Raw genomic sequence first — 144,179 nt, forward strand, 5'->3', positions numbered from 1 at the left:
CCCATGTACCACAACCAAGAGTAGCCCTCACTCGCCGCAACTAGAGAAAGCCCACACGCAGCAACAAAGACCCGACGCAGCCAAAAAAATAAATAAATAATTGCTGTCCTAACAGGTGTGAAGTGATATCTCGTGGTTTTGATTAGCATTTCCTGCTGATTAGTAACGTTGAGGACTTTTTCAAGTACTTGCTGGTCATTTGTATGTCTTTTTTAGAAAAACATCTATTTAGGTCTTCTGCCAATATTTCAATTGGTTTATTTGGTTTTTTGCTATTAAGATGTACGTGCTCCTTTATATTTTGGAAATTACCCCCTTATCACATGTCCATTCTACCCAAAGTGATCTACAGATTTGATGTAATCCCTATCAAAATTCCAATGACGTTTTTCACAGAAATAGGAAAAATAATCCTAAAATTCATATGGAACCACAAAAGACTCTGAATAGCCAAAGCAATCTTGAGCAAGAAGAATAAAGCTGGTGACATCACACTTCCTGACTTCAAACAACATTACAAAGCTTTAGTAGTCAAATAGTGTGGTACTGGCATAAAAATAGACACATAGAACTGTAACAGAACAGAGAGCCCAGAAATAAACCCACACACATGTACACAGTCAATGAACTTTCAGCAAGGTGCCAATAATACACTATGGGGAAAGGATAGTACCTTCAATAAATGGTGTTGGAAAAACTGGATATCCACATGCAAAAGAATTGGATTCTTACCTCACACCATACACAAAAATCAATTCAAAATGGATTAAAGACTTCAATGTAAGACCTGAAATGGTAAAACTCCTAGAAGAAAACATTGGGTAAGAGCTCCTTGACATTGGTCTTGGCAATGATGTTTTTGGATTTGACACCAAAATCACTGGCAAGAAAAGCAAAAATAAACAAGTGGGACTACATCAAACTGAAAAGCTTTTGCACAGCAAAGGAAAGAATCAACAAAATGAAAAGGCAACCTCAAGAATGGGAGAAAAGGTTCACAGACTAGAAGTATTCTTTTTAAATGAAAAATAACCTTGAAAGGGGGGAGATGACAATGACAGATCTGATGAGCTTGAATATGCTTTCAAATGAGATAGATTAAAAACTAAATAAAACATGTATTTTGAGGCTTAACATAACTGTTTAGCCAGTAAAATTAATTAGACAACAACCAATCCTCTCCCCTACCTCTGGTTTTATAGAATATAGCAAAAATAAGGTTTGGAGTAACAATTTAATTCAACTTCATTTACAAACATTTACTGAGCATTTTCTAAGTGAAGAGCAATAGAAAGCGGTAAACCCTAAAGGAGTTTCCATTTCCTAAGAGGATACAGACACTAACTGAAAAACTATGGCTATAATACGGTTTGAGAGGTTATGCTAACACAGCAAGAGTAAAGTGTAATAGGATCTCAGAATTGGAGCTCAATGAATTCTCCCTGAAAGGGTTAGGAAATTCTGCACAGATGAGGTGATATTTGAGCTGGGCTTTGGAGTAGAATGAGTAGGATTTGTTCTATCAGCTGGAGAAGCAGTAAAAGGATTTTCTAGATAGAGGAGACATACAACATGAACAAAGACAGAGAGTTCCTACATGCCAGAAGCTGGTATGTTTATTTGGAGAAAGTGGAGAAGTTTAATATGGCTGGCACAAACTAAATATAAGGTAGGAGCATGGGGGTGAGAGTAAAAATAGTTTGGTCTGTGAAAATAAAGACTAACTGAATGAGAACAGGCAAAGCTATTCAGAGCTTGCTATAGCAAGGGAGTCAGTCACCATCACTTGTGTTTGGCAGAGACGCAAAGGCAGGCAGAGGAGTGGGAAAGATTTATAGTGGAAAAAAGAGAAGGCTTTAGGTATGCTCTGATATCTGGGCTTTGGTCGATAACTGCCAGCTTCTCTAATTTTTGCCCTGGATTCCAACTAGGGACTAACTGGAGAAAGACAATTATGTTCCCCTAACCAATCACATAGGATGTTCCGTTTCTAGTGAGCTGGCCACCAGCTTCTCCATACCAGCAACCTCTGATCATGACATACCTGGAGGCTTCCCTTTTCCACTATAAAGGATTCCCTCTCCTCTGCCTACCTTAAGTCTTTATTAAAATACAAGTGATCGTGGCTGACTCCCTTGCTATAGCAAGCTCTGAATAAATAGCCTTTGCTTGTTCTCATTTGGGTGGTCTTTGTTTATTTCCACACAGTCAAGTCTAAGCTACCATCTGGACCACCTCAAGTTTCCTCTTCAACTCTTGCCTTCTCCAATAATATAAGTTGATATCAACTATCTAAATCTTCCAAAACATACAAAATATTATAGTGTTTATGATGAAAAGCTTTGCATTGTGTTTGTAGCTGGCACTGTTGGTGCCCTTATCCATGCTCCTGACTCTATAGTGTATGCTTGGCTGATTTCCAATGGTCCGAGGGTTTTATCTGGTGGCCTGTATTTGAATATTCCCCCAGCAGTCCATGACCAATTACTGAAGGTAATTGGTGTATAAATATCTCAGCTCCCTCACCGCTCTGGTGGGATGACTGGGAGGCATGCTTTCTACACCAACTCCCAGAGTTCCCCAGCAGGATTAAGCTACAGTTGCTCACAGTGGTAGCTAACTTGATAACTCACCTTTCTTTAACTGCCTTCCTTTCCATCTTTGTCTCACTTCTCTATTCCTCTAACCAGTGTTTCCTAAGATCACATTCCAAATAAACTACTTGCTTTCAAATCCTTTCTTTAGGGTCTGTTTCAGTGGGAACCCAAGTAAATATAGTGTTAGAATTAGAAATAACCCAAATCACCTTTATTCTAATAACTAACAACTGCAGAAAGAAGAGAGCACCCCCCAAATGGGTTTTCACGGCTATATATGTCTTAGAAAAATAAAGAAAAGAGAAGGGGGGTGGGAATTGGTAATGCCATTAATAATTTACAGTATAACAGGCATCTGGTTTATTAACAGACAATTTTCTAATAAGAAATAAGTTTTATTACTCTATGCCCTGGGAGGGTGGGAGGGAGGGAGATGCAAGAGGGAAGAGATATGGGAACATATGTATATGTATAACTGATTCACTTTGTTATAAAGCAGAAACTAACACACTACTGTAAAGCAATTATACTCCAATAAAGATGTAAAACGAAAAATTATTGAGGATTCCAATGAACTTTTATTTACATAGTTTATATTTATCAATATTTACTATATTACAAATTAAAACTAAACTTGGAGATTAATCTATTTTAAATAGCAATAATAATCATGAAAAATACATTGAAAAAATAATAAACTCCCCCCAAAAAACCAATTTTCTCTGAGAATAGAGGCATTGTTTTACATTTTTGCAAATCTCTTTGATGTTTAGCCAACCAGAAGACAGCTGGATTCTCATATCTGCTATAGATTTAATCTGTTATGATACCAGATGCCATGTAGCCTCTGGAACACTTCATTCCACATTCATAAGAGAAAGACAGTGAAAAAAGCAAATAATGGCATAGAAAATAGTTTTGACTTTATGGAACCCCTGGAAGGATTGGGGGATCCCTAGGGTCTCTGAGCTACACTGGAAGAACTGCTGCATTAAAGGATACACAGATCAGGGTAGCAGGGAGCACACATTCTATTGAACATAGTTACACTGTAGGAGATAGAAGTTGAGGTACCCAATCTCTCCAGTCTTGGCCTTTGGCATCTTTCTAACCTGGGGAGCCACATCATTACATCCTTATATGAAAGTAACACTCTCTTGCTAACTGACAAGTCTCCAACACCTGTTGCTCATATTCTTCCTATTGCTATTTATTGCTGCTGCACATCACTCTGTGCCCAAGGATAAGGACTTTCCAGTTTCTGAAGCACAGAGGCTTGGGGGGAGGGGAAATGTGCCAGCCACTGGCAGGAATCTGACTTAGGCCCAGCTTTCAGAGCATGACTAATCTTCACATGACTTGACCACATTTCTTTGGTTGGATCACGCAGGGAGAGTCAAGCTTCTTTCTCAGCTCAGAGCAAGATTTGGGCACAGCATATACGCAGAGCACAGTCATATTAGATCCAGTGAGAGTTCCTCTTTGCAAGCACTTCACCTATTGTTCTCTTTTTTTGTAAACTTTTTATTTTTTAATTGAAATATAGTTGACTTACAATGTTGTGTTAATTTCTACTGTACAGCAAAGTGATTCAGTTATACATATATATATATATGTACACACTCTTTTTTAAAAAAATTAATTTATTTCTTTATTTTTGGCTGCGCTGGGTCTTCGTTGCTGTGCGCGGGCTTTCTCTAGTTGCAGCGAGCGGGGGATGACCGCTCCAATTTCCAGGTGAACTTAGGGTGTGTGACAAATTGTCCTCTCTTGAGGACAAGTTATCATTTATCTTGAGAACATGTATGTGATGGGTTGCATCTACCTGGCTATATAAAAGTGTGAGATTTCTTTCTGTCTTTACAATCTCTTAGGACACTGCCTGTGATACACATCACATTTTAGTTTAATGTTCACTCAATTGAAAAAAAAAAAAGAACTGTTTTCTTTTTCTACTACCTTCATGGAGAAGTTTACTGGGCTGGGGGAAGATTTTGTTTCTAATTATACTTCCCCAACGAGTGTTTGTTATATTATTCTTTGTACTTTTGGTTTTGGTTTTTTTTTTCAAATCAGGAAGATAAAAGATATATGAATGGACAGCTATTCAAAAATGTTGTCTAGGTACTTCCCTGGTGGCACCGTGGATAAGACTCTGTGCTCCCAATGCAGGGGGCCCAGGTTCGATCCCTGGTCAGGGAACTAGATCCCACATTCATGCCACAACTAAGAGTTTGCATGCCACAACTAAGAAGCCCGCAAGTCGCAACTGACCTGGTGCAACCAAATAAATAAATAAATATAGTTAAAAAATTTTGTCTACTTTCCTATACTGCTCTTTCCCTAAAGCAAACTTTATTTTGTTTAGCAACTAAGCCATTTTTCCCCATGCTGCTACTTTACGAAAGTTTTTGCATTTAAATGTCTGAAAAACTGTACTGAGACTTTAGTATTAAACACATATTTTAAGATTAAGAGCCTTTAGAAGAAGAGTTTTTTCCCCTCTCAAACATGTTTTCTAGTATCTGTCAACTGAAAAAAAAATGCACACCCTAAAAGTTGAGAATTATGTTTTAATTGGGGTATTACTGAGGACTTAAGACTTAGATAGCTCTGAGAGACCATTCCAAAGAGGTAAGAGAGGAACCAGGATACATAGGAAATTTTGCAAAAAAAATCCTAGGTAGTCAAACATCAAAAGATAACTGCTAGGACAATTAAACTTCAAAGCTTTTGCACAGCAAAGGAAACCATAAACAAGACAAAAAGACAATCCTCAGAATGTGAGAAAACATTTGCAAATGAAACAACAGACAAAGGATTAATCTCCAAAATAGATAAACAGTTCATGGAGCTCAATATCAAAAAAACAAACAATGCAATTAAAAAATGTGTGGAAGACCTAAATAGACATTTCACCAAAGACATACAGATGGCCAAGAGGCACATGAAAAGATGCTCAACATCACTAATTATTAGAGAAATGCAAATCAAAACTACAATGAGGTATCACTTCACGCTCATCCGAATAGCCATTATCAAAAAAATCTAGAAACAATAAATGCTGGAAAAGGTGTGGTGAAAAGGGAACCCTCCTGTACTGTTGGTGGGGATGTAAATTGATACAACCACTATGGAAAACAGTATGGAGGTTCCTTAAAAAACTAAAAATAGAACTACCATATGACCCAGCAATCCCACTATTGGGCATATACCCTGAGAAAACCGTAATTCAAAAAGAGACGTGTACCACAATGTTCACTGCAGTACTATTTACAATAGCCAGGACATGGAACCAACCTAAATGTCCATCGACAAATGAATGGTTAAAGAAGATGTGGCGCATATATACAAATGGAATATTACTCAGCCATAAAAAGAAACGAAATTGAGTTATTTGTTGTGAGGTGGATGGACCTAGAGTCTGTCATACAGAGTGAAGTAAGTCAGAGAAAAACAAATACCATATGCTAATGTATATATATAGAATCTAAATAAATAAATGGTACTGATGAACCTAGTTGGAGGGCAGGAATAAAGATGTAGACATAGAGAATGGACTTGAGGACACGGGGTGGGAGGGGGAAGCTGGAGCAAAGTGAGAGTAGCATCAACATATATACACTACCAAATGTAAAATAGTTGGCTGGTGGGAAGCAGCAGCATAGCACAGGGAGATCGGCTTGGGGCTTTGTGATGACCTAGAAGGGTGGGATAGGGAGGGTGGGAGGGAGGCTCAAGAGGGAGGGGATATGGGGACATGTGTATGCTTATGGCTGATTCGCTTTGTTGTGCAACAGAAACTAACACAGTATTGTGAAGCAATTATACTCCAATAAAGATCTATTAAAAAAAATTAGGAGATTGAGCTTACACACTACTATGTGTAGCAGAGATAGACAACAAGGTCCTACTGTATAGAACAGGGAACTATATCCAATATCTTGTAATAACCTATAATGGAAAAAAATCTGAAAAAGAATATATATATAAATGAATCACTTTGCTGTACACCTGAAACTAACACAACATTGTAAATCAACTATAATTCAATTAAAAAAAAGATAACTGCTAATTAAAGAAAAACCAGGTATCTCAAGTTAAATAATTTAGCACTTTTCTGTGTATGGGAAGATGCAAGAGCCTGGGCTTAATGAAATTATTCCTTTGATATGCACCTTATCTAGGGCCAGTATCCTGCTTTTCTCCATCCTGAATCCCCTAAGGGTGCACCGTAAGGGGGCATCTGCAATGGCCACAATATCCTTTGTTTACTGATATAGCAAGTGACATTCTTTGTCCACATATCCATTGCAATTTCTTCTTTGATCTAAGGTTTATTTGTTTTATTTACTTATTTTTTATTGAACTATATAGTTGACTTACAATATGATGTTACTTTTAGTTGTACAACATAGTAATTCAATATTTTTTATAAATTACTCTCCATACAAAGTTATTATAAAATATAGTCTATGTTCTCTGTGCTGTACATTATATCCTTGTAATTTATGTACTTTACAACTACTACTTTGTATCTCTTGATCCCCTTCACCTATTTTGCCCCTCCCCCACCCCTCTCCCCTCTGATAACCACTAGTTTGTTTTCTGTATCTGTGAGTCTGTTTCTGGAAGAGGAGTTTTAAATCTAAAACAGTACAATGGAACTCATAGAGAATTTCTTTTTTTTTTTTAATTTATTTATTTTATTTATTTTTGGCTGCGTTGGGTCTTTGTTGCTGTGGGCTGGCATTCTCTAATTGTGGTGAGTGGGGGCTATTCTTAGTTGTGGTGCACGGGCTTCTCATTGCAGTGGCTTCTCTTGTTGCGGAGCATGGGCTCTAGGCGTGTAGGCTTCAGTAATTGTTGCACGTGGGCTCAGTAGTTGTGGCACACGGGTTTAGTTGCTCCAGAGCATGTGGGATCTTCCAGACCAGGGCTCGAACCCGCGTCCCCTGCACTGGCAGGCAGATTCTTAACCCCTGCGCCACCAGGGAAGTCCTGAGGATTTCTTATTTTCCTGTAAAATATGTTTTAAAAATATAACATGATTTTTTTCTAGCTTTATCAAGATATAATTGACATAAAAATTGTATACATTTAAATTGTACAAAGTCATGTTTTGACGTATCTATATATTATGAAATTACTACAACAATCAAACTAATTAACATATCCATCACCTCAGATTGCCACTATGTGTGTGTGTGTGTTGAAAGTGGTGTGATTTAAATTTTAAAAACCAATGCCTGTCTCTGCCGCCAAATTGTAACTTCTCTAAGATCAGCGTCATCGTCTTATTTATTGCTGTACCTCCTACTCCTAACACAGTGATGGGTACATAGAAGATGTCCAATAATTTTTTAGTTGAATAAGTGAGAAGTTAAATATGTAAACATAACAAAACCAGAACATCAGCTATGCCTTGAAAGATAAAATTAGCTAGATGATGCTACAATCCACACTTGTAGTTCTTTTTGAGTATAGGCGCTTTATGTCTCCGCAGCTTGTGTTTAGGTATGTGTATGTGGGATTCATCCTTTATCTCTGTCCCTTCTGTTTGATTCTTCATTTCTCATTCTTTCTTGATCTGTCAGTGCCCTTTTTCAATGCTTCTTTTCTTCCACTCTTACTGCTTTCTCTTTGGAGTATATTTTTCTTTGACTTACTTGTTGGGTAGAATTATATACTCCTTATTCCTAACTTAAAAACACGTGAGTTAGGGCTTCCCTGGTGGTGCAGTGGTTGAGAGTCCACCTGCCGATGCAGGGGACACGAGTTCATGCCCCAGTCCGGGAAGATCCCACATGCCGTGGAGCGGCTGGGCCAGTGAGCCATGGCCGCTGAGCCTGCGCGTCCGGAGCCTGTGCTCCACAACGGGAGAGTCCACAGCAGTGAGAGGCCCGCGTACTGCAAAAAAAAAACCCAAAACAAAACAAAAAACAAGTGAGTTAAATAGTATAATAAATTAAATTGTGTAATAATTTGTATAACTATTTGTATCAATGGTCATTGATAAAAGGACCTTTGTCCTCCTTGTTTAAAGTTAGTCTAACTCTTTAAGTGAAAAAGTAGTGAAAACTTCTGGTTTCTGGTTCCACATGTAAGGATGTTATTAGTGCCACTCTGTCCTAACAATTAAAAGTCTGCATGGACTGAAAAATCAACAACTTTTCTTGGATCTGTAAGAGACAAGGACACAGGGCAAACTGCTGCCCCCAAGACTGGAGAGACAGACTGGCAAGTACATGGAATCCAGGCCTTCCAGAGCAGAGATTCAAAAGTGAAAGCCACCATGGGAAACAGTGCTGGGATAGGAAATCAATTGACAAATTGTTGGAGGCTCATTATGGGTAAACATGAGTGTTAAAAACTCCAAGAGGAAGCTTCCCTGGTGGCGCAGTGGTTGAGAGTCCGCCTGCCGATGCAAGGAACGCAGGTTCGTGACCCGGTCCGGGAAGATCCCACATGCCGCGGAGCAGCTGGGCCCGTGAGCCATGGCCGCTGGGCCTGCGCGTCCGGAGCCTGTGCTCCGCAACGGGAGAGGCCACAACAGTCAGAGGCCCCACGTACCGCAAAAAAAAAAAACAAAAAAACCCCCAAAACTCCAGGGGGACTCAGTTATAGAAGGAACACTACATTTTTGTGAATTATACCTGCAGGAGCTCAAACAGGTTCTCACAGTAAATATCAGCGAAAATATCAGTGCTTCTGGCCGGGTGAGGAGAAAGGAACTATTTTGAAATATACCACAGCACTCTGTTCTTAACAAGGCCTGCCCTCAGGGGAAACTAGTTAACCAGAACCTAATTTGCTGGGGTATTATCAGAGCCTCATTGAATTGGGAGAAGGAAAATACCCAACTCCCACCCACTCTAGCCATGCTGTCCCACCTAAGTAGGGAGAAAAAGCTGGGAAACACGTTTGAGGTTCACAGTTAAGAGGCATAGGCTCACTAAGATTGAGACCTAATCATAGGACTGTGGAAGGCTTCTCATCCCCCTCACAATTTATCATCACATTACTAAAGTCCTATTTATAGTAGTTCTTTTTACCTGGTACATCCTGTCTGGCTATCAAGAAAAAAATTTCAAGGCATGGTAAAAGGCAAAAAACACAACTTGAAGAGGTAGAGCAAGCATCAGAACCAAACATGGCAAGGATGTTGGAATTATTAGACCAGGAATTTAAAACATCTATAATTAATATGCTAAGAATTACATCTGACTTCTCAGAAAACATGCAAGCAAGAAGATAGTGGAATGAAATACTTTGAGAGAAAAAAACCACCAACCTAGAATTCTGTACCCTGTGAAATTATCCTTCAAAAATGAAAAAGAAATGAAGACTTTCTCAGACAAACAAAAATTGAGGGAATCTGTTGCCAGTACACCTGCCATGCAAGAAATATTAAAAGAAGTTCTTTAGAGAGAAGGAAAATTGTATAGGTCAGAAACTCAGATGTACATTAGGAAAGGAACAACATTGAAGAAAGAATAAATGAAAGTAAAATAAAAACTTTTATTTTTCTTATTCTTAATTGATCTAGCAGATAACAGTTGGCTCAAAATAATAGCAGCAATGTATTTGATTATGTGTGCTTATGTATATATCTTATATATGTATATATATATGCTATGTATGCTTTTTATAAGTGAAATGAATGACAGCGATGATACAAGGGATAGGAGGGAGGAATTAGGATTATTTTATTGTAATAAAGTATGCACACTACCCAGGAAGACGTATACGGTTATTTGAAAGTGGACTTGGATTACTTGTAAATGTTTATTGCTAACTCTAGGGCAACCACTCAAAATGGTAAAGAAAAAAAAATTCTTTTTATACATATACGTGTGTGAGTGTATGTGTGCGTGCAAGAGGAAGGAGGGAAAATGGAATCATAAAAAGCTCAATTAAAGTGACAAAAAGCAGAGAAAGAGTGAAAGACAGAAATAAAGGAACAAAGAACAAGGGCAAAACATAGAAAACAGTAACAAATATGATAGATATTAATCTACTATGTTAATAATCACTTTTGAGGGACTTCCCAGGCGGTCCAGTGATTAAGACTCTGTGCTTCCACTGCGGGGGGCATGGGTTCAGTCCCTGGTTGGGGAACTAAGATCCTACGTGCTGTGCAGCACAGCCAAAAAATTTTTTTAAAAAATCACTTTGAATGCCAACGGTATAAATGTACCAGTTAAAAGACAGAGATTGTCAGAGTGGATCAAAAAATAAAACCCAGGGACTTCCCTGGTGGCACAGTGGTTAAGAATCCACCTGCCAATGCAGGGGACACAGGTTCGAGCCCTGGTCTGGGAAGATCCCACATTCCGCGGAGCAACAAAGCCCATGCGCCACAACTACTGAGCCTGCACCACAACTACTGAAGCCTGCACACCTAGAGCCAGTGCTCTGCAACAAGAGAAGCCACCACAATGAGAAGCCTGCACACCACAACCAAGAGTAGCCCCTGCTCGCCACAACTAGCGAAAGCCCGTGCGAGCAACAAAGACCCAATGCAGCCAAAAAAAAAAAAAAAAAAAAAATCAACGAATATAATCCATTGCATATACAGGCTGAAGAAGAAAAGTCACATAATCATGTCAATGGATGCAGAAAACGCATTTGACAAAATCCAACACCCACTCATGATAAAAACTGTCAATAAACTATGAACAGAGGGTAACTTCCTTAACCTGATTAAACAATATCTGCAGAAAACCTACAGCTAACATCATACTTCTCATGGGAAACTAGAAGCTTGCCCACCAAGATCAGGAACAAGGCAAAGATGTCCTCTCTCACCACTCCTTGTCAACACTGTACTGGAAGTCCTCACTAATGCATTAAGACAAGTAAAGGAAATAAAAGATATAGTTTGGTAAAGAAGAAATAAAAACAGTCTTTGTTTGCACATGACATGCACATGACATCTATATAGAAAATCTGAAAGAATCAACCAAAAATCTCCTGGAACTAATGAACAATTATAGCAAAGTTGCAGGACAAAGATTAATACAGGCACACCTCATTTTTTATTTTTAATTTATTTATTATTTTTGGCTGTGTTGGGTCTTTGCTGCTGTGCACGAGCTTTCTCTAGTTGCAGTGAGGGGGGAGCTACTCTTCGTTGCAGTGTGCGGGCTTCTCATTGCGGTGGCTTCTCTTGTTGTGGAGTACGGGCTGTAGAGCACACGGGCTTCAGTAGATGCGGCACGTGGGCTCGGTAGTTGTGGCTCACGGGCTTAGATGCTCCGCAGCATGTGGGATCTTCCTGGACCAGGGCTTGAACCCGTGTCCCCTGCATTGGCAGGCGGATTCTTAACCACTGCGCCACCAGGGAAGCCCACACCTCATTTTATTGTACTTTGTTTTATCGTGCTTTGCAGATATTGTGGGTTTTTTTGTTTTGTTTTGTTTTTTTGCAACTTGAAGGTTGTGGCAACCATGTGTTAAGCAAAGTCTATTGATATCATTTTTAAAAAATTTTTTATTTTATTTATTTATTTTTGGTTGTATTGAGTCTTCGCTGCTGCACGTGGGCTTCTCATTGCAGTGGCCTCTCCTGCCGCGGAGCAAGGGCCCCAGGTGCACAGGCTTTGGCAACTGTGGCCCACAGGCTCCAGAGCACAGGCCCAGCAGCTGGGACACACGGGCCTAGCTGCTCTGCGGCATGTGGGATTCCCCCATACCAGGGCCTGAACCCGTGTCCCTCGCATTGGCAGGCGGACTCCCAACCACTGCGCCACCAGGGAAGCCCAATACCATTTTTTAAACACTATTTGCTTACTTCATGTCTCTGTGTCATATTTTGGTAATTCTCGCAATATTTCAAACCCCACTACCAGCAAAAATATTATGACTTGCTGAAGGCTGAGATAATGGTTAGCATTTTTTAGCAATAAAGTATTTTAAAATTAAAATACGTATTTTTTAAAACATAATGCTATTGCATACTTAATAGACAATAGTATAGTGTAAACATAACTTTTATGCACTAGGAAACCAAAAAATTCATGACTCGCTTTATTGTGATATTTGCTTTATTGCATTTTATCAGAGGTATGCCTGTATACAAAAGTCAATCACGTTCCTATATACCAGAAATGAAAAATGGAATTTGAAATTAAAAACACAATACCATTAACTTTAGCACCCCTAAAATTAAATACTTAGGTATAAATTAACAAAATATTTACAAGATTTATGTGAGGAAACTACAAAACTCTGATGACAAAATTAAAGAACTAAATAAATGAAGAAATATTCCATGTTCAAGAATAGGAAGACTCATTATTGTCAAGATGTCAGTTCTTTCCAACTTGATCTAGAGATTCAAAGTGATCCCAATCAAAATCACAGCAAGCTATTTTGTGAATATTAATAAACTAACTCTAAAAATTATATGGACAGGCAAAAGACCCGGAATAGTTAATGCAATATTGAAAAAGAACAAGGTTGGAAGACTGACACTAGTTGAATTCAAGATTTACTATAGAGTCACAATAATCAAAATAGTGTGATATTAATGAAAGAACAGACAAATAGATCAATGGGACAGAATAGAGACCAGAAGTAGATCCACATAAATATAGTCATCTTTGAGAAAAGAGCAAAGTCAATATAATGGAGCAAGGATACTTTCTTCAACAAACGATGCTGGAACAACTGGACATCCACCTGCAAAAAAAATGAATCTAGATATAGACCTTATATCCTTCATCAAAATTAACTCAAAATGGATCATAGACCTAAATGTAAAACACAAAACTATAAAACTCCTAAAAGATAACAGGAGAAAACCTAGGTTACCTTAGTTGTGGTGATACCTTTTTGGATACAACACCAAAGCCATGATCCATTAAAGAAATAATTGATAAGCAGGACTGCATTTAAACTAAAAACTTCTGCTTTATAAAAGACAACATGAAAAGAATGAGAAGACAAGCCACAAACTGGGAGAGAAGGTTTGCAAAGGACACATCTGATAAAGTGATGTTATCCAAAATATATAAAGAACTCTTAAAACTCCACAATAAGAAAACAAACAACCTGATTTATCAAAATGGGTCAAAGGCCTCAACAGACACTTCACCAAAGAAGATATAGATAGGCAAATAAGCATATGAAGAGATCCTCCACATCATAGGTCATCAGGGAAATGCAAATTAAAACAACAACGAGATCCCACTATACACCTATTAGAGGGACCAAATCCAAAATACTGACAACACCGAATGCTGGAAAGGCTTTGGAGCAACAGGAACTCTCATGTATTACTGGTAGGAATGCAACAAGGCACAGCCACTTTGGAAGGCAGTTTGGACGTTTCTTACAAAACTAAACATACTCTTACTATATGATCCAGCAATCATGTTCCTTGGTATTTAGCCAAAGGAGTTGAAAACTTATGTCCACATGAAAATCTGCACACAGATGTTTATGGCAGCTTTATTCATGTGAAAACTTAGAAGCAACAAACATGTCCTTCAGTAGGTGAATAGATAAATAATGGTACATCCAGGGACTTCCCTGGTGGCACAGTGGTTAAGAATCCACCTGCCAATGCAGGGGACATGGGTTTGATCCCTGGTGTGGGAAGATCCCACATGCTGCAGATCAACTAAGCCCGTGCGCCACAACTACTGAGCCTGTGCTCTGAAGCCCACAAGCCACAGCTACTGAGCTTGCATGCTGCAACTACTGAAGGCCGTGTGCCTAGAGCCCATGCTCTGCAACAAGAGAAGCCACCACAATGAGAAGTCCATGCACCATAACGAGGAGTAGTCCCCGCTTGCTGCAACTAGAGAAAGCCCGCGGACATCAATGAAGGCCCAACGCAGCAGCCCCCCACCAGAAAAAATGGTACATCCAGACAATGGGATATTATTCAATGCTTTAAAGAAAAAAAAAGAAAAAAGAGCGACTAAGCCATAAAAAGACATGCGGGAATCTTAAAAGTATATCATTAAGTGAAAGAAGCCAACCTGAAAAGCCTAATCCCTACTGTATGATTCCAACTATGACATTCTGGAAAAGGCAATGAAAATTCTATGTATGATACTGTAACGATGGATATGTGTCGTTATACGTTTGTCCAAATCCATAGAATGTACGACACCAAGAGTGAACCCTAAGGTAAACTGTGGACTTTGGGTTATTATATCACTGCAGGTTCATCAGTTGTAACAAATGTACCACTCTGGTGGGGATGTTGGCAATGGGAGAGCCTATGCATGTGTGGGCAGAGGGTATATGGGAACTCTCTGTACCTTCCTATCAATTTTTTTTTTTTTAATGCGGTACGCGGGCCTCTCACTGTTGTGGCCTCTCCCATTGCGGAGCACAGGCTCCGGAGGCGCAGGCTCAGCGGCCATGGCTCACAGGCCCAGCCGCTCTGCGGCATGTGGGATCTTCCCGGACCGGGGCACAAACCCGTGTCCCCTGCATCGGCAGGCGGACTCTCAACCACTGCACCACCAGGGAAGCCCACTTTCCTATCAGTTTTGATGCGAACTTAAATCTACTAAAAAATAAAGTCTTGGAGTGACATCAGCATCATAGTGGCATGACACCCTCCTTTTTCTCTCCCCTTCAATCTACAATCAGTAAAACATTCATAACTCAACAAAGGTTCCTCTGACCAACACACCAGGACACTGGAGAGTTCCACACATCTGCACATCAAAAGGTGGGTGGACTGGAACACATAGTGAAGGCAGAACCAGGGGAAGAGAGGAGGCAGTGCCTGTGATCCTAGCCCCCCAACCACAGTGACTGACCCTGCAGACTCAGAGAACCTGGTAGCAGCAGGGAAGGGGGAGCACAAGACACCAGCCCCCGGCCATGACAGCACCTGTCACCACAGGAAACTGAGCAGCAGCAGCAGGGCCTGGGTCCCTGTCCCTCCAGATGCAAAGGCGCCTGCAACTCTGGCCCCCTTGCCTGAAACAGCAGTGCCTGTAAACCTGACAACCCCCATGTGGCAGAGATGCCTATGACCCAGCTCCCCCCACTTCTCCTTCCCCACATTGGCAGAGCCTGTGACCCAGGTGACCCTACATGTGGCAGAGGCACCCAGTATCCCAGTGCCACATGTGGTGACGCTAGCAACAGCAGCAACACTGACAGCAGTAAGGCACCAGTGATGCTTGGGGCACAAGTAGTGAAGACAAGGTGCCTGTGATACCTCTAGCAGAGGCAGTGGAGGGTGGAAAATGCTGATTCTCAAATATAGCCAGAAGCAGCTCAGGTTAAGAAAACCCAAAACTTATGCTATAGCACTACTTACTGAAAAACAAAAGAAAGGCCTCTAATTATTAACCTATGTATTGTTAGTATTATGTAAAAAAAGCTTTACCTAAAGAAGAAAGGTATTCACTACTTCAAATGTGCCAGCAGAGAAGCAAGTCATCAAGCACCATGAAAAACCACAGTAACACAGCATCACACAAAAAAGAGACAATTTGCCAGAAACAAACTTAAATTCATAGAATATTGGGATCTAACTGATAGAGAATTCAATATAGCTATCATGAAGAAACTTGATGAGCTACAGAAAATTCAAAAAGGCAGTTCAATGAGCTTAGGAATAAAATTAATGAACAGAAAGAATACTTTATAAAAAAGGTTGAAATTCTACAAAGAGCTGAACAGAAATGCTAGAGCTGGGATGAAGAATGCATTAGAAAGCACTGGAAATATAGCAGACCATATGGCAGAGAGAATTAGTGAGCTTGAAGACAGAAATTGAGAAATGATACAGGTAGAAGAGGAGAGAGAACTAAGGTCTAAAAAATAATGAAGGGGACTTCCCTGGTGGCGCAGTGGTTAAGAATCAGCCTGCCAATTCAGGGTACATGGGTTTGAGCCCTGGTCCGGGAAGATTCCACATGCCATGTAGCAACTAAGCCCATACGCCACAACTATGGAATCTGCACGCTAGAGCCCGCAAGCCACAACTACTTACCCCTCGTGCCACAACTACTGAAGCCTGTGCGCCTGGAGCTGGTGCTCCACGACAAGAGAAACCACTGCAACGAGAAGCCCACACAACACAACAAAGAGTAGCCCCTGCTCGCTGCAACTACAGAAAGCCCGCGTGCAGCAACGAAGACCCAATGCAGCCAAAAATAAATAAATAAAACAAATAAATTTATTAAAAAAATAATGAAGAAATGTTATGAGAAATATCCAACTCTATTAGGAAAGGCAACATAAGGATAATGGGTATTCCAGAAGGAGAAGGTTGCAGAGTTTATTTAAAGAAATAATTGCTGAGAACTTCCCAAACCTGGGGAAGGAACCAGATATATAAGTCCACTAAGCTAAGAGAACACCTAATTACCCCAATGCAAAAAGACCTCCTCAAAGAAACATTCTAGTAAAACTATCAAAAGTCAACGATAAAGAAAGAATTTTAAAGGAAACCAAGGAAAAAAAGATGGTAACCTACAAAAAAACCCAAAAAGCAAACAAACAAAACATTAGGCTGTCAGCAGATTTCTCAGCAGAAACTCTACATGCCACGAGTAGAATAACACACTCAAAGCACTGAAAGATAGGGACTTCCCTGGTGGTCCAGTGGTTGGGACTCTGTGCTCCCAATGCAGGGGGCCTGGATTCGATCCCTGGTTAGGGAACTAGATCCTGCTAACCTCAACTAAGAGCCTGCATGCCACAACTAAAGATCCCATGTGCCACAACCAAGACCTGGTGAAGCTAAATAAATACATAAATAAATAAACATTTTTTTTAAAAAAATTGAAAGATAAAAACTGTCAGCAAAGAATACTCTATCCAGGGCTTCCCTGGTGGTGCAGTGGTTAAGAATACACCTGCCAATGCAAGGGACATGGGTTCAAGCCCTGGTCCGGGAAGATCCCACATGCTGTGCAGCAACTAAACCTGTGCGCCACAACTACTGAGCCTGTGTGCCTAGAGTCCATGCTCTGCAACAAGAGAAGCCACCGCAATGAGAAGCCCACACACCGCACAAAGAGTAGTCCCTGCTCGCTGCAACTAGAGAAAGCCCACACGCAGCAACGAAGACCCAATACAGACAAAATAAATAAATAAAATAAATTTATTAAAAAAAAAAGAATACTCTATCCAGCAGTTATCCTTCAGATAAGGAGAAATAAAGCCTTTCTCAGACAAACAAAAGCTGAGGGAGTTCATCAACACTAGTTGTGCCTTACAAGAAATGTTGAAAAGAGCTCTTTCACCTGAAAGAAAAAGGCAAAAGTACACAAAACTTTGAGTTGATAAAGAGAGAGTCAGAATCAGAAAATTGTAACTCCATATCAGTATAGGTTGTTAAATAATTATAGCATAAAGTTTAAAGGGGAAAAAAAGCAGTAAAAATAACTATAGCTACTTCAATTTGTTAACAAACTCACAACATAAAACAGGATAATTTGAGACAACAATAACATAAAAGGGGAAGAGAAAAAGGACAGAACTCATATAGACAAATGAAGATAACATGTTATCAACAGAAAAAGGACTATTTTATCTATGAGACATTTGATACAAACCTCATGGTAACTACAAAACTTAAGTCTAGGGCAGAGACACAAAACATATAAAAAGAGGAAGCTGAGAAAAACATCCTAGAAAACCATGAAAATAAAATGGCAGACAGAAATACACACAAAAAAAGAAACAACAGAGATACAGAGCAACCAGAAAATAAAAGATAAAATGGCAGTACTAAGTTCTCATTTATCAATAATCACCCTAAATGTAAATTGACTGAATTCATGAATCAAAAGACACAAAGTGGCTGATGAATTAAAAAAACAAGACCCAATTATACGCTGCCTCCAGAAGACTCATCTCGGCTCTAAAGACATAAATAGGCTCAAAAGTGAAGGGATAAAAGATGATACTCCAAGCAAATAGCAGCCAAATAAAGCAGATGTAGCCGTACTCATATCAGACAAAATAGACTTCAAGCCAAAAAAGGCAACAAGAGACAAAGATGGATGTTATATAATGATAAAAGGGACAACTCATCAAGAAGACATAACGATTATTCATATATATGCACCTAACATAGGAGCACAAAAAGATATAAAGCAATTATTAACAGATCTAAAGGAAGAAACTGACAGCAACACAATAATAGAGGAGGACTTTGATACTCCAGTTACATCAATGGATAGATCATTCAGACAGAAAGTCAACAAGGAAACAGTGGCCTTAGATAAAACATTAGATTAGGGCTTCCCTGGTGGCGCAGTGGTTGAGAGTCTGCCTGCCGATGCAGGGGACGCGGGTTCGTGCCCCGGTCCGGGAGGATCCCACGTGCCGTGGAGCGGCTGGGCCCGTGAGCCATGACTGCTGAGCCTGCGTGTCCGGAGCCTGTGCTCCGCAACGGGAGAAGCCACAACAGTGAGAGGCCCGCGCACTGCAAAAAAGCCAAACAAACAAAAAACGTTAGATTAGATGGACTTAATAGAATTATAGAGAACATTCCAACCAAAAGCATCAGAATACAAGTTCTTCTCAAGTGCATATGGAAAATTCTCAAGGATAGACCATAAGTTGGAAAACAAAACAAGTCTCAATAAATTTAAGAAGATTGAAATCATATCAAGCATCTTTTCCTACCACAGTGGTTTGAAACTAGAAATCAACTACAAGAATAAAGCTGGAAAAATCACAAATGTGGAGACTAAACAACATGTTACTGAAAAACTATTGAGTCAACATAGAACCCAAAGGAGAAATAAAAAATATCTGAAGACAAATGAAAATGAAAACATGACATACCAAAATCTAAGGAATGCAGCAAAAGTGGTACTACAAGGAGAGTTTATAGCAATACAGGCCTACCTCAAGAAATAAGAAAAAATTCAAATAAACACTCTAACCTTACACCTAAAAGAACTAGAAAAAGAAGAGCAAACAAAGCCCAAAGTTAGTAGAGGGAAGGAAATACAAAAAGCAGAGCAGAAATAAATAAAATAGAAACTAAAAAGACAATAAAAAAAATCAATGAAACTAAGAGCTGGTTCTTTGAAAAGATAAATAAGATTGACAAACTTTTAGCTAGACTCACTAACAAAAAAAAAGAGAGAGAAGGTTCCAATAAATAAAGTCAGAAATAAAAGAGGAGAAATTGCAACTGATATCACAGAAATAAAAAAGAATTACAAGAGAATACCATGAACACCTATATGACAACAAACTGGACAACCTAGAAAAATGGATAAATTCTTAGAATCATACAACCTTCCAAGACTGAATCATGAAGAAATAGAAAATCTGAACAGGCCAATCACTAGTAAAGAGATTGAAACAGTAATCAAAAATCTTCCAAAAAACAAAGTCCAGGACCAGACAGCTTCACAGGTGAATTCTCCCCCAAATTCAAAAAGGATATAAACCTATCCTTCTCAAACTCTTCCAAAAAATTGAAGAAGAGGGAACAGTTCGAAACTCATTTTACAAGGCCAACATTACCCTGATACCAAAAGCAAGCAAGGACAATAAGAAAATTACAGGCCAATATCCCTGATAAATATAGATTCAAAAATCCTCAACAAATTATTAGCAAACTGAGTATAACAATACACCAGAAGGTTTATATACTATGATCAAGTGGTATTTATTCCAGGGATGCAAGAATGGTTCAATATTGGCAAATCAATCAATGTGATACACCACATTAACAAAATGAAGGATAAAAATTATATTATTATCTCAATAGATGCAGAAAAAGCATTTGACAAATTAAACCTGTTTTTCAAAGATTTCAATCTGATTCATGCACTATAAAGCCACTCACCCTCACAATGGCCTGTAAACCCAACTTCAGTAGGAGTTAAAGAATCTAGGATTTAGAGTCAGGGAGTAGTGATTTCATCCTGCCCTTCCAATTAGCTGATAGGTTGTGCCTGTTAGGCACTGAGATACAGAATTCAAAGATGTAGTTTCTGCCTTGAAAGCACCTGGGCAAAGAAAGATTACAGAAAAACACTTTTCATCCAACAAGCATTCATTGAGCACCTACTGTGTGCCAAGCACTATTCTTCACAGCATGGAATCATGGTCAAAAGTACAGACTCTGGAATCAGCCTCCCTGAGTTCAAATCCCAGCTCTGCCATTTACTAGCTGTATGACCTCGGACAATGTATTCTACCTCTTGGTGCTTCACTCTCCTAATCTATAAAAGGGCGATAACAGGAATTCCCTGGCAGTCCTGTGGTTAGGACTCTGCGCTTTCACTGTCGAGGGCACAGGTTCCATCCCTGGACAGGGAACTAAGAACCTGCCAGCTGAGTGGTGCAGTCGAATATAAAAAAATTTTTTAATACAATAAAAATAATAAACGGGCGATAATAATAGTACTTAACTCAGAGCATTATTATTACAACAAAATGAGTGCCCAATTGTAAAGCACTTAAGGCAATGCCTTGCACATTGGAAATTATATATAAGTTTTTGTTAAATAAATAAAAATAGGCACTGGGAAGCAAAGCTGTAGCTATAATTTGTCTTAAAATTTGTCAGGACCTTGGCATGGAAAAAAAATAAGTTATTTTATTTTATCTTTTTTTTTTTTTTTTTGCGGTACGCGGGCCTCTCACTGTTGCGGCCTCTCCCGTTGCGGAGCACAGGCTCTGGACGTGCAGGCTCAGCAGCCATGGCTCACGGGCCCAGCCGCTCCGCGGCATGTGGGATCCTCCCAGACCGGGGCACGAACCCACGTCCCCTGCATCGGCAGGCGGACTCTCAACCACTGAGCCACCAGGGAAGTCCTATCATTATTTTTTTAATAAACAACTCTTTTTAAAATTAATTTATTTTGGCTATGCTGGGTCTTAGTTGCAGGATCTTTAGTTGCGGCATGAGGACTTCTTAGGTGTGGCATGCAGACTCTTGGTTGTGGCATGCAAACTCATAGTTGCAGCATGCATGGGGGATCTAGTTCCCCGACCAGGGATTGAACCCAGGCCCCCTGCATTGGGAGCGTGGTGTCTTACCCACTGGACCACCAGGGAAGTCCCACGTTACTTTATTTAACACTTTCCTATATTGAGAGGATGATTATGAAGAAAAACAGTAGTTTAAAAGTCAGTTTTATAAATTCATTCATCTGCTCCACAAATATCCATGGAGTCCTGCTCTGAGACAGGCACTGTTCTGTACAGTAAACAAAGTGCCTCAAAGAACTTAGAGCCCAGTGGGAAAGACAACATGGAACAAACATGCAAATAGCCATAAACTTACAACTGAAATTTGTGCCAGGAGGGACAAGGCAGAGTCCAAAGAAAATTATAAAAGAAAGACTTAACCTAGATTAGGAAGCCTGGGGATGAGTCCTAGCAAGTGCTATTTAAGCTGAAATCTAAAAGATGAGGCTTAGAGGAGAAAAAAGGAATGTAGAAGGGAAAGGGGGAAATGTTCCAGGAAAGGGCACTGCAAATGTGAAGGCCTTGAATGTTAGAGGAATTTGGGGGTGCTCAAAGAAAGGAGGGAAGCTTGGGCGTTGGGAAACAGTGAGAGAAGAGTACGCTGAGACATGAAAACTGACACTTAGGCAGGAGCCACAGGATGCAGCGCCTTTTACCTGTACTAAGGATGTTTGGAGCAATAGAAAGGCATTAGAAATGATGCACAGGGTGCTGACATGATCATATTTGCACGCCAAAACATTGCTCTGAAGATATGAAGAATCAAAGTGTAACAAACCTACCATATTCTATTTTCTATAAATTTTCACATTAAGTTAAAGTAACTAGGAATATTGTAGATGTAACAACAGAGGTAAAAGTAATTGTTCAGCTTCTCCATTCAAAGATGCAAGTCCTAATCTTTTTTAAAATTAATTAATTAATTTATTTATTTATTTTTAGCTGCATTGGGTCTTCGTTGCTGCACACGGGCTTTCTCTTTAATTGCAGCAAGAGGGGATACTCTTCCTTGTGGTGTGCGGGCTTCTCATTGCAGTGGCTTCTCTTTGCTGCAGAGCATGGGCTCTAGGCACATGGGCTTCAGCAGTTATGGCACACAGGCTCAGTAGTTGTGGAGCACGGGTTTAGCTGTTCTGTGGCATGTGGGATCTTCCCAGACCAGGGCTCGAACCCATGTCCCCTGCACTGGCAATCGGATTCCTCACCACTGTGCCACGAGGGAAATCCCGCAAGTCCTAATCTTTTTTTTTTTTTGCTGTACGCGGGCCTCTCACTGTTGTGGCCTCTCCCGTTGCGGAGCACAGGCTCCGGACACGCAGGCTCAGTGGCCCTGGCTCACGGGCCTAGCCACTCCGCTGCATGTGGGATTTTCCCGTACCGGGGCACGAACCCGTGTCCCCTGCATCGGCAGGCGGACTCTCAACCACTGCGCCACCAGGGAAGCCCCGCAAGTCCTAATCTTGATTAAATATATTTACTTGTTATATTGAGAGCATACTAATAATTATAGGGCAAGTTAAGAATTTGACGTTCAGAATGTTAACAAATTTGTATTATTTTGGTTGGCTCAAAATGCCAAGCAAGTGTTATCATTTTATTTTTTTGTATAAATTTATTTATTTTATTTATTTCATTTTTGGCTGTGTTGGATCTTGGTTGCTGCAGGTGGGCTTTTCTCTGGTTGTGGAGAGTGGGGCTACTCTTCGCTGTGGTGTGCAGGCTTCTCATTGTGGTGGCTTCTCTTGTTGGGATCAGGGGCTCTAGGTGCACGGGCTTCAGTAGTTGTGGCACAGGGCTCAGCAGTTGTGGCTCATGGGTTCTAGAGTGCAGGCTCAGTAGTTGTGGCGCATGGGCTTAGTTGCTCCGCGGCATGTGGGATCCTCCTGGACCAGGGCTTGAATCCGTGTCTCCTGCGTTGGCAGGAGGATTCTTAACCACTGTGTCTCCAGGGAAGCCCCTCGTTTTATTTTTTTATTTCTTTTTTTTTTTTGGCCGCAACACTTGCGGGATCTTAGTTACCCAACCAGGGATTGAACCCTGGACCTCAGCAGTGAAAGTGTGGAGTTCTAACCACTGGGCTTCCAGGGAATTCCCCAAGTGTTGTCATTTTAATCTGATTTAGATAAGTGAGCAGTAGGAAGAAATGAAAGTAGGATATAAAAGTAGGAATGATTATAGATTCTATATTTGACAGAGAATTTTATTTACCTAAAAATTGTGAAAAAAATGGCAAGTCATTTTACTTTCAAAATTTTCTCAACTTCCAATAAGATCACCAAAGAAATCTACTCAGTCAAGCTGAGTTTAATAATTTTACTGCAGCAGAGGAGAGGCCACCTTGACTTAACTGTGACTCAGGAGCGAGGGTGCAGATTAGGGTAGGACTACTGAGGATCAAGAGTTTGAAGGCTTAGAGTTGTGGTTTAAAGATGGTCCTTCAAGGCAGAGACTTGTTTGGAACTGGGCCAAGTTTATGACAGCAAAGTGAAGATTTCTGAGTAGTTTTTGATAAACAAACTGGTGTCAGAGAAGCAAGCTCTCTGTCCAGGTGAGCAAGCTGTTATTTTAATAGGATAGCCATTTCTGTGGATGATCTGCCCAGACACACTGCTTGCTCGACATATCCTAAGGTAAGCAGTGAAGTTATCAATTCTTTGCAGTCCTATCTTCCTAGATAAGAATTTCATGGAACAAAGAATTAAGGCAAGTAGTCTCTATTTTCACTTTCCTTTCAAAAATTCTCCTTTTAAAATCCAGGGACTTCCCTGGCGGTCCAGTGGTTAAGACTCTGTGCTTCCAATGCAGGGGGCGCAGGTTCAATCCCTGGGCAGGGAGCTAAGATCCCACATGCTGCGTGGCACAGCCAATAAATAAATAAATAAATAAAATCCACGAATACAAGAGATCAACGAGATGTGGTTCAGAAAAATAACTGCAGCAAGTATAATAAAGGATTAATATCTTAATATATAAAGAACAATATTAATATTAAATATGTATGCTGCTACATGTTGTTCACATAATCTTTAAATGTATGCTGCTACATGTTGTTCACATAATCTTTAAATGTGAAGACTCAAATAGGTTAAAATTAAAAGCATGAAAAAAGTTATACCATGCAAATACTAGTGATAAGAAAGCTGGATTGGCTGTGTATATCAGACAGGCAGACTTCACAACAAGGAATATTAGTAGAGAGACAGATATATTTCATATGATAAAAGGATTCAAGAAGACATTAACAGTCCTAAATATATATGTACTTAATAATAGAGTTTCAGGACTTCCCTGGTTGCGCAGTGGTTTAGAATCCGCCTGCCAATGCAGGGGACACAGGTTTGAGCCCTGGTCTGGGAAGATCCCACATGCCGCGGAACAGCTAAGCCCGTGCATCGCAACTATTGAGCCTGCGCTCTAGAGCCCGTGACCCACAACTACTGAGCCCACGTGCCACGACTACTGAAGCCCGCATGCCTAGAGCCCGTGCTCCGCAATGAGAAGCCTGCAACGAAGAGTAGCCCCTGCTTGCTGCAACTAGAGAAAGCCCACACGCAGCAAGGAAGACCCAACGTAGCCAATAAATAAATAAATAAATAAAATTAAAAAAAAATAATAGAGCTTCAAAACAGACTGTTATATGGGAACAAAAGTGACAAAACTGAGAGAATATGGCTATTTCTCAATTATTGTTGGCTATTGTTTTCAATTATTTTTTCACCCCCTCCCAGTAACTAATAGAAAAATAGATAGGGAATTCCCTGGTGGTGCAGTGGTTAGGACTCTACGCTCTCACTGCCAAGGGCCTGGGTTCAATCCCTGGTCGGGGAACTTAGATCTCACAAGCCCTGTAGCAGCCAAAAAAGAAAGAAAAATAGATAGAAAGCAAGCAAACAGAACAAGATATAGAAAACAAAGAAAGAATGACAATGAGTCCTTCCTTGTCCTCAATCCCTAGAGCTCATCAATCACAATGTCTTCGTGATACAACCTCCTCTACACTTCTTAAATCTGTTCCCTCATCCCCATTTCCACGAGTTGGACATGAACTGACCTCTCTCCCCCATTAGTTAGCAGCAACCTAATTTCCCGTTGGTAATCAGGATCAACTTCCCAGCCATTTGTGTGGCCCCTGTTTCTCTGCTTGTTGTTTAAGTAGCATGAGAAACCCAAAATTGTTGGAGGGAGTGTCTGCTCCTAAATGAACAGAACTATGTCAGTGCTCACTAGTGGAACATTCTTTTCACTGGACACTGGGACCTCCAAACCCTCTGAGCCCAATGATTATAGAATGGAAAGAAAACTTTCCTTAAGTGGATTATTATTTTTGAAAGCAGAAGGCCATACAATGGAATATTATTCAGCCATAAAAAGGAATGAAGTATTGGTACATGCTATAACATGGATGAACCTTGAAAGCATCATGCTAAATGAAAGGAACCAGATGCAAAATGCCACATATTGCATTTCATTCATTCATACGAAATAACCAGAATAGGCAAATAAATCCATGGAGGCAGGAAGTAGATTAGTGGTTACCTAGGGCTCAGGGGAGGGGAATGGAGAGGACTGCTAAGGGTATGGGGTTGCTTTTGGAGGTGATGAGCATGTTCTGGAATTAGATAGTGGTTATGGTTGCACAACTTTGTGAAAACACTGAATCGCCAAATTGTACACATTATATGTGTATGTGAATTATACCTCAATTTTTAAAAAGCAAGGGGGAGAAGTGAATAGGACCTTTCTGAACCTCCTCCACTTGGTTCCTGGGCTCATGTATTTAGCTGTGCAGGAGATGTCACCATATATTTCTAATGGTTTAAGTCACATATTCATCGTGTACAACAGCACCCCAATCCTGTAAGGTAATTTTCTTTTAGCTGATGTAGTCACTGAGCCATTCTACCACTTTGTCAAGCCAGACGCTTCTGGGTTTCTGGGGCTTGTGATAATGCTAGTGAATTCTGTGAGTATAATTCCATTTCATTATGTCCTTCCCTGTAAACAAATTCCTCGGTCTGAGGTGATGTGTGTAGAATATGAATGAATGGAATATGAACTGCAATGAATGTTTAGTGCCAGTAGAAGCATTTTAGGCAGGAAAGGCAAATCCATATCTGGAGCATGTTTCTATTCCCGAGAGGACAAGTAGCTGCTCCTTCCATGATGGAAAGTGTCCAATGTATCAATTTGCCTCCAAATGGCTCACTGGTTCCCTGGGGGACGGTGTGTTCAATCAGGGGCTCAGCATGGCCTTGACTCTTAACACGTGAGGACCTGGCAGAGGCAGAAGCCAGATAAGCCTCAGTGAAGAAAAGTCCATGCACAGCCTCCTTTCCTGTTGCCATGTCACTTTATAAATGGGCCTGTTAAGCAAGTACCAGGCAGCTGGGGAAATAGGTTGCCTGTTACCATGGGACAGAATGTACTGTCCATCTGATTATTGAGAGGCTATTCTGCACCAGATGCCCTCTGATGAGCATTGATATGGGTTACAGATTTGTCATACATGCCCATTCTGAGAGGTCCCCCACTTAACTTTCCCCCAGACTTCACCAATTTTCCAACCTTGTTCTTCCTAAGGTTCCATTCAGCAGGTCAACCCATTAGCCACTGTCCATGAATCAACACTGCTTCATACATAGGATACTTACGCATCCATTTCCAAAATCAATAACCAGATACACTGGCTCTTCAGCCACTCTGCCACTTGCTTAATAGGTTTATCAAACCAGATATGGCATTTTCTACATATGTTCTGGTAGTTAACGTTGGTTTTGGTCTGTCTGGACTAGTTTATAGTTGCTACAGAGGTAAATGAAGCAGTACTTTGTGTCTGCTTCACATTTAATTACAACCAAGAATTTGCTCTTGTAAAGGCTGTGAAGTGTTAGAGTATAAGGAACTAAAAACGATTTAGAGGATTGATTCTCCCCTGCTCCTAGTGGCAGGCTATAATGACTTTGGCTTCATCACTGTCATTTCGTATCATCTCTGAGTAGGGCTATAAAATACTTCTGGTTGGAGTCAGCATATTGTACAAACCAATTGGTAAACCAGGACCCTACTTTCTTTCCTTCTGTTCACTCCTCATAAGGCCATATGTGTGGACTGAGGGAAAGCCAGTGCAGAAGGAGCAGGTATGAGAGAATGCTGGGCTGCTTGCCTATATGTTTTAATTATGCCTTCAAGACCTGCGTGGACTAGTCATGTACATACTATTTGCACTTAACTGTGAAATGCTGCTGCACCAGTCCAATCATGGAGCTTTGTGAATCAGATAACTCTGTACTCCTGGGCAGCTCAGGTTGCATAGTCAATTCGTGTCCTCAGAACAGGGCCCAGTAGCAACCTAGGAGCTTCTTCTCTAATGGAGAACACGTGTTAGCAAAGGAGGACATGGTGCTAGGGGGGCTGTGCTAGGATTCTCCTAAAAGATGTTTGTGAGAGGCTACAGACAGCACTGAAACTCCCTGTATCATTGGGCTTGCAGGGCCACTAGGCCTGAGGGGCAGGGCAGCTTGCACCACAGCCTGGGCCTGCTGGGGAACTTTCTCTTGCCTGGGGCCTCACAGAGATCTGGAGTCCTGTGAGTTATGATATAAACTGCTTAGGACAGCACATCCAGAGACCTATCAAATATCATGCCTCTTTGTGGTGGTGTCCAAGCTCATACTGCTTGCTGCACGACAGGCCAATAAATTGAGAGATGAAGTGTTGGGGCAAGGAATAGCAACTTTATTTAGAAAGCCAGCAGACCGAGAAGATGGTGAACTACAGTCCCAAAGAAACATCTTACCCGAGTTAGAATTCAGACTTCTTTTATATTAAAAGGGGAGGGAGTATGGCTGGTTGTTGCAGACTTCTTGGTGCAGACCAGACCCCGGAAGGTACATGATAATCCTTTGTTCTTGCAGCTATCCACATAGGTCTGGTCACCATGTTCCTGTAAACCTCCAACAAGACAAATGTTATTCTTTTCTGCAACTTTCTATCTCCATATAAATGAAAAGTATTATACCTTTAAAGGTCAAGCCTGGGAGGCAGAGTCTTGAAAATGGGCTATCATGTACATTTCAGGTTATAGGCAACATTCTTTTAGACAAAGGTGCAGAGCCAGCATGACTAAGCACAGGCAACAGAGCACAAAAGTTAGAGGTAAAGGAATAGATCCAGTATGGAGTCAGGTTTGTTCTTCTCTGTAACTTGTGCAATTTGCACCAGACTACTACCAGGCCCTCAAAACGTAACTAATGTCGCTGGCCCTTGAATTTTTTAAAAGGTTTATTTCACATCCTCTGGTGTGCATGTGCTTTATTAAGTCTTAGAGAATGCTTATTATTTTCTACTTGTCAGGTCCAATTAACATATCATCAAGAAAATGGACCAGTGTTCTCTAGGATGTCAATATGACAAATTTCACTCTATAACAGAAAGCAAAACACTTGAAAGCAGATGTCTAAGCTACAACCAAGTATACACATTGTTACTGGTCGATGTCATAGAAGTTGAAAGAATTAAGATCAGGAGGCTAGAGGGCAGCCAGGTGCTCAGTTAGCCCACAAGGGAACCTAGATAAGGCCTCAGACAGGCTATACTAGGTCTTATGCCTGTCTGGCAAAAGCCTGTGGGGATCCTAATGACTGAGAGATACACTTGGAATTTTCCACCCATCCTATAACACTATACTATCCAGTAAGGAACATATGGCCAAATAGCCACATGAACTATTTAAGTTTAAATTAATTAAAATTAAAGAGTTAAAAATTCAGTTCCTCAATAGATATATGTGGCTAGCACCTACACTGTCAGTCAGATACAGAACTACTGAACAGTACTGCTATAAAGTCAGAGTTGGAGTAGCCAGTGATATCTCCCTAATTAGCTAACCGACAAGGTTCCTATAGGCCTATCAAAACAACCCATGCACCTATGGTCAATTAATCTATGACAAAGGAGGCAAGAATGTACAATGGAGAAAAGACAGTCTCTTCAATAAGTAGTGCTGGGAAAACTGGACAACTTCATGTAAAAGAATAAAATTAGAACATTCTCTAATACCACTCACAAAAATAAACTCAAAATGGATCAAAGGCCTGGATATAAGGCCGGACATAGAACACTCTTTGACATAAATCGCAGCAATAGCTTCTTTGATCCACCTCCTAGAGTAATAAAAACAAAAATAAACAAATGAGACCTAATTAAACTTAAAAGCCTCTGCACAGCAAAGGAAACCATAAACAAAATGAAAAGACAACCCACAGAATGGGAGAAAATATTTTCAAATGAAGCGACCAACAAGGGATTAATCTCCAAAATATACAGACAGCTCATGCAGCTTTTTGTCAAAAAAAAAAAAAAAGCAAAAACCAGGCAGAAGATCTAAATAGACATTTCTCCAAAGAAGACATACTGATGGCCAAAAAGCACATGAAAAGATGTTCAATATCACTAATTATCAGAGAAATGCAAATCAAAACTACAGTGAGGTATCACCTCACACCAGTCAGAATGGCCATCATCAAAAAGTCTACAAACAATAAATGCTGGAGAGGGTGTGAAGAAAAGGGAACATTCCTACACTGCTGGTGGGAACGTAAACTGGTACAACCACTATGGAGAACAGTAAGGCGAGTCCTTGAAAAATTAAAAATAGAAATACCATATGACTCAGCAATCCCACTCCTGGGCATACATCCAGAGAAAACCATAATTCAAGAAGATACACACACCCCTGGGACTTCCCTGGTGGTCCAGTGAACAAGACTCCATGCTCCCAGGGCAGGGGCACAGGTTTGATCTGTGGTTGGGGAACTAGATTCCACATGCACGCCGCAACTAAAAAAAGATCCCATGTGCCACAACTAAAGATCCTGCATGCCACAACTAAGACCCAGTTCAGCCAAAATAAATAAATAAATAAATAAACATTACACAAAAAGATAAATGCACCCCAATGTTCACTGCAGCATTATTTACAATAGCCAAGAAATAGAAGCAACCTAAATGTCCAGTGACAGAGGAACAGAAAAAGAAAATGTGGTACATATACACAATAGAATATTACTCAGCCATAAAAAAGAACTCTTCCAAAAAACTGCAGAGGAAGGAACACTCCCAAACTCATTCTATGAGGCCACCATCACCCTGGTACCAAAACCAAATAAAGATACTACAAAAATAGAAAATTACAGACCAATATCACTGATGAACATAGATGCAAAAATCCTCAACAAAATACTACCAAACAGAATCCAGCAACACATTAAAAGGATCATACACCATGATCAAGTAGGATTTATCCCAAGGATACAAGGATTCTTCAATATATGCAAATCAATCAATGTGATACACCATATTAACAAACTGAAGAATAAAAACCATATGAACATCTAAACAGAAGCAGAAAAAGCTTTTGACAAAATTCAACACCTATTTACGATAAAAACTCTCCAGAAAGTGGGCATAGAGGGAATATACCTCAGCATAATAAAGGCCATATATGACAAACCCACAACAAACATTATTCTCAATGGTGAAAACTGAAAGCATTTCCTCTAAGATCAGGAACAAAACAAGGATGTCCACTCTTGCCACCATTATTCAACATAGTTTTCAAGGTCTTAGCCACAGCAATCAGAGAAGAAAAAGAAATAAAAGGAATCCAAATAGGAAAAGAAGTAAAACTGTCACTGTTTGCAGATGACATGATACTATACATAGAAAATCCTAAAGATGCCACCAGAAAACTACTAGAACTAATCAATGAATTTGGTAAGGTTGCAGGATACAAAATTAATGCACAGAAATCTCTTGCATTCCTATACACTAACAGCAAAAGATCAGAAAGAGAAATTAAGGAAACAATCCCATTCACCACTGCAACAAAAAGAATACAATACCTTGGAATAAATCTACCTAAGGAGGTAAAAGACCTGTACTCAGAAAACTATAAGACACTGATGAAAGGTATCAAAGATGACACCAACAGATGGAAAGATATATCATGTTGCTGGATTGGAAGAATCAATGATGTGAAAATGACTATACTACACAAGGCAATCTACAGATTCAATGCAATCCCTATCAAATTACCAATGGCATTTTTCACTGAACTAGAACAAAAAATCTTAAAATTTGTATAAAGACACAAAAGACCCTGAATAGCCAAAGCAATCTTGAGAAAAAAAACAAAACAAAACTGGAGCTGGAGGAATCAGACTCCTTGACTTCAAACTATACTACAAAGCTACGGTAATCAAGATAATATGGTACTGGCACAAAAACAGAAATATAGATCAATGGAACAGGATAGAAAGCCCAGAGATAAACCTATGCACCTATGGTCAACTAATCTATGACAAAGGAGTCAAGAATATACAGTGGAGTAAAGAGAGTCTCATCAATAAGTGGTGCTGAGAAAACTGGACAGCTACACAAAAGAGTGAAATCAGAACACTTCCTAACACCATACACAAAACTCCAAATGGATTAAAGACCTAACTGTAAGACCGGACACTATAAAACTCTTAGAGGAAAACAGGAAGAACACTCTTTGACATAAATCACAGCAAGATATTTATTGACCCACCTCCTAAAGTAAATAAAATAAAAACAAAAATAAACAAATGGGACCTAATGAAACTTAAAAGCTTTTGCACAGCAAAGGAAAGCATAAACAAGACAAAAAGACAACCCTCAGAAAGGGAGAAAATATTTGCAAAAGAATCAACAGACAAAGGATTAATCTCCAGAATATACAAACAGCACATGCAGCTCAATATCAAAAAAACAAACAATCCAATCCAAAAATGGGCAGAAGACCTAGACATTTCGCCAAAGAAGACATACAGATGGCCAAGAGGCACATGAAAAGATGCTCAACCACTAATTATTAGAGAAATGCAAATCAAACCCACAATGAGGTATCACCCCACACCAGTTAGAATAACATCTACAAACAATAAACGCTTGACAGGGTGTGGAGAAAAGGGAACACTCTTGCACTGTTGGTGGGAATGTAAATTCCCCCAAGCCACTATGGAAAACAGTATGGAGGTTCCTTAAAAAACTAAAAATAGAATTACCATATGACCCAGCAATCCCACTACTGGGCATATAGCCAGAGAAAACCATAATTCGAAAGACACATGCACCCCAATGTTCACTGCAGCACTATTTACAATAGCTAGGTCATAGAACCAATCTAAATGACCACTGACAGATGAATGGATAAAGAAGATGTGGTACATATACACAAAGGAATATTACTCAGCTATAAAAAGGAACAAAACTGGGTCATTTACAGAGACGTGGGTGGACCTAGAGACTGTCGTACAGAGTGAAGTAAGTCAAAAGAAAAACAAATATCATATATTAACGCATATATACGGAATCTAGAAAAATGGTACAGATGAGCTGGTTTGCAAGGCAGAAATAGAGACAAAGATGTAGAGAACAAACGTATGGACACCAAGGGGGAAAGGGGTGGGGTGGGATGAATTGGGAGATTGGGATTGACATATATACACTAATATGTATAAAATAGATGACTAATGAGAACCTGCTGTATAGCACAGGGAACTCCACTTCGTTGTACAGTAGAAATGAACACAACATTGTAAAACAACTATACCCTAATTAAAAAAAAAAAATGAAATAATGCCACTTGCAGCCACATGGCTGGAACTAGAGATTATCACACTGAATGAAGTAAGTCAGACAAAGAATGACAAATATCATATGATATCACTCATACGTGGAATCTAATTTTAAAAAAATGATAACAATGAACTTATTTATAAAACTAACACACTCAGATTTTGAAAACAAACTTATGGTTACTAAAGGGGAAACGTTGGGGGGGAGGGGATAAAGTAGGAGTTTGGGATTAACATATATACACTACTATATATAAAATGGGTAATCAAAAAGGACCTACTGTATAGCACAGGGAACTCTACTCAACATTCTGAAATAACCTGTATGGGAAAAGAAACTGAAAAAGAATGGATATATGTATATGTATAACTGAATCTCTTTGCTGTACACCTGAAACTAACACAACGTTGTAAATCAACTATACTCCAATAAAATTATTTTTTGAGAAAGTTAAAGTAAAAAAAGGTGTATCGGGCTTCCCTGGTGGCGCAGTGGTTGAGAATCTGCCTGCTAATGCAGGGACACGGGTTTGAGCCCTGGTCTGGGAGGATCCCACATGCTGCGGAGCAACTAGGCCCACCCATGAGCCACAAGTACTGAGCCTGCGCGTCTGGAGCCTGTGCTCCGCAACAAGAGAGGCCGCGATAGTGAGAGGCCCACACACCGTAATGAAGAGTGGCCCCCGCTTGCCACGACTAGAGAAAGCCCTCGCACAGAAACGAAGACCCAACACAGCAAAAATTAATTAATTAATTAATAAACTCCTACCCCCAACATCTAAAAAAACATTAGGTGAATCATTATTCAGACATGCTGATTTCTTAAAAAAAAAAAAAAAAAGGTGTATCAAAGCAGATAGGCAATCCCTACACAGTTTCTGCTGGTAACTTAGTCTTGGTTTTGGCTGTCCAGATTATGCCTGTTTGTAGCTGCTACACAGGTGAATGAACCAGTCCTCTCTCTCTCTGCTTCATATTTAATTACACTCAAGAATTTATTTTGCTCATAAAAGTTCTGTGGGGTTTTGCACTATTAGTAACTCAAAGGCTATTTAAAAGAGTTATTCTCTTTCTAGTGGTAGGATATAATGAGGTTGGTTGCAATAAGAATTCAGTTTTTACTAGTCACATGCCATACAAGTACCTCTGAATATTTATTTTTGAATAACCTCACTTTTAAACATGTTCTGACGCTTAAACATTTTCTGATTCAACAAGCGCTTCACATAAGTGCTACATGATGGATTCTTATATTTGTGGCTGTATTTCATGTCCTTGTTAATGTGCTAGTTTTTAATTAACATATCAGTTCTTTCATCTGTCTGTAGAGGAAGCAGAGAGGAGAGTGAAGAGCTCTGGAGTCAAGTCAGAGCTGGGCTTGAATCCTGGTTCTATTACTCACTTAACACAAGTTATCTAACCTTTTTAAGCCCAAATGTTCACTCCTCAATAGTCATTTACTTAGTCATAAAATAAATAATTATTAAGAAAATAGGGATTTCCCTGGTGAAGCAGTGGTTAAGAATCTGCCTGCCAATGCAGGGGACACAGGTTCAAGCCCTTGTCCAGGAAGATCCCACATGCCACAGAGCAAGTAAGCCTGTGTGTTACAACTACTGAGCCTGTGCTCTAGAATCCGCGAGCCACAAGTACTGAACCTGCGTGCCACAACTACTGAAGCCTGCGCACCTAGAGCCCGTGCTCTGCAACAAGAGAAGCCACCTCAACGAGAAGGCCGTGTACTGCAACAAAGAGTAGCTTCTGCTTGCTGCAACTAGAGAAAGCCCGTGTGCAGCAACGAAGACCCAAGGCATCCAAAAATAAAAATAAATTAAAAAAGAAAATAAGCTAGGAATTGGGTACACAATGATGAAGAAAACAAGTGTTTTCCTGTTTCACACTGGGGATAATGATATCTGCATCTCTAGGTGGTGTGTGTATTAAATAAGATAGTATGAGCGATAGATCGGCAGAGCACTTGACAAATCCTCAAAAAGTGAGGACCTCCTATGTACCTACAGACACTTGAGCAACTTTTATGTGCTGGCCTGTGCTGTCCAATTAGTGGCCGCAATTGGCTATTAAGAATCTGAAATGCGGCTTCTTTGGTGGTGCAGTGGTTAAGAATCCGCCTGCCAATGCAGGGGACATGGGTTCTAGTCCTGGCCCAGGAAGACCCTACATGCCGCGGAGCAACTAAGTCTGTGTGCCACAACTACTGAGCCTGTACTCTAGAGCTCGCGTGCCACAACTACTGAAGCCAGCATGCCTAGAGCCTGTGCTCCGCAACAAGAGAAGCCACTGCAATGAGAAGCCCATGCACCACAACGAAGAGTAGCCCCTGCTCTCCACAACCAGAGAAAGCCCATGCACAGCAACAAAGACCCAACACAGCCAAAAAAAAAAAAAAGAACCTGAAATGCTAATCTAAAATAGGATGCACTGTACATGTAAAATACACACCAGAATTCAAAATCTCAGTACCAAGAAAAAAAAAAGATGTAAAATATCTCATTAATAATTTTTATATCAATACATGATGACAATATCTTTTTTTTTTTGGCTACGCCATGCAGCATGTGGGATCTTCGTTACCTGACCAGGGATCAAACCCATGCCCTCTGCATTGGAAGTATGGAGTCTTAACCACTGGACCACCAGGGAAGTCCCCTGACAATACATTTTAAATATATTGACTTAGACAAAATATATTATTAAAATTAATTTCACGTTTCTTTTTAATGTGACAACTAGAAAAAAATTTAAAATTTTTAAAATTTATTTATTTATTATTATTATTTTTTTTTTTTTGCAGTATGCGGGCCTCTCACTGTTGTGGCCTCTCCCGTTGCGGAGCACAGGCTCCAGACGCGCAGGCTCAGCAGCCATGGCTCACTGGCCCAGCCGCTCTGCGGCATGTGGGATCTTCCCGGACCGGGGCATGAACCCGTGTCCCCTGCATCAGCAGGCGGACTCTCAACCACTGCACCACCAGGGAAGCCCTATTTTTATTTTTGGCTGCGTTGGGTCTTCGTTGCTGTGTGCAGGCTTTCTCTAGTTGTGGAGAGCAGGGGCTACTCTTCATTGCGGTGTGTGGGCTTCTCATTGCAGTGGCTTGTCTTGTTGCGGAGCACGGGCTCTCAGGGAAGGGGCTCCAGTCGTTGTGGCATGCAGGCTCAGCAGTGGTGGCTCGTGGGCTCTAGAGTGCAGGCTGAGTAGTTGTGGCGCATGGGCTTTGTTGCTCCATGGCATGTGGGATATTCCCGGACCATGGATTGAACCCATGTCCCCAGCACTGACAGGCAGATTCTTAACCACTGCACCACCAGGGAAGTCCCAACAACTAGAAAATTTAACATTACATATGTGGCTCACATTTCATTTCTACTGAACAGCACTGTGCTAGACAATAGGCACTATAAGACAAATATAACTAATTCAGGGTCCCTGCACTCAAGGAGCTCCTAATTTCTCCAGGAATTGAGAGTAATTGTAATATAATACAATGAGCACTCCTACAGCAGTAGAAAACTCAGCAAGCTGGTACTGTACAAAGAAAGAAGCAATGGGAGAGAATGGCATGGAAAGCAGTGCAGAAAGAGGTCTAACCCTAAAAGAAAACTGACTTTAGGGAATGGCATTTAATGAGGTTCTTTGCAGCCCCATGGATGATTTGACTGATGCTAGCAGAGTTTCCAAAGCCTCTTCAATACCAGTGGAATTTAGACACAGTGGCTATATGTGAAGTGCACACAGTGTGGTAATAGTACTGCCCAACTGCAGCAATTCCATGCGACTGGATCATTGAAAGGGTTCCTGTGACTTCGCAGGATATACTTAAGTAATTTTAAAATAAAAGTATGTAGTACAGCATAAGAAAAAAAGCATAGACAGCCATAGAGAAATCTGAGGCTTCTGGACACAGCTCCCAGGGCCCTTTCTTAGTCTTTGGACTATGAACCACCAAGACAGGAGTGAGATACTGCAATATCAGGGATGCCGAGGCACAAGTCTACCCAGGGGTCTTTTATACTCTGCACCAGGTAGCTAAAACCCGTCTAGGCAACTGGTTAACCAGGTGTATCACTGTCTATCCTTATCTTGGCCAAGGAGCCTGACTTCCAGGCTTCCCTAGAATAAGCATAGAGCTACTCGAATCAAACAGAAAGTTCATATGTCCATTCAGGCCTTCCATTCCCATATGAAGAAGGAACAATTTAGGATTTAATTTAGGAAAAGACTGTTAGGCAGCTTCCAGGATGGTCCCTAGTGATCCCTACCCCTTCATATTTATACCCTTGGATTACCCCCTCACCTTGAGTGTAGGCTGGACCTTCGTGACTCACTGCTAACAAACAGAATATAGCACAAATGATAGGATGTCACTTCTGAGATCGTCACAAAAAGATTGTGACTTTCATCCTGCCTCTTTCTCACACTCATGTTCTATCACTTTGAGGAAAGTCAGCTGCCTTATGAAGAGACCTGCACCGCAAAGAATTGAAAGAGGCTCCAGGCCAATGCCTGTAAGGAACTGAAGCCCTCAGTCTAACAGTTTGAGAAGCCTGAATCCTGCCAAGAATCACGAGTGAACTTGGAATTGGATCCTTCCAAGTCAAGCCTTCAGATGAGAACACGATCCCAGCCAACACCTTGACTGCAGCCTTATGACAGACCTGGAAGAGGAGCACCCAGTCAAGCCACATCAGACTTCTGACCCACAGGAACTGTGACATAGTAAGTGCTTGTTGTTTCAAGCCCTAAACTATGACAATAACGGATACAGGGATCTAACAATGAGCTTCATTCTGCAACAGGAGAAGCACATGATGATAGTATATTCCAAATATACGAAGTTGGTAGGTGGTACTAAGTCAGAAATGAAGAAAAGGGAGGCAGTAAGCAAAGTTAAGGTCACACTGACACAGGAAGAAGTTACGACAGAAAAAGCACAAGGCCACTAGAAATTTTAAGTGCAAAGCCAAATACAAGTAGAAGCTGAAGGGCAGTCTGTGTGAGTCCTGTGCTGGGATTACTTAGAACTCATATGCTGGAAAATTATTCCAGTACTTCTATTCATGGAGAAAGGGCAGGTGTTGATATGCATCATGTAATGGAAATGCTCCTTGGTAACTGTGCTGTAATTGTTGATTTTAGTATTTGGGGTCAAATTATAAGTTGTTTGATGATTATATTAATTCTTAGGTAAACTTAAAAGCTGTTTGACCTTAAGTTAATTTTCTGTAGCTCAATGTTCTCATATGTATAAAACAAGGACAATGTAACTTCCTGGTTTACTGTGAATATTAACTTATCATTAATGAGAGGAAATGAGTAAGGGTTAATTAATAAAGGGTGTACTTGAATCTGAAGAGAAAAATTAACTATCCACACATTTTGTTTCCTACAAGATCCTTTGAAGCATCTAAAAGGAACTGAACTGAGTTAAGATAATTCTCACCAAGCCTAACTTGATATTTTGCTCAGGCCACGCAACCATGAGTAAGTATAGGATTTACATTTGCTATTTTGATGTCCTAAAAATAGAGTTTGGACCCCAAGAAATTATAGTATTACAAGGTAGGAGCCACATTTTGGATATGTAGTTCAAAGCAAGCAGAGCATGCAAATTCCCAGTGACCAATGGAATGTAACATACCTAAAATGCAGCTGTGATGGCAGCAGTTCACTGATCACTGGGTCCCCACAATTTCAACAGCCTGGAATCTCAAGCAAACCATCAACTTGGAGTTGATCAACAGAGAGATCAGAGAATAAAAGACAGCAGGAAAGCAACTAAAAGGACTTAGAAGAAAAGGAAAGGCTAAATTTCCTTTCCTTCCCTTCTAACTCTTTCCATTAAGGTCAATAGTCCAGGTTTCTGGCTATTTTTTTAAAAAATTCTATTATCTCATAGACAAATCTATTCTACTTAGGCAAAGCAAAAGTTAGGATAAATTATAAAAATCTCATATTAAACCACAGACATTCCTTCCATTAAAATTTATCCTGAAATACCATCTATGAAAATAATGCTGCTGGGAAGATGGTGCCCTGGGTACAAGTTCATGACTCCATTCCTTTCTAGAATCTATACTGGGTGACTCAACCACAAAGAGGTTAGGGTTAACTCATTTAAGATTGTTGCCTTCCATCATGGCCTGCAAGAAAAGGAGATGGCCATTGCAAAAGCTCCATTGAAACTGGCCACATGCTTAACACAATCAATCCTCAGTCCCAAGACACCTGTTCCCACAGGCAAGGCAGACCTCTCCACCCACTCAGTGGCACCTACACCATGGCACAATCCAGAAACAAGATTCCTCCCTCTTCTTCTCCCTTATCCAATCCACCATCAAGTCCTATTGGCTCTCCCTCCAGAACAATGTCACCATTCAGATGGATATTTTCACTCTATATTTCTCCTCTAAAATTAGTCTTATTATCACTTTCTTTCTGTGGTCAGTTCTTTACATGGATGTCTACTGATTTGTTTGATCTTTCACTCTTGCATCTCACTTTCTATTTTTTATTCCCTTCTTCCTGAAGGACCTCTTCTTTGATCCTTTCTTTCATTGAGGGTTTATTTGTCTTTTTCATATTATGCATAAAGGAATATTCTACACACAATTGCCCAGAGCCTCAAACACTTGAAAGACCGAATTTCTTTTTACTAATTTTAAGTCAAAGCAGTCTTCTTTCATTCGCTGCTGAAATTAACCACTGAAATTAGATGTTATAAAATCTTCATTGGTACCTGTAAGGTGCAAGCCTCAACAAGTAAACACCATGCCTAAAGTGAAAACATTAACTATTAAAAAATTAAACAATAATGATAGCAGCCAATTCAACATTGTTAAATATACATGTGCAACTCTAAATGACTTATCTGATTTAAGTATTTGAAATTTAATGTTGACTTTTTGGTAATAAGGCAAGACTGAACATATCCACCTAATTGTGCTTGTGCCTCAGTGGTTAAGGTGCTTGAATCACCACTTTAACACTGAGATTTTTTTTTACAATCTTAAAAACTGAGGAAACTCAGAATATACTTATCAAAATTTATTCCATGAGAAATTGAAACACATTTTTAAAGCATTTTTCATTTAAAATTAAACCCATTATGGGACTTCCCTGGCGGTCCAGTGGTTAAGACTCAATGCTTTTAGTGCAGGGGGAGGGGGTTCCATCCCTGGTCAGAGAATTAAGATCCCACATGCCATGTGGTGTGGCCAAAAAAAAAAATTTTTTTAATGAAAAATAATTATCAAAACATTTGATAAAAGTCTACCATTGGTTCTACATTTTTGCAAATTTCTAATATCTAAGTTTATGGTGGACCCCTGAATTCTTTTTGTTACATCTTTATTGGAGTATAATTGCTTTACAATGCTGTGTTAGTTTATGCTGTACAACAATGTGAATCAGCTATATGTATACATATATCCCCATATCCCCTCCCTCTTGAGCCTACCCTCCCTATCCTACCCCTCTAGGTCATCACAAAGCACTGAGCTGAATTCTTACTTGTGCCTTCTGTTGTTGAGCTATGTTGTCTTGAAGTATGTCAAAAAAAAAATCCGATCTCACATACAGATATACTTTTTATGTGAACAAAGAGTGTGTTCATAGCCTTTTCAGATAATCATGCATTATTCTTCTTTGATACCGTGCCAAAAGTTGACAAGCAATTGTTTCCTGAAGATTTAGTTGCAATGTAGAAGCTGTCACCACAAAGAAATTTTCAGTTTTATTAAAATCCATTGGTCTACGTGGCATTTTGAAAGGATCTCTTATCTCTTCACACTGGTCATCAGAAATATTGGTTCACTAAGGTATACAGATCTTCCAAATATTGACACTTCTTACCACACAACATCAAAAATAATTGTGTTCATTAATATTCTCATTGAGTTGACTAGAGATCCAGGTAATGGGATGCTATCAAGCTCAGTGTCTTGGATACAAAATTTCCAAAATCCTAATTTCTCTTCAAAAGCTCAAATTATCATTGACAACAAGTATTTTTATTCCCCTTGAAATATCAGGATGACATAGTTCAAGACAAACGTGTCCATGATTCCTTCAAGTAAATATGATGTTCCATGGGACTACTTCTCAATGACCATCACACAACCATTGCTTCTGTATCTCTCTTGGTTCAAATCATTTGGGAATGCATACATTTCTTTATGTGTACCTGCTAGTTCATCACTTAGGATATTTAAAAGATGTATATTCAGGGGTTGAGATTTAACAACATAAACAACTTTCACCACTTTGTCAAAGACATTCTTAAGGGAGACTTTTTTTTTAATTGAAAGATTCCAGCACTAAAGAACACAATGACCATTTTTCTAAAATGGTGGAGTAGAAGGATGTGTCCTTACCCCTTCTTACAAGAATCACAACTAACTGCTGAACAACCATCAATAAAAAAACGCTGGAACCTACCAAAAAAAGATACCCTACATCCAATGACAACAGAGAGGCCACAACGAGAGGGCAGGTGGGGTGCAATCACAATAAAATCAAATCCCATACGCACCAGGTGGGCGACCCACAAACTGGAAAACAATTATACCACAGAAGATCTCCCACTAGAGTGAAAGTTTTGAGCCCCAAGTCAGGCTTCCCAGCCTCAGGGTCCTGCAACAGGAGGAGGGGTACCCAGATAATCTGGCTTTGAAGGCCACTGGGATTTGACTGCAGGACTTCCACAGGACTAGGGGAAACAGAAACTCCACTCTTAAAGGGCACACACAAAGTCTTGCACACATAGGATCCAGGGGAGAAAAAGCAGTGCCAGACTTACCTGCTAGTATTGGAAGGTCTCCTGCAGAGGTGGGGGGTGGCTGTGGCTCACTGAGGGGACAAAGACATTGGCAGCACCAGTTCTGGGAAGTACTAACTGTGTGAGCCCTCCCAGAGGCCACCATTAGTCCCACCAGCCTGTAGGCTCCAATGCTGGGTTGCTCAGACCTAATAACCAAATGGGAGGGAACACAGCCCCACCCATCAGCAGACAAGCAGATTAAAGTTCTACTGAGCACTGCCCAGTCCAGAGGGACAAGACCCAGCTCTATCCAACACCAGTCCCTCCCATCAGGAATCTTGCACAAGTCTCTTAGATAGCCTCATTCACCAGAGGGCAGACAGCAGAAGCAAGAACTTCAGTCCTACAGCCTGTGGAACAAAAACCACAATCACAGAAAGTTTGACAAAATGAAATGGTAGAGGTTTACATCCCAAATGAAGGAACGAGATAAAATCCCAGAACTAAGTGAACAGGAGATAGGCAATCTTCTGGAAAAAGAATTCAGAATAATGAGAGTGAAGATGATCCAGGACCACGGAAAAGAATGGAGGCAAAGATCGAGAAGATGCAAGAAATGTTTAACAAAGACCTAGAAGAACTAAAGAACAAACAAACAGAGAGGAACAATACAATAACTGAAATGAAAAATATACTAGAAGGAATCAAAAGCAGAATAACTGAGACAGAAGAATGGATAAGTGACCTGGAAGACAGAATGCGGGAAATCACTGCCATGGAACAGAATAAAGAAGAAAAGAAATGAAAACAGTCTAAGAGCACTATGGGACAACATTAAATGCACCAACAGGGACTTCCCTGGTGGTCCAGTGGGTAAGACTCTGCGCTCACAATGCAGGGCCCCTGGGTTTGATCCATGGTCAGGGAACTAGATCCCGCATGCATGCCATGCAACTAAGATTTTACATGCCACAACTAAGAAGTCTGCATGCGATAAATATGAAGTCTACATGCCACAACTAAAGATCCCACGTGCTGCAACTAAGACCTGGTGCAACCAAAATAAATGAATAAATATTTTTTAAAAAATGCACCAACATTCTCATTATAGGAGTCCCAGAAGGAGAAGAGAAAAAGAACATGAGAAAATATCTGAAGAGATAATAGCTGAAAATTCCCCTAACATGGGAAAGGAAACAGTCACCCAAGTCCAGAAAGTGCAGAGTCCCAGGCAGGATAAACCCAAGGAGGAACACGCTGAGACACATACTAATCAAATTTACAAAAACTAAAGAAAATGAAAAAGTATTAAAAGCAACAGAAAAATGACAAATAACATACAAGGGAACTCCCATAAGGTTATCAGCTGATTTCTCAGCACAGACTCTGCAGGCCAGAAAGAAGGGATTGGCACAATATATTTTAAGTGATGAAAGGGAAGAACCTACAACCAAGAATACTCTACCCAGCAAGGCTCTCATTCAGATATGATGGAGAAATAAAAAACATTACAGACAAGCAAAAGCTAAAGAGAATTCAGCACCACAAGAGCAGCTTTGCAACAAATGCTAAAGGAACTCCTCTAGGTGAGAAAGAGAGACCAGCAACTTAAAACAACCTGAACATATAGACTGCTATATCAAAACCACATGGGAATAGCAAACCCAAGAACTACAATGCACACATACACACACACACAAGCAACCCAAAGACAACACTAAAGATGGTCATCAAACCACAGAAGAGAACAAAAGATGAAGGGAAGAAAAAAGACCTACAAAAACAAACCCAAAACAATTAAGAAAATGACAATAGGAACATACATATCAATAATTACCTTAAATGTAAACAGATTAAATGCGCCAACCAAAAGACAGACTGGCTGAATGGATACAAAAACAATACCCGTATATATATGCTGTCTACAAGAGGCCCACTTCAGACTTACTGACACATACAAACTGAAAGAGAGGGGATGAGAAGGTATTCCATGCAAATGGAAATCGAAAGAAAGTGGGAGTAGCAATACTCATATCAGACAAAATAGATGTTAAAATAAAGACTGTTATAAGAGACAAACAAGGACACTACAAAATGATAAAGGGATAATCCAAGAAGATGATACGATTGTAAATATGTATGTACCCAATAGGAGCACTTCAATACATAAGGCAAATACTAACAGCCATAAAGGGAGAAATCGACAGTAACACAATAATATTAGTGGACTTTAACATCCCACTTACACCAATGGACAGACAATCCAGACAGAAAATCAATAAGGAAACACAGGCCTGAAATGACACATTAGATCAGATGGACTTAATTGATATTTATAGAGCATTCCATCCAAAAGCAGCAGAATACACATTCTTCTCAAGTGCACATGGAACATTCTCCAGGATTGACCACATGCTGGGGCACAAAGCAAGCCTTGGTAAATTTAAGAAAATTAAAATCATATCAAGCATCTTTTCTGACCACAACGCTATGAGATTAGAAATAAACTACAGGAAAAAAACGATAAAAAACACAAACACGTGGAGGCTAAACAATAGGCTACTAAACAACCCATGGATTACTGAAAAAAATCAAAAGGAAAATCAAAAAATACCTACAGACAAATAAAAATGAAAGTACAATGATCCAAAATCTATTGGATGCAGCAAAAGCAGTTCTAAGAGGAAAGTTTATAGCAGTACAACCTTACCTCAGGAAACAAGAAAAATCTCAAATAAACAACCTAACCTTACATCTAAAGCAACAAGAGAAAGAAAAACAAACAAAATCTAGTTACTAGAAGGAAAGAAATCAAAGATCAGAGAAATAAATGAAATAGAGACAAAGAAAACAACAGCAAATTTCAATGAAACTAAAAAGCTGGTTCTGGGACAAGACTCCATGCTCACAATGCAGGGGGCCCGGGTCCGATCCCTGGTCAGGGAACTAGATCCCACATGCCGCAACTAAGAGTTCGCATGCCACAACTAATGAGCCTGCACGCAGCAACAAAAATCCTGCACACGCCAAGATCCTGCATGCCACAAGTATGACCCGATGCAGTCAAATAAATTTTTTTAACTAACTAAATAAAAGCTGGTTCTTTGAAAAGATAAACAAATTGATAAACCTTTAGCCAGACTCAAGAAAAAAAAGGGAGAGGACTCAAATCAAGAAAAAGGAAAAATTACAACTGACACCATAGAAATACAAAGAATCATAAGAGACTAATACAAGCAACTGTATGCCAATAAAATGGACAACCTGGAAGAAATGGCCAAATTCTTTGAAAGGTACAATCTCCCAAGACTGAACCAGGAAGAAATAGAAAATATGAACAGACCAATAACAAGCACAGAAATTGAGACTGTGATTAAAAAGCACCCAATAAACAAGTCAAGGACCTGATGGCTTCACAGGTGAATTCTATCAAACATTTAGAGAAGAGCTAACACCTATCCTTCCGAAACTGTTCCAAAAAATTGCAGAGGAAGGAACACTCCCAAACTCATTCTATGAGGTCACCATCACCCTGATACCAAAACCAGAAAAAGATAACACAAAAAAAGAAAATTACAGGCCAATTATCACTGATGAACATAGATGCAAAAATCCTCAACAAAATACCAGCAATCCAAATCCAACAGTACATTAAAAATATCATATACCATGATTAAGTGGGATTTATCGCAGGGATGCAAGGATTTTTCAATATCCACAAATCAGTGTGATACACCACATCAACAAATTGAAGAATAAAATCCATACGATCATCTTGATAGATGCAGAAAAAGCTTTTGACAAAATTCAACACCCATTTATGATAAAAACTCTCCAGAAAGTGAGGGAAGCTACCTCAACATAATAAAGTCCATATAAGACAAACCTACAGCTAACACCATACTCAACAGTAAAAAGCTGAAAGCATTTCCTCTAAGATCAGGAACAAGACAAGGATGTCCACTCTTGCCACTTTTATTCAACATAGTTTTGGAAGGCCTAGTGACGGCAATCAGAGAAGAAAAAGAAATAAAAGGAATTCAAATTGTAAAACAAGTAAAACTGTCACTGTTTCCACGTGACATGACACCATACATAGAGAATCCTAAAGATACTACCAGAAAACTACTGGGCTCATCAATGAATTTGGTAAAGTTGCCGGTTTCAAAAGTAATACACAGAAATCTGTTGCATTTCTATACACTAACAACACCCCATTTACCACTGCATCAAACAGAATAAAATACTGATACCTAGGAATAACCCTACCTAAGGAGACAAAAGACTTGTACTCTGAAAACTATAAGACACTGATGAAAGGAATCAAAGATGACACAGATGGAAAGATATATCATGTTGGATTGGAAGAATCAATAATGTGAAAATGACTATACTACACAAGTCAATCTACAGATTCAAGGCAATCCCTATCAAATTACCAATGGCATTTTTCACCAAACTAGAACAAAAAATCTTTTTTTAAAAATAAATTTATTAATTTTATTTATTTATTTTTGGCTGAGTTGGGTCTTCCTTGCTGCGCGTGGGCTTTCTCTAGTTGCAGTGAGCGGGGGCTACTCTTCTTTGCAGTGGGCGGGCTTCTCTTGTTGCGGAGTATGGGCTCTAGGCACGCGAGCTTCAGTAGTTGTGGCTCACGGGCTTAGTTGCTCCACGGCATCTTCTCGGACCAGGGATCAAACCTATGTCTCCTGCATTGGCAGGCAGATTCTCAAGCACTGCACCACCAGGGAAGCCCAGAACAAATTAAAATTTGTATGGAGACACAAAAGACCCCAAATAGCCAAAGCGATCTTGAAATAGAAAAATGGAGCTGGAGGAATCAGGTTCCCTGACTTCACGCTATACTACAAAGCTATAGTCATCAAAACAGTATGGTACTGGCACAAAAACAGAAATATAGATTAATGGGTCCATTGATAGAAAGAGATTAGAAAGTCCAGAAATAAGCCCAGGCACCTATGGTCAATCTATGACAAAGGAAGCAAGATTATGCAATGGTGGAAAGGCAGCCTCTTCAACAAATGGTGCTGGGAAAACAGGGCAACTACATGTAAAAAAATGAAATTAGAACATTCTTTAACACGATACACAAAAATAAACTCAAAATGGATCAAAGACCTAAATGTAAGACCAGACACTATAAAACTCTTAGAGGAAAACATACTCAGAACAATCTGACATAAATCACAGCAATATCTTCTTTGATCCACCTCCTAGAGTAATGAAAATAAAAATAAACAAATGGAACCTAATTAAACTTAAAAGCTTCTGCAGAGCAAAGCAAACCATAAACAGAACGAAAAGACAACCTGCAGAATGGACAAAAATATTTGCAAATGAAGTGACCAACAAGGGAATAGTCTCCAAAATTTACAAGCAGCTCATGCGGCTTAATATCATCAAAACAAACAACCCAATCAAAAAATGGGCAGAAGACCTAAATAGACATTTCTCCAAAGAAGACATACAGATGGCCAAGAGGCACATGAAAAGATGTTTAACATTGCTAATTATTAGAGAAATGCAAATCAAAACTACAATGAGACATCACCTCACACCAGTCAAAATGGCTATCATCAAAAAATCTACAAACAATAAATGCTGGAGAGGGTGTGGAGAGAAGGGAACCCTCTTGCACCGTTGGTGGGAATGTGAATTGGTGAAGCCATTATGGAGAACAGTATGGAGGTTCCTTAAAAATCTAAAAATAGAGCTACCATATGATCCTGCAGTCCCACTCCAGGGCATGTATCTGGAGAAACACATGGTCAGAATGGGTACGTGCACGCCAATGTTCATTGCAGCATTGTTTACAATAGCCAAGATATGGAAGCAACCTGAATGTCCATCAACAGAGGAATGGATAAAGGAAAATGTGGTACACATATACAATGGAATATTACTCAGTAATTAAAAACAATGAAATAATGTCATTTGCAGCAACATGGATGGACCTAGAGATTGTTATGCTGAGTGAAATTAAGTCAGACTGAGTGAAGTAAGAGAAATATCGTATGTTACTGCTTATATGTGGAATTTAAAAAGAACTGATACAAATGAACTTATTTAAAAAACAGAAACAGACTAACAGACTTAGGGAATGAACTTATGGTTGCCAGGGGGGAAGGGATAGTTAGGGAGTTTGGGATTGGCATGTACACACTGCTATATTTTAAATGGATAACCAAACACAACATTGTAAAGCCACTATACACCCCAATAAAAATATGGATAACCAAGGACCTACTGTATAGCACAGGGAACTCTGCTCAATGTTATTTAAAAACCTAAATGGGAAAAAAATTTGAAGAAGTATAGATACATGTATAACTGAATCAGTTCGTTGTACAACTGAAACTATCACAACACTGTTAATCAACTATACTCCAATGTAAAATAAAGTTAAAAAAAAAAAAAGAACACAATGACCAATATAATGACCACTAATATTCATAGTTTGGAACCATTGCATTGACTCGACCGGTGCTATGGTGCCAGTTCTACCAACCATTGCTTTTCTAACTGATCCTTCTACTGACATTGCTCAGGATGAGCACAATGGCTTTTCCTATGGAAGCATGCTATTTAATATTTTGAGAAGCCCAGTCTTCTCAAGTCTTCAGAATGTATTTTTAAAACTTGTGATAAAATATACATAAGAGTTTACTATAGTTTTAACATGTGTGAACTATGTAGCATTAAGATTTTATGAAAACAACACATATTTTGCCTTCCTTGCAATTTCCTGAACCTAGTAAATTTTTGCTCTTCTAATGAATGAACCTGAAAATATTTACTTGTGACAGCTTAATTAACATTTCTCCTTTTAAAAACACCTTTCTAAAATGTGCTCTGTTGTGAGGGCAGGAAATCAAAAACAAATCAAACTGTTTCGGATATACTTTTTAAAAAATAAATGTTTATTTCAAGTATGAAAAGTAATGTTTAGATGTTATCCAAAAATTATGTTCAGTTTAACAAGTATAAAACAAGACTCCGACAAAAAGTTTACAATTCAGTATAAAATACTTAAGAATATACTTTGACATTCACAGTGAGGTTTCTGAAAAATAAATTTTGCTAATAAGTTTTAGAAACAAAAATACAGTCCCAGAGGAAATAAGTCCTTAAGTAATGCACAGGTCTCCCTTAGGATGGATAGTTAGCATTTCAAAACAAGATTTGTATAATTCATTTTAAAATAATGGTAAACTTGGTTCAATAATGTCAGAATTCATGGTTTCCCTGACAAATACCATCTATTTCTTATGCCTGCTACCCACAAATAAGGTTCTCAAGCCAATTTAATTAAGTAACTTCAATGATATACATAACCTAAAATGGTAACCAAACTCTGAGAAATTTTATCACGGCAATCTGAGTATTTCCAGAAAAATAATTTGAACAGAAAGTGACAGAAATTTTCTTGTGGCAATTAGAGAACCATCAGAAGAATTAAAGTCTGAAAATTATTCTAAAGGACTGCTACCAAGACTTCTGCTTCTCTTCTCCATGTACATCTTTTTGTAGGTTTGAAACATTGCTTTTGAATCTTTTACTGGGTTTTGTAGTGTCTCAAATCCATCTGCACTGAAACTTCTCTTGGAGAGTCTTGAATTAGCCAAAACATTATCATCTAAGGAAACAAAAATTTTATTTACTTTATTACTCTTAATGTTAGTGACTAGTATACAATCAATATAAATTGAAACGGAAAACATGCGTTGTTCTCTGGGATAAAAAATTAGGGAAAGAGCTAAGTGTGACAAACTATGGCTCTTTACCTACAGAATTATAAAGTAAATACACAGGACATCTTGCCTCTCCTTTGGGGGCTGTTTTCTAACATCACCCCCATCTTTACTGCCCAGGGCTATTCTGCTCTACCTGTACGCTTGCCCAATAAAAACTCATTATTTGCATACTATTATGAACGTGACTTTCTTAACAGCCATTTAAACTAGCAATATAAAAAGCACAAACGCAAGCCAGTTACAAAGAGTAAATGGAAGGTACAGCTTGCATATTCTGGCCTTGTTATGCACTAGGTGTTCTAAGAAATATCTGTATTTTTCTGTTTCTTTAGACTATTTCAGTGCTGTTATTAGCCTCACTATCCCTTTTTTTTGATGGGCCCAGCCAGCTTTCCCTTTTTCTGTGTATTTCTAGATGTGCCTCTATATCTCAGAAGCTGTTCCAATTCTGAATTCCCGTACTTCACATTCCTGCTGTAGCCACTCCTTTCTGAGTAAGTTTTCTTGTACCTTTTTCTGCCTGGGTGGGTCAAGCACTCTGTCCTCTTCTTTATTTTTTTTGCTAACAGAGGCCGGCTACTCTTAATTCTTTATCTGTTTCAAATTCCTCTCCGTGCACATCAGCTTTCTGTTATGCATGCTGATACCTGAGGTGCAGCTCTAAGCTGCTTTCCGCTGGATTCTGTCACCTCCTCTTCTTCTACCTCACCCTGACAGCTTCACGACTTGCTCCATCTACACTCCAACCTTTGCCACCAAATTTAGGTGTTGCTTATCTAAAGTGTGTTTTTTATAGCTCTCTGGGAGTTCCAGTTCTTCAGCCTCTTCCTCTTGCTATGTTCTGTCTTTCATGATTTCCCTGAGTCTCATAAGACTTTTTTTTTTTAATTATAATTTTATTTTTATTTATTTTTGGCTGCGTTGGGTCTTTGTCTGCACGCAGGCTCTCTCCAGTTGCAGTGAGCGGGCTCTAGGCACGTGGGCTTCAGTAGTTATGGCTCACAGGCTGTAGAGTGCAGGCTCAGCAGTTGTGGCACACGGGCTTAGTTGCTCCACATCATGTGGGGTCTTCCCGGATGGGGGCACGAACCCATGTCCCCTGCGTTGGCAGGCAGATTCTGAACCTCTGCGCTACCAGGGAAGCCCTTGTAAGACTCTTGACAGAGCTCTGGACTTGTTTCTTAGCTTTTCTCTCACCCTGCTGCATCTCTCATTGCACCTGGGCCCTGCTTTGTGTCATTTTCATAGTGATCCTGAGTACTGATGTCCCACCTTCAGTGTTTATTGCTCATCCTGTCCGCAGGTTATCTTCACGTCTGTCGTTTAGCTCATGCTGCTCCCTGAGCCTCTGGTCAACCTGTGCATATATCCGTCTTCTGAGTATTTTCAGATTCAGATTCCAGTTATGCCTCCCAACTCTCTCTGAAGCAAAACTTATGGCCCTCCCTTTTTCCAAGGAACTTTCTTGCTGCAATCTCCACACCCATTTCCATCTTTCTCATATTTCACTTCCTGTGTTCCAACTTTAGGGGTGTGTTTTCTACTCTCTCACTAATTAATTTTCCCCTCTTTCCGTTGTCTTCCTGTTCTAATTAAGAGTGCACATTTCTTCTTCCTTTGATTCTTTCATTCAGGTTTCTTTTTCCCTTCATGTATCTTCAATGTATAAGACTCCATTTCTACATGCCTGCTTACATATATTCTTTATAAGCTCTTCTCAACCTTTGTCACACTTCTTCTCTTGCTTCTCTTTATTGCTGCTCATGGCAAAATTCTGCTTCTCCCGATTTTCAAAAGACTCTTATGAACTCTTCGTATTTAATTAACCCAAACTAAATTTCCTGAACCCTAGGTTCCAGTTCTCAATGCAAAACACAAAATACATTCATTCCACTAATTAAAAATCAGATACTAAAAACTCTGGTTTTCTTGTTGGCCCTCAGCCCAAAACCCTTCCCAGTAAACAAACAAACAAACAAAACCCCAAAAAACCCAAAACCAAACCGAAACAAAAAACTATGAGCATCAGTCTTTCGTCATCAAAATAACTCAAATTCCACACTTAATAAACTTTGAAGACAGGGATGTGGTTCAAGTCCCTATTGAGTTACTGGCTATGTAACTTTAGCCAAATGATCTAACCTCTCATTGATAAATGGGAACATCTTTGTCTCCCTGGTTTTGAGAATTTAATTAACTAACTTGCAAATAATCTAATCTAGGGGTTGGTTAACAGGGTATGCCTGTGGGCCAAGCCCGGCCTCTAGCAAGTTTTGGTAAAGTTTAATTGGAACATAGCCTATGCTCATTCATTATTCTACAGCCATTTCTCACTGCAATGTTAGAGTATTTAGGAGAGACATTATGATTTGCAAAACCTATCTACACAGAAGAAGCATGCCAACCCCTGTCTTAAGTCACTGTGATGAGAATTCTCTTGTTAAAAGGAAATAGATCACTACTTCTCTGTCCACAGCATGACAGAAAAAACAGGAGAATGTCTTCCTACCACTCATACAGACACTGAACTATCTTCTAAAAGAATATGGATAAAAACCAAACTTCACAATAGTTTCCATAACTGTAATCCAGCTTATATATGATAGAGTGCCAGGTAAGTAAAATAAAAACTTAAATAGACAGTTTTACCTATTTCTTGGTTGGCTTCCGGCATCCTTTTCTCCTCAGTCAAACATTTTAACCAGTCTTCTTTTGTACTTTTTATTCCTGAAACTATTTAAATATTCATTTTCAGATCTCTAGATATTGCTATTCATCTCTTTTAGTACTATAATGAAGGAAACCATGTAAGCCTAAATTAGATTTTAGAAGGCATCAGATATATTCACACATAACTAAAAAGGGCATGGAAAATGCTTTCTCCCCTATGACGTGCCTGAATCTCACAATTTAAAAGTTTACCTTCATTACGTAATTATGTTTCTCCCACTTGGGCTGAACACCAACACATCTCAAGATACTTAAGGGCACATGAGACAGAATGTACCTCACACTGCTGCTGCACCCACTTCCAACCAGGCCCTCAGATTCTAAGGATCTAGTTTTAAGAACCAAGTGTAATCACCAGGACTTTACAAAATGAATTTTATACTCTATATACTCATATATCCCTACCAACTTCCAAGAAAAAGTACCTTATTTACATTGTAATTTTATGCACCCAAACAGATACTGTCTGAACACAGTACAGGAGAAACTACGATTTCCATTCAAATCCTTTAGTTTTCCAATCTGGGTTTCTCAACACACCGTTTTACATATACTATCCACAACCCATAAATGTTTCCTTCTACCACAAATAATGAGTCCTCTATTTTCTCCTTCCATCTTGCACTACATTGAGAATTCTATCCTTTGGCTAACCAACAGTCATGATTTCCATTCGGGTTTGTTAACTCAACAATGGACAACACTGCTTCCAAGATCCTCCCATTGCATACTTCATGAGTAGACTAGAAGGTACCACTTTAGTGATAACACAATCACCAACTGCTTCAAAGATGACTATAAGGCAAACCACTTCCGTATGTACAAAAAGATTTCATTAACATTACATATCTCCTAACATTTAGACCAAAATTTCAAATTCACAGGGCTTTGAAACTGCAAGTCCCAAAAGAGAATGAACAAAGGCAAGACCTGAAATAATGTACACTTGATGCTTTTCTGACTTAGCACAAAGAGTGCTAAGTCACTTCTTGGCACAAAAGGAAATCTTTGTATTTGGCAAACCTTACAATTTTATATACCTCTTACCTTTAATGTGAATGTAATATAATTTAAAATAAGTGGGACACAAACTTAAAACAAATATTGCCCAATGAACCATCAACTTACTGAGAAAACTAAATACTAAGTAAAGGCAAAATGCATTTAAGTCTCTCCTAGCTACAGGGAAGTCAGGAGAGATGCTCTGTCACTTGCTGAACTACAGTATTACAATGTTGCAGACACCATCAAAAAAATCATACTGGACCTTGCACAGGAGCTTGCTCCTTCCTAGGAGTAGATGGCAGATCATTCTGGTCTTTGACAGGGTTTGTATTCTTAAATAGTCCATCTGGACATAATTTAAACTCCAGCATGCTTAGTTTCTCTGTGGCATCTTTCACAGGTAAAAGGGTCTTAGGTTTATTTTCTGGTCTCTTTTCTTTATTAAGCTTCCTGGGTGAACTGTCTAATTTCGTGAGACAAATGCGCTCACGTTCAGTGCATTTAAATGCAACTCTATTCAAATACAGTTTCCTTTGATCCTTTGCTTGGGAAGCCATTTGGCTGAATTCAACGTCATTATTTACATTACTTAAATTTTTGTCTAATTTGGTTTTATCAATCCACATTTTATCAGGTTGCTTTCCACCAACTGTTCCTTTAATATTCCTTGAAATGTATGTTTTAGACTCCTTGGAATGATGGGCTTTGAGGTTTTTACCATGGCTTGTACCAGTATTTAATGATTCCTTAGAGGTCTGTACACTGCCACTGTGTCTCTCATTTGATCTCCCACAACTTCCCACTCGCGTAGAAAGTTTATTTGACCTCATATACTGAGAATCACATGGTACATTTTTCAGGTAGTTTTTCTTTAATGCTTCTTTATGCTTCTGCCTTGATAAATACTCCTTTGGTGATACAACTCTATTAATTTTAGAGCTATCCATAGAGCCTGAGGACTTAACATTTGACACTGTCTTTTCTTTAATCCTGGCTCTTTCACCTGTGGTTGAGAAAAGGTTACAGAATTTAAATGCACCACCTCCCACATTCTTATTCTGCTCTTGTTTATCATATTTCTTCTTCTTTATCTCTGAATCAAGTATGCTCCCTTCATCTAACTTCTTTTCCAAAACTTTTTGTTTAGAGCCACCTGCTTTCAATTTTCTCTTTTCCGGTGATACTGACTGTACCAAAGAACCATTCTTCACATGCAAATCTTTATTTTTACTTGTCAAAAAACCCATCTTTGGTTTTAGTGGTCGTAAGTTTTGTGCCATGAGCTTCCTCTGCAGGCTCTCTTGAGAAAATTTTGCAGTTTTGTTAGTGGAGTGAAAAGTTACCTCATGAAATTGCAGTTTTCTTTTTCTTTTGTGACTCTGCAAAGAATCTGGCTTTTTATCACCTTTAGATAAAAAGTGACCAGATAATTCTTGTTCTGTCCTTAATGAGCTGTTATGTTCTGATTTGGATTTATCTTTTATATTCCTGTCTTGCTCTGTTTCAGGAAAATATTTTTTCTCAATTGGACAAGTCAGAGGAATCTTCAGCTGATTATTTGGAGGACTGTTAAATGCAATAGGAACATCTCTGTCAGAGGTTCTCTCTTCTTGTTTATAACCGTTAGTCTCCAAAGGAGAACGTGGATCTTTCCCTTTTTCTTCCTTTGAAGTTGAGTTCTTAGTGGAATTACACTGGCATTGAGGTACTCCTTCATAAACCATAGAGAGCCACCCCAATGCACAGCAACGGACATCATCTTTTTCTGAATCCAGTATTACAGAATCACAGGTTTCTTCAACTGCATGTGCTTGTGGGTCACACTGGTTCCCTTCTTTTGTGACAGGCTTTTCTTTCTGAGGCTCTGTCAGTTTGTCTACCTCGTTGGGTTGATCATCCTGTTCAGGAAATAATTCTTTCATTTGCTCTGAATTTAATATTGTAATTTGTATCTGGTCTGTTGAGTCTTTGCAGTCACAACCAGTTTTATTACAAGTTTGAGCTTTTGAGATTTGGTGTGCCATTTGTTGGACCACAAAACCTTCATGCACGTTCACAGGTTCAATACCATAAGGAAACTCTTTTAAAAGTTCTGACAGCTGATCATGTAGGTATAAGATCGATGTCTTATCTTCGAGATTCTCATTTGTTGTAGGATCCTGGGCTGCTTCCTGAGGGTAACTATCCCGCTGAATAGCAGCTGGTGAACACATATCATTAGCCATGCTTTCATTTTTAGTGATATGCTCCAAACTGCTTTCCTCTGGAATTCCACTCTTTGCTCCAATGTACTTCAAAGTCGATGGTTCTGGGGGTTGCAGTGACTCTGACTGATCAGTTATTTTATGTGAAACATCTGTGCACTGTACAAAATTATCTTTTTGAAAGTCAATGTCTTTATTCCCAGTGATATTGTCAAATTGTTCATTTTGTCTACTATTCATTACTTGGTGATTGGGTAGAGCTTTCTGTGGCTCAACCTTTTGCAAAGAGGGCAAGCTGAATATCTCTGCTATTTGGGAATTATAAGAGGTATCACCTTCAACAAGAGAACAAATACTGCCAATCTGTAATACATCTCTGCCCACAATATCACTGTCCTTTGATAGATATGAGGTTTGCTGATCACTCACAGGATACTGGATATCTGGTTCTAATTTGTTATGCTTTCCTTGATTGGTATTAGGGGTGACTTCTGAATTAGTATTAGTTGACTCACTTTGCTTATCCTTCTGAATTAGTGGGAAAATCTTGGTGCTTGTGGTACTTGTCACTGGTTCATTAACGTTCAAAGCAGCAGTATTTTCTGAGGATTTGTTTTGTAAGCTACAAACACTGCCTTCTTTAATAACTGGATACATTGTTTCAGGTAAAGCTTCAGGTGTTATACCTTTGACAGACAACGTTTTGACATCTGAAAGAATTAAGGGTGATACTACAGCAATCCCCTTTGTAGTAGTTGCTCCTGAAGACTCATAATTCTGTGCTACCGTTGATAAAACTGTGTCTTGTGAGCTGTTTACAATTTTATTCTGAGAATTTACCACAGCTGAAAATGGACTCTTCTCACAGATGTCCGCAGGCTTTGAAATTCCAACTGCTGCTGTGGGTTTTTTTGACTCATTACACTGTTTTTCTTCCGTAGGTTCTGAAGGTTGCTTTTTCCACAAAGACAGACATGTTGCTAGCAAGTCCATGGAAAAGTGAGAGTCACTTTTAGAAGACATTCCATTGAAGGATTCATGCTCAAAGCAAGAAGAGTTGTTTGATATCTTGGCATTTATATTACAAGTAGTTGGAGTACCTGGAGTTTCCATGGTTTTCAAATTCACTTGGTTACCAGTGTTCTGGATATTTGGATTCATTTCAAAACTATGCAGTTTAGAATCATGAATACGTTCATTAGTATCTTTTAATAATTTCTTCTGAGTTTTATTTCCAGATGCAAGTAAACTGAGAATCAGCCTATTTTTATTTGGATACTTTGAAACATATTCCTCAAAGGATGTAGACTGAGGAAGAGAAGTTGCTTCAGAATTTGTTGGCACATTTTGTGCAACGTTGACTAAATTTCCTGATGAAAACTGGGTGTTATTTAATATTGCCTGGGTAATCTCAACAGTTGACGTCTTTAAAGAACTCACAACTTGCGAACAGCCAGAATTTAGTAAAACAGAACTGACTTGGTTAAAATTTCTGTCCTGAAGGTTGGAATTCAATGTATTGTGTGTTCTATTTGTTTCTTCTGCAGATTCCATTACTGTTGGTGGTTTATCCTCCACAGTATCTGGAGGGCCTAGGGTTACCTGTGGTCCAGACTGGATTTTGGCAGTTTGTTTCAGAGACAACCCACAATTTTGAGCTGATTCACTGTAAGAGGTATTAGTTGTTTTAATACAACCTGCTGCCATCAAAAGATTTTTATTAATTTTAATTTTCCTTGCAAGGTCCGAAAACTTCTTTTTTATTTCTACTAATGTTTTAATATCCCTCACTAACTTTTCTTTTGTGGCACTTGTGTCCAGTACTTGATTTGAAGTTAGATTTTGAGAATCCACTCTTTTCTCTTGATTATTTTGAGTAAGAGCCTGAACACCATCCACGTAAGATCTAACAGGTTCATTAAAAGGCTGATTGATATTTACTCTCAAGTTACAGGAATTTCCCATTGTGCTGAAATTTTCATTAAGGTTTTGCCACTGCTGCTGAAAGCCTCTACAAAAGTCTTTCCTCATTTCAGGTAAGTGCATTTCTTGACTCAGAGGAACTTCCACAGAAGTGTGTTTAACAACATGCTGAGTACTTTGCAGAGGCTGGCTTGCATACCTACAGTCATAAGGAGGAGGAGGTCTTCTGTCAGTTTGAGTAACCGCATATTGATACGACGGTACAGATGCAATCTGCTTTGACTGTAAAGTCAGGGCAGGATTTGGAGATTGACTATTTTTAACTTGTGATGATACAGATGACATAGGGGTTTGTTTCTGAAGAGTAGGCTCCTGCAAAAAGCTTCGTGATGAATAACTATATTGCTTTGGAAGTGGCCTGTAATCTGGGTAAGTCAATCCACTGGATGCACACTGCTGTGCCCAGTCAACCTGTTGCTCTGATACAGGTAGGTTAAGTCTCGGGTTTCCTTGGTAAGTTATAGGAACTCTTCCGGAATTAGAAGGGATCATTTGTAGTTGCATGGAATAGGTATCTGATGTTAGAAATTGATTCTGTAGTGCACGTACATTGGGCGTATTCATTCCTAAACCAGTCTGATGAGATATAGTTGCCCCTGTATGAGAAAGCATAGAATTCCTCATTGGTGAGTTCAACCATACATCCTGTGTAACTCCTGAAGACACTTGCAAATCGTGATTTGGTTGTTTGGGTCCTTTAACATTTGCATATGTTATTCTTTCTACTGAAGTTTGTGAGGTCACAATGGTCCCACTATGCATATCAGAAATAGGGATTTGTTGAGGAGTTTTATAATTTCTGATGTTGAGCAGCGGCTGTGAAACTGGATTTAAATTACTGAGAAATAGGCACGGTTCTTGGTTACTTCCAGGATGGTTTAAAGAACTTTGAGATGCTGTGGTAAGTGTGTTTACTAAAGCTTGCTCCAAAAAAGATGCCTGTTTTTTAGGATACTGTGGTGGTAAAGTGACACTCTCTGATTTTGCATTCCAGTTCATTGTTGATTTGATGCAGTAGCAGTGTATTAAAAGCCAGCTGTTTTGAATGTCAGGAATCTGTAGGAAATAAAGATCTTTTATTAAAAATCTGTTTTGCCAGGTCAGAATTTCTAAGATAATTTTCTTAGTTTACCTTATCACCAATGCTGACTATGTCTAGCAAAATTCCTGAAACCTCAGACTAGAGAAAGCTTCATCTTTGATTCGGATAAGAGGAACAGCAAAGGAAGATGTAACAATAAATATGGCAAATGTCAATAAAATTTTCTGGTGTGTTCAAAAGAAATTCATTCCACCCAATATAGTTAGTATTTTGTTTGTTACACTTAAGAGACAATTACTTTCTGCATTTACTTATTTTAACTAGCTCTTTATTCTAAGTAACCCATGATCACTGTAAAAAATAAATTTTTTAAAAAATCAAGCATATACTAAGAAGCCCTTACTACTGTCCATCTCCAAAATCTAACTCCCTAGGGGTACCTACTGTTACCTTTCTTTCAGAAAATTTCTATATATAAAAAAACACCAATACATAGATAAAACCTCATCTTTTAAGACAAATGGAGTCCTACCAAACATGCTGTCTACACAGTTAGCCTCATTTTCATTACTATACCTAGGATATCTTATCATTTCAACTACACATAATCTATCTCACTGTCTGCATAACATTCCACTTTCTGTGTATATCACCATTTAACCATTTCTCTATTGACGGACATTTGGTTTTCTTAAGTTTTTGCACTTATAAACTATCCTATACTAAGAATTCTTGTATTTATGCTTTTATATTTGTGCTGTTTCTGGAAATTCCTACAAGTGAAATCAATATGTCAAAAGACACTAAAATTATTTTCATAAGCAGTGACAAACTGCCTTCCAAAAAGACTGAAATAATTTATACTCTCACCAACAGTACAGGGACATATCTAAAAACGGACAAATCTGCAACAATAAATGATAGGGCAAACAAATCTGACTTCAACGTATTAATAGTATACCAAACAACTGCAGAATACACATTCTTTCCAATGCACATGGAATTTTTACCGGTACTGACCATATGGCTAGGCCATAAGCAAATCTCATTTTTGAAGGATTACAGTAATTCAGATTAATTCACAGTGGAATTAATCTAGAAATTGTAGAAAAAGGACCTAGGAAACTGCCAAATAATTAAGAAATAAAGAATGCAGTGAGCTCTGGTGTCTTTTCCTGTAATTATCCAATAGGATACCAGACCTATTGAATCAGACCCCACCCTTATGACCTCATTTACCTTAATTACCTCTCTAAAGGCCCCATCTCTAAAAATAGTCACACTGGAGGTCAGAGCTTCAACATATGCATTTGGTGGGGGGGGGGGGGGATGACAAGACACACAGTTCATTCAGTCCATAATGGGCTCCCAACCCCATGTTAACATATGACTTGAGGATAATTTATAACATTAAATAGACTTATTTAAAAGAAGACTGGGAAACAATCTCTGTATTTATCATACAAAGTTAAAAATAAGTTAATCCAAGGAAAAGACAGAGTGAAATAAAATGAGAACAGAGATTCAGTAAGTCACAAGTTGGTAACAAATAAAACTCAATAAGCCTCTGACAACACTGATCATCATAAAAAAAAACCCACTGTATTGGGAAAAGAGTCTATCACTGATCTTACAGACATTAAAACGGTAATGTATATACCTTGAGTATTTCCAAACATTTAAAATTTAGGTGGAATGGAGAAATTCCTTGAAAAAACATACCCTAACATCTATAATTAAATATCTTCACAAAGAAAACAGCAGGGCCGTGTGGCTGTACTGGAGTGTTCTACCATTTACGGAAGAGATAATCTAATATAACCTCTTTAAAAGGATAAAAGAGGGAACACTTCATAGCTTATTTACTGAGCCTATCATACCAAAGGTGAAAAGAAAGACAATTAAGAAGTCAATCTCACAGAAACAAACACAAAAGTCCTGAACAAAATGTTAGCAAACCAAATGGGGTGATACATGAAAAGGATAACATCATGATCAAACTGAGTTTATTTCAGGAATACAAGTTTGTCATTGAAAATTAATCAAAGTAATTACATTATAATTATTTTAAAAATCATATGATCATTTCAACAGATCCAAGAACTTTTGATAAAATTCAATTAAAATTCATTAAAAGAACAATTGTATAAAACCAAGAATAGAAAGAAGTTTCCTTAATTTTGATAAATGGTAATTTCAAAAATTCAGACCAACAACAGTAATATTATTAATAATAATAGATAACTTAAATAAAGATGCCACTATCACCCACTTCTATTCATTGTTTTACTGGAGATCCTAGAAAGTATAAGAATTGTGAAGGAAAATATAAAGCTGACTATTGAGAGACGTTATGTAGAAAATCCAAAACAATCTGTAGATCTTTTAGATCTATTACATGATGGATCATAGTGTACTCAAACTAGATTGAAGAAGGCACATGTTACCATGTGTTTGATTTGTTGATGTGACTCTTGTGAATTATATATGTATGTTTATTTATGTATTTGCTCATAAATACAGTAGAAGCGAGCCTTTTGAGGCCTGGTGTCAAGCATGAAATAAAGCCGTGGCTAGAAACTGACTCCATGACTTCAGAGGTTTCATTTTTTGTCATTGCTGTACCTGAGCCAAGATTGATCTGTGCATGCTGGTAGGAAGAGGCAGAAATTTGGGGGATCTCCTGCCAAGGTGACCTAAGGTGACACAGGTGGCATTAGAAACCTCCCCCTCCCAAACTGAACATCTGATCTTGGAGATAATGTGCTCCTGGGACTATAAAATTAGGTGAGCTGGGACTGTTTGCATTTGAGACAAGTGTTGCTGTATCCTCATCTATTGTCGAGGATCCATTCACCAAGGCATTGGCCACCAGAGGCTTTGCCTGAATGGACGGTCTTCACCTCATCACTTGTGACCCAGCAGTAATCCAGACCTGCTTGAGTGCCTTGCTGAGGAGACTAGTGTCTTGGACCAACTGGACTTTTCTATTACGGATGCATGCATGGACTTGGTTCGTTACAAGCACTTCGTGCTCAAAGTGGTTTTAACTTTCATTCTGCATTTTTAGATACTTTTTTGCTTTCTATTTCTCTGCTTGCTTCTTCTCACTTATGTGAAAGTCAAAGTCATTGGTGAACTCTACGTTTGTCCTGACCTGTCATTTGATTAAGGTAGTAAAGAAACCGCCCTCTCTTTGAGAGTTTAATTTGTCGGGGAGCCAGATCACCCTTGTCCAGCATGACAGAATGCACATTTTGGTTTAAAAACAGGTCCCAAGGAGAAAGATCTGTATATTCCTCACATGCTTTCTCCCAGGAAAGCTCCTTAATAAGACAACTGATCAGGGTGAAGTATAATACAAAGTAAAAAGCAGTACTACCAAGTAGCAGTATTACAAAAGAGTTAATGATAAATTCCCAATAATTTGCCCTATTTCTTATGTGAGCTTGGGGGTGGGAGGCTGCTACAGACTGAATTCTGTTCCCTCAAAATTTATATGTTTAAGTCCAGTTCACTACATTTGGAGATAGGACCTTGAGTGAGGCAATTAAGGTTAAATGAGGTCATAAGGGTGGGGCCTTAATCCAACAGGATTAGTGTCCTTATAAGAGAGACAACCAGGTGTATACACACACAGGAAAGACCATCTGAGGAGACACAGAGAAGGTAGCTGTGTGCAAGCCAATAAGAGAGACCTCAGGAGAAACCAAACACATTGATCTCAGACTTCCAGACTCTAGACCTGCAGAAATTTATTGTTTAAGCCACCCAAGCTGTGGTTATTTTGTTAGGGCAGCCCTGCAGACTAACACAGAGATTATGGGTAGGAAGAGAAATGCTCCTTACAAGTAATTTGGGGTTGTTGGGTTTTTACCCCCTCTCTCTCCTTTGCTGGCATAGAAAAAAACTGAATCCTGGAAAACCAACCTTGAACTACCTAAATTAAAAGGAGAGAATTAAGGGATCTCTGTGGCAGTCCAGTGGTTAAGACCCCACACTTCCACTGCAGGGGCCGCTGGTTTCATCTCTGGTCGGGGAACTAAGATCCCACATGCCACTTGCTGCAGCCAAAAAAAAAAAACAGAACAAAACAGAAAAGACCTTTTTCCTGACTGCAGCCTCTACTTTTAGATACAATGTATTCTTAGACCTTTTGAAGATATATTTTAATGGAGATAACCAGAGACAGGATTTCCATGGTCTATCATTTAATTTTTTCTTGGAAAAATTAACTCTTTTGCCCCCAAATTTGCACCCTGCCCTCTTATCTCCCCTCACCTGTGACAGCCATGGCATTTACCTAACAAATTCCAGCTACGGCTGAACTTAAGAACCTCTCTGCACAGGAGTAGCCAAAGTTTTCTGGGGAAAAAACACACAAGCCAACAAAACGAGTTTACACATTGCACATATCCACAGTGCATGACAATTCTACTTCATTTTGTTGAAATTTTATTTATATTAAAGTAATTTAATTTTTCCATTCTTCTCACCTCCCACCACCCCAACCCATACACATGCTCCCCCTACTCAGCTGCTTATATTTCAGAGGGAAAAAAACTGCACTACCTATCATCCTCCCGTCACCAAATCTATAACACAGAGCCTTGTAAATGCAGTCTGTACTTATAGTATCAAATCTCTACATTTAAAATCCTGCTCCCAGGAATTCCCTGGTGGTCCAGTGGTTAGGACTAAGTGCTTTGACTGCTATGGGTCCGGGTTCGATGCCTGGTCAGGGAACTAAGATTCTGCAAGCCGTGCAGCACAGCCAAAAAACAAAAAAAAAAAGAGAGAGAGAGAGAGATAAAATCCTACTCCCTTTCCCTGTATTCCCAGTATCAACCTGTCTCTAACTGGATTAAGTCAGTTACACATACACAGGCACACACACACATGCACATACGCCAGGATTACTGGTACTCAAAAAACACAACAAATAACCTCACTGGGCCCTACATTATTCAGCTCTCTACTCCCCCCACACACACCAGTGACAGTCTTTTAACTTGGTTAAAAATCACAAATATAACAAATCAGATGTTAAATGCTTAAGACCTTTAAAGGTAAAAACAAATATGATTTTTTTAAAAGTAATTTGTGGGACTTCCCTGGTGGTCCAGTGGGTAAGACTCCAACAGGCTCCCAATGCAGGGGGCGGGGGTTCAATCCCTGATTGGGGAACTAGATCCCACATGCATGCCACAGCTAAGAAGTCTACATGCCACAACTAAGACCTGGCACAGCCAAAATTAAATACATATTAAAAAAAAATATAAAGGTGGGACTTCCCTGGTGGCACAGTAGTTAAGAATCCGCCTACCAATGCAGGGGACAAAGGTTCAATCCCTGGTCTGGGAACATCCCACATGCCGTGGAGCAACTAAGTCCACGCGCCACAACTACTGAACCTGTGTTCTAGAGCCCATGAGCCAACACTACTAAAGCCCGCGTGCCTAGAGCCGTGCTCCACAACAAAAGAAGCCACTGCAATGAGAAGCCCCGTGCACCGCAACAAAGAGTAGGCCCCACTCGCCACAACTAGAGAAAGCCCGCACGCAGCAACAAAGACCCAATGCAGCCAAAAATAAATAAAATAAAATAAATAAAAGTAATTTGTGATTCCATAAAATAAAAAAATATACTGAAAAATTATTAAAGAAGCTAAAATGCTATATTACAAAATATTCACTTAATGCAAAAGAAAACAGTGAGGGACAAAAAGATATGAGACAGAAAATAAAAAGTACAAACAGGAGATGTAAATCCAACTATATCATAATAACATTAAAAGTGAGTGGATTGGGCTTCCCTGGTGGAGCAGTGGTTGAGAGTCCGCCTGCCAATGCAGGGTACACGGGTTTGTGCCCCGGTCCGGGAAGATCCCACGTGCCGTGGAGCGGCTGGGCCCGTGAGCCATGGCCATGGCCGCTGAGCCTGTGCTCCACAACAGGAGAGGCTGCAACAGTGAGAGGCCTGCGTACCGCAAAAAAAAAAAAAAAAACTGTCTCAGGGCAAAGCAAAAGATGCATATCTAGGGATTTCCCTGGCAGAACAGTGGTTAAGACTCTGGGTGTCCACTGCAGAGGCCACGGGTTCCATCCCTGGTCAGGGAACTAGTATGCAGCGTGGCATGGCCCAGAAAAAAAAAAAGATGCATATCTAGACAGTTGTCTAGCAGGCTTCGATAAATGTCAAATGAATAAACGTTATCTATAACTGCTGAACACCAAGTTAAACAGAAGTCCCTATTTAAACCTGCAAATAGGAAAAAGTCTCCACCCCTCCCTTCACATCTGTGTCAACCATAAACATTACATGATTTCATCTGTAAGCATTTCAGTACCTCAAAAATACAAGATTTCTTAGTTCCACTTCTAAAACCCACTTCTGAGGAATTCCTAAAGTATCAAGATTTACTCAACCTATTCCAGCTCTGACTTTTTGTGTCCTTAGTCCTAAGAGAAATAAGGCTTTTATCAGTCCTTGAATTAGGCTTTCAAGAATAGACTATCCTAAATTTTACCTTTATAACACAACTTATAAATAGTAACAGCTAACACTTGAAAATTTATGTCAAGAACTGTATTGAATAAATACATTTAATGGTCACAACAAATGCACGAAGCCAAGCAGTCCTAAGCAGGAGCGCCGCGGCTGGCAGGGCCACTATCCCAGCTGTTAGGTCGGCTCTCTACACTGCTGCAGATAGAAAGGAGACAAGACTGAATGGATTCCCATGTAGTTTTTTACCCACTCAAACAGCAAAACCAACTTCAGTGTCCCTAGTCCCACCTAGTCCCACTAGGTAATACCAAGGCGGATGAAAACTAAACCGCAGTCATTTCATAGCCTGCACTTATACCGCAAGGGAAGGGAGGCTATCAAGTCTTGAGTGCAAGTGGAACTAGGGAGAAAGAGAAACCACACTGTGGCATTTCTCAGGAGGCTGCCAGGAGGACCTGTGGGGTGTCCTGCCAAGATGTGGGTCAGACTGAGATTAAGCTAAGCTTTGCCTGTGAGACTTTTAAAGGAAAAGAAAGGTCATCAGAGTCCCGTGGTGAAGTTGTTCACCTACATGTCTACTCTCCAATCTTTCAGGTACCTAGCTCCAAATTCGATACAGAAGCACAGGCCAACACAATCAGATACCCTACTTAATTATACTTCCTCTTAGGTAACACTGGGTAAGAGTGACTAGACAGTGACTCTCAGCAGGATGACCAGGCCACAACCAGGTTCCCCATATGTCCCAGATGCCATCAAGGTTCACCAGTCAGAGCAACATGGCTTTCTCCTGGGAGAAGGGAGAAGCGGGAATAAATCGCTCTCCTTTCCCTGACTGATTAATCTCAGTACAGCATGAGGTGTTGGCACTCATCATGATGGGCAGCAGGCAATTCAGAGCAATGCGATGATCACTGGGGCTAGAAAGTTTACACTAGTTTGTTATGTCTTATATAGTAGAGGTCAGACAAATTGCAGACCACCTTTTCTAGGTGTATTATTCCCTAAAGTGGGAACTAAAGATCACAGAGCACACACAAGAGGAAGTCAGTTATCCTTCCTTGGAGTTCTGCCAAGCAACTCATTTGGACCCTCTAGGTTCCCACCTCAAGGAAACATGACCCATTAGAGGGGTAGTGGTCTCAAGTATCTGGAAATCCCTGACAACTGCCTCAAGTAGAGATGATTAATATTTGGTAGGCAAGTATAAGCTACTTAACAATACTCTATTGGGGTACAAACTGCATTAGGAAAAAGGCATCACTTATTACAATAGGAATGAGGCAATTCTGTGCCTCTTGAGGTAGACAAACTCCCTGAGTAGAAGTGAACAGTTCCCATAAAGTATGCTGAAATGCCTCTGAAGAGAAATCTGATAAAAATCTTCTCCTCCCTGTTAGTTACCACTGTCATAATAGGTGCATTACAGTGTTTGCTCTGGTAGTCCCAGGTTGTTGACAGGATTCCAAGAACTACAACAGAGGCATTTTGTTGTCATGGGGTTAAGATTCAGATTCTATAAAACTGGAGGTTAAGATTAATGATGCAAAGAGACCTCAAGTACCAGAAGAAACATATAGGACAAAATATACCTTCTTGTCAGCAGGGTCAAGTAAAGGATGACAGATCCAGCAAGCAGTTAAATTCAGAGCCATAACTACAGTCTAAAAAATGTACACAAGAGGGTTCTAATCAGGAAACCATGAGAAATCATGACTAATAGGATGAGGTATTCGGGCCTTTGCCCAAGGACACAGCTCCAAGGACATCCACTCCCAAAGTCAGCAGCTGCTGAGTTTCTAAGTGTCCCTAGATTAAGATCTTCCATTGGCCTGTAGTTATACTGAAGATGATGGCAACAGTCTGGAGTAAATTAGATTAATGGTTTCCGAGCGCCCCCTACCCCCATGATCAGTACTGTCTTCCTTCCCCACCAGCATAGGGGAGCCATTCAAGTTCTGCTGGATGAGAAGGAATGCCCACCATTCAGCTGTAAATAATCCCGTGCTCTAAGCCACGCTAGCCACAACACTTTGCCCAATGACATGATCATATAGAAGGAAAATGTAAAAACTGATAGAAATTGTAGCAGTGAATCTTTAGGAGCATAATGAAAGAGTGACCTACTGAAGATGAATTTCTGTCATCCAATAAACATCCTTCAACTACTTCAACTAAAGTAACATGTAGCAAGAAACTGAATGCAGAAGCAGATGTAAGAATCCAACTATTAACCAGACATTAAAGAGATTTGCAAAAATACAAAACAATGCCACTCTTTTCACTAGTGTTTTGTGTTGTTTTGGAAAACATTTAAGGATTTACTGCGTTTTTTTAAATTATTATTCATTTATTTATTTTTGGCTGCGTTGGGTCTTTGTTGCTGAGTGCAGGCTTTCTCTAGTTGCGGCGAGTGCGGGGTACTCTTCATTGCAGTGCGCAGGCTTCTCATTGTGGTGGCTTCTCTTGTTGCGGAACACGGGCTCTACGCATGCAGGCTTCAGTAGTTGTGGCACATGGGCTCAGTAGTTGTGGCTCGCAGGCTCTAGAGTGCCCGCTCAGTAGTTGTGGTACATGGGCTTAGTTGCTCCACAGCATGTGGGATCTTCCTGGACCAGGGCTCGAACCCGTGGTTCCTGCATTGGCAGGCGGATTCTTAACCACTGCGCCAACCAGGGAAGTCCTACTGTTATTTTTAAATAAAGTAGTTTTTAAAAATTCCTGTTTCAGTCTTTAATGCAGTAAATGTTGATGTAACCTACATAAACAAATGTTCTTTAGGGTCTTTAAGAATTTTTACTGTATATAATTGCTTCCTGAGACCATGTGTTCCTGCAGTCTCCAGCTGCAGAGAAAGCATGTCCACGCAGCTCTCAATGGAGGGAGAATCTGGAAGCACACACCTGACTTCTATGGACTTTGCCTATGCACATCTTCTTCCTGTTGGTCCTATATTGTATCCTTTGTGGTCATAAACTTTAGCCGCAAGAATACAAAAAGAGAGAATACTAAACTCAGGAATAAGGACATTACTACCAACCTTACATTTAAAAAGAGACACTATGAACAACTGTATGCCAGTATATTCAGATCATTTGGATGAAAAGGACAAACCCCTGTGATACTGTAATTTATAAAAAGAAATACATTATTAGGTCTTCATCCCCATTTCTGGCACAAAGCTCCTAAAACCCTCGGATTTTCCTTAGTGAGAGTGATAAAGGTGTCTTGTTATGTCACTGAGGTGACTTTCTGACTGCACCTAAGGATGGAGGCTGGGTGCCAGGAGAACCAACCAGATGATTTTGTAAAACAGCAGGACCCTATGGGGCCTTCCTGCGACAGGCCTTCCCCCATATCCTCTGCTTTAGCTCCTCTCTGAAGTACCTAGATAATAGTATTTGATGCAAATTTCCTGAGTTGTTGGACAAACTACATGATGATCATGAGCACGTATCCCCAGGCCTTCTGGAACCGAGGGACTGATAAGGTTAACCCCTGTGACCCCACCCTGCTGCTTCACCATCAGCCAATCAGAGAATTGTGCGCAAGCTGATCACATACCCTGAGAGCCCCGCCCCAATCACCTGGCCTTTAAAAATGCTTTGCTGAAACCCTTCAGGGAGCTCACGACTTTTCAGGGCATGAGCCTCCTCATCTCCTTGCATGGCCTTGCAATAAACCTTTCTCTGCTGCAAACTCTGACAGCTCCAGGAGGGGAGAGGAGCTGGAGGTTGAATCAATCATCAATGGCCAGTGATTTAATCAATCATGACTGTGTAAAGAGGTCTCCATAAAAACCCCAAAGTACAGGGTTGGGGAGCTTCAGGGTTGATGAACACATGATCTGGGGAGAAGTGGCATGGAAGCTCCACATCCCTTTCTCCCATGTACTTCACCCTACACATCTCTTCCATCTGGTTGATGATTCCTATTGTTAAAAAAAAAAAAAAAACAGGCCCTAGGTTGGAGCCACTTGCCCCCAGGACAAAAAACTAAGATTTAATTGCAGTTTCAAAATCTCCCAGGACTTAAATTTCTGGAATTTCCTTGTCAGAACTAGTGAGGTAACCTTGCCTGAAACAATACTTTCTTTTCTTTTGCTAATAACCTCCTTCTCTGGCCCCGGTTTCTATAAAAGGCTTCCATTCTGTACAGCTCCTCGAGCTCCAATTTACTCTCAATTCATGAATTGTTGAAAAAAGCCAATTAGTTCCTCAAATTCACTCAGTTGAGTACTGTGTAACAGTATCCTTTAATATCCTTTGCAATAAACCAGTAATCTAGTAAGTAAAATGTTGCTCTGAGTTCTGTAAGCCTCTCTAGCAAATTAATTGAACAGAGGTGGGGTGTCTTAGAACCTCTTACCAATCAATCAGAAATACAGGCATCAACCTGGGCTTGAGACTGGTGTCTGAAGTTCAAGGAGAGGGTTGGGGACAGACTCTGGGAGGGCTCACACCAAGGAGTACTTCCCAGAACTTCTGCTGCCAGTATCCTTTTCCCCACGATGAAACAGCGCCACCCCCAGCCTCTGCAGGACACCCTCCAATACTAGCAGACATTGAGGAGCTGCCAGGGTTCCTGTTGAATTTCCTGAACACAGTGGACCAGCCACTGGCCGTGGGGTCCAGAGTGGAGAGGGGATTAAGAGCGCTACTTAAAGGAGCTCCAGAGACGGGCGCGAGCTGCGGCGATCAGCGAGGACCCCAGAAACGGGCATGAGACGCTAAGGCTGCTGCTGCTGCTGCTGCCACCAAGAGGCCTGTGTACGAGCACAGGTCACTATCCCTACCTCCCCTCCCGGGAGCCTGTGCAGCCCACCACTACCAGGGTCCCGGGATCCAGGAACAACTTCCCTGGGAGAATGCACAGGGCACCTCAGGCTGGTGCAACGTCCCGCTGGCCTCTGCTGCCTCTACAGCCGCAGACTCGCCCCGCATCCTAACCCCTCCCTCCTCCTGGGCTGAGTGCGCCAGAGCCCCCGAATCAGCTGCTCCTTCAACCCTGTCCTGTCTGAGCGAAGAACAGACGCCCTCCGGCGAACTACACGCAGAGGCGGGACCAAATCCAAAGCTGAACCCCCGGGAGCTGTGTGAACAAAGAAGAAAAAGGGAAATTTCTCCCAGCAGCCTCAGGAGCAGCGGATTAAATATCCACAGTCAACTCGATGTACCTGCATCTGTGGAATACCTGAATAGACAACGAATCATCCCAATTTGAGGAGGTGGACTTTGAGAGCAAGATTTATTATTTTTTCCCCTTTTCCTCTTTTTGTGATGTGAGCCGTGTGGATGAAAGGCTCTTGGTGCTGCAGCCAGGAGTCAGTGCTGTGCCTCTGAGGTGGGAGAGCCAACTTCAGGACACTGGTCCACAAGAGACCTCCCAGCTCCACATAATATCAAACAGAAAAAATCTTCCAGAGATCTCCATCTCAACACCAGCACCCAGCTTCACTCAATGACCAGCAAGCTACAGTGCTGGACACCCTATGCCAAACAACTAGCAAAACAGGAACACAACCCCACCCATTAGCAGAGAGGCTGCCTAAAATAATAATAAGTCCACAGACACCCCAAAACACACCAACAGACGTGGAATTGCTCACCAGAAAGACAAGATCCAGCCTCATCCACCAGAACACAGGCACTAGTCCCCTCCACCAGGAAGCCTAACACAACCCACTGAACAAACCTTAGCCACTGGAGACAGACACAAAAACCAATGGGAACCACGAACCTTCAGCCTGCAGAAAGGAGACCCCAAACACAGTAAGACAAGCAAAATGAGAAGACAGAAAAACACACAACAGATGAAGGAGCAAGGTAAAAACCCACCAGACCTAACAAATGAAGAGGAAATAGGCAGTCTACCTGAAAAAGAATTCAGAATAATGGTAGTAAAGATGATCCAAAATCTTGGAAATAGAATAGACAAAATGCAAGAAACATTTAACAAGGACCTAGAAGAACTAAAGATGAAACAAGCAATGATGAACACCACAATAAATGAAATTAAAAGTACTCTAGATGGGATCAATAGCAGAATAACTGAGGCAGAAGAACGGATAAGTGACCTGGAAGATAAAATAGTGGAAAGAACTACCGCAGAGCAGAATAAAGAAAAAAGAATGAAGAGAACTAAGGACTGTCTCAGAGACCTCTGGGACAACATTAAACGCACCAACATTTGAATTAAAGGGGTTCCAGAAGAAGAAGAGAAAAAGAAAGGGTCTGAGAAGATATTTGAAGAGATTAGAGTTGAAAACTTCCCTAATATGGGAAAGGAAAGAGTTAATCAAGTTAATCCAAGGAGAAACACGCCAAGACACATATTAATCAAACTGTCAAAAATTATATACAAAGAAAACATATTAAAAGCAGCAAGGGAAAAACAACAAATAACACACAAGGGAATCCCCATAAGGTTAACAGCTGATCTCTCAGCAGAAACTCTGCAAGCCAGAAGGGAGTGGCAGGACATATTTAAAGTGATGAAAGGGAAAAACCTACAACCAAGATTACTCTACCCAGTATGGATCTCATTCAGATTCCACAGAGAAATTAAAACCTTCACAGACAAGCAAAAGTTATGAGAATTCAGCACCAGCAAACCAGCTTTACAACAAATGCTAAATGAACTTCTCTAGGCAAGAAACACAAGAGGAGGAAAAGACCTACAATAAATAACCCAAAACAATTAAGAAAATGGGAATAGGAACATACATATCGATAATTACCTTACATATAAATGGATTAAATGTTCCCACCAAAAGACACAGACTGGCTGAAAGGATACAAAAACAAGACCCATATATATGCTGCCTACAAGAGACCCACTTCAGACCTAGGGACACATATAGACTGAAAGTGAGGGGATGGAAAAAGATATTCCATTCAAATGGAAATCAGATGAAAGCTGGAGTAGCAATTCTCACTTTCAGACAAAATAGACTTAAAAAAAAAGGCTATTACAAGAGACAAAGAAAGACACTACATAATGATCAAGAGATCGATCCAAGAAGAAGATATAACAATTGTAAATATTTATGCACCCAACATAGGAGCACCTCAATACATAAGGCAAATACTAACAGCCATAAAAGGGGAAATCGACAGTAACACATTCATAGTAGGAGACTTTAACACCCCACTTTCACGAATGGACACATCATCCAAAATGAAAATAAATAAGGAAACACAAGCTTTAAATGATACATTAAACAATATAGACTTAATTGGTATTTATAGGACATTCCATCCAAAAACAGAATACACATTTTTCTCAAGTGCTCATGGAACATTCTCCAGGATAGATCATATCTTGGATCACAAATCAAGCCTTGGTAAGTTTAAGAAAATTGAAATTGTATCAAGTATCTTTTCCGACTACAACGCTATGAGACTAGATATCAATTACAGGAAAAGATCTGTAAAAAATACAAACACATGGAGGCTAAACAATACACTACTTAATAACGAACTGAGCACTGAAGAAATCAAAGAGGAAATAAAAAAATACCTAGAAACAAATGACAATGGAGACACAATGACCCAAAACCTATGGGATGCAGCAAAAGCATTTCTAAGAGGAAAGTTTATAGCAATACAATCCTACCTTAAGAAACAGGAAACATCTCTAATAAACAACCTAACCTTGCACCTAAAGCAATTAGAGAAGAACAAAAAAACCCCAAAGTTAGCAGAAGGAAAGAAATCATAAAAATCAGAGCAGAAATAAATGAAAAAGAAATGAGGGAAACGATAGCAAAAATCAATAAAACTAAAAGCTGGTTCTTTGAGAAGATAAACAAAATGGATAAACCATTAGCCAGACTCATCAAGAAAAAAAGTGAGAAGACTCAAATCAGTAAAATTAGAAATGAAAAAGAAGAAGTAACAAGTGACACTGCAGAAATACAAAAGATCATGATAGATTACTACAAGCAACTCTATGCCAATAAAATGGACAACCTGGAAGAAATGGACAAATTCTTAGAAATGCACAACCTGCCAAGACTGAATCAGGAAGAAATAGAAAATATGAACAGACCAAGCACAAGCACTGAAATTGAAATCTTCCAACAAACAAAAGCCCAGGACCAGATGGCTTCACAGACAAATTCTGTCAAACATTTAGAGAAGAGCTAACACCTATCCTTCTCAAACTCTTCCAAAATACAGCAGAGGGAGAAACACTCCCAAACTCATTCTACGAGGCCACCATCACCTTGATACCAAAACCAGACAAGGATGTCACAAAGAAAGAAAACTACAGGCCAATATCACTGATAAACATAGATGCAAAAATCCTCAACAAAATACTACCAAACAGAATCCAACAGCACATTAAAAGGATCATACACCATGATCGAGTGGGGTTTATTCCAGGAATGCAAGGATTCTTCAATATACGCAAATCAATCAAGGTGATACACCATATTAACAAATTGAAGGAGAAAAACCATATGATCATCTCAATAGATGCAGAAAAAGCTTTCAACAAAATTCAACACCCATTTATGATAAAAACCCTGCAGAAAGTAGGCATAGAGGGAACTTTCCTCCACATAATAAAGGCCATATATGACAAACCCACAGCCAATATCGTCCTCAATGCTGAAAAACTGAAACCATTTCCACTAAGATCAGGAACAAGACAAGGTTGCCCACTCTCGCCACTCTTATTCAACATAGTTTTGGAAGTTTTAGCCACAGCAATCAGAGAAGAAAAGGAAATAAAAGGAATCCAAATTGGAAAAGAAGAAGTAAAGCTGTCACTGTTTGCAGATGACATGATACTATACATACAGAATCCTAAAGATGCTACCAGAAAACTACTAGAGCTAATCAATGAATTTGGTAAAGTTGCAGGATACATAATTAATGCACAGAAATCTCTGGCATTCTTATACACTAATGATGAAAAATCTGAAAGTGAACTCAAGAAAACACTCCCATTTACCATTGCAACAAAAAGAATAAAATATCAGGAATAAACCTACCTAAGGAGACAAAAGACCTGTATGCAGAAAATTATAAGACAGTGATGAAAGAAATTAAAGATGATACAAATAGATGGAGAGATATACCATGTTCTTGGATTAGAAGAATCAACATTGTGAAAATGACTCTACTACCCAAAGCAATCTACAGATTCAATGCAATCCCTATCAAACTACCACTGGCATTTTTCACAGAACTAGAACAAAAAATTTCACAATTCGTATGGAAACACAAAAGACCCTGAATAGCCAAAGCAATCTTGAGAACGAAAAACAGAGCTGGAGGAATCAGGCTCCCTGACTTCAGACTATACTACAAAGCTACAGTAATCAAGACAGTATGGTACTGGCACAAAAACAGAAATACAGATCAATGGAACAGGATAGAAAGCCCAGAGACAAACCCACGAACATATGGTCACCTTATCTTTGATAAAGGAGGCAGGAATGTACAGTGGAGAAAGGACAGCCTCTTCAATAAGTGGTGCTGGGAAAACTGGATAGGTATATGTAAAAGTATGAGATTAGAACATTCCATAACACCATATACAAAAATAAACTCAAAATGGATTAAAGACTAAATGTAAGGCCAGAAACTATCAAACTCTTAGAGGAAAACATAGGCAGAACACTCTATGACATAAATCACAGTAAGATCCTTTTTGACCCACCTCCTAGAGAAATGGAAATAAAAACAAAATAAACAAATGGGACCTAATGAAACTTCAAAGCTTTTGCACAGCAAAGGAAATCATAAACAAGACCAAATGACAACCCTCAGAATGGGAGAAAATATTTGCAAATGAAGCAACTGACAACGGATTAATCTCCAAAATTAAAAGTAGCTCATGCAGCTCAACAAAAAAACAAACAACTCAATCCAAAATTGGGCAGAAGACCTAAATAGACATTTCTCCAAAGAAGATATACAGTTTGCCAACAAACACATGAAAGAATGCTCAACATCATTAATCACTAGAGTAATGCAAATCAAAACTACAATGAGATATCATCTCACACCAGTCAAAATGGCCACCATCAAAAAATCTAGAAACAATAAATGCTGGAGAGGGTGTTGAGAAAAGGGAACACTCTTGCACTGCTGTTGGGAATGTGAATTGGTACAGCCACTATGGAGAACAGTATGGAGGTTCCTTAAAAACTACAAACAGAATTACCATATGACCCAGCAATCCCACTACTGGGCATATACCCTGAGAAAACCATAATTCAAAAAGAGTCATGTACCAAAATGTTCATTGCAGCTCTATTTACAATAGCCAGGAGATGGAAGCAACCTAAGTGTCCATCATCGGATGAATGGAAATAGAAGATGTGGCACATATATACAATGGAATATTACTCAGCCATAAAAAGAAACGAAATTGAGTTATTTGTAGTGAGGTGGATGAACCTACAATCTGTCATACAGAGTGAAGTAAGTCAGAAAGAGAAAGACAAATACCGTATGCTAACACATATATATGGAATCTAAGAAAATAAAAAACGTCATTAAGAACCTAGGGGTAGATGGGAATAAAGACACAGACCTACTAGAAAATGGACTTGAGGATATGGGGAGGGGTAAGGGTAAGCTGTGACAAAGTGAGAGAGTGGCAGGGACATATATACACTACCAAACGTAAAACAGATAGCTAGTGGGAAGCAGCCGCATAGCACAGGGAGATCAGCTTGGTGCTTTGTGACCACCTAGAGGGGTGGGATAGGGAGGGTGGGAGGGAGGGAGACGCAAGAGGGAAGAGATATGGGAACATATGTATATGTATAACTGATTCACTTTGTTATAAAGCAGAAACTAACACACCATTGTAAAGCAATTTTACTCCAATAAAGATGTAAAGAAAAAAAAAAAAAAGGAGAGGGTTGGTCCTGGGAACCTCCAATCTGTACCCAGTCAGAAGCACAGGTGACAGTATAGGCTTGTGCATGTGAAGTGGGGGGTGAGGCAACTTGTGGGACTGAGGCTTCAACCTGTGGAATCTGCTGGCATTTCTGGGTAGATAGTGTCAGAACTGAGTTTGTAACAGGTAAGAGCCAAATCTAACTACATGTTGGATCTGGTTCTTTTACTTTATTTAACCTTTGTTTTCCACTGCTTTTTTTCACTAAAAGGATAATGTCTATACATAATGGCCTGTCTCAGGGAACCCTACCCCTGAATGTTAAGTGTCCAGACCCTGTCCACCTGTGGATGGCTGCAAGAAAGAAGAAATTAACACATCCCCTCCCTGAGGCTTGCCATTCCAGGGGATATTTGCAAAACTTATGGCCTTTTTACTTCACTTCCTCATCTCCCCGTCTCTGTTCTATGAACGAAACTGGCATCCAAACCCCAACAAGATGGTTCTTTTGAGACACTAGTCTGCCATCTTTTCCGTCTGCCGGCTTTCGGAATTAAGTCATATTCCTTCCCTCAACACCTCGTCTCCCGATTTACTGGCCTGTCGTGCAGCAAGTAGAGGGAGTTTGGACTTGGTGACAAGTTGAATTGTAGGACACCCAACTGATGTCCCCAGAGAACTGCTTGTTGGTAGTACGGTGGGGATCCCCCCACACAAACACACACACTGGAATTGGGTGCAGAGAATCCCAAAAGACACACTGACCAAAAATGACTCAAGAAGATACAGGAAATCAGAACAGACCCATAAAGAAATTGAATTAGTAACCAAAAAACAACCCAAAAAGAAATGGTTAGGCCCAGATGGCTTTCTGGTGATTCATGCCAAAAATTTAAACATTTAAAACCCACTCTACAAACTCTTCTAAAACATAAATGAGGGAATACTCCCCAAATCAATTTTGAGGCCAATACTAAAATCAGAAAATAAATAAATACATAAAATCACAATAAAACTACAGACCATGGGCTTCCCTGGTGGCGCAGTGGTTGAGAGTCCACCTGCAGATGCAGGGGACATGGGTTCGTGCCCCAGTCCGGGAGGATCCCACATGCCCCGTAGCGGCTGGGCCTTTGAGCCATGGCTGCTGAGCCTGCGAGTCCAGAGCCTGTGCTCCGCGGTGGGAGAAGCCACAGCAGTGAGAGGCCCGCATACCGCAAAAAAAAAAAAGAAAAGAAAAAAAGAACTACCGAACAATCTGTTATGAATATAGATGCAAAAATCTTCAACAAAATACTAGCGAACCAAATATAACAGCATATAAAAGTAAGTATATGCCATGACCAACTGGTACTTTCCCAGAAATGCAAGATTGATTTTTTTATTTTTTATGTTGAACCAATGTCATATAACACATCAATAGAATAAAGGACACAAACAACATGATCATCTCAAGCACATGTAGAAAAAGCATCTACTACGACTGAAATTAAATGCATCCTAAAATCCAACACCCTTTCAGATAAAAACACTAAAACTAGAAACAAAGGGGAACTTCCTCAACTGGGTAAAAGACATCTACAAAAAAGCCACAGCTTTAAAGCCTGTTTTTCCCTTTACAAGATCCGGAACAAGACAAGGATATCTGCTCTTGCCACTTCCATTCAACATTGTAGGAGGGGTTCTAGCCATGGCACTTGGCAAAAAGAAAAAAAATAAAAGACATCCAGATTGGAAATTAAGAAATAAAACTACCTCTACTTACAGATGGCATCATCTTGTATATAGGAAGTTGTAAGGAATCCAACTAATAAAAAACTAGAACTAGTTTGACTAGGTCGCCTAGTACAAGTTCAATATACAAAAACCAAATTTATTTCTATACAACAATCTAGAAAACAAGTCCATTTACAGTAACAGCAAAAAGAAAGAAATACTTTGGAATAAATTTAACGAAAAGTGAAAATTGTACACTCTGAATATTTCAAAACATTGCCAAAAGAAATTAAAGACCTAAATAAATGGAAACACATCCCACATTCATAGACTGCAAGATTTGATACTCTCAAGGTGGCACTACTCCTCAAATTGGTCTACAGATTCATTACAACCCTTACCAAAGTCCCAGATGTCTTCTTTGCAGAAATTGAGAACCTGACCCTAAAATTGATTTTGAGAAAAAGTATAAAGTTGAAGGACTCACACTTACCAATTTCAAAACTTTAAACTACAAAGCTAGAGTAAACTGCTACAGGGTCTTTGGTGGGGCCTTATGCCAACGGGTATTTCCCAGAACTGCTACTGCCAACGTCCTTGTCCCCGTGAGCCACAGCAACCCCCCCCAACATCTGCAGGAGAACCTCCACTACCAGCAGATCTTAAAATAGTAATTGCAAATTAATAAGAAGAGCTACCACTGAGCAAGGCCGCACATCACACTGGGAGGCTTTTTAGCTTTTTTGCGCTCTCTCTAATGGTACTGATGATCTTGCAAGGCTTCCTTCCTTGTACCTTGAACCTCTGTGGTTTCCAGTGATGCTGCTGCCCATCTGAAAGGACCTGATGAGAAGGGGAAGAGCCAGCAGTCACACCATCGGGACACTCAGGCAAAATATGGAGATACTCACATGGCAAAAAACTACAGCCTCCTTCCAACAGCTATGTGAGTGAGCCATCTTGGAAGCAAATCCCTGAGCCTCAGTTAGGCCTTCAAAAACTGTATGCAGCTCCTGCCAATATCTTGACAGCAGCCTCATGAAAAGCCCTGAGCCAGAACCACTCAGCTAAGCCATTCCCTGATTCCTGACCCACAGTAGTAACTATATGAGATAATAACTATTCGCTGTTTTAAGCCACTAATATTTGGGGTAATTATGCAACAACTAATTATAATAACTAATACCAATGGCTAAAAAAACCCCCAAAAACTAGAGTAAACAAAGTCATGTGGGACTGAACTAGGATAGACAATGATCAATGGAATAGAATCCAAAAACAAACCCTCATATATATGATCACTAGGAAGAAACTAGAATCCAGAATATATAAAGAACTTTTACACCTCAATAATATAAAAACAACTTGAATTTAAAGTTAACAGAGGTTTTGAATAGACAGGTTTTCCAAAGATATACAAATAGGCAATATGCACAAAAAGATGCTCAACATCATTAATAAAATCACAGGATGCCACTTAATGCTCACTATGATAGCTACAATCAAAAAGACAAGTGTTAATAAGGATGTGGACAAACTGGAACTCCTATGCATTGCTGTTACTACTGAGAATGTATATGGTTCATCAAAAACAGTCTGGCAATTTCTCAAAAGGTCAAAAATAGTTACCATATGATATGACAGAAAAATTCAACTCCTAGATATATACATACACGAATTGAAAATGTATGCCCATACAAACACTTGTACATGAATGCTCACAGCAACATTATTCAGAGTAGCCAAAAAGTGGAAACAATCCAAATGTGTGTTAACTGATGAAAGGAAAACAAAATGTGGCATAACCATACAATGGAATTATTACTTGCTAATAAAAAGGAATGAAATACATACATGCTTATCATGAATCAATCTTGAAAACATCATGCTAGGTGAGAAAAGAGTCATAAAAGATCACACATGACATCATCTATAAGAAGTGTTCAGAATACACAAATCTAGAGACAAACTAGATTAACGGTTGCCTGGAGATGCATGGGTTGGGGGAGAATGGAGAGTATAGAGAATATATGGAGAGTATAATGAGTAGAGATTCTTTTGGGGGGCAAGAATATGTTCTAAAAGTGATTGTGGTAATGCTTGCACACTATGTGAATATATGCAAAACCACTGTACACTGTAAGTGAATAAACTGAATTATATGAATATGATATATGAATTATATCTGTAAACTACAGTTTAAAAAAACAAAACATTTCCCAGTTGTTAGCACAGACATGGGCACATGACACGATAAGCACTAATATAATTATAGACCTGGCAGAGCAACCAGACAAAAGACATGCTCTGTGCAAGTTGAAGCTGACTGGCTATACACCTGGAGATGTTAGGGCTACCCAATGAAGGGGGAACTGTGCCTGAGAATGAAGTCAATGCCAAAGAAGACAGCAGAACTTCAAGACAGTGTCTCAAGTCTTTAAAACTTGCTTTCAGATTCAAATGTTGGATCCAGCCAAACCTGAAAGTCAAGCCACATGAACTTTTTTTTTTTAACACCTTTATTGGAGTACAATTGCTTTACAATGGTGTATTAGTTTCTGCTTTATAACAAAGTGAATCAGCTATACGTATACATATATCCCCATATCTCTTCCCTCTTGGTGTCTCCCTCCCATCCTCCCTATCCCACCCCTCTAGGTAGTCACAAAGCACTTCGCTGATCTCCCTGTGCTATGCGGCTGCTTCCCACTAGCTATCTATTTTACATTTGGTAGTGTATATAAAGTCAATTGTTACTCTCTCACTTCGTCCCAGCTTACCCTTCCCCCTCCCTGTGTCATCAAGTCCATTCTCTATGTCTGCGTCTTTATTCCTGTCCTGCCCTTAGGTTCTTCAGAAACATTTTTTTTTTTAGATTCCATATACATGTGTTAGCATACTCTGACTTATTTCACTCTGTATGAGACTCCAGGTCCATCCACCTCACTACAAATAACTCAATTTCATGTCTTTTTATGGCTGAGTAATATTCCATTGTATATATGTGCCACATCTTCTTTATTCATTCCTCTGTCGATGGACACTTAGGTTGCTTCCATGTCCTGGCTATCGTAAATAGCGCTGCAATGAACATTGTTGTACATGACTCTTTTTGAATTATGGTTTTCTCAGGGTAAATGCCCAGTAGTGGGATTGCTGGGTGGGATGGCAGTTCTATTTTTAGTTTTTTAAGGAACCTCCATACTGTTCTCCATAGTGGCTGTATCAATTTACATTCCCACCAACAGTGCAAGAGGGTTCCCTTTTCTCCACACCCTCTCCAGCATTTATTGTTTGTAGACTTTTTGATGGCCATTCTGACTGGTGTGAGGTGATACCTCATTGTAAGTATCACCTACATTTGCATTTCTCTAATGATTAGTGATGTTGAGCATCCTTTCTTGTGTTTGTTGGCAATCTGTATATCTTCTCACATGAACTCTTAAGTTATGTGATCCAATAAATTCTCTTTGGGGGCTTAAAAAAGTTTGCGTATGATTTTTTGTTTCTTGAAACCTAAGCGGACAATATAATTTCTTTAACCACAATTTTAACTACAAGTTAAGATTTTATTTACAAATGAAGTCTTGTAATTTAACACATCTCAAGAAAATCTTAGTGACTGTCATTAAATCTCTGCAATCACTTGAGACATTTACCTCAACAGGCTAGGCTCTAACACTGCCCTTCAATTTACAAGCACACTTAGGATATCAAGCATAGACACACTACATAGCTGTTTGTCAACAAAGCACTTAGAATTCTTCAAAGGTCCACAAGATTACATTTCTTTTTTTAAGACTGTACCTTTAGGGCTTCCCTGGTGGCGCAGTGGTTAAGAATCCTCCTGCCAATGCAGGGGACACGGCTTCGAGCCCCGGTCCAGGAAGATCCCACATGCCGCGGAGCAACTGAGTCGTGCACCACAACTACTGAGCATGCGCTCTAGAGCCCGCGAGCCACAACTACTGAGCCCGCATGCTATAACTACTGAAGTCCACGAGCCTAGAGCCTGTGCTCTGCGACAAGAGAAGCCAGCGCAATGAGAAGCCATAGCCGCAACTAGAGAAAGCCTGCGCAAAGCAACAAAGACCCAACACAGCCAAAAATTAATTAATTAATTAATTTAAAAAATACGGCTGCAGGTAAAAAACAGAGTTGTGTCTGGTACTTCCCTACAAAAACAGAACCTCCAACATCATCTACAGTCAAGGGTTTAATCAACACAAACTCGATAAATTGATTTAGCACTTAAATGAGCAAACTGAATCTCCTGTAAGACACTGTTAATTTTCTTAGGCCATAAAATATATTTCTTCTCATGACAACAGTTAAGATTTATTAAGCACTTACCATTTACCAGGAGCTCTTCCAAGTGTGTTCTATCTACCAAACTCATTAACTTATCACAACAATCCTGCGAGCTAGGTACTATGGTTACCCCCATTTCACAGAAGATGAGAAAACTGAGGCAGAGAAGTTAAATAATTCTCCCAAGGTTGCAGAGATGGCAAGTGGTAGAGCCAAAATCTGACGTTCAGCAGTCTGACTGCAGGGACCATGGTCTTAATCATTATAGATTTCCTAACACTACTTGGAGTTTACAGGATGGAAGCCCTGAAATGACCTCTTTGGCTTTATAGGTTTATATTTCAGGGAATGGTTCTCCCAGAGTTCTGCTCTGTGCTGCCTTCCTCCAACCCCATGTGCCACATATGATGAATTTAAAAAATAAAATAAGAAACAAACCATGTAGAGAATAATGTTAAGTAGACCTCTTCCTCGGTAACTTAGACCACAGTCACCTCACCATCATCTTCTATTCCTTTTCTTGCAAAGATGAACAGCTGAATTCTCCATGCTATGCCAACCATATTTCTCAAGCTTTGACGTCAAATCCACAGCATCCTATAGTTTAATATTTAACCAATGCTGATTCAACTTAATAATTTTGTTCCACAACAGATAAATTAGAGTAGACTACTTAGAGGAGACACGCTTACCTTTAAATATGATATTACTCATTCATTACTGTATATGTTCCCATTTCCTTCCAAACGTGTCAGTACCACTCCACAGTGTTTACTTCTTTGGTCCTAGGAACAGCAAGAAACACTTTATAACTGATAATAATTTAATATAAAACTTAAATATATAATATATAACTTAATACGAAAATTATAGTTGAATTTTATTTATATAAAGTTCACATTAAGTTTATAATAAAAATACACACTAATCTGTTTACTTGATATGACATTGCTGTGCAAACTGTTCCTTAAGGTTGCACCAAAAGCAAACTAAGTTTACTGAATTCTTATTAAGAAGGCAAAGTAACAGAAACAAACTGGGTCTGCCTTAAAATACCATTCACTTTTTAAGTGATAATTCACGTGCGCTCCTCCTGGGTCACTATTATTTTATCACGCTAAACAACACTTTAACTTAATTCTTTATTGGATTAGTAAACAAGAAGCCAACTATACAGTAAAAAAAAATAAGTAAAACCTTAACTCATGCATAATAATACTAAAACTTAACTGTGGTTTACAGCTAACGCATTAATCAGAAAAATCCCCAAACAAGCTCTGCGACCCGCCTATTTAAATGCACCCAAGCTCATCCCCATCACTTGCTGTTCTCTTTATTTTGATTACAGGCACTAGAAGTATTACAAATTGTTTTCAGTGAAACGATTCTCCGGAAGCTTGCTGAACTCAGGATCCTAAGGTCATCTGCTTAGGGAATTCGCGTCCCTCGAGAACATCTAAAATCTGTACGCATTTGTGCATTTAAAAATGCCTCGAGGGACTAACTATTGCAGAGGAACAGAAAACGTCTCCGGCACAAGCGCGTTCGCGGGCCACTTGGAGATGCAAGCGAAGCAATTCTGTTTCGGGAGGTTCTGCATAATGGGGGTGGGGAGGAAGAAAACACTAGAAAAATAAATGCAAAACAAAGATCTTTTTTTCAAGCCAGCGACAGGAAATCAATAACAACATAAGCCACTCTCACATCCAGCCTAACCAATCGCCTTGGAATTTAACAAAATGCGTCCTCGCAGTCTGCACCCGCGACCTCTACGGTGAAGAGTAAGGCGATCCACAGAAAACACACGGCGAGGCGCCGCCCTCTGGGTCAGGCTCTGAGTCCGCGGCTCCTCCGGGCCGGCCCCGCGCCGTGGGAGGGCAACGAGCCGAGCCCAGCGGGCCCGCCCAGCTCTGGGCGGCGGCCAGCGGGGCGCGTTCACCGTGGGCCCGAGGCCCGAGCCCCCGGAGCCCCTGCAGCCGCCACTCTGTCCCCGCCACAGAACAAAAGCGCTCACCGCCGCACGCCCAGCCCCGCCCGCAGACGCCTGGACTCCCGGTGCCCCCAGCCCAGCCAAGACCAGAGAAGATGTGCGAGTGCCGGCCGGGAACCAAGCCCCCCCACCCCCAACTCACCAACGGGCACACAACCCAGCCAGGGCGAGCGGAGGAAAACGCAGCGCCTGGCGGCCCCAGAGTTTAAGTCAACTCGGGTCCGCCTCCAGGGGCGGGTCGAGTTGGAGGCCCCGCTGCCGGAACAGTACAACCCCTCCTCGGGCGCAACGGCAGCTGCGAGACCCGGTCCCCGGCGCCGGGGTCCTAGTGCCGATCGGATGAAGTAGCGTCCGGGGCCAGCCCCGCCCCCCAGTCATCTCCCAAACTTGCAAAGCTAGTTCACGTATCTGAGGAAGAAAACTCCAGCAGTGGCTCTCCGCCTTTAACTTGCATCAGATTCTTTCGAAGGATTTGTTAAAAAGGGACTGAAGAGCACCACCTGCAAAATTGCCAATTCAGTAAGTCTAACTCCGGGCTGAAAATTTCTAACAAGGGGGAGCATCCATTAACGCAGAGAAACCTCCTAAAAGAAAAGGAAATAGACTCTTTTTGCTGGGGGATTTCTACAGGAGTAAGTTGTGAAAATTAATAAAGGGAAACCTCACCAAAATAGAGTTGGGAGGCCAGAAGGGGGAGCTCTCATGCAGTACAGTACCACTCCCAGTCAATTACAGAAGGAATTGTCAATTACAGGCCCCAAAGAGCAAGATGTACATTGCAGTTCATACAAGAAACAGACTACCCCAGCAACTCAGCCAATGAGAAACTGTCATCACCCTCACTTTTCACCATGCACTTTCCTTCATAAGAACCCCCCCAAATTCCTCCATTTTCTCTATAAAGTAACTTTCCTTTGTTTGTTGGACTTGCCTATGGCTTTTGCTATAGTTTGCTTGACCCAAATTGCAATTCGGTCACCAAGTGCAAACTGATACTGCTTGCCCCATGACAGGCCAATAAATCGAGAGACCAGGTGTTGGGGCAAGGAATAGCGACTTTATTCAGAAAGACAGCAGTCGGAGAAAATGGCAGACCAGTGTCCCAAAGAAACATCTTACCGGAGCTAGAATTCAAGCTTCTTTTAATACTAAAGGGGGAGGGGGTGTGGTTGGTTGTTGCAGACTTCTTGGTGCAGGCCAGACCCTGGAGGGGATGTGAGCATCCTTTCTTCTTGTATCTGTCCACAAAGGTCTGATCACCATGTTCCCGTAAACCTCCAACAAGACAAATGTTATTCTTTGTTCTGCAACTGTTTATCTCTATGTAAATGAAAAGTCTTATATCTTTAAAGGTCAAACCCAGAAGGCAGAGCCTTGAGAATGGCTATCAAGTACATTTCAGACTCTAGGCAACATTTTTTTGGACAAAGGTGCAGAACCAGCATGACTAAGCACAGGCAATGTGGCAACAGAGCGCAAAGGTTAGAGCTAAAGGTATCAGGTTTGTTCTTCTCTGTTACAATTCCCGAAAAAAACCATTTTTGCTGGTAAAATAACTTTTATTTTTAAAGTCAACAAAGTAAACAAGGGAATCCAATCTGAGTGAATAAGAATGAGAAAGGGCAGAGTTGGTTAGTTCTTGTAATATGTAGGGCGGGGTAGTCCTTTGCCCTCTTGAGGTGGAGATCATGGCTCTGCACTCACTAGACATACAACTTTGGGGAAATCACTTAACCTGTCTCTGCTCAGTTTTCTCATCTGTAAATTGAAAATAACACTGACACTTACCTCATAGGATCGTTGAGATAGTTACATGAACTAATACATAACTAAAAGCAGCTCCCAGAACATGGGGTGGTGTCCTTGGCTCAGATATGGGGTTTTCCAGAGCCTAAGCCACACAGGTCAGCAAACAGAAGTGAATGCAAGAAACAGGGAGTTTTGTTGCAAGAAAGTCTGACATGAACCCCACTCCTATATAGCCTAAGGATGGCTTAATGCCCAGCAAGATTTAATGCCCAGGAAGCTACAACTCATTCTGAAATGAAGCAGCTGATCTCTCTGCTGTGTATCCTTGCCCCTGTTTGTGCTGACTTTCTCCTGTCTCCTTTAGATGAATAAAGCTTGTCTGATTTTCCAAAAGTGTGGTCTTTCCACCACTCCTAAAGTACAACTGACATTTGTCAATATAGCAGGCCTGAAGGGTCACCAGCAAGGGGACTTGCAAGGGGAGGACACAATCTCTAGAACCTGAAAGTTGTTTAATCAGGGGCTGGACTTTAAGTTGCCTTCTCTTTAAGGTATTTATAATTCAGTATGCTAAACAAAGAAACTTGTTATCCAACTGGTCAGGCTGGGGAAAGATTCCCCAAAAGATTAGATTGTTCTATGCTATGTCCCCTATCATAAATTACAGATCCTCTCTCTGTGTTTCACAATATTCAAAAGAAAGTCTCTCTTTAGTCAAATTACTTTGGCTATAGATGCTATCTCAATCTTTCAAGAGCATAATACTTAGCCTCAAGGCTTGTTAACTCCTAAACTTATAAAACATGTTTTAGAAAATTGCATGACATCATTAGCATGTCTATAGTAAGAAATTTGTACGAAAGATGCCTAGTATTCATTTAAGAGGTAAATGAGGTCATTGGTTTTCTTTTTCTTTTCTTGGTTGTCCCCTATATTCTGTTTCTCCTTCCTGCTAGGTACAAGGTCACTTAACTGGAGAGTACATTCCCCAAGCCTCCCTTGCAGCTAAGTATTGCCACATTTCAGTTCTTACAATGACATATGAGCAAAAATGTTGTATGCAACTTCTGCCTGAAGGAATGTCTTACCCTGAAATTCCTCTTTCTCTACTTGTTTATATTGGAATATAGATATGGCAGTAACCTGATTTCAACCTTAGAAAGGAAAACTATTCCTGAAGGCAGGAATTCTTTTTTTTTTTCTGGTGATTTAAATCTCTTTGGCAGTTTGGTGGAGCCCATAGACCCCTTCTTAGAATAATGTTTTAGAATGCTTAAAATAAAACATATAAAATTACAAAGGAAATTAATTCAGTATGAAAGTTATAAAAATATTTTTAAAACAAATGTGTGATATGATAATATGTGTTTCTTTATTAACAAAATAAATAAGATCTAGTAGCAGATCTAATAACAACTGTGATTTTGGAAGTGATGGACATAAATGACATTTCAAGATTATCTGCATAATATAAGAATACCTTACCTGTGATTTTTATGGTGAAAAATTTATTGTTAATACAGCTATATTTCTGTGTCTTTGTTGCCAACATTTATAATTGAAGGAAATGGTACACTTCAAAAAAATGTTAGTGAAAATAGAGTTAATTGTTTTGCCATCCAAATTCATGGTATTCTTGAATTCTATCCATGGATATGGTAGGCATAAGTTTGGCCCCTGTGACCTTCACCTCCGGGTGTTACTCCATGGTTATGTTACTTACATACAAAAGGGACTTTGCAGATATAACTAAGATCACTAATCAGCTGACCTTAAAATAGGCAATTTAGCCTGAATTATCTAGGTCTTGGTGGGCCCAGCATAATCATATGAACCTTAAAACCCAGAAGATGAAGACAGGAGAAGAAGCCAGAGAGATGTGGCACAGGGGATAGTCTGAGAACGAAAGCATGAGAAGAGCTCAACTGTCGCTGGCTTAAATATAGAGAGGGCCACATGGAAAAGCATGAGAAGGAAATAAATTATGCCAACAACCTGAATGAGCTTGAAAATGAAACTCTGTGAGATAATAAGGAGGTGTTGTTCAAGCAACTCAGTTTGTAGTAATTTGTTGTGTCGGCAACAGAAAACCAGTATAATGGACTCCAAGTTATAACCTCTGCCCAAGGGAATGTTTAAGGAACAAAACAGAAGTAAACCGGGTCCTGAAATTTCTGTAAAGAAGAGCTCTCCACCAGCAGGGACCACCTAGACTATTACTGAGAGAGAAGTAAAGTTCTATCTTTTATAAGTTGATTAAAGCTCTGGTTATGAAACAGTACTCGTTTATGTGAAGTGTAGAATGAGGAAAGATCCAGACCAAGTCTTGAAAATCTCCAATGTTTAATGGCAAGGGAGGAAGATACGCCTTAAAGAGACATGGGAATAGCCAGAAAGACAGAAGAAAAACTAGGAGAACGATATCACAGAGGCAGAGAAAGAGAGCCGTTCATGTGAGTAGAAAACCTTCAGTCCTGTTAAAGATCAGGTAAGAATAAACTGGAAAATACCCTTTGGATTTGACAAGAAGGGGAATGATTGGAGACCGGAACCTGGAAATGCAGGTACAGAAAGGACAATGAAAACAATCCTGAAGAAGAACAGTTAAAAAGGACTTTCACAACCTGATCTAAAGATGTACTATATAATAATCAAGAAGTGTGATATTGGTGTAAGGATAAACCACTAATTCCCCCTAATCCATGTGTACTTTAGTACTTTTCTCCATGCTCATTTAACCATATATTAATATACGTATAGAGAGATCTTACTCACCATTTTATCAAATAGAATATTGTTCACACTTCTCTGATTCTTACTTTATTCAACAAGCCATAGCAGTCCCTCCAGGTTACAGTAATAGCTCTAAGTCATTTTTAATAATTACCTAAAATTCATCATTACCTAACGAAACTCGCTTCATTTCCAATTTTTGCTGCTTGTGAACAATCGATAAGTATTGGAAGGATTCCCAGGAGGAAAATTGCTAGGCTGAACTGTAATTTCAACATAACAGATATTGCCAGATTACATCCTTTTAAGGCTATAACTATTTTCAGTAATGCCAATAAAGTTATTCTTTCTCTATCATTGACAATGGGCATTAGCTTCTCAATCTAGGTAAAGTGATCTCATTGTTGTGATTATTTGAACAGTCAAAAAGATCTGGTGCGTTGAATTACCAACTAGAAAACAAAATTCAAGGTCAATTTGGAAAACAAAGAACAAAAAGTGAGAAGGTAGCCACAGGGTTCAGCAATCAAAAAGGAAAATAGCTCAGCAATTCAGGTGCTAAAAGCTTTGAGTTTTGGGGACTGATGCTGCTAATCAGTCATTCTTTGTTGAAGCTACTATTCTTTTCAGATTCATGGTTAAGGGGGATGAATTCAACTGGCTTTTAAAGACTGCCCAGTTGTGTCAGGTCTGTTCATTCTCAGTAGGACATCCAAGGTGATACTGAAGGTTGTGAGAGACTGAAGGACCTGAGTGGTCCTCTGATGTCCTTGTTTCCACAGCGGTTCCTCCTCACCCCTTCTTGCACATGACCATAGCCGTTACCTATCTCCCCCCATTCCTCTTGACCAAACAATGGCTACCAATCCACAAGAATTATTCCTCTCTTTCCCAAGGAACCCTCTTCGGCCATCTATTCCCCAAATTGGCCACACTTCAACGGACCCCTCCTGCTAAAATGCCATCCTTTCACAGGTTAGACTGCTCATACCCAGCCTTCTCCAATAAATTCCAATCAGGACTGAACCCTCTGCTGCTCAGCCCCCAGCCACATCAAGGAGAATAGAACATGCCTGAGACCCCTTTTCATGTCCCCTCAAGTTGCAAGGACTGGTTGCTTCAGTGAGCCCTGCTCCTGACCTGCTCTCTGTGTTGAAGAGCCACCTAAATGTTTATTCTTTTTATTGTCTGTGGTGCAAGCCTCTTGATTTGTTTTCACTATTCCGGGTTCTCCCAGATGAACTGGGCTCATAGTTCCAAGACGCTTTCCTGGCCCACTTATTCTTGTCTGCTCTTGTCATTTGAAAGTGGGATTAAAGTTGTGGGGGTGAATAGCACTAAATGTTGGAAGCTCTCGCAGAATCTTACCAAGGACACTTTAGGTCTTCAGTGGTTATTCTCGGGAACTTGGGATATGAATAAGATAATTCATTTGCTTGCCACCTTAGACACAAATGGTTGAAAGATTCCAAAAATTCAATCACCTGCATTTTGAAATGGGCATTGTTAGTAAGACAGTAGTAAGGAAGCGAATGGGCTTAAACCTGATTATATCATATCTTGCAGAAGTAGAATACCAGGCAATAAGAGAAATTGTAACATGCACTGGACAAGTTTATTTCAGAACCCCTCTGTGTTGTTTGCTGATGATTGGGGGAAAGGTAAACTATGGTTTCCTAGGTCTTCCTGTGGAATCAAAGAATATGTCTCAGAAATTAATGATTTCAAAAGGAACAAAGAATGTAGGAACAAACGACTATTATCAAGAAAGAGAAGCAACCATAGCAAAGATAATAAATCAGTCATAAAGACTCCCAGGTCTGTTTCAAAGGTAAAGATCAGCCTGAAGCACATTCTTGAGCTGTTTTTCAGGATCCAAACCCCCTGGAGCACTCAACCACCAGACTAAGTGGAGCCTAAGAATTGATGATGCTGACCTTTGCTGACCCTCTTGAGTTCACTCAATTAGGTGCCTGGATTTTGTCAACCTAGAGTAACCTCTGCCTCATTTTAATGCTAAAATCTCCTCCCTAAGGGTGGGTATTGCCACCATGTTTTGAACAGCAACGTCTGCCTATGGTCGCACTGGCAAGGGCATCTAGAACTTCACCTCTACTTAGAAGATTGCACTCATCCTTTCCTGAATGTGCATGTGCCCTTAGCTTAAAATTCCCTGATCTTGCTGTTCAGAGAGACAGTGCTTTGAGAGCTATCTATCTCCCTGACTCCTTACTTGTCACACGTAATAAATGCTTCTGCTTTGATCAAAAGTACTTGGCACGTTCATTGACTATGCACCCCCACCGATTGACCCATTGAGTCCGGCAACGGCATGAAGAGCCCTCTAAAAGAAAACTCTAAAGTTCCTGCCATTAATGATGCCTCAGGAAAGGCTAATAACAATGTGGAGGATCTAAAATCCAACCTTAAAATCTCTTCTCCCTCTCCTGATCCAACCCTAGATTGACTTTCCTCCTTGACCCCTGTACCTTACCTTCCTCCTCCTCCTTATTCTGTTCATCCTCTTCTTCCTGTACCTTCCCTAGATCCTCTTCCCTTTTCTCCACTGCTCCTTCTTAAACATACCCCTTTCACTAAGCAGTGTCCCTTCATAATGTCTTATAACATAGGTAAAAGTGATGACCAAGCTTGTTGGCCTTATACCTTTAAACTTTGGTCAAGGAGTTCCCTGGCACTCCAGTGGTTGACTCCCTGCTTGCACTGCAGGGGACGCAGTTTGGATCCCTTGCCAGGGAACTAAGATCCCACAGGCCACAGGGTGTGGCCAAAAACAAAATTTTTTTAAATAAATAAATACATAGACTTTGGTCAAGATCAGGTTTGCATATTGTAGTTAAGAACTTTATAAATCCTCCTAAGGAAAGAGGGAAATTTATTGAAGAATTTACAGTCATCTTAGAAATTTATAGTATGGAATCTCTGATCTCTACCAGTTAGTTCATCTCTTTATGAGACACAGAGACGGGGAAACGCTAATATTGGGTTGGCCAAAAAGTTTGGCCAATATACTGTGTATGTCTTTCGTTATGCTCTCTAGATAGAAAGTCTTGAAGAATTGACTCCCTCCACCTGCTGACAGTATTAGCAAATGAGGGACATGACTTTTCAAAGGATAAACTCCAATTTTCAGACCAAAGTGCATTATTTTGGTCATGACATCGTCATACAAAATGGAAAGTCTCTTTCCCTTGTGAGAGTGGAAGTTCTTCATAACTTTACCTGGCTAATAACCAAAGCATAATTTAGAAGAGTTCTTGACTCATGGGATATTGTAGACATTGGATTCCTAACTTTCTGTACTGGCTGCCCCTTTGTATGATCTTAACTAGTTGACACACCTGAATCCTTGCCCTGAATAGATTCACTACTCTTGGACTCCATAATTATCATAAATATTTCTTTCTATTTGTATAAAAAAATCAGGACAAACGCTAGGAGTCTTAACAACAGCATATGGGAATCATAGACCCATTGATTATATCCCCTCATTTTGACCCCATAGCAAAAGCCCATCTACCTTGTTTGGGTACAATGGCAGCAGCTGGTTACTTAGCCTTAGTAGCTGCATTTAACCTCATGGACCCTGGTGCTGTTCAGACCTTACTTTTGATGAAAATACATAGCATTTTTCTGCCTCTAGTTTGACTTCTGAAAAAATCATCTCCTCTCCCCCTGCACATATTTCATCCATTGCAGGAATACTCTAGACCCCACCACTGTTCTGCCTCATTCAATGGAAGGCAAACCTCATAACTGTCATAGGCTTATTTGGGAACTTACCTGCCTGACTCTGACTTCTTAGAAACTCCTTTAAATGTCCATAATTAAAGCCATCTGTGGATGGGAACTAGTTGAGTACCAAAGAAGGAGGCAATCAAGCTAGACATGCTGACACAACCCACTCAGATTTGCTTGGATCCAACCCTCTTCCAGAGGCCAAATCTGCACGAGAGTTTGACAGTCCTTTGCTAATGTGATGTGATACATAAATCATTAAAAGTTACATGTTTAGGGAGTTCCCTGGTGGCTTAGTGGTTAGGACCCCGGGCTTGTACTGGTGGGGCCTGTGTTCAATCCCTGGTCAGGGGACATCCCATAAGTCACTCAGCATGACTAAAAAAAAAAAAGAAAGAAAGAAAGAAAAAGAAAACTTACATTTTTTGAAATAAATAATGTTTGTTTTCTTCACTATAAATTCATTAAATAGAACAGAGAAGATAACTGTTTTTGCTATTAGAAGACCCCAAATTTCAAAATAAAAGAATTCTGAATGCTATGGTGTGTTTTTTCCTCCAAGTTTTCAGTTTCAGACTAAAGTAGACAGGATCATAAACAATACAAGTAGTATGATGTCTTTGTAGTATGTCAGCATAGCTAAATACAAACTAACTTTCCCAGAATTTCTTTTCCTGCATGATTCTGAGTTACAGTTGGCCACAGGAGAAGTATGAGCATTTTTTGGAAGGCCTAAGTGAAGCAGCTCTCATTTTTTTCACACTGAAAGTCAGTATAGGGTGTCAGGCATTGTCATAATGAGCACATATTGTCACTGATCTGCTAACACACCTTCTGGGGGTACAGTGGTACCAATCCATAGTTCCCCAAGCACACCCCATATCTCCTCATTCAGCTTTTCCTAGTCCTGGGTCAAATGCATGGGTAGTTCCATGGTGAAGGGCACCAACTTCTCCTGTAGTTCACTCAACATCATGGTTTATCCTTGTGGTTTCTAGTTTATCCTTATGGATTCTAGTTCTTGCTCGTCCTTACTTTACATCCAGCCTCCCTTATTACCAGCCTGGATGACTTCAGGCCCTACACAGTAGAGAGCCAATAGCCTTGCATAGACTTCTCAATCAGCTACCATAATTGTCTAAGGTCTAATGCCTATAATAAATTTCTTATTCAATTATTCATGGTGTTTCTGCTTCTCTCATCAAACGCTGCTTGATACAAGAAGTCAGTACACTTATGAAAAAAGCATCTTCTAAGGAGGAACATAAAATTATATTTGCTGTATTCATTGTTTGCTATGTGCCAGACATTTCGCTAAGTGTGCCTTATCTCTTTTGATCTTTACTACAACACTGTTTTCCAGGTGAACAAATTGAGCTCAAAGAGATTAATAAATTTGCCCAAAGCATGCTACTAGAATACGAAAAGCTGGGCAATTGAGAGTTTCTACTCATAACTGCTGGGTCATCCTACCTCCCCGAAGACCATAAACTTTGCACAGCAATAAATTCTTTGTGCAGAATGGTGATTTTTTTTACCCTGTAAGTATTTTGACTATTCATTTTTGTTTTCTGAAACAGAATAAAGGAAACCTCATTTAAAATGGAATTAAGAGGCCAGAATGGGGAGGCCTCATGCACTACCACTTGTCATCAGTTACAACCCAACAGGAAGCATCAATTACAGACCTCAACAGGAAGATTTCTTTTGCCCAGCAACAAGCCCGACCAATAGGAAAAGCTGGGTCACCCTGACTCTCACTTTCCTCCAATGGACTTCTGGTCAAAACCACGCCTCCTGGGACTTCCCTGGTGGTCCAGTGGTAAAGAATCCACTTTACAATGCAGGGGACACAGGTTCAATCCCTGGTCAGGGAACTAAGATCCCACATGCCGCGGGGCAACTAAGCCCACGCACCACAACCACTGAGCTCTTGCGCCTCAGCTAGAGCCTGCGAGCTGCAAACTACAGAGCCCATGCGCCCTGGAACCCATGTGCCACAATTAGAGAGAAGCCCGCACACCACAACGAAGAGTCCACACTCCACAACAAAAGATCCCTCAAAGCCTCAGTGAAGATCCTGTGTACCGCAACTCAGACCCGATGCAGCGAAAAATAAGTTAAATAAATAAATAATAAATCTTAAAAAAAAAATGCCTCCCAACTTCCTCTTCTTTCTCTAGAAAGTAACTTTCCCCTCCTTTGCTAATTGGGCTTGTCTAGGTTTTTTGTTACAGCTTTCTTTTCTCTAATTGCAACCCCTCTGCTATTCCTGAATAAACTCATTATACTGGTAAAATAACTGGTTGTTTTATTTTGCAGGACATCAAAGGGATGTTTGAAAGGGATCAGAATATGCCACCTCCAAATATGCCACATTGACAGAAGGATTATTTTGAGCTGAGGCATTAAGAATCACTTCCACACACACCCCCACCCCAAGAGGGAGGGAACTGTCAATTTGCATAAACAAATTCTTGCTGAAATAGCCCTTATGTACCATTAGTTTCACTTCCCTACCATTTTTGTCCCTTGAAGCCCAAAACCCCTTTCTTTTGTTGAAAGGGCATATAAGCTTTTCTTCTTTGAGTTGCACTTCTTTTCTGTGAACTCCTATGCACATTAAAAAAACAAACAAAAAAAGAGTGACTTTTCGACTGTTAATCTGTCTTTTGTTAGTTTAATTAGCACACCTCCAGGCAATAAACCTAAGAGGGTAGGGTTTTTCCTCTCACTGTCTAAGTTAAAATGGATTGTTTTCCAAATAGACCATCTGAAGAAGTTGCTTTGCTTAACAACACAGTACAGAAATGTTGTCTTCCTAGTTAGAACTTGCAAGAGACCTACTGTCTATGTAATTCAATCACAGTTTAAAGTGTTAACTTGACCTCCTTTACAAAACACAACTATCAAATACTCATTATGTGAGGTATAATTCTTAGGTATGGGGAGGAACACAAACTACAAGTTTTTGTAAAAGCCACAAGAGGCCAACCTATTGCATCACACATCTTAAAAGAAGAGTCAGGGCATGCTGAAATATGCTGTGTTTTGTTTGTACCAACATTTTCCTCATTATAAAAAATAATAAATGCTCGTTAGACAATGAGGAAAATCCTGAAAAATAAAATAAAGTATTATTAATAACCTATTACTCAAAGATAATCATTAATATACTGGTTGATGGAATAAAATTCATGTTTTAAGACAGGATAAGAAAATTTAAGCAGAACATATTCCCTACCTGCCTTGGACCCCTGCTAATGTGCAACGTGCATCTGCGTTATACATTAACCAGACCTCCTCAAAGGTGGGAATGTCTACTCAACCAAAAAGATCGTTTTTTTTTCCTTCTCTGACTCCAGAAACATATCTCCTTAGAAGATAACATTGTTTTCCTAATGCTGTGAGGAGTCATGGTGACCTATTGTACTCTTGGTACCTGTAGATCTAGACTATGTATCCTTGGTGACCTTTATGTAAAATGTCAGTGTGTCATTTTGATAGCCAATACTTTGTGTCCAAAATGTATATAATTGTGACTTCTACTTCTAACAAGTGGAACCGTCCTCAGAGTTTTCTGAAAGACCGTCTGTCTCCTGGGTTATAATCTTCAGTTTGGCTTGAATAAAATTCTCTATTTCTCCCATAGAGAAATTCATTAATTTTTCTTCAATGAGATGTTTTTGCTCTTATGCTTTCTTTTCTATGCATAGTTTTTGTTTTCTTTAAAAAATAGTTTTAGGGAATTCCCTGGCCGCCCAGTGGTTAGGACTCTGCGCTTTCACTGCCAAGAGCCCAGGTTCAGTTCCTGGTTGGGGAACTAAGATCCCACAAGCCACGTGGTATGGCCACACAAAAAAAATAGTTTTACATGTTATAATATAATCTTCAAAATCATAATTTTAATGATGGAATCTTTTTCCAAGGAATAGAGGTACCATAGTTTGCTAAATCATTTCTCTAGTGGTGAACACAGTTCATGGATCATTTTGCTTTCTTTGCTTTTACTTAGACATAATAACATTTTTTTAAGTCAGAATTTCTTAAAAATGCAAAAGTAATGCAAAAATGTTATGAAAATTCAATTTCCAACTTCCATCCTCAGAAATAATTGCTGTCCAGTTTCTTCTGTCCATATTGTTCCAGGGCCTTTTCTGTGAACATACAATTATATCAAAGGACAAAATTCTTAGATAGATTTGTTAGTACACATCTAAGTTTTATTGACTCATTGAAACTGAGCCCCTGTGGGGCTCCTAGGCCTTTCTGTGTCTCCCATTTATTTAAGGCAACAAGATGAGATTCTTCCCCAGCTGGCTATGCCTCTGTGTCCCCCCATTTCTTGATTAAGGAAATAGGCTTCATTCAGCCTTCAATTCCCCTGAGTTCCAAGGGGAAGGTTCAAACAATTGCTAATTAGGGAAGGGAGGGGAGACAAGGGAGGAACAGTCAAGAAACAATAGTGCAGCCTTGGGGCAGAGTCCTGGCTCCTCCTCAAGGCATATACATAGCAATATCTTTGAGCTATTTTGCAGATATTGAAACCCCTACCAGGAGAAAGAAGTTATCTGCATGCTGCCCACAAGCATGTAGAACCCAGACTGGTTGGAACCAGAAGGTTGATACTGACTCCCACTTACCTCACCACCAACCAATCAGAAGAATGTCCATGAGCTGATCACGCCCTCTTTGAACCATTACTATAAAACTTCTCACTACCCCCCCAGGTGGGGACACACAGTTTTGAGGGCATTATCATGCTGTGGCCCACTTTGCCTGGCAAAGCAATAAAGCTATTCTTTTCTACTTCATCCAAAACTCTGTCTCTGAGATTTAATTTGGTGCTGGGGTACAGAGACTTAATTTGGCTTCATTATAAAATAACCAGCAGGTAAGAAAACAGTTGATTTGAGAAGCATTTGAAGAATAGATTCTTACTTATAGTCAGAGGGGAAAGAAACACCAAATAAGATTGCTAAATTAGTTATGAGTGGTTAACTTTTTCAGAGCAATAAAGACCTGTCACATTTGGTAATAACATCTCTACCAGGTGGCAAGCATCCTAACAACTTACCAAGTTTACAAGTAAACTTCTCATCTTACAGAACAGTAGTCTTTCTGCATCTACGTAAGTTGTTGATGGTTGTCAAATATATGGTATTTCCCAAGAGTGTCACGTTAGAGCAAACAGACTTAGTAAATGTTCTGTCATGCATTAAAAAATCAAGCTATTGGGCTTCCCTGGTGGCGCAGTGGTTGAGAGTCTGCCTGCCGATGCAGGGGACATGGGTTCGTGCCCTGGTCCAGGAAGATCCCACATGCTGCGGAGCGGCTGAGCCCGTGAGACAGGGCCACTGGTCCTGTGCGTGCGGAGCCTGTGCTCCGCAACGGGAGAGGCCACAACAGTGAGAGGCCCACATATGGCAAAAAAAAAAAAAAAATCAAGCTATTATCACTCAAACTCTAAGTTTGGGAAAATTTTTCTTTAAATGTATATATTTATATATTACATATGTATCTGTATATGTAAATATTACATATATTTATACGTAAATGTATATGTATATAATGTATATTTAAGGTATATATTTATTCATGTACACACACACACACACACACACACACACACACACACTTGTCACTTCAAAATTATAAAAGTATTTCCCTAAAATATTTTTCTGGTAACCTTACAACTTTGTTTAAATTTTTAAATCTTCCCCACCCTAAGTATTTATTATTTGATGTAATGTAAGCATCTTTTTCATCAAAACAAACATCACTTATTGAATAGTTCATCTTTTCCCACTGATTTGAAATGAAAATTTAGGTTATTTTATATATATATAAAATTTCTGTTTATTTTCATTTATTTATTTATTTTTGAAACATAGATTAGATAAAAATCTATCTATATGTATCTTCTTGAGTCTATTTCTGAGCTTTCTTCTCTTTCAATGACTCATTTCTCTATAACTTCTTTAATATGACAATGTTTAATAGCTTTATATTTTGATATGTGGGAGAGCATATCCCTTATGTTTATTCTTCTATTCAAAGTATGTTATTTATGTGAATCTACTCTTCCAGATATTCTTTTTTTTTTTTTTTTTGCACTACGTGGGCCTCTCACTGTTGTGGCCTCTCCCACTGCGGAGCACAGGCTCCGGATTCGCAGGCTCAGTGGCCATGGCTCACGGGCCCAGCCGCTCTGCGGCATGTGGGATCTTCCCGGACCGGGGCACGAACCCACGTCCCCTGCATCGGCAGGCGGACTCTCAACCACTGTGCCACCAGGGAAGCCCAAGATATTCTTTTTTATTAATAAATTATATTCTTTTGAATTGATAGGAGTAGAAGTTTGGAGTCATTGGGTATGTTCAATGCCAAACTGTTTTTCAGAGAAGTTGTATCAGTTTACACTCCCAAGAGCAGGGCATAAAGCTTCCTGTTGCCGACTTTCTCACCAATATGTGGTTTTATCAACCTTTTAGAACTCAGTCGTTCTGGTGGGTATATAGACTTAACTTACTGTAGTTTTACTGATTATTATGGGAACTGTTAGCATTTTCACCTGTCTATTTTCTATGTAGAATTTCTGTTTATTTTTATTTATTTATCTATTATTGAAGTATAGTTGATTTACAATGTTGTGTTAATTACTGCTATACAGCAAAGTATTCAGATACATATATATATATACTTTTTTTCTGCATTCTTTTCCATTATGGTTTATCATAGGATATTGAATATAGTTCTCTGTGCTATACAGTAGGACCTTGTTGTTTATCCATTCTATATATAAACCCTTACATCTGCTAACCCCAACCTCCCACTCCATCCCTCATCCTGGAATTTCTGTTTGATGTTGAAACTGGGCAGGACCTGTGGGGCTCTTGGGCACAAAAGTCCTTCTGTGTTCCCTTCTCTGCATTCCAAAGGTCAGGTTCAAACAGTTGCTAATCAGGGAAGGGAGGGGATGTAGAGACAGGGAGGAGCAGTCAAGAAACAGTAGTGCAGCCTTGTGGCAGGGTCCTGGTTTCTCCTCAAGGTATATACATAAGAATATCTTTGAGTTTTTCTGCAGGACTGAAACCATCACCAAATAGAAGATGTTCCAGAGAGAAGGTCAAAATTCAATAGCCTCAAGAACCACAGATCACAGACCGCCTGATGCCAGAAGATCTCTAGAATGAAAGAATGCAGGCCCCAGATGCACCCTGATCCTTATCAGCAGCTCACAACCCCCACTCCCTGAGATGGGACACACAGTCTTGAGGGCATTAGCCCACTGTGGCCCCCTTTGCCTGGCAAAGCAATAAAGCTATTCTTTTCTACTTCACCCAGGACTCTGTCTCCAAGATTCAATTTGATACCTGTGTACAGAGGCCAAATTTCAGCATCATCAATGTGATGCCTGTTTAAGATTTTAGTATGTTTGTAGAAGGAAGGTCTAGATTTTCTTTGTTTTTATTGATCCACCTGGAATTAATTTTGGTGTAAGGTAAGTTGTAGGAGTTCAACTATCACTTTCCAGACAGCTAGACACTTTTCACAATACTACTCATTGAATTATTCATTCCAGATAATTGATAATATAGAATCAATGTTTGTACATGTATATGTGTGTCTGTCTATCTATAGTATATGTGGATATAAATTCTATTAAATGTTCCTTTGCATTACATAGAATGCATAGGTAAATTGGAGAACTTCCTCGGTTTTTTTGACATTGAATCATCCAATCCAAGAACATAGTAAACCTCTCCATTTATCCTCATGTTCTTTCATGCCTCTTTAAACAGTTTTATGATTTTCTTCTTAGTCTAGTTTCTCTTACTGTTATAAAGAAGATTTTTCCATTATGTTTTCCAATTTCTTCTTTTCTCTATACACTTAAAAGAAAAATATTTGTGATAAAATATATATAACAAAAACATACCATTTTAAGTGTAAAATTTAGTGTTATTAAGTACATCCACAATGGTGTACAACTATCACCACTATCCTGATTTTTTTCTATACAGTATTTATGTTATTCCTGGCTACATTACTGAAGTCTATCCATTCTGAGAGCTCTTGGTAGACAACTTCAATTGCAAAAACATTGATAACTAAAAATTTGAAAGCATTCACAACAAACTGTTATATATTCCATAAATTAATTTTGTAACTGAGAGCTTTTCATCAAGCCCAGGTCAAGACAATGGAGAATTTGATTACTCAAGGGATCTAGTTTAATTAAGAAATAATGAGTGATTCAATAATTGTTGGGACTTCCCTGGCTGTCCAGTGGTTAAGACACCACGCTTCCACTGCCAGGGCACAGGTTCAATCCCTGGTTTTGAAACTAAGATCCCACATGCCATGAGGTATGGCCAAAATAAAAAAAAAAAAATTGTTGATTGGGTAAAGGTTGTGACAAGGCCAGACACATATTCTGCCCCTTTGCCTGAACCTGCTTTGTACCTAGCCAACTTCCCATTCTTTGTCTCTTGATTTTCAGCTATGATTAGAACTATTTGTCCCCTGAAACTAGCTAACTAGTAAAAAAAAAAACATTTGTCCACTAATTGATTAAGACTTACCCAGTTTATAAAACAACCTCAGCTGTAAATCACTCCAACAATACTTGTTTATCTCTGCCTGTAAAAGTCTAAGGCAAGTCCACCCTGCTGAGGTACTCTGACCTGAATAAAATCAATCTCCTTTCCGGTGTGGTTTTTGTCTTTTACCCCTGCAACTGAATAGTAGGTCCTAACAGGAAAAGTCACACCTAAGCAGATAAAACCATCTTTTCTTAAAAACTTTATATGCCATACCAATTCATTATTTTGCAAGCTGTAGGAAGAGAAGGATATATTTATCGGAGCTATCCATAAGTGATTTACCACCTTCCTAGGGCCTAGCAAAATTTGATCATGTGAGGTGCATAAGGAATTGAAAATTTGACTTTAGTACTCCTGGGAAATGTTAATTACATTCTCAGGAATTCATCCAGAGAGATCATCTCATGCAGAATCATTAACATGTAGCTACACATTGTTTAGCTGAGTTTGTGCTCTCTTACCCATTAGCTGTTGAGGTTGGAGTGTATAATGAAGCATATCATAAAGAACATACCATTAGTTTATGAATCAGAAGATCTCAATTATAACTCCAACTCTGGTACTAATTTTAGTAAGTAATTTAACCTTTGAGCATTTGATTTTTTTCTTTAAAAATTCAAGGAGTTGAACTAGGTGGCTTCCAGATATCTTTGCATGTCAAAACCACAGCATTTTACAATTAGACTATAACTGGCAGAGCACTTTTCTCAAGGAAACTCAGACCCTAGGCCTCTCTCCTTCACATCTGTCAAGTAATTGAATGGGACTTTTCATTTCTAAGCTATTTGCTATTTCCTCTTTGTGTCTCTTTTCTTTCCTTCCCTTTTCTCTTCCTTCTTTCTTTGATTCTTTCCTTTTCTCTTCCCTTCCTTCCTCCCTCCCTCCCTCCCTTTCCTTTTTTTCATCATCATGAGGAAATTTATTACCTCACATAATAGGAGGTTCAGATGTAGGCCCTTCTGCCTTTTAACTTAATATGACATTCACAAAATTTTTTGAGAATCTTTTGGGGGAAGGAAAACACCTTGTGATTTTGATTACCCGTAGGGATGTACTAGGTGTGGCTTGGGGATTTATGCACCTTTAGGGACCACCCTAGAGGAAGCATACTAATTATGGTTACTTTTGTCTGCTAAGTTCATAAGTAGCCATTTAAATAAAGTTGCCACCTGAGTCCTCAGTCTTCTAATCTTCCCTGGGCATTTATTACGTTCAGTTGTTAGGGTTTTTTTTTTACAAGATCAGTCTTTATGCTTAATCATCTCCCCTTACTGAGATCCCGCAAGAGGACTCCACTATTTCCAATCTACTGAACTAATGCCAAATAAAGGGAAGAATTATTATTTTTTTAATATGATAGAAATCTGTGTTGCCCAAGAGAACAAGTTTTGTTGACAATTTGAGTTCTATCAAATTTGGATCCCCAGTTACCTCTTCCTGAATCTTTTCCCACATCCAACTTATCCTAGATTTCCATCAATGTTTACTAACTCTTACACCACTAGATAGTCTATCATCTCTCAGTCTTAATTACATACTCCTGTTTCATCCCAGGCTTCACACTGCAGTCTCACATACCTCACATATACTATAATATGTGCTGTGGAAGGAAAAAACTGATATAAACCCTGAACTCATGGAACTTGGAATTTTAGAGGAAGCAAGATATGGAGACATGAAACTATTACAAATCAATATAAAGAGTTGCTTTGAAAATGAGAGTTAATGATAAAAAGTGGAAAATTCCTCATCACATGTCATGAGTGGTGAAAGATTTTAAACTAAAAAGATAGGAAAGATACTTTTTGACACACCTCCTAGCGTAATGGAAATAAAAACAAAAATAAACAAATGGGACCTAATGAAACTTAAAAACTTTTGTACAGCAAAGGAAACCATAAAAAAGACAAAAAGACAGCCCTTAGAATGGGAGAAAATATTTGCAAATGAAGCAATAGACAAAAGATTAATCTCCAAAATCATGCAGCTCAATATCAAAAAACCAAACAACCTAATCCAAAAATCGTTAGAAGACCTAAATAGACATTTCTCCAAAGTAGACATACAGATTGCCAACAAACACATGAAAAGATGCTCAACATCACTAATCATTAGAGAGATGCAAATCAAAACCACGGTGAGGTATCACCTTACACCAGTCACAATGGCCATCATCAAAAAATCTAGAAACAATAAACACTGGAGTGGGTGTGGAGAAAAGGGGACCCTCCTGCATTGTTGGTGGGAATGCAAATTGTTGCAGCCACTATGGAGAACAGTATGGAGATTACTTAAAAATCTAAAAATAGGACTAACATATGACCCAGCAATCCCACTACTGGACATATACCCTGAGAAAACTATAATTCAAAAAGATACATGTACCACAATGTTCATTGCAGCACTATTTACAATAGCCAGGACATGGAAGCAACCTAAATGTCCATCGACAGATGAATGGATAAATATGTGGCACATATATACAATGGAATAGTACTCAGCCATAAAAAAGAACGAAATTGAGTTACTTGTTGTGAGGTGAGTGGAACTAGAGTCTGTCATACAGAGTGAAGTAAGTCAGAAAGAGAAAAACACTGCATGCTAATGCATATATATGGAATCTAGAAAAATGGTACTGATGGACCTAGTGGCAGGGCAGGAATAAAGATGCAGACATAGAGAGTGGACCTGAGGACATGGGGGGGAATGGGAAGCTGGGACGTAGTGAGAGAGTAGCATTGACACATATACACTACAAAATGTAAAATAGATAGCTAGTGGAAAGCTGGTGTATAGCACAGTGCTTTGTGATGACCTATATGTATACATATAATGCTTCACTTTGTTGTACAGCAGAAATTAACACAGCATTGTAAAGCAATTATACTCTAATAAAGATATATAGAAAAAAAGTATTATTATTAAATAACCATTAAACATATGCAAATTAAAAAAATAAAAATATAGGAAGCATAAGAAGACAAGGAAGGAATTCCCTGGAGGTCCAGTGACTAGAACACCACATTTCCACTGCAGGGGGCATGGATTCGATTCCTGGTTGGGGAACTAAGGTCCTGCAAGCTGCAGGGCAAGGCCAAAAAATAAATAAATAAGACAAGGAAATCTGACAAACTATAGATTTTTACATTTGAAGAGTCTCCAAATTAAAAGACTAAATGAAAACAAAATGTAAACAACATGACAAAAGCTTAATATCTTTAATATGGCGAACTGAATATTAAAAATATGCTCCTAGGAGAGACTGATAGTTTCATAGCCATGGTAACAAGTAACCCTCTTAAATCAATTTGTTTTTGTGAAAATGCCTTTGGAAGCTGACCAATCCGAGACAGCCCAGTGTCCCTGAAAATCAAGGGACAAGACTACTCAGCAAGTCTTGCCAGAACAACCCACTCTCATCTCTGTAACTAGCACAAGCCACATTTGTAAAGCCGATGTAAACCCACTCTTGCCTCTCTATAATCAATAAAACTACTAGAAAATTACTTCCCAAGAACCTCATAAGACTGGAAGTTAGTTTTTCTGAAGGATATTGTGCCCAATCAGCATAGTTCTGTTGCAGGAAGGGGGACTCATTCCAGGGCCCAAGAGTAGGCTCTTGTTTAACACTCGGAAATAAATTGTCAAAGGAGCCAAACATACTGACAAAGTGAAAGACTTTATTGGGAAGGGACACCTGAGCAGAGAGCAGCTGGGTAAAGGAACCCAGGAGAACTGCTCTGCCACGTGACTAGCAGTCTCAGGGTTTATGGAGATGAGGTTAGTTTCTGTGTTGTCTCTGGCCAGTCATCTTGCTTGTGTCCATATTTGGTCTGACTCAGGGTCCTTCCTGGCGGCTCACACATCTCTCAACCATGATGGATTCCAGCATGACGGCTTCTGGGAAGTTGGCAAGACATACATCTCCTCCGTCCTCCTTCCGGCCCCTCCTGAATTCTCCTGGTCAGTTATCAGCGGCAGCACAGCCTTCTTTATCAGGGCCCCAGGTTGTGAGATAAGTCAGACAAGCAGTTATCATCCTGCCTGGCCAAGGCCGACAGTTTGCTCAATGATTCCCTGACAGGTCTCCCTTTCCTTTTTTTTAAAAAAATTGATTAATTAATTAATTAATTAATTTGGTTGTTTTGGGTCTTCATTGCGGTGCATTCGCTTCTCATTGTAGTGGCTTCTCGTTGCGGAGCATGGGCTCTAGGCGCGTGGGCTTCAGTAGTTGTGGCACACGGGCTCTATAGTTGTGGCTTGCAGGCTGTAGAGCGCAGGCTCAGTAGTTGTGGTGCATGGGCTTAGTTGCTCTGCGGCATGTGGGATCTTCCCGGACCGGGGCACGAACCCGTGTTCCCTGCATTGGCAAGTAGACTCTCAACCACTGTGCCACCAGGGAAGCCCGGCAGGCAGGTTCTTAACCACTGTGACACCAGGGAAGTCCCAGTTCTCCCTTTCTTAACTCATAAATTCATAAATTCATCTGTTTACTTACAGATATTGAGTGGTAGTCTCCGCCTTCGACCAAGCCAGATATAAATATGTAAAGATGCCATTAGATAAATATGCAAAGGCTGTGAGACACTAATACATAAAGGACGAAATCCAAATGCCAAAAAAAGGAGATGTCCAACCTTCCAAGTAATCACAGAAATTCAAAATAAAACATTGAGATACTTTTTTTTCCCCCATAAGGTTAATGCTGGTGGTTTAGTGAAATAAAAGAAGAAGGAGGAAGGTGAGGAGGAGAAGGAGGCAGGTGGGGAGGAGAGGGAGAATAAGAAATTTGAAAAGAAAGAAAAAGCTTTTGATAATGGAAGATATAAGATATACCACCATGTTGGATTAAATTATAAAATGACAAGGATAAGTGAGCCAATAACAGTCTTGTTTTTATCTTGATCACCGTTAGCACCTGTTCATTTTAATAATGCTATTTGTATTGAACTCGGTTTCTTATTTTAAAGTGTATATGCTGGCTTTTTTTTTTTTTTTTTTTTTTTGCCTGGCATACCTTTTCTGTCTATTTACTTTCTATTCTATTCTTTTCTATTACTATTTATTTTCAACCTTTCAAAAGTCTTGTAGGTAACCTATAGAATGGATTTTAAAATCCAATATTTTTCTTTTACCTACTAAAGCATCAAGTTCATTTAACTTTAATGAAATTAGTCACATAAAAATCTACTATCCAGGACTTCTGTGGAGGTACAATGGTTAAGAATCCACCTGCCAATGCGGGGGACACAGGTTCAATCTCAGGTCCGGGAAGATCCCACATGCCGTGAAGCAACTAAACCTGTGCGCCACAGCTACTGAGACTGTGCTCTAGAGCCCACGAACCACAACTACTGAGCCCCGTGTGCCACAACTACTGAAGCCCATGCACCTAGAGCCTGTGCTCTGCAACAAGAGAAGCCACTGCAATGAGAAGCCCGCACACCGCAACAAAGAGAAGCCCGAGCAGAGCAATGAAGACCCAACACAGCCAAAAAAAAAAAAAAAAAACTACTATCCTAGTTTATACTATCTTTTACTTCCTATTCTTTTTTGGCTTAATTTTCATATTTTTCCAACTAGTTTGGAAGTTATACACCTTATTTGTATTTAGAATGTGGTTTTTGTTTTTTAATGGTGATTACCCTATAAATTGCAATGTGAGTACTTAAATTACAATGTCTAAGGTAATCAATATCTTTATCTCCTTCAAAACATGAACCTACCATATATTTTAATATTATTTTGGATTTTTTCTTTTAAATTTAAATATTATTAAATTATTATTGTTTTATAGTAAATATTTATTTAGGTTTATCTAATATTTAGCATTTTAACCCTTTATTTCTTCTTTTTTAAAAAACCTTTTAATTTTATATTGGAGTTCAGTTGATTAACAATGTTGCAATAATTTCAGGTATACAGCAAAGTGATTCAGTTATACATACACATGTATCTATTCTTTTTCAAATTCTTTTCCCACTTAAGTTGTTACATAACATTGAGCAGAGTTCCCTGTGCTATATAGTAGTCCTTGCTGGTTATCCATTTTAAATATAGCAGTGTGTACATGTCAATCCCAAACTCAGTAACTATCCCTTTCCCCCACCCTTACCCCCTGGTAACCATAAGTTCATCTCTAAGTCTGTGAGTCTGTTTTGTAAATAAGTTCATTTGTATAATTTCTTTTTAGATTCCGCTCATAAGTGATATCATATGATATTTCTCTTTCTCTGTCTGACTTCAGATATAGTGGCTGTACAAATTTACATTCCCACCAACAGTGTAGAAGGGTTCCCTTCTCTCCACATCCTCTCCAGCATTTATTGTTTGTGGATTTTTGATGATAGCCACTTTGACTGGTGTGAGGTTATATCTCATTGTAGTTTTGATTTGCATTTCTCTAAAAATTAGTGACTTTGAACATTTTTCATGTGCCTCTTGGCCACCTGTATGTCTTCTTTAGAGAAATGTCTATTTAGGTCTTCAGCCCATTTCTTTTTAATTTTTTGGCTTCACTGGGTCTTCTTTGCTGTGCACGGGCTTTCTCTAGTTATGGGAGCAGGGGCAACTCTTCATTGAGGTGTGCAGGTTTCTCATTGCGGTGGCTTCTCTTGTTGCGGAGCACGGGCTCTAGGCACGTGGGCTTCAGTAGTTGTGGCACGCGGGCTCAGTAGTTGCAGCTCACAAGCTGTAGAGTACGTGCTCAGTAGTCATGGACCATGAGCTTAGTTACTCCGCGGCATGTGAGATCTTCCCAGACCAGGGATCGAACCCATGTCCCCTGCATTGACAGGTGGATTCTTAACCACCGGACCACCAGGGACTTAATTGATCTGATCTTTCTATCCATTTTTGATTGGGTTGTTTGTTTTGATGATATTAAGCCTCATGAGCTGTCTGTAAATTTTGGAGACTAATCTCTTGTCGATCACATCATTTGCAAATATTTTCTCGCATTCTGTGGGTTGTCTTTTTGTTTTGTTTATGGTTTCCTTTGCTGTGCAGAAGCTTTTGAGTTTAATTAGGTCCATTTGATTATTTTTGTTTTTATTTCTATTACTTTGGGAGATGGATTGAAAAAAATATTGCTGCGATTTATGTCAGAGAGTGTTCTGCATAAGTTTTCTTCTAAGAGTTTTATAGTGTCTGGACTCACATTTAGGTCTTTAATCCATTTTGAGCTTATTTTTGTGTATGGTGTTAAAAAATGTTCTAATTTCATTTTTTTTACATGTAGCTGTCCTATTTTCCCAGCACCATTTGTTGAAGGGACTGTCCACCATTGTATAATCTTGCCTCTTTTGTCATAGATCAATTCACCATAGGTGCATGGGTTTATTTCGTAGCTTTCTATTCTGTTCCATTGATCTATAAGTCTATTTTTGTGCCAGTACCATACTGTTTTGATGACTATAGCTTTGTAGTGTAGTCTGAAGTCAGGGAGCCTCACTCTTCCAGTTCTGTTTTTCTTTCTCAAGATTGCTTTGGCTATTTGGGGTCTTTTGTGTCTCTATATATTTTAAGTTTTTTTTGTTCTAGTTCTGTGAAAAATGCCATCGGTAATTTGATAGAGATTGCATTAAATCTGTAGATTGCCTTGGATACTATATTCATTTTCACAATATTAATTCTTCCAATACAAGAACATGGTATATCTCTCCATCTATTTGTGTCATCTTTGATTTCTTTCATCAGTGTCTTATAGTTTGTGAGGACAGGTCTTTTACCTCTTTAGGTAGGTTTATTCCTAGGTATTTTACTCTTTTTGTTGCAGTGGTGAATGGGATTGTTTCCTTAATTTCTCTGTGTGGTCTTTTGTTGTTAGTGTATAGGAATGCAAGAGATTTCTGTGCATTAATTTTGTATCCTGCAAATTTACCAGATTCATTGATGAGCTCTAGTACTTTTCTGGTAGCATCTTTTGTTTGTTTGTTTGTTTGTTTTTTCCGTACGCAGGCCTCTCACTGTTGTGGCCTCTCCCGTTGCGGATCACAGGCTCCGGACGCGCAGGCTCAGCAGCCATGGCTCATGGGCCCAGCCGCTCTGCGGCATGTGGGATCTTCCCGGACCGGGGCACAAACCCATGTCCCCTGCATCGGCAGGCGGACTCTCAACCACTGCGCCACCAGGGAAGCCCTCTGGTAGCCTCTTTAGGATTTTCTATGTATAGTATCATGTCATCTGCAAACAGTGACAGTTTTACTTCTTTTCCAATTTGGATTCCTTTTATTTCTTTTTGTTCTCTGATTGCTGTAGCTAGGACTCCCAAAACTATGTTGAATAAAGTGGTCAGAGTGGACATCCTTGTCTTGTTCCTGATCTTAGAGGAAATGCTTTCAGCTTTTCACTGTTGAGTATGGCATTAGCTGTAGGTTTGTCATATATGGTCTTTATTACATTGAGGTATATTCCCTCTATGCCCACTATCTGGAGAGATTTTTTATCATAAATGGGTGCTGAATTTTGTCAAAAGCTTTTTCTGCAACAATCGAGATGATCATAAGGTTTGCATTCTTTAATTTGTTGATGTGGTATATCACACTGATTGACTTGTGGATACTGAAAAATACTTGCATCCCTGGGGTAAATCCCAGTTGATCATGGTGTATGATCCTTTTAATGTATTGTTGGATTCAGATTGCTAGCATTTTGATGAGGATTTTTGCATCTGTGTTTATCAGTGATATTGGTCTGTAATCTTCTTTTTTTGTGTTATCTTTGTCTGTTTTTTTTTTTTTTTAATCAGGGTGATGGTGGTCTAATAGAATGAGTTTGGGAGTTTTCCTTTCTCTGCAATGTTTTGGAACAGTTTCAGAAGGATAGGTGTTAGGTCTTCTCTAAATGTTTGATAGAATTCACCTGTGAAGCCATCAGGTCCTGGACTTTTTTTGTTGGGAGTTTTTAAATCACAGTTTCAATTTCAGTGCTTGTGATTGGTCTGTCATATATTCTATTTTTTCCTGATTCAGTCTTGGGACATTGTATCTTTCAAAGTATCTGTCCATTTCTTCCACGTTGTCCATTTTATTGGCATAAAGGTGCTTGTACTAGTCTCTTATGATCCTTTGTATTTCTGTGGTGTCTGTTGTAACTTCTCCTTTTTCATTTCTAATTTTATTGATTTGAGTCCTCTCCCCTTTTTTCTTGATGAGTCTGGATAAAGGTTTATCAAATTTGCTTATCATTTCAAAGAACCAGCTTTTGGTTTCATTGATCTTTGCTATTGTTTTCTTTTTTTCATTTATTTCTGCTCTGATCTTTATGATTTCTTTCCTTTTACTAACTTTAGGTTTTGTTTGTTCTTCTTTCTCTAGTTTCTTTAGGTGTAAGTTTAAGATGTTTATTTGAGATTTTTCTCCTTTCCTCAGGAAGATTGTATTTCTATAAACTTCCCTCTTGGAATAGCTTTTGCTGCATCTAATAGGTTTTGAATTGTTGTACTTTCATTTTCATTTGTCTCTAGGTGTTTTTTGATTTCCTCTTTGATTTCTTCAGTGATCCATTAGTTGTTTAGTAGCATACTGTTTAGCCTCCACGTGTTTGTGTTTTTTACAGTTTTTTATTTTTTGTAGTTTACCTCTAATCTCATAGTGTTGTGCTTGGAAAAGATGCTTGATATGATTTTAATTTTCTTAAATTTACCAAGGATCACTTTGTAGCCCAGCCTGTGGTCAATCCTAGAGAATGTTCCATGTGCACTTGAGAAGAATGTGTATTCTGTTCCTTTTGATCTATAAATATCAATTAAGTCGATCTGGTCTAATGTGCCATTTAAGGCCTGTGTTTCCTTATTGATTTTCTGTCTGGATGAAAGTGGGGTGTTAAAGTCCCCCACTATTATTGTGTTACTGTCGATTTCTCCTTTTATTGCTTTAGTATTTGCCTTATATATTGAGTTGTTCCTATGTTGGGTGCATATATATTTACAATTGTTATATCTTCTTCATGGATTGATCCCTTGATCATTATGTAGTGTCCTTATTTGTCTCTTATAATGGTTTTTATTTGAAAGTGTATTTTGTCTGATATGAGTATTGCTACTCCAGCTTTCTTTTGATTTCCATTTGCATGGACTACCTTCTTCCATCCCCTATTTCTTCTCATATCTTAGACCTTTCATCTGGGATCACTTTACTTCTGGCTAATATTTTTATATCTTGAAGACTCAGCCTTATTTGTCTGAAAATGACCTTTTTTGCCCTTCTACTTCTTTTTTATTGAACTATAGTGGATTTACAATATCATGTTATCATGTTTTATATATATATATATATATATATATATATATATATATATTTCAGATTCTTTTCCCATATAGGTTATTACAAAATATTGAGTATGGTTCCCCATGTTATACAGTAGGTCCCTGTATCCCTAATGTACCCTACCCCCACCCACCACCCCCCGTAACCATAATTGTGTTTTCTATGTCTGTGCGTCTCTTTCTGTTTTGTAAATAAGTTTATTTGTATCTTTTTTTTTTTTTTTTTTTTTTGCGGTACGTGGGCCTCTCACTGCCGTGGCCTCTCCCGTTGCGGAGCACAGGCTCCGGACGTGCAGGCTCAGCAGCCATGGCTCACGGGCCCAGCCGCTCACGGCATGTGGGATCCTTCCGGACTGGGGCACGAACCCACGTCCCCTGCATCGGCAGGCGGACTCTCAACCACTGCGCCACCAGGGAAGCCCTATTTGTATGTTTTTTTTTTTAGATTCCACAGATAAGTGGTATCATATGATATTTATCTTTCTCTGTCTGACTTACTTCAGTTAGTATTATAATCTCTAGGTCCATCCATGTTGCTGTAAATGGCATTATTCCATTCTTTTTTATGTTTGCTCTCATTCTTGAAAGATAATTTCAGTGTGTTAGAATTTCAGGTTGTTGTTATTTACTCTCAGCACATTGAGGATAACATTTCATTGTGTGTAGATTACATTGTCCTTCAACCAGGTTGCTTCTTTGAACTCTGCTTCTTTGAAGATCATCTCTTTTCCCTCCTGCTGTTTTATGATATTCTCTTTGCCATTGTTGATATGCAGTTTCACTATTTTGGGCCCATGCATGAATTTCTTTTATATGTACCTAAAATCATAGCCTGAAAAAATATGTATAAAGCAAAAACTGACAAAAAATCACCAGAATAAATAGATAAATATATAATCACAATGGAAGAGTTTAATAATTGACAGAAAATCTTCAGCAAAAACACAGAAGATTTTTGTACAGCAGAGGGAAATACAGCCATTTGTAAATGAAGTATAATCTATAAAAAATTGAATCAGTATGTTGTAAACAAGAAACTAATGTTGTTAATCAACAATACTTCAATCACTCAATAAAATATTCATATTATCAAATAAAGAACAGACAATTTGATTTCTATGCTTTACAAAATTTGACATATTGGAAACATAGAATACTGCATTGCACTGCAAAAAACACTTTCACCTTAAGCATACATGAATCTGACTATGTATTTGGCTTTAAGGCAAATTTCAACAAAACTCACAAGATTGAAATCACATATATGACATTCTCTGATTATAATACTATTAAATTATAAATAGACAATAAAATGATAACTAGAAAATCTCCTTCATGTGCTAGAAAATTATGAAAGACACAAGTTGAGAATTCAGAATGGCAACCCAGACTCTAGGCTTCTCTCCTTCACATCTGTTGTGTCACTGAGAATGAGGGGTAGGATGTGAGAGCTTTCTCTACAGGTCTTCCCAACTCTAGTTTAGTTGAGGTTTCCTTTGATTAATTTTCAGTATTGGTCCACTGTTCCTGACAAAACCCTTGTAATTTCAGATATAAGAGCCACCAGGGCTTTTTTCGTTATAATGTTTAGTTGTATTCCCATGTCCTGAAATAACTCCAGGAGAATTAAGGTAAAATGGGTGTCTTTTGTTATTCATTTTACAAGCCCTTTTCAATCACACCCAAGTTTATGTTAATGAGACAACTTTTGGTAAGCTTCTAAAGATTAAAGCTGGTTGTCAGGGAAACCAGTGGCTGATTAAAGAGTTTGAACTTTCAGTCCCACCCCACCACCCATCTCTGGGGAGGAGGGAGGGACTGAATGTTGAATCAATCACCAATAACCAGTGATTTAATCAGTCATGTCAGTGTAATGAAGCATGAAGTACAGGGTTTGGAAAGCCTCTAGATTGGACACATGGAGATGCTGGAAGAGTGACACACCTCAGAGGGCATAGAAGCTCTACATACTTTCGCACCTTTCCCAAAAACCTTGCCCTATGTGTCTCTTCATCTGGCTGTTCATCCATATCCTTTAAAACCCTTTGTAATAAACTGGTAATCTAGTGAGTAAACTGTTTTCCTGAGTTCTGTGAGCTGCTCTAACAAATTAATCAAACCCGAGGAGGGGGTGATGAGAACCTCCAATTTACATCTGGTTCCTCAGAAGCACAGGTGACAACCTGGACTTGCGATTGGACTCTGAAGTGGAGTTGAGGGGAGAGTCTTGTAGGATTGAACCCTTAAACTGTGGGATCTGATGCTATCTCCAGGTAGATATTGTGAGAACTGAGTTAAGTTGTAGGACACCCAGCTGGTGTCACAGAATTGCTCAGAGTTTGTATAAAAAACTAATGAAGAGAAACCTCAAGTAAATACAATTGGGAGACCAGAAGGAGGAGCTCTCATGCCCTGGGATAATAGCAGAGCCCAATAGGAAGAATAAAGTCTCCTCTTTTACCACCCTCAATCTTCTGGTTTAGTTGAACACATGAATGGCATTGTTAAGGCTCACTTGGCAAAATTTGTAGAGGCCCTCCAAATACCTTGGCTAAAACATTGTCCTTGGTTCTTCTAAACCTCAGATCCACCACTCTGGGAAATCACAAAGTTTCACCCTTTGAGAGGGTCATAGGTCATCCAATGCACTTGGCTCCTGCCTCTTTTGACCCACAACTGATAAAAGGAGAGACACTCCAATATTGCAAAGGCCTAATTGCTTCTGTTAAAAATAACCACACTTTGGTAGGGCAATCTTTTCACAGTGTGCCCTTGAGAGACAAAGACCTTAAGCATCACACCTTGCAACCTGGAGATTCTGTCTATGGGAAAAGACACTTCTAAAAGAATGCTCTTCTACCTCACTGGAGAGGTACTGCCAACCCTTGTGCCATCAAACTCCAGGGACAGACTCTTGGATTCATGTGAGACACCTAAAACAAGCATGGAACCCTGACTGGACCTGCATATCATCTGGTGACCTGAAAGTAAAGATATCCTGGAAATGAAGCAGATGACATCTGATGAGACAGCTTTCCCAAGATGCCCAGCTCAGGCCTGATGAAAGTTTGTTGAACAAACTATTAATGATGACATAATGCTTTAGAAGATCTCCAATGTTTATGGTCTTGATTACATATGAACTTTAGATTAAAAGGGTCTGGGAGTTCTCCTTTCTACCCCTCCTTGTTACTTGAATGTGACCTCAATATGTTTCCAATCTGTGTATTTTCCCTTTGACTTGAGACACTATACCCAGGAAAGTTCTTTCATGACATTGAAGGGCAAAATGCTGGTAAAGTAGAAAACCTGACTCTTGATCTGCGATGCTTTCAGAGAAAGACTTGATCAAAAGGGTAAAGGGTAAAAAATTAAGAAACAGAAACCTCAGCTGAATAGAGTTGAGAGACCAGAAGGAGAAGTTCTCACATCCTGTGATGATAACAAAGCCCAACAGGAAGAAGGAAGATCTCTCTTCTATCCTTGCATGGATTCAGCCAGTGAAGAGCCATAGATTCTTTGTTTACTGCAGCCCTTCCAACTCCCTTTCCTCTTCATAAAAGTGTTGTCCTTTCCTTTTTGTGTGAGTACCTGCACATGGCTCCCTATGGTAGCAGACCACAAATTGCAATTCTGTGCTGATACCAAATAAACCCATCTTTGCTGGAGAAATATCTGGTAGACTATTTATTTCAGGTCAACGTGTGGAAAACCCACCCCAGAACTCTTCAGTGGAGAATCCTGTGTACTGGAGTGTTCTGAATATTCAGAGATTATTGTGTATAACATAAATGAAAAGAGTAGAGTATTCCTTTACAACCATATTCCACTTTAATCCTTCCATCACTAATAGGAAAAAGAAACTTTTTTGAGGCTCCTATTAAAAAACAAAATTCAGCTACCAGGCTCTTTGTTGGGGATAATGGCAGACTCTGGGAGGGCTCATGCCAAGGAGTACTTCCCAGAACTTCCGCTGCCAGTGTCCTTGTCCCCACGGTGAGCCACAGCCACCCCCCACTTCTGCAGGAGACCCTCCAACACTAACAGCAATTCCACTAAAATCATCTTGTTGTGATAAGTTGTGATCTCTACAGCATTGAAAGATATAGATGCAAGATTCATAAAAGAAGACCAGAGGGCAGACAGCAGGAGCAAGAAGAACTACAATCCTGTAGCCTGTAGAACAAAAACCACATTCACAGAAAGATAGATAAGATGGAAAGGCAGAGGGCTATGTACCAGATGAAGGAACAAGAAAAAACCCCAGAAAAACAACGAAATGAAGTGGAGATAGGCAACCTTCCAGAAAAAGATTTCACAATAATGATAGTGAAGATGATCCAGGACCTCCGAAAAACAATGGAGGCAAAGATCGAGAAGATGCAAGAAATGTTTAACAAAGACCTAGAAGAGTTAAAGAACAAACAAACAGAAATGAACAGTACAATAACTGAAATGAAAACTACACTAGAAGGAATCAATAGCAGAATAACTGAGGCAGAAGAACTGATAAGTGACCTGGAAGACAGAATGGTAGAATTCACTGCTGCAGAACAGAATAAAGGAAAAAGAATGAAAAGAAATGAAGACAGCCTAAGAGACCTCCAGGACAACATTAAACACAAAAACATTTGCATTATAGGGGTCCCAGAAGGAGAAGAGAGAGAGAAAGGACCAGAGAAAATATTTGAAGAGATTATAGTCAAAAACTTCCCTAACATGGGAAAGGAAATAGCCACCCAAGTCCAGGAAATGCAGTGATTCCCATACAGGAAACCCAAGGAGAAAGACACGGAGACACATAGTAATCAAATTGGCAAAAATTAAAGACAAAGAAAAATTATTGAAAGAAGCAAGGGAAAAATGACAAATAACATACAAGGGAACTCCCGTAGGGTTAACAGCTGATTTCTCAGCAGAAACTCTACAAGCCAGAAGGGAGTGGCATGATATACTTAAAGTGATGACAGGGAAGAACCTACAACCAAGATTACTCTACCTGGCAAGGATCTCATTCAGATTTGACGGAGAAATTAAAAGCTTTCCAGACAAGCAAAAGCTAAGAGAATTCAGGACCACCAAACCAGCTCTACAACAAATGCTATAGGAACTTCTCTAGGTGGGAAACACAAGAGAAGAAAAGGACCTACAAAAACAAACCCCAAACAATTAAGAAAATGGTCATAGGAACATACATATCGATAATTACCTTAAACATAAATGGATTAAATGCTCCAACCAAAAGACACAGGCTTGCTGAGTGGATACAAAAACAAGACCCATATATATGCTGTCTACAAGAGACCCACTTCAGACCTAGAGAAACATGCAGACTGAAAGTGAGGGGATGGAAAAATATATTCCATGCAAATGGAAATCAAAAGAAAGCTGGAGTAGCAATACTCATATCAGATAAAATAGACTTTAAAATAAAGAATGTTACAAGAGACAAGGAATGACACTACATAATGATCAAGGAATGAATCCCAGAAAAAGATATAACAATTATAAATATATACACACCCAACGTAGGAGCACTTCAATACATAACTGCTAACAGCTGTAAATGAGGAAATCGACAGTAACACAGTAATTGTGGGGGACTTTAACACCTCACTTACACCGATCATCCAAAATGAAAATAAATAAGGAAACAGAAGCTTTAAATGACACAATGGACCAGATAGATTTAATTGATATTTATAGGACATTCCATCCAAAAATCAGCAGATTACACTTTCTTCTCAAGTGCGCATGGAACATTCTCCAGGACAGATCACATCTTGGGTCACAAATCAAGCCTCAGTAAATTTAAGAAAATTGAAATCATATCAAACATCTTTTCTGACCACAACGCTATGAGATTAGAAATGAATTACAGGGGAAAAAACATAAAAAACACAAACACAAGGAGGTTAAACACTATGTTACTAAATAACCAAGAGATCACTGAAGAAATCAAAGAGGAAATCAGAAAATACCTAGAGAAAAATGACAATGAAAACACAACAATCCAAAACCTATGGGATGCAGCAAAAGCAGTTCTAAGAGGAAAGCTATACAAGCCTACGTCAAGAAACAAGAAAAATCTCAAATAAACAATCTAACCTTACACCTAAAGGAACTAGAGAAAGAAAAACAAACAAAAAACTAAGTTAGCAGAAGGAAAGAAATCATAAAGTTCAGAGCAGAAATAAATGAAATAGAGACAAAGAAAACAATAGCAAAGATCAATAAAACTAAAAGCTGCTTCTTTGAGAAGATAAACAAAATTTATAAGCCATTAGCAAGACTCATCAAGAAAAAGAGGGAGGGGATTCAAATCAATAAAATTAGAAATGAAAATGGAGAAGTTACAACAGACACGGCAGAAATACGAGACTACTCGTATTTCTCGAGTAGTACTCGTATACGAGTTTCATCCTACGAGACTACTGCAAGAAACTCTATGCCAATAAAAAGGACAACCTGGAAGATATGGACAAATTCTTAGAAAGGTATAACCTTCCAAGACTGAACCAGGAAGAAATAGAAAATATGAACAGACCAATCACAAGTAATGAAATTGAAACTGTGATTAAAAATCTTCCAACAACAACAACAAAAAATCTGCCAACAAACCAAAGTCCAGGACCAGATGGCTTCACAGGTGAATTCTATCAAATGTTTAGTGAAGAGCTAACACCCAACCGTCTCAAAGTCTTCCAAAAGACTCTAGAGGAAGGAAAACTCCCAAACCCATTCTATGAGGCCACCATCACCCTGATACCAAAACCAGGCAAAGATACTACAAAAAAAGAATATTACAGACCAATATCACTCATGAATATAGATCCAAAAATCCTCAACAAAATACTAGCAAACAGAATACAACAACACCTTAAAAGAATCATACACCATGATCAAGCGGGATTTATCCCAGGGATTCAAGGATTCTTCAATATATGCAAATCAATCAATGTGATACACCATATTAACAGATTGAGGAATAAAAACCATGTGATAATCTCATTAGATACAGAAAAAGATTTTGACAAAATTCAACACCCATTTATGATAAAAACTCTCCAGAAAGTAGGCACAGAGGGAATATACCGCAACATCATAAAGGCCATATACGACAAACCCACAACAAACATTATTCTCAATGGTGAAAACTGAAAGCATTTCCTCTAAGATCAGGAACAAGACAACGATGTCCACTCTCACCACTATTATTCAACATAGTTTTGGAAGTCCTAGCCATGGCAATCAGAGAAGAAAAAGAAATACAAATTGGAAAAAAAGAAGAAAAACTGTCACTGTTTGCAGATGACATGATACTATACATAGAGAATCCTAAAGATGCCACCAGAAAACTACTAGAGCTAATCAATGAATTTGGTAAAGTTGCAGGATACAAAATTAATGCACAGAAATCGCTTGCATTCCTACACACTAATGATGAAAAACCTGAAAGAGAAATTAAGGAAACACTCCCATTTACCACTGCAACAAAAAGAATAAAATACCTAGGAATAAACCTACCTAGGGAGACAAAAGACCTGTATGCAGAAAACTATAAGACACTGATGAAAGAAATTAAAGATGATACCAACAGATGGAGAGATATACCATGTTCTTGGATTGGAAGAATCAATATTGGGAAAATGACTATTCTACCCAAAGCAATCTACAGATTCAACGCAATCCCTATCAAATTACCAATGGCATTTTTTACCGAACTAGAACAAAAAGTCTTAAAATTTGTATGGAGACACAAAAGATCCTGAATAGCCAAAGCAGTCTTGAGGGAAAAAAACAGAGCTGGAGGAATCAGACTTCCTGACTTCAGACCATACTACAAAGCTACAGTAATCAAGACAATATGGTACTCGCACAAAAACAGAAACATAGATCAATGGAAAAAGAAAGAAAGCCCAGAGGTAAACCCATGCACCTATGGTCAACTAATCTATGACAAAGGAGGCAAGGATATACAATGGAGAAAAGACAGTGTCTTCAACAAGTGGTGCTGGGAAAACTGGACAGCTACATGTAAAAGAATGAAATTAGAACACTCCCTAACACCATACACAAAAATAAACTCAAAATAGATTAGAGACCTAAATTTAAGACTGGACACTATAAAACTCTTAGAGGAAAACATAGGCAGAACACTCTTTGACATAAATCACATCAAGATCTTTTTTGATCCACCTCCTAGAGTAATGGAAATAAAAACAAAAATAAACAAATGGGACCGAATGAAACTTCAAAGCTTTTGCACAGCAAAGGAAACCATAAACAAGACGAAAAGACAACTCTCAGAATGGGAGAAAATATTTGCAAATGAATCAACGGACAAATGATTAATCTCCAAAATATATAAACAGCTCATGCAGCTCAATATTAAAAAACAAACCACCCAATCCAGAAATGGGCAGAAGACTTAAATAGACATTTCTCCAAAGAAGACATACATATGGCCACATGAAAAGCTGCTCAATATCACTATTAGAGAAATGCAAATCAAAACTACCATGAAGTATCACCTCACACCAATTAGAATGGGCATAATCAGAAAATCTACAAACAACAAATGCTGGACAGGGTGTGGAGAAAAAGGAACCCTCTTGCACTGTTGGTGGGAATGTAAACTGATACAGTCACTATGGAGAACAGTATGGAGAGTCCTTAAAAAACTAAAAATAGAATTACCATATGATCCAGCAATCTCACTCCTGGGCACATACCCAGAGAAAACCACAATTCAAAAAGACACATACACCCCAATGTTCATTGCAGCAGTATTTACAATAGCCAGGTCATGGAAGCAACCTAAATGTCCATCGACAGACGAATGGATAAAGAAGAGGTGGTACATATATACAATGGAATATTACTCAGCCATAAAAAGGAACAAAATTGGGTCATTTATTGAGACGTGGATGGATCTAGAGACTGTCATACAGAGTAAAGTAAGTCAGAAAGAGAAAAACAAATATCGTATATTAACACATATATGTGGAACCTAGAAAAATGGTACAGATGAACCGGTTTGCAGGGCAGAAATAGAGACACAGATATGGAGAACAAACATATAGACACCAAGGGGGGAAAGCCGTGGGGGGTGGTGTTGGTGGTTTGATGAATTGGGAGATTGGGATTGACATGTATACACTGATGTGTATAAAATTGATGAATAATAAGAACCTGCTGTAAAAGAAAATAAATAAAATAAAATTCAATAAAACCAAAATTCAACTGCATAAATTTGAAAACTGAATTTGCTTTTATTCAGCAATTCATGAATTAGGCTGCATCCCACCTAGCGAACAGAAAGGAGTTCCAAAGAACCACAAGAATGAAAAATTTTTTAAAAAGGAAATTCAAATTCTAGTTTCCATAAATGGTTTTTTTAGAACATAGCCAAATTCATTCACTTAAGGGTTTCTTTTTTCTTTTTTTTTTTTGGCCACACCACAGCATGGCTTGTGGGGTCTTATTTCCCCAACCAGGGATTGAATCTGCACCCTCAACAGTGAAATCCTAGAGCTCTGACCACTGGACCACCAGGGATTTCCCTCACTTAAGCATTACCTGCAGCTATTTTTGAAGTAAGATGACACAGTTGAGTACTTGTAACAGACACCACATGGCCCACAAAGCTGAAAATATTTATTATCTGGTGCTTTAAGAAAAAGTGTGCCTACTAGATTAACCCACCCATAGTGGGTTAGTATGAAGGTGGTAGGTCAGCCAGGTAAATGTTATAAAAGCTATAGTTTACATGTTTTCTTTGGTGCTTTTCAGTAAGGAGGAGGCTTTAAACCACAGACTTGATGTAGCCAATTCCCTTTAACAAATCTTCTCTATTTCAGCCTGATAGTATTAAATATTTGATCATGTAAGTACTTTTATTCTAATTGTGATTTGGCTTTGTAGATAGGTCAGCCTGTAGAGACAACGTTCACATCATAAGGTCTCTGAGTTTAGTGCTTCCCCTTCCTGTCACAGTGATTTTACCTTGTGAATTAATGATTGTGATTGGCTTCCTGTATAGCTTGAGTGCTGGGAGAGAATGTGCTCCTCATACAGAAGTGAACATTCTGAGCTCGATGTAATCGTACATTAATACATTGATTTTCCAGATCTTTAAGGCAATCTCAACAGCCTATTTAACATTGGTCCATTATCAAGAGATAGACTTGCCCTTCGTGAGCACAGGGCAGTATCCAGAATATACCAGGCTCCTGATAAATTACATTATTACTAAAGACTTCCCTCTAGGGGAGACAATGTATTTTTTATGCAAACAATCAATAAACAGTCTATAATACGAATAGAAGTGAGTTTTATTTGAGCCAAAATGAGGACTATTGCCCAAGAGTGCAGTCTCCACCATGGAAGAAAGCACTCTGGAGAAGCATGGTTTTCAGGACAGTTTTATATCTTGTCAGAACAAAGAACAAACATCAAACATGACAGGCATACATTCCTTCAAGGTTTCAAAAGAGACAGATTAGCATGTACCCAGCAAGTCAGCATGACCTTGGTGTCTGGAAAGGGAGCCTTATCTTTGAAGACATGCTAGCATTGGCAACATAGGAAGGGAGGGAGGGGCATTTATCCCTTTTTTCAAAGTGAACATTCTTTTTCTTTTTGGCTACTTTCGGTCTTCCTTGCTGCACGTGGGCTTCCTCTAGTTGTGGCAAGTGTGGGGGGGTGCGGGCTTCTCACTGCAGTGGCTTCTCTTGATACGGGCTTCAGTAGTTGTGCACATGGGCTCAGTAGTTGTGGCACACGGGCTTAGTTGCTCCGTGGCATGTGGGATCTTCCCAGACCAGGGCTCAAACCTGTGTCCCCTGCATTGGCAAGCAGATTCTTTTTTTTTTTTAGTAAGGTTTTATTTATTTATTTATTATTTGTTTATTTATGGCTGCATTGGGTCTTCGTTGCTGCGTGCGGGCTTTCCCTAATTGCAGCGAGTGGGGGCTACTCTTCTTTGTGGTGTGCATACTCTAGGTTCATGGGTTCAGTAGTTGTGGCTCATGGGCTCTACAGCACACGCTCAGTAGTTGTGGCGCAAGGACTTAGTTGTTCCACTGCATGTGGGATATTCCCCCAGATCAGGGCTCGAACCCATGTCCCCTGCATTGGCAGGCCGATTCTTAACCACTGCGCCACCAGGGAAGTCCCCAAAGTGGACATTCTTTACCTCTGGATAATGCATTCTTTTCTTTAACGGTTAACGCAGAAGTACAATGTGTGTTTGACAGGCCATAAGATAGGTTCTTCTGGTTCAGACCAAATCATGTATAAGCCAGAATGCCTTCCTCAGAACTCAGTAGGTGAATGTTTCTTCCATCACATTGATAGGAGCTAGTTTTGAATAAGTTGCATTCTGTTTTATATACTACATTGAGAGTCTATTTAGTGTGATTCAGTTCCCTTAAACTTGTTTGTTCCTGAATGTTCAAATAAATGAGGTCCAAGGCCTGCAAAACAAAAGATTAGAACCTGGAAGTAGTTTGTCTGAGCATTGTTTATTCATTCATTATTCTATTATCCAGTGCTCATTGAATATCTACCATTTACAAATCACTGCACTAACCTCTTGGGTTCAAAATATGAATAAGACATAATCTTTGCTCTCAAGGAGCTCACAACATTCAAACAAACCAAGTCATAAGTACAAAGATATAGAAAGGTATGATCAGGAGTTATGATAAGTACACACAAGGAGCACCTTAACCCAATCAATGGAGACTTCAGAGAGGAAGTAATGCCAGGCCAGGACTCAAGGAACACTATAGTTTGTGGAGGAAACTATGTGCAGTTTGATGAAACTGGGGAGATGAGCCAGATTAAGAAAGGCTTTTAAGAAATGCCATCTTAAAGAGTTTTATCTTTTTTTTTTTAAGAGTTTTATCTTTAACATTTTTAGGATAGCACTGGGGAGTCACTAAAACTATCACTAATATTTATTGAGCAAGGTACTAAGTGTTTTACAGTCTTCATGTCATTTAATGTTCTCAGTGACACAGTGCATAGATACTGTTATTTATCCCCTTTTATCAGATGCAAAAACTAAGGCTCAGAAAGATGAAGTAATTGTCCCAAGATCAGGCAGCAACTAAATGGCAAAACAAGAATTTGAACCAAAACAAGAATTTGAACCAAAACAAGAATTTGAACTTCTAACTTTAGAAGCTGTTCTATAGCACTGCGAAATAATGTCAAGCTCATATATTTGAAGGAAAGTCATCCAAACAGCTGCAACTCATTTTTCTGCCTTGATTTAAGTTAGACTTTGAAGAGTCATTCTCTACCCACCACATCCGTCCTTGAAAACAGCACACAAAGCTCTTTTCATATGATGTGAATTTATTTGAGGAAAACATATATGGAAACAACATGAATGCCAAATACAGGCAAATTATGATTTTCTCATCCTGCTCTTTGATTGAAGGTAACTTCAAATATGGTACATGTCCCACTTACATTTTGCCTTTCTTACTCCTTCATGAAGCCCTTCCCAGAAGGGTTCCTCTCTTAAATGCAGTTAAGGTATGATGATTTCAAAATAGAATGGAGGGAATTCCCTCGTCCAGTGGTTGGGACTTGGCGCTTTCACTGCAGGGACCGGGTTTGATCCCTGGTTGGGGAATTGTAAGCCATGTGGCAAAGGCCAAAAAAAAAAAAAAAAAAGGAATGAAGATTCTGTCTGAGAGAGTATTTATTTAAAGTACAGAAGACACTTGACTTTTTTTATTTTTTTGGCAGTGCCATGGGACATGTGGGATCATAGTTCCCCAACCAGGGATCAAACCCGTGCCCCTTGTATTGGAGCACAGATACTTAAACTGCAGGGAAGTCCCAGACACTTGACATTTTTGGATTAACATTCATGCTTTGAAAAAATTCAGCATAAATGCCCTTTTAACAATTTGTAATTTTTCACAAATTGGAGCTTTAAGGGATCAGGCAGGTCTCAAAGTTCAGAGTTAAGTCTTAGCTCAAAAGCTGCACTTCAGGTGCAGCCACTACAGAAAACAGTATGGAGCTTCCTTAAAAAAACTATAAATAGAGTTACCATATGATCCAGCAATCCTACTCCTGGGAAAACTTTCTGGAGAAAACTTTAATTTGAAAAGATACATGCACCCCAGTATTCATAGCAGCACTATTTACGATAGCCAAGACATGGAAGAAACCTAAATACCCATTGACAGATGAGTGGATAAAGAAGATATGGCACATATATACAATGGAATGTTACTCAACCATAAAAAAGAATGAAATAACGCCATTTGTAGCAACATGGATGGACCTAGAGATTATCACACTAAGTGAAGTAAGCCAGACAGAGAAAGACAAATATCATATGATATCACTTATGTGTGGAATCTAAAATATGATACAAATGAACTTATTTACAAAACAGAAACTGACTCACAGACATAGAAAACAAATTTATGGTTTCCAAAGGGGAAAGGGGGAGGGAGGGTTAAGAGTTTGGGATTAGCAGACACAAATTACTATCTATAAAATGGGTAACAAGGTCCCACTATATAGCACAGGGAACTGTAAGGCCAACTGGCCTGAGGCAGGGGAACACAATCAGATTCACAGGTTGCATCAGACCGAAATTCTCCGGACCACCCAGTTCCAGAAACTGCCCTGGAGACATTCCGGACCACCCAGTTCCAGGAACTGACCTGGGGACTTTGAACCCGGCCCAGCCTTCCGGCCTTTCGAGGGGTGGGACTAACGGTCCCCCAGGATACCCGAAAAGACCACCAAATAAGGAATACCCTGCACCCTCCCAGATTCACCACACCCCTTTCCCTTCTTCCCCTATAAAATCTTGCCCAACCCTCACCCGGGCGCGACTTCTCTGGCCCCTTTCTCTCGGACCAGTGAACCTCGCCTGGGAGGCGCTCCCTAATAAAGCTCACTTGAAGCTTTCCTCTGTTTTGCGGTGCCGTTTGTTAAGATCCGACCTTGCAGGAACTATATTCAATATCTTGTAATAAGCTATAATGGAAAAGAATAAATAAATAAATAAAAATATAAATATATAAATATATATATAGAGAGAGAGAGAGAGAGAGAACTGAATCACTTTGCAGTACACCAGAAACTAACACAACAGTGTAAATCAACTATACTTCAGTTAAAAAAAAAAGGCAAAAAAAAGAGGTACACTTCAGGAAATTAATGGTCATAATTTGTTCTAGTATTAAATCAGGATAAACAATGCAGAACTCTTGATTTTAGCATGTCCTCATGGGCACTTAGAAGCTTGATTGTCTGTGGTAGACCACCAAATGAATAGGGGACCCCAAAACAAATAGCAAAAATTTTTTTTTTTCTCCCATGGCACTTGATGTTCTTTAACTTGTATTAAAATCTATTACAACTGTTGGGGAAGGAAGAATTTCCTCCTACCCTTCTTGGTTCTTTTGGATGGTCTAATAATTAAGTTGACACAAGACAGATTAAGGAGAAGAAAAATTTTAATTTCATATGTGTGGAAGTTTCATGGATATAGGACCCAAGAATTGACCAGAGTAGGCTGTTTATATACATTTTAGACAAAGAAGCAATAAATTTGTGAAGAACTGACAAGACAAAGTAGCTTCAGCTTGGGTACTAATTAGTGAAGAAATCAAGCAGAATTTGTTTACATAGGCTTCTGGGCCCTGAGCTCCTTATTTCTGGCAATAAGGATGTCTTCCTACCTCCTGGTGCAGGGAGGTGCCTTTCACATGAGAGATTTATTTCCAGCTTTCAAGGGGACAGAGAGGAGGGTCAGAGTGTTCTTATTGCACTGGCTGTTTCTCAAGTACCTTTAATTTAAAATCATCAATATGCCACGTTGACATATTTTAGGGGCAGCTTAACCCTGAGCCCCATCACAGCTTTTACATAACAGAATTGCAGGCCCCAGGTTAAAGTACTAATTTTTTTGGCTAAAAGGAATGTATTCTTCAGGACTAGCTTAAATTATAAGTTCCTTGCTAAACTGGACCTGGCTAACCCTTAAGCCACCTATCTTGGATAACAAGAAACAGAACATTTGCCTCACCTCTCACATTACATTGTTTTCTTACTCCTTCATGTCCTATATAACCCATAAAATTTCTAACTAACAGGAGGGGTGGGAGTGGGAGTGCGGTGAGCCATCTCAATTTCTTTTTTTATTATTTTATTTATTTATTTTTGGCTGTGATTGGTCTTTTTTACTGCGTGCAGGATTTCTCTAGTTGCGGTGAGTGGGGGCTACTCTTCATTTGCTGTGGGCTTCTCACTGTGGTGGCTACTCTTGTGCAGCATGGGCTCTAGGCACGTGGGCTTCAGTAGTGGTGGCACACAGGCTCAGTAGCTGTGGCTCACGGGCTCTAGAGTGCAGGCTCAGTAGTTGTGGCTCATGGGCTTAGTTGCTCTGCGGCATGTGGGATCTTCCCAGACCAGGGCTCGAACCCATGTCCCGTGCTTTGGCAGGTGGATTTTTAACCACTGTGCCACCAGGGAAGTCCCAACCATCTCAACTTCTGACTGACCCTCCAGCTGCCAGCAAATGTAGTGTTCTCTTTTCTCATCTGTATTCTTGTGGTCTTACTTTAAGACCCTGACGAGTGTTTATCATTGTTGGCTGTTAAGGTCAAGGAGAGGCTTGCTTGAATTGGATTATTGCTATTGTAGAAGATATCAGGGACTCATCTAGAAAAATATTTGTAAAGGTTTCCAACTCTGAGTCAGACTTGAGATTGGTTACGATCTTCTTCCGTAATGCCAAAGGGAATTACATATTCAATAAAAATATCCTAACTTTCTTCAGTCTCTATCTTATTTGGATCTTAGACAATAGTTATGATAACTGAAACTGAAACCGAGCAGGCCCCTGTGAGACCCTCGTGGGTACAAATCCTTTCCGCATCCTTTCAGCCTCCTAGATCTTCCGTGAGTACCAAAGGGTAGGTTCAAACAGTTGCTAATCAAAGAAGTGAGGGAATGCAGAAACAAAGGAGAAGCAGTCAAGAAACCATAGTGCAGTGATTAAAGCAGGATCCTGGTTCCTCCTCAAGAATATACATAAAACAGTATATTTGAGTTCTTATACAGGAACTAAGGCCCCCACCCTGGTGGAGGATGGTAACTACAGGCTGAGACCCCGGACTGGTTGAAACCAGAGACTGAGGACTGAGATTCCCGGAACACTGTTCTGTTACCTCACCACCAACCAATCAGAGGAAAGTCAGACACCCTGCAGCCCCTGAAACCGAGCAGGACCCTGTGGGGCTACTGGGCAAGCTCCTGGGCAAAATAGCCTTTCGGTATCCCCCATTTCCTCATTACGGGAAATAGGCTTCATTCAGCCTCCATGATCTTCCCGGAGTTCCAATGGGAAGGTTCAAATAATTGCTAATTAGGGAAGGGAGGGGATGCAGAGACAAGGGAGGAACAGTCAAGAAACAATAGTGCAGCCTTGAGGCAGAGTCCTGGTTCCCCCTCAAGGCATATACATAGCAATATCTTTGAGCTGTTTTGCAGATACTGAAACCCCTACCAGGTAAGAGAAGTTATCTGCATGCTGTCCACAAGCATGTAGACCCCAGACGGGTTGGAACCAGAAGGTTGATGATGCTGACTCCCACTTACCTCACCACCAACCAGTTAGAAGAATGTCCATGAGCTGATCACGTCCTCTTTGTATTATTACTATAAAACGCCTCACTAACCGCCCCCGCCCCCCAGGTGGGGGACACACAGTTCTGAGGGCATTAGCCCACTGTGGCCCCTTTTGCCTGACAAAGCAATAAAGCTAGTCTTTTCTACTTCACCCAAAAGTCTGTCTCTTAGATTTAACTTGGTGTTGGGGTACAGAGGCTGGATTCGGCTTCACCCTTGCCCCAAATTTTGCCTGTAAAAACTTCTCCCCAAAAACCATTGGGGAGTTTGGGGATTCTGAGCAGGAGTCACTGTTCCCCTTGCTTGGCCCTGCAATAAATCTTTCTCTGCTCCAAAGTTCAATGGTTTGGTTTTTTTGGCCTCACTCTGCATCAGGCACGTGAACTAGAGTTCAGTAACAAAACCAACATACTTCTCTGTTTTGGTGTTAAGTAATTCTGAGATGAAGCATTCTTTCCTGCCTTTGTGCTAAACAATGCTAGGATAAACAAAAACAACATACGTACTCTTTCATAGAAATATTTATTCATAGAAAACAAAACTAGGAACCAACTAAAATAGCTTATTCATCAAGCTTACTGGTCAATACTTACCTCAAGGCCCTCATCTGGCTCTCCTAAACAATTCGAAGCTATTATGGGGTATGCTGTTTTGTCTAATCCCATTAAACTCTCTACTTTGGGAGACCCATCATAAAGTCCCCCTGCACTGGCCGTAAAACCCTAAAAATATTGTCTCCAGTCTTTGTCCATTTGAGATACTACTAAGGCTGTGTGGTGTCTTTTCTTATTTCAGTAAGCCCAATAAACTTAGCTTTGCTTGATCACTGGGTCTTTTTGGTGTTCCTTTAGGAAGTAATTGGAGAATTGCAAGTTAAGGAGGAAAGTCCTGATTTTACCAGGGTAAGTTGCCTGAATCTTCCTCCCTTCCTCCCAAAGTAAACACTGTCCTTGTCTTTCTTTCCTGATTTATATGTTAATCATTCCCTTTCCTTTCTTTATAACTTTCATAAATTACTTTGTGTGTCTAAACAATATAAGGACAAAACCTTTTACTGACAATTATGATATAGAGTAACTGGCAATTAGTTCCTCGTTCCCCAGAATTCTCAGCAACCTAACTGCAGACGCACCTGGTCATTTCATTATGCTGGCAATAACAAGATCCCAGATATTCAGCAATTCAGTTTTGGGGGACCATTCATCATTCATTAAGAAAGCATTCGCTCTACTTTTTGGTTGTGAAACACTGCGTAGCAAGAACACAAGATAGCAAGAATCTGGATAAGAAAATGTTACATTGCCACTGTTTGGTGCAAAATCCCCAATCAGAACTGAGTGTCTTCTGAGAGTTTGTAAGAACCTCATCTGGGGCAATATGAGGGCAGGGTCATGAGTCCTGAAAAACATACAAAAGATTGTGGTGTAGGCCCAGGAAAGGACATCCAGCAGGAATATGGTCAGGGAGCTTGGAGTGCTCTATATTTTCTATTTCTAGCTAACTGTGGCCTACATCTAGATCTCAGGAATAGATTAAAGCAGAACACTTCTATGGGATAAAATGATTCTCAGATGATCTAGGCAGCGAGGCAGAAGCACAAGTGATACAAGCAAGCCAAGTGCAGACAAGATTTTGACCTCAGGCTAAATAGGGCAGTAGGTATCTTGAGGATAATTCTCAACACATCTGTCTCTTGAGTTACATTGCTCCCAGTCTGGGCCAGTTGCTTTTTCTACACTTGTGGCCTGGTTTTCACCCTGTGATTTTCTGTCACTATCATCTCAGGTACCCCTTTGCCTCTCTCCTGTTTCCTATATTTCACACCTGCTTTTCTCTCAGTTTTATCATTTTGGTTCACATATCCTTCAGTAGTTTCCTTAGGAAGGGCATATGGAAAGTATTCTTCTTACTCTTTGCAAGTCTTTATATAAACCAGCACCTGTTTGATAATTTGGTTGAATAGAGTTCTCTGCTGGAATAAATTTTCCTTCAGAATTTTTAAAGCATTACTGTATGTCAGGATGTGCTACCCCAAAATATGGCCCCTTGGCATACACTTTCCCAAAAAGAAAGAGATAAATCTTCTAGGTACTCTCCCTGTATCAGGAGAAAGATGTTCTTATCACTAGAGACAGAGAATTAGGGGCCTGGAAGCCTGTATAAAAAACCTTGTTACTTCTTCACTATTTACCACTCATAGCCCAAAACCCTTTGTCTTGTCAGTTCTTCAAAATGTATGTTTCTTTGTCTAAAAGGTATATAAGCCTTCTGCTCTGATCACTTCTTCAGGTCTTTATTCTCCCGTGAAGGCTCCCATGTACTTGTAAGAACTGTATAAAATTTGTATGCTTTTCTCCTGTAAATCTGTCTTTGTCAGTTTAATTTTCAAATCCAGTCAGGGACCCTCAGAGGATCAAGGGAAACTTGTTCCTTCTCTACACCACATTGCTGTTGAGAAGTCCAAAGCAATTCTGATTCCTTTTCCTTTTTTTTCTCCCTTGTCCCCTTTCACCTACTTTTCTGGAAGCTTGAGAATCTCTTCTTTTGTCCTAAATGTTTTAAATTTTACAATCATATGCTTTGGCGTAGGACAGTTTTAATCTGTTATGATGGCTCTTTCAATTTGGAAATTTGGGTCCTTCAGTTCTGGGAATTTTCTTTGAATTATTTCTTTTTTTGTCGTTGTTGTTTTGCTTTTGGCTGTGCCACACGGCTTATGGAATCTTAGTTCCCCCGACCAGGGATTGTACCCACGCCCTAGGCAGTGAAAGCACAGAATCCTAACCACTGGACTGCCAGGGAATTCCCTTGAATTTTTTCACTGTTGATTTCTTCCCCTCTGTTTTTTGTTTTGTTTTGTTTTTTTCTTCCTGGAAACCCCATTATCTGGCTGCTGAACTTCATAGACTGGTATAAGTTTCTTATCTTTTTTCTCCTATTTCGTATCTCCTTGTCATTTATTCAGTTTTTTCTTATCATATTTTTAACTTCCAAAACCTCTTTGTTCTATGAATGTTCCGCTTTTAAAAAATAATACCCTGTTCTTGTTTTAAGGATGCAATATCTTCTCTTACTTCTCAGGACTAAGAAATGAAAAACTACAGAAACCACAACTTGAAACACAGAAAAACTGTACAGAAACCACAACTTGCAAAACAGATAAATTATTTCATCAACAGCTCAGCTTGGACCCATGTGTTCAGGAAAGATAAAGCCACAGACTTTTTCACAAACAGCCTCGCCTAGCCTATCAAAGCAGTCAGAGACTCAACTCACTTGCAATCTGATCACCTCTTTCCTGTCTTGCCTAACTTTCCTTCCTGCCCCTCCCCCCTTGCTAACTTCCGTCCTCTGACTAACTCCTCCCCAACAAAACTTTATAAAGTTCTCGGAGAGTCCATTTGACTGCTTTCATTTGGCCAGTGTCTCCCTTGCCTGGCATATTTCTAACAAACTAAGTTTGGTGTTTATTGCTGCAATGATAACAAATTTCTTTGGTGGTTTATTTTGGGAAGCTTTGACTGAACACAAATTATGTAAAGTTTTCTTTCATCTACATAGTCTGTTTTCTTCAAGGTGCCTTTTTCTGCTTGTTTGGTCTTTATCTTGCATAATAAAAGACTTTCTCTAGAGTTCTGGTAATCTTGTTTTTCTGCTCAGGATTGAGAGGGGTAGACTAAAGAGATGACTGGAAATTCTGAGTACACAGAGAACTCGTGTATTCTTTAAATTTACTGTAGGGCCATTTATTTGTTGGATAATCCCAAATGTCAGTTTCTCTACTTCCTCTGTCTTGGGTTGCCCAGATTTCCCCAGGGGAAGGTGTGCCAATCTTGGGCCTAGAGGGTAAAGATCTGACTGCCTTGGTTTGGGGGCTGAATAGTTGATGAGGGCTGTGGAGCAGGAGGTGGAGCCTTATCAAGCAGGATGCATGTGACTATGCAAACCTTCACTTTCGCATAGTGCCAACGCCCTTAACTGTGCCTAGAGTTTCTACTTGAGTCGGGGAGAAATAGTCATCCAGTAGCAAGGAGTTAGGGAAAGGATTTGTGTTTGTGGGTAATTCTTTGATATAATCATGTCTATTTTCAATTTTCTACGCCTTTGCTATAGAATTCAGCTTTCTCAGTTCTTCTAAGTTAATTTGCAATATTTGCTTTCCAGCTTCCAGAAATTTATTTTTGTTGTCCCCATCTTTGTGCTTTCATGTCTTTGCTGTTTCTTTTTTTTGATATCACTGTTGTAGTTTCAGGGAGGGAGCAAAATTAGATTGATGTGTTCTATTCACCGTCTTAAGCCAGAATGCCTCTACTGCTTTTTTCATTAGCCATATGGGCTCCCATTGGCATTCCACCAGAAACATATCTGTAAAGTCTATAGTTTTGTAAACCTCATTCACCAATAGCCAAACTGTTTTCAGAACATTTAGGCAAGTCATAAGATTAAGCAATGAACTGGTTTAACTACTGAAGTCTTTCATATGCATATCATTAGGAAATGGGTTCAGCAGCTTCCTCTTTTGAAATTCTCTTCCTTTGCATTTTCTGAATCACAAGTTGAATGTGTTATAATTTAAAGAATGCCCTGGGTTTGAATGGGAAAGAAGGAGGTAAGAGGGGAGAGGAAGAGAGTAAATGAAGAAGGAGGGAGAGAGAGAAGAATTAAACTGTTCCTGAATAAGTGTATGGGAGGAAGGACTTCCCTTCTACCCTTCTAGCTTTGATAGTTGGGTCTATGAAATAAACCGACAACAGGAAGTTTAACAGGAGAAAAGGCCTACAAATTTATTAATTTTTTAGTAGTATGAGCATGAGGACATCACAGGGGGAAAATATGAGTACCCAAAATAGTGAGATTTGAGGAGCTTATATATGGTCTTAGCAGAGGAAAGGGAAGGAGGATTAGGTCTCTTAGGGGAGAGTAAACGATTTTTAGAAAAGATGAATGGGCCCTTAAAAGAGTAGATAGGAGATGGATAGTATGACAAGTGTATCTTCTGGCCTCCTATCCTGTGATAAGAGTCATTCCTACCTGATTGATGAAACTCCTGGGGAGGAGATTTATGACAATTGAGTTTATTTTGGAGGATTTGTCTTTAGGCAGATAAGGGGAGTGCAGAGAAAGCCCTTTCCTGCATTTGATATTTTTCAAGTACCTTCAGCTCAAAATAATCCTTATAGCCAAAAAAGCATATGTTAGGGTGGCATATTCTGCCACCCTTCAAGGGCAAGCAGGCCTGTGCACAGGCTCCTCATGCTATCATGGCAGGGCCATCCACTTCAAGGTGTGATCTTTAGCTTAGAAATTAAACTGTTAGATAGACCCAAAGTTGATTGAATCCCAAACTCAAGAGATTCCTTTAACCATTCTTTCATTAAATAATTATGTGTTCAGCCTGGTGCTGTGTGCTGAGAACACAAAGTGAACAAAACAGACATAATCCCTTATGGTGCATAGGACCTATATAGAGAGATTTCTGCTTTTATGTTTGTCATTTTACTGTGATAAATATTACTATCAATGAGCATGCCAGATGTTACTCTGAAAGCACATTACCTGGTTCTCAATCTAGTCAAACAGGTCTAGAATCCTCTCCACTGCATACTTTCCAGATTCTATGAGAATTTCTTGTTCTGCAGCTTCCCTTTTATAGATACCCTACAGATCATCTCAAGACTGTTAAAAACATTCCTTCTGTAGAGAGAATGAAATACCATTCATTAGACCTCAGCTTTCTAGTTACAATAACATTCCAATCATGCCTTTCTGATCATATTTGGATTTGGGATAGTCCCAATCTTTTTTTTGGCCACTTCGCGTGGCTGCAGGATATTAGTTCCCCGACCAGGGATTGAAACTATGGCCCCTCTAATGGAAGCGCTGGGTCCCAACCACTGAACCACCAGGGAAGTCCTACCAATGCACTTCAATCCCTGGTTTATATGCATCCTCACCTTTCCCTCCCAGAATTAAGTACTACCCTGAATTTTGTGTTCTTTCATTCCATTACATATTGTATAATTTCACAATACACATATGCATCATTTGTGTGGTTTTTATTTTATATAGTGGTATCACACTATACTCATTCCATCACAGCTTTTTATTTTGGGTGAACAGTACATACCTAGGGATGAAAATATAGGTACAAGGTAAGCACATCTTCAAATTTACTAAATATTATCACTGTGTCCTTCAATTTTGCTTTAGCAATTTGCAATCTCCATCATGCACCCCACCCCCAGTAGTATATAACAGATCTTTTGCTTCAAAATTTCCCCCCAATTTGTTATTGTCTAACTTAACATTTTTTGCAACTATGGTGGGTTTAAAACTGATTGCTGCTTTGATAATCAGTGAGAATCTTTTCATACATTTATTGGCTATTTGTGTTCTTCACTTTTGTGAGTTGCATATCTACAGGAATTTAAGTTCCATGAGTGCACCTTTGTATCCCCAGCACCATGAGTAATGCCTAAAACACTGTGGATATTTAATATATATTTAGTTGAATACTTGCTGACAAGGATATGTAAGTTGAATAGTGTAGTGGAGGAAAAAGTTTTCCTCAACCTTCTTAAGGTCCCTGGCTGGGTCTAAAAATAAAACTGACAAAAATAGATTAACGGGAGAAAAGCGTACAAATTTATTTAATATAAGTTTTATGTGACAGGGGAGCCTTCATGAGGAAATGAAGACCCAGAGAAACAGTATTTTTATGGTAGGTTTAATGAAGAGTGGATAGTTGTGGAGGAATATGACAGGTAAGGAGTATGAGGTAAGTGTAGTAAACTGGGGGAGACATTAGCAAGGCCTGTTTGTTTACATTCTTCTTAGTGTGCCTTCCTCTTTGGAGATAAAGATACTCCTTTCCTCAGGGTATAGGGAGGGCACCTTTCACAGGGGGATTTTATGACCTGTTTTAGGAGAGGAAGGGCAAGGAAGGAGGAGACCAGAGTGATCTTTCTGCTTCTGATGTTTTCTCAAACTCTTTCAGCTTAAGATATTCAAAATGCCAAGGTGCTATATTTGGGGGTAGCATGTCCTGAACCTTATCAATATCAATGACTGTTTGTAGCTTATGCCCCACCTCTTTTTTTTAAAGCTCCGGTGGTCTTTTTTTTTTAATTTATTTACATTTTGGGGGGGGGGCTTTGTTGGGTCTTCGTTGCTGCACGCGGGCTCTCTCCAGTTGCAGCGAGTGGGGGCTACTCCTCGTTGTGGTGTACGGGCCTCCCGCCGTGGTGGCTTCCCTTGCTGTGGAGCATGGGCTCCAGGCGCCCGGGGCCTCAGCAGTTGTGGCACGCGGGCTCAGTAGTTGTGCCTTGTAGGCTCAGTAGTTGTGGCACATGGGCTTAGTTGCTCCGCGGCATGTGGGATCCTCCCAGACCAAGGCTCGAACCCGTGTCTCCTGCATTGGCAGGTGGATTCCCAACACCGCACCACCAGGGAAGTCCGTATGCCCATTTTTTTAAAAACCTTTTTCTTACTGATTTGTCCGATTTTCAAAACATGTTTTGAATACTAATATTTTATGTATTATACGTGTAGCAAATATCTTCTCTCAATTTATGGCATATCTTTTCCATTTTTAAAAAACGTAACTCTTTATGCACAGATATTTTTCATTTTAATAAAGTTTTCCATTTAATATGTAAAATCAAGGATGGGTGTCCCATCTTGCCAAGTGGCTCTAGTCCTTGTAGATATTCAGGAACCTAGGTTTCTTCCAATTTGAGGATAAGCCATCTCCTAGGAGTTTGTTCCCTTTGCATGGTTGAAACAAGAGCTGCAGCTATGTCCATGTTCCATCCAGCAGGAAAAGGTAAGAGGAGCATGGAGTGGGTACACAGGCTGCAGTAAGGGAAGGATATTGTACTTATGTCTGCTCACATTCAGTTGGGGAGAACTTATTCACATAACCACAACTCAGTGCAACAGAGGGAGAAACACAGTCTCTGGCTGGGCAGCTACATGCCCACTGTAGCCTTCTTGCCCCTGGACGAAGGGGAGAAAGATTTTAAGTGTACAGTTGACAGCTTCACCACCGGGAGCTTTATCTCTTTTTCTGTTATTTGGAAGAGTCATATGGTTGCAATGATCTATTCCTTAAAGATCTAATACAATGCATGTAAAATCAAAGGGACTTATATGTTTTTCCATGGGAATATTTAAAATTTATATTTGAAGTAATTTACTAATGATAGAACTATTTAGCTTCTATTTCTTCTTGAATAAGTTTTGGTAAGTTATCTTTTTTCTAAAAATTTGAATTTTTGATCTAAAATTTCAAATTTATTTGTGTAAAGTTATTTGTATAATTATTCTTTAATTATTGTTTAAATATTTGCCAAATCTGTGATTACATTCCCTCCTTTTTTGATTCTAATATTATGTGTGGCTTTCCTCTTTTTTTTTCATCTCACCAGAGGTTTGTCTAATTTATTAGTCTTTTCAAATTACCCACTTTGGGCTCTGTAGATCCCTCTTTATTGTCTTTGCTCTCTAGTTTGTTATTTCCTGCCTTTATCTTACTTTCTTCTACTTTTATTTATTCAATTGTTCAATTTTTAAAACTCCTTAAGCTTATTAATTTCTGGCCTTTCTTATTTCCTAACATAAACATTTAAAACCAGAAAAGAAAAGAAAAGAAAAATCCCCTACGTGTTGCTTTAGATGCATCCCAGTTTTGATATTTGGCATTTTTGTTATCACTCAGTTTAAGATTTCTTACTTTATTATGATTTCTGCTTGGGGTTAGTTAATGGTATATTTTAAACTACCAAATAAATTTCATGTTATCTTTTTATTAATTTTTAATTTAATTGCACTATAGTCAGAGATTGCGGCCAGTAGAATATTCTGAGTACTGCATTGTTATTCTCCTTTCTTACTCTGGACCCTTTTCCTTGGACTAAACATTTCCTTCTTAACCCTCTCTTCCTCTAGGAGGAAAGAGAGGTTTTCAGGAGTTTCCTCTCTTCCTCTTACACCTGGCCACTAGCCTAGCAGACCCGCAACATTGCCTGAATCCCAGAGTGAGCGGACCACAGGCTCAAACTGCAACTCATGCCACATAAGTCATTTTTACCTGCTACACAGTGCATTGCTTATAATGCCATGTCATTTATTGAAGGTTCACCATGTGCCAGGCATAGTACTAAGAATCTTATATACATTATCTTATTTAATCATCCTAACAAGACCATTATTAACCCCCATTTTGTGGACAGGAGATTGAAGCACTGAAAAATTAAGTAACTTTTCCCAAGTCATGTCGCTTCAAGTGGAGGCACCAAGAGAAGACCCCAGTGTCTGTTGGACCCCAGAGTCTATGCTATGTAAGCACTCAAATGAGGTTTGTTGAACAAAGAATTCCCCCTTTTGATAGTTCATGGCCACAATGAAGTTTATTGCCACTGGGTCATGCATTCCCATAACACTCTGCATTTCCACTTTACATAAAACATTCAACACTTGTTGAAAATACTTTGAAATGTGGAATTATATTCCTTTTGGACTATTTCAAGTCATCTATAAAACAACAGCATGAAGAATTACAAGACAGCTGCTACCTATCTTTTAATATTGGCTGTTTTGGTGTTATCTGACATGTTTATCTGACAAATCAGTAGACACCTTCTAACCACATCCTTCTTCTAAGTGCTCCCTGTTAATGCTGTTACAGCTCAAGAAATTGTGAATTTTCTAAATTGTTTAAGATAATTTACAATCTTCCCCCAAAGTTACTTTTTGCTGTTTCTTCTTTTTATCACATAACTTTTCTTTTTTCTCATGATATATGTCATTTTACACAATTAATTACCTATATATTGAAAAATTTTTATAACATAATTATGTTCATATGTATAAAATAAAAAATAAGAAAAAACTGAACACATGTCATGGAGTACACTTCATTAATTATTTTTTAAAGTGTGTGGGGTTTTTCTTTTTTGGTGTTTTCTTCTCTAATTGAATGACAGTAAGCAATATTTGAAATTATCTTTTAAAATTATTTAAAAATAATTGTTTTACTGTTTCTACTGTAAAATGAAGGAAAAACATTATGTATAAATTAAAATAATAGAACTAGTAATGATTGTCTACATTTTTATTGTGATAAAATATACATGATGTAAAATTTACCATTTTAATCAATTTTAAGTGTAAAATCAGTAGCATTAATTGCATTCACAATGTTGTACAAACACTATTTTTTTCTAGAACTTTTTTATCATCTCATATTGAAACTCTTTACCCATTAAACAATAGCTACCCATTCTCCCCTCTCCCCAGCCCCTAATAACCTCTATTCTACTTTCTGTCTCTGAATTTGCCTATTCTAGGTGCCTATATAAGTGGAATCAGATAATATTTGGCCTTCTGTGTCTGGCTTATTTGATTTGGCCTGATGTGTTCAGGTTTATCGATGTTGTAGCATGGATCACAATTTCATTCCTTTTTAAGGCCGAATAATATTCCATTGGATACATACCACGTTTTGTTTTGTTGAATATTATTGCCCAATGTTTTGTTGATCCATTCATCTACTGATGGATATTTGGGTTGTTTCCACCTTTGGCTAATGTGAATAATGCTTCCCTGAACATTAGTATACAGTATCTGTTTTCAGTTCTCTTGGTTGTATACTTATGACTGGGATTGCTGGATCATACGGTGATTCTATGCTTAACTTTTTGAGGAATCACCGAACTGCTTCCACAGGGCTGAATCATTTTACATTCCTTCCAGCAATGCACAGCATTTCAATTTCTCTCCATCCTTGCCCGTACTTGTTATTTTCTGTTTTGTTTTGTATGTAATAGCTTTCCTAGTGGGTGTGAAGTGGTATCTCATTGTGGTTTAATCATCTACATTTAAACTCGCATTTGAGAGGAAAGGGAATTGAAATTAAGAGAGATAAATAACTTACAGTTAGTAGGTAGTGAAGGAGCAACTACAGTTAAGGTCTCCCAACTCGAACCAAGGTTGTTTTCTTCTTCAAAATCTTGTCTTATTGTACCATTACAATATTTTTTATATATTTGGCTCCTTACATATTTTATTTGACTTATATTTAGAAGTAAAATAGGAGACTTCCCTGGTGGCACAGTGGTTAAGAATCCACCTGCCAATGCAAGGGACTTGGGTTGGAGCTCTGGTCCGGGAAGATCCCACATGCCATGGAGCAACTAAGCCCGTGAGCCATAACTACTGAGCTTGTGCTCTGGAGCCCGTGAGCCACAACTACTGAAGCCTGCACACCTAGAGCCCATGCTCTGCAACAAGAGAAGCCACCACAATGAGAAGCCCATGTACTGCATGGAAGAGTAGCCCCCACTCGCTGCAGCTAGAGAAAGCCCGTGCACAGCAACAAAGACCCAAAGCAGCCAAAAATAAATTAATTAATTTTTTAAAATTTTATTGCTTAAAAAAAATGTAAAATAGGGTAGTGTCCACATAGTATTAGGTTTAACCATGTGAGATTGTTGTTTTTGTAGGCCAACACAATCAAGTATCAGGAATTTTGTATGGTTCAACTTAATATTGAAACATGCTCCTATTATCAAGGATGTGTTGGGGGCAAAAGTAAAATTTCAGAATATAGCTAAAAATATACTGAAAGAAAAGTTGTTTGGTACACTTTGGAGGGTGAAGGAACAGAAGACTTTCTGGATATACAGAGTAGTTTATAGGTCCCTTAAATTTGGATTGCATTGTTACTTTATCCATGTATATTTAAAAATATGTTCAATGTATTCTTCTAATTCTAAAAGACTTTAATTTTATCTTAAGACATATAAGTGTCTTGTTGAATTTTAAAGACCTTTAAACTAATAGAAGCCAGAGTTATTCTCATATTCTCAGAACCACTCAATTTTAATTCATATTTAAAATGATATATGGAAAAGAAAGGGTTATTGTGCAGCAGGTCTGCAACTAATTCCCTTTTGTTTCTAGGAGACACTTCTGGGAAAGAAAGAAGGGAGGTGATCTGGTTTAATTTTCTTATGATCATTCTACTAAATAGACCTCCTGGCAAAGAAGCCAGTGGTATTGCTGGCTGAAGAGTCCTTACCTATGGCATACTTTTAGCAGAATATATCTAGTTGTCTATGATTGCTTATGGTAATCAAACCTGGAATCTATGAATTTAGGAAATGGCTTCCTGGAAAATATCATGTAAGCTATGTAACTACCTGGGTATAAAATGGATACTTCATGATTAAAATGACTTTTGTTTTAATGTGATGCACACATTGCTTAGAAACCTCATCTGTTAATCTTGGCCAGAGCTGTGTTGATGGTCCCAGATCCTACCCTACTTCACCTGTGTCTCATGATTATTTGTATCCTTGAAACTGTAGAGAAGCTTGATTCTAGGTAATTCTCTGGTTTGTTGAGTTTGATTTGACAATCTGATCCTTTGTGTTATCCCATTATGTGAATTTTGGATGTCACCTGTAATTTTCTGATTTATAGCCACATTGTATGTAAGTTATATCCAAATGAATACATATAATGGGCTTTTTAATAGCTGCATAGTATTCCATTAGGCATAGGTATCATAATTTATTTATCCAGTTTCCTATTGAAAAATATTTTGATTGTTTTCATTCTTTTTGCTATTATAAATATTGCTGTGATAAAGATCCTTATTAATAGGTCAACTTGCACAATTGGGAGAATATTTATAGAAGTAGAATTTCTGGGTCAAATGATGTGTGCATTTTCAATTTTAAGAGCTATTGCCAGGACTTCCCTGGTGGTCCAGTGGTGAAGACTCTGTGCTTCCACTGGAAGGGACACAGGTTCGATCCCTCATAGAGGAACTAAGATCCCATATGCTGTGCAGAGTGGCCAAAAATGTTTTTAAAGAATTAATAAATAAGAGCTATTGCCAATTTGTTCCTTATAGATATTACGAATGTATACTCCCATCAATTATTCACCAAACCAAAAAGTGAAAATTTTTATATCATTTTAAGTTTAATTTGCTTTTCTCTTGTGGGTACAATTAAGCATCAGATAATACATCTTTTTAAAAATTTAATATTTCATTTTACGTCTGGGACCTGGATTGGTAGTTTGGTCATAAGGTGAAACATAAGGTGATGCTGCGTTAAAGATGTCCTTCTTCACAGATTTTTGATGCCCGAAATTCTCTGCAAAACCCCCAGCTTCAGTTCAGTCATTAATCTCATGTTAAAACAAGCTCCATATAGAACAATGATAATTATCAGTCTTTGGGTCTTAGTGCAAAAGAAGACTCTGAGTGTGGTTAAACAAGAGGGAAGTGAGTCCTGCTTATGGCAGAAAAGGCACTGGGAAGGAAATCTACTCCTTATAAATGCTTTCAACCAACTGGCAGTAGGAAGGATACAGGGAATAATGAGAAGTAGTTTTAGAAGTGGTAGAAAATCACTTCACATTAATGGAGAAAGTGGCATCACAAGTTGTCGTTTTTGTTTGTTTGTTTGCTTTTAAATTCAGATTCCGCGGAAACTGTCAAAAATTGCCAATGCTCACTATTTTTCAAGTCGTCCCGACAGGTTATTGGGAAAAGTTTTCAATTAGCAATAATCGCGCCTTGGATAAACCTCATTGGCTCTGATACTGTCACTGCGCAAAGCTACAAGTTTTTAAAGAAGGCAGTGGAATGGTTGGAATATTTAAATACAAGATGATTTTTGAACAGTTACTAGGGTTGACTATAAAATGTGTTGCTGAAACAGGGAAGCCAAACTAGATATTTTATAAGGAGATATAAAGAACCTAGACTAATGATTATGTACACCAAGAGGGAACAATTTTTTATCTAAAAGTAAATAATCAACATCATCATCTTCACCATAATTTTAACATAGATAGTTGTTTCACCATTGCCCTGCTGTTCTGAGTCAAGTTCCTTCCAAAACAACAGGGTAATTGAGAAGCAAAAAAAGCACTGTTTGTAATGGTGTGTGCAGGATGAAGAGGAAATGAGAAAGGATGGTAAAACTTCTCGGGGGTAGTAAGAACCTAGAGCAGTTGCCACCATTGGGCCCGAAAGGCCGAGGGGAAAGAGCAACTGTTAGAATGCAAAGAAAGTAGCTCAAGTTGTAGGAAAGGGACCCGGGACAGGAGCCTTGGCCTTCAGAAAAGGATGCAACGACCAGCAGGGAGAGAACAAGTGGAATAAATGCTTCAAACTTATTCTCCTCATGCTCTCTCTTCTCTTGTCAGTGGCCCCCATTGGCTGAATCTAATTGGAAACCATGTTATGCTGAATAATGATCCTCCAAGATGTCCATGTTCCAATCCTTAGAACCTGTGAATATGTTACTTAAATGGCAAGAGACTTTACAGATGTGATAAAGAATATTGAGACAGGAAAATCCTGGGTGGGCCCAATGTCATTGTAAACGTCTTTTTTAAGTGAAAGAGGGAGGCAGGAGAGTCAGAGCGAAAGATTTGAAGATGCTATGTTGCTCACTTTGAAAATGGAGGAAGGGGCCATAAACCAGGGAATGCAGATGGCCTCTAAGAAGTTGGAAAAGACAAAGAAATATTCTCCTCCAGAACCTCCAGAAGGAATGCAGCCATGGCAACACCTTGATTTTAGCCTAGTAAAACTTGTTTCAGACTTCTGACCGCCAGAACTGTAAGATAACAAATTTGTGTTATTTTAAGCCACTAAGTTTGTGGTAATTTGTTATAACAGCAATACAAAACTAATACAGAAACAAAGAGCAAGGAAGCCTGTTGATGCAGTCCACAATATTTTAATCCCATGGACACAGAAAAAGGTAGAAATGGACAGAAAGTTGACCCATGGGGCAAATAGAAACTACACAGCACGTTCCACCCTTTTTACTCCTCATTCTGCATTCTGTTCTTGGACAAAAAGTTTGTTCCTCAACACCAGAGACACACAGAGTCCCGTCAACCACCGTATTACCACAGGATGATGTCAATTCAGTCATACTTCCAACCTGAAACCAAAAACATTGGCCACTCCTAGAACCCTTTATATAAGTTGTCTGGGGGAAAAAGGAGAGAGGGAAATCATTAACATAAAATGTATTTACTAATTTCTTCACTGCTGTATTTACTTTAAAAACTAAGTTGATAATTTTATCTATTTTCTTCCACCACCCATTCTATAATCCCCTTACCTCTGCCAGCACCTTATCTAGACAGAGTTGTTTACCTGGTGGGGTGAGCCAACCTTTAGTGACTCTATCTTTATCAAGTTGCCGCAGTTTCCCATTGACTCTTATTATTGGCCGTGGCTGTACTGAAAGGCACCGTGTGAGTCTCCTGGTTCCAGATGTAGTCTTCCTTTCTTCCACTTCCAAATTTCCCCTGGTAATCAGGACCACTCAATCTGGCCAGTAGAGAGACCAACTTCTCTACCCAGTGTTTCAGTGGCATGAGGAACTCAAAGTGGTCAGGGGAAAGTCTCAGCTTCCAATTTACAAGAATCTTGACTCTATTCCCTGGAAGACACATTCCTCTCCTGGGTGCTAGAACCTCTAAATCCACTAAGCCTAAGAATTGTAGATAGGAAGCAAAAACCCTTCAGTAGGTATTTAGGTGTAGTAGTGAGAGGAATGCTCCTGCTTTAACCCTTTGGCTCCCAGGTGTACTTACCATAATTGTAGAAGGGATGGACCTGAACTACCATAAATAGTTGGATTCTCAAAACAGACTCACATGAATCATAGGTCTCACCAACACCAGACTTTATCAGTGATTCAACTGATACATGCAGGATACAGACATAAATGTGTCACTTGTTCCTAGAGGAGCTAAATCTATCAGATACATCTTCCTAATTTTCCTTTTCTCCCACATTGGGATGCATTTTGGTCTTGGAGTAATAGATGAGCACTTAACTTTGTGTTCTCAGAGAAAACCATTTGGTAGGTAGAAAGATCCGCATGACTAACTCTCATTACTCAGCCAGTCATGTCCACCAACCCATAAATTCCACATTTATTTACAGTAAGAAATCTAGACAGTAATTTAGTATATCTTGCTAAAAAGCCATATTTAGATAATGAATTCCTTACACTTTGGGTTGGCCAAAAACTTCATCCAGGTTTTTCTGTAACATCTTATGGAAAGACCCGAACAATCTTTTTGACCAATGCAATGCTTCCACTAGTAAATGCCATTAGTGTGTTTAAAGGGCAGGATGGTTAACGTCAATCATTTCTTACCATATCACTGATAGGGAGGAAATAAATGAATGACAGGCTTTCCTTCAGAGAAATATTTATTAGTTACTGGTTT

General features: G+C 39.3%; 1 protein-coding gene, 1 long non-coding RNA gene and 1 other non-coding gene across 5 annotated transcripts; all 3 read right to left on the reverse strand.

Moving 5' to 3' along the window:
* Positions 1-7,272: 7,272 nt before the first annotated feature.
* Positions 7,273-29,249, reverse strand: LOC132529728 (uncharacterized). Its single transcript, XR_009543556.1, has 2 exons — positions 28,327-29,249; positions 7,273-7,617 (listed from the first exon to the last, which is right to left on the reverse strand). It is a non-coding gene; the product is annotated as an uncharacterized LOC132529728 (long non-coding RNA).
* A 19,640-nt stretch (positions 29,250-48,889) lies between these two features.
* On the reverse strand, positions 48,890-84,321 carry RESF1 (retroelement silencing factor 1). Of its 3 annotated transcripts, none has more exons than XM_060166603.1 (5): positions 84,244-84,321; positions 82,804-82,896; positions 53,742-58,722; positions 52,394-52,477; positions 48,890-49,626 (listed from the first exon to the last, which is right to left on the reverse strand). In XM_060166603.1, the coding sequence occupies exons 3-5, from the start codon at positions 58,663-58,665 to the stop codon at positions 49,460-49,462; spliced, it is 5,175 nt and encodes a 1,724-aa protein (XP_060022586.1). In that variant the 5' UTR covers positions 58,666-58,722; positions 82,804-82,896; positions 84,244-84,321; the 3' UTR covers positions 48,890-49,459. The 3 variants fall into 3 exon arrangements, with proteins under 3 accessions (XP_060022586.1, XP_060022587.1, XP_060022588.1); XM_060166604.1 differs by lacking the exon at positions 84,244-84,321 and adding an exon at positions 83,816-84,026; XM_060166605.1 differs by lacking the exons at positions 52,394-52,477; positions 82,804-82,896; positions 84,244-84,321.
* A 57,071-nt stretch (positions 84,322-141,392) lies between these two features.
* LOC132530172 (U4 spliceosomal RNA) lies at positions 141,393-141,533 on the reverse strand. The gene has a single exon (XR_009543724.1). It is a non-coding gene; the product is annotated as a U4 spliceosomal RNA (small nuclear RNA).
* Between the last annotated feature and the right edge of the window lie 2,646 nt (positions 141,534-144,179).

The sequence above is a fragment of the Lagenorhynchus albirostris genome, chromosome 11, assembly GCF_949774975.1.
Source record: "Lagenorhynchus albirostris chromosome 11, mLagAlb1.1, whole genome shotgun sequence".
NCBI classification, from domain to species: Eukaryota; Metazoa; Chordata; class Mammalia; order Artiodactyla; family Delphinidae; genus Lagenorhynchus; species Lagenorhynchus albirostris.

What these genes read in the sequence shown, in the direction of transcription:
- RESF1 (XM_060166603.1), bottom strand. Translation starts at nt 58,665, where the DNA reads ATGAACTGGAATGCAAAATCAGAGAGTGTCACTTTACCACCACAGTAT. An exon ending in GGAGCAAGCTCCTGTGCAAG is followed by an intron (nt 52,478 to 53,741) that starts GTCCAGTATGAT and finishes ATATTTAAATAG; the next exon opens with TTTCAGGAATAAAAAGTACA. An exon ending in GGAAGCCAACCAAGAAATAG is followed by an intron (nt 49,627 to 52,393) that starts GTAAAACTGTCT and finishes TTGTTTCCTTAG; the next exon opens with ATGATAATGTTTTGGCTAAT.